Source organism: Micropterus salmoides, unplaced genomic scaffold (assembly GCF_014851395.1).
Source record: "Micropterus salmoides isolate LMB-PRFRI ecotype aquatic unplaced genomic scaffold, ASM1485139v1 Ms_hic_scaffold_15, whole genome shotgun sequence".
NCBI lineage: Eukaryota > Metazoa > Chordata > Actinopteri > Centrarchiformes > Centrarchidae > Micropterus > Micropterus salmoides.
In genome coordinates, this window is record NW_024040596.1 from 30,048,024 (window position 1) to 30,164,173 (window position 116,150).

At 39.8% G+C, this 116,150-nt stretch overlaps 3 protein-coding genes across 5 annotated transcripts in view; 1 reads left to right on the forward strand and 2 right to left on the reverse strand.

The window, feature by feature from the left end:
* The window catches only part of LOC119903433 (G-protein coupled receptor 39-like), a 38,290-nt gene extending 26,071 nt beyond the window's left edge, over positions 1-12,219 (forward strand). Inside the window, exon 2 of the mRNA XM_038719581.1 lies at positions 9,349-12,219. Within this exon, the coding sequence (XP_038575509.1) occupies positions 9,349-9,821 (473 nt within the window). The 3' untranslated portion in view covers positions 9,822-12,219. The remainder of the gene's footprint in view (positions 1-9,348) is intronic.
* Positions 9,348-29,118, reverse strand: LOC119903434 (ly6/PLAUR domain-containing protein 1-like). Its single transcript, XM_038719582.1, has 3 exons — positions 28,932-29,118; positions 27,293-27,424; positions 9,348-12,962 (listed from the first exon to the last, which is right to left on the reverse strand). Exons 1-3 carry the CDS (start codon positions 28,978-28,980, stop codon positions 12,721-12,723), a joined length of 423 nt encoding a protein of 140 aa, XP_038575510.1. The 5' UTR covers positions 28,981-29,118; the 3' UTR covers positions 9,348-12,720.
* A 7,075-nt stretch (positions 29,119-36,193) lies between these two features.
* LOC119903435 (nck-associated protein 5-like) lies at positions 36,194-114,265 on the reverse strand. 3 transcript variants are annotated; one of them, XM_038719583.1, is made up of 14 exons: positions 113,632-114,263; positions 98,452-98,587; positions 91,205-91,295; positions 82,381-82,536; positions 74,382-74,450; positions 72,781-72,819; positions 71,912-72,031; positions 55,169-55,351; positions 52,112-55,005; positions 50,351-50,465; positions 49,397-49,466; positions 43,477-43,857; positions 40,690-40,785; positions 36,194-39,437 (listed from the first exon to the last, which is right to left on the reverse strand). In XM_038719583.1, coding segments are annotated over exons 2-14 (4,245 nt in total). In that variant the 5' UTR covers positions 98,481-98,587; positions 113,632-114,263; the 3' UTR covers positions 36,194-39,435. The 3 variants fall into 3 exon arrangements, with proteins under 3 accessions (XP_038575511.1, XP_038575512.1, XP_038575513.1); XM_038719584.1 differs by lacking the exons at positions 98,452-98,587; positions 113,632-114,263 and adding an exon at positions 95,092-95,262; XM_038719585.1 differs by lacking the exons at positions 36,194-39,437; positions 40,690-40,785 and adding an exon at positions 49,190-49,228 and having other exon boundaries at positions 43,722-43,857; positions 113,632-114,265.
* Positions 114,266-116,150: the final 1,885 nt, after the last annotated feature.

Genomic DNA, 116,150 nt, shown 5'->3' on the forward strand with positions numbered 1-116,150 from the left:
TACATTATTTCAAGTGGGCATTTTTGATAAGCGATTGCTTATCACCTCTGTGACAAATACATTGTGTTTATTGTGACGTAGGGGCGGCTGTGGCTCAGGGAGTAGATGATTTGTTTTTGAACGTTTAGAGTCTTTAATATTTTAATACACTTAGTAGAAGTACCATTCCTTGACATTCAGTAAATATATGTGGTGATAACCGCGTTCAATCAATGAGCACAGCAAAGTGTCTGAAAAGGACCTCAAGAGGTGGATGCATAATTCAGGAGAACAAATTTTGTAGGCTCCCTGCCGAAATTTGCATCCACCTCTTTTCTCAGCATAAATTACCGTTAACACCATGGTTAACACTAACGAGGTGCATGCAATTCTCGGCAGGCAGGCAGAATCCGTTAAAATGTCCATAGCCTATATGATGCAGCTTCTCAGACCAGAGGATGCTGCATCATGTGTTTTCAGTTTGTCAGGGGCCTGTACCACGAAGCAAGTTCAACATACCCAGGATATGTTTTCGTTATCTGGCTTAACTAACCCTAACAATCACGATCGGGATAAGCGGTACCACGAAGCTGGTTATCAACTCGGTAAGTCAACCCAGGGTTTCCCAATTCAGCCGTGAGCGCATTCACATAAAAATGGCGGTGTTAGCAGCAGATGGCCAATCACAGACATGAATAAGTCCACTGGCAGCAGAGCGTCATATTTTATGAACGAGGATTAAACTGTAACACTACAGAAATACGACAGTAGCACGCCTGCATCTGACACATGCAGGGAGACAGAAAATTGCAGACAGTGTGAATGCCTAAATAAACAGGCATAGTATATTATATTGCGTTGATTTAAAGTGTTCTTATGAGCTGTATGAAAATACCAGCCTTATTCTTTCAGCTTGGCTGTGTGTCGGCGTTTCCACATTAAAAGACTCGTTGTCACTTCAAAAATTAGATTAATTTATTTAACGCTCAGCAATGAAACGAAAACTCCATTCATGCCATAAAATGTGCTCAAATAGTGGTAAAAGACTGAATCTCAACATTTAGGCTGCTGAAAACTCACCGTCCCACCCTTTGCACCCACATCAAAAAAGGTGGGCAGAACATGACTACAGTCTCTGTAGTAGGCCTTAGAAAGCTATACTAACCTAAATAGATAGCCTACGTTCATATTAAAATTTAGTATTTCAATATCCCTACCAAACTGCTCATAATATTCAGCCTCATAAGAAAACTAAAACCCATTTATTTTAACGGCTGTGTCAGGGTGTGTGAAACGGACTGGGAGCAAATAAAAAATATTAAACACATTTCAAAGCAGTAAGTAAAAACCTGTAGGCAACATTAGCCTAAGGCTTTTAATCAGTCTCTGTAGGATCGCCATAGTCAAGAGTTTCTCCACATCACAAACATAAAGCAGCCTATTGGCTAAAACAGTCTGTGGGATTTCCTACAGATGGTGATGTCATTTTCCAAGAGAGCTGATTGGTCAGTAGGCGGCGTTTTCACAGAGTTAATCTCTTTTCTGGAACATAACCTGCTCCAGAGCAGGTTAGCCTTCAGCATAAGTTACCATGGAGATCTACCCCCATAAGTGAACCACTCATGGTACTGACAACCCAGGGTTAACCCCGAAGTTACCTGGATAAGCTCAATTCCTGCTTCGTGGTACAGGCCTCTTACTCCTCAGGTTAATTATTGTTCAGTAAAGTGGATTCTTATCTAAAATACGCAGCTGAACAGGTTTCCCGTCACTTTTAAGGATGGGGTGCGATGGTTGAAAGTCATAACTGTAACTGAACAAGTAACGTGACTATTTACTTTTAATACCCAGTAATAAGTAAAGTGTCTATGAAGATTCTCAGTCATCCAGGTCATAGTTATCCAACGAAGGTTAAAATCAAGGGCAACTGGACTTGGTTGAAGATACTGGAAGACGTTTCGTCCCTCATCCAAAGGACTTCTTCAGTTCTGACTGACTGGCAGGGAAACTCAGCTATTTAACCTCAGTGGGGTCGTTATCCCGGGTCATCGATACCGCTGGTTCGTTAGTGTTCCTTGTTGCTGTGACGACAGTCGTTACAGTCGTTAAGACTACCTGTGGCCAACGACCATCGTTGGTATCTTCACCTGAGGCCAAGACTGAACGACCATCGTTGGTATCTTCACCTGAGGCCAATAGGTTACGTTTGTTGAGTTTCCTGGGAAGTGATGAAAGGACAGCATTGTAAGTGGGGGATAAGTGGTGGCGTAGACCCCCTCCTGTTCAATGACGGCTTCTCAACCCTGGTGTAGATGCTTCCTTGACACCTCTTTCAAACCATCCATCTTCTCTGTCTAAAATGTGCACCTGGTGGTCCTCAAACGAGTGTCCTCTGTCCTTCAGATGTAAGTAGACTGCAGAGTCTTGACCTGAGGAGTTGGCCCTTCTGTGTTGAGCCATGCGTTTGTGTAGTGGTTGTTTAGTCTCCCCAATATACAGGTCTGTGCCAAGTCCAGTTGCCCTTGACTTTAACCTTCGTTGGAATAATAAGTGAAGTAATATTATTACTTTTTAAATGAGTAATAAGTAAAAAGTTAGTCATTACAATTTCTGAGTAAAAACACTGCAGCTAGATATGCCGTTTAAACTGATGTGCCGCGAGGACAGAATGCTGCGTTCTGCCCCCTGTTTGCGCGTGCATCTCGGTGATGACATTGCACAGAAACCCGTCACAGCAGGAGAGCTGTGAGTCTCGCCCTGAAAATATCGGTATTTTCCGCTAAGTAGGCTGGGAGGGAGGGGCCGGTTTTAACAAGCATGTTTTTACTATTTTTAGTAACTTAGCTTGTTTCTTATTTCACCGTTTTAATTATACTTCATTCCCCATCTTGAGTATCACTCACTTAGGCTACGTTCAGACTGCAGGCCAATGTCACCCAAATCTGATTTTTTCGTCCATATGTGACTCAGATCTGATCTTTTTATGAAAGTGTGAACAGGCCAAGTCACATGGAATCTGATCTTTTCCAGTTCAGTTCTCTTCACACTCACAGCCCTGCAAACACGTCACTGTGCCCCGCTTCTTACCGTCTCTCTCTCCCTGTATGTCCGCTTCGCTGACATTCTCCATCAGTAGTAGGCTAGGCTGAATCAAGTCACCGAAAACTCCTCCCACGATTCCGTTCACAGCAGCAGCTCAGCTGCATGTTGAGGAGGCTTGTTGACAACGTAGCCTATCAAAACAATAATAATGAATAACACCTGACTGGTGTGTCAAATATCCACAGTGTCGCGACTTATAAGGTAATCACCGTGTTTCTCTGATAAACGCTACAATGTGTCGCCTAACCTGGGCGGCCGCCGAAGTACAGTGTATGTGTGGGAAACACTGACTGAACGGTTGTTTTTCTTTTTACAAGCCAGGTCTTCACAGGGTACCCGTGGGGTCTTAAAAGTATTTAAAAAGTCTAAAATTTCATATTCCAAAAATAAGGCCTTAAAAGTATTAAATTTCGTGTACCAAGGTCTTAAATTTGTTCTTGTCCTTTCGTAGAATTTAATAAATGCCGTACAGTCATAAATACACTTTTTATGTGTGTGACTTCATTTACTCCGTTTGGTGTGACTCTGATGTTACACGGCAGTACAGGTAACGTTACTGTTTACATCAGTTTGGACTGTGGAGTGTTCTCAGTGCACGAGCTCTGGCATCCAAGCTCTGGTGCGAATCATTCTGTTGTTAGGAAAGAAAACAAAACGTCTCTGAAGTGCTACTAACAATCTAACGCTAGCTCGTCGCCTGAGAATGGGGAAAGTGTCTGAAATTCAGAAAGCCAGAGACACGGACAAGTGGCGGTTGAGGCCGAGGTCAGTGGCGGAGCTGGAAGACCCGCTGCAGGTTACAGGTCTGTGAGTTTAAACAGCAACGGAGAGACAGTTTTGTCGACAAGGACCGTGTCTGTGTGTCGGCGTTGTGCTGCTGTTGAAGGGTAACGTTATGTGAATGGAAACATCCGACATGCCAGGAAAATACAAACTGGAGTCCAACCCTTATCCCTGCTGCTTTCAAGCCAATACTATCTAACACTATTTCAAACAGCCTTAAGATGCAAAAACCGAACAGGATGAATATCACTGAAGCAATTTGGCATATTAAATTACATAACCTTCTCTAGCCAAGGTGTAACTAATAAAACAACTCATACTGCACAATTTGTTAGTATTTTTGATTTCACCGGAGACTTCTATTTGATTCATTTCATAGGTGTAACTTACGCTGGGGATACTGGGGACATGTCACCATCACTTTTTTTGAAGCATTTGTTAAATATGTCCTGAAAAATGGCTTGCAACAAGAGATGTTAAAAAAAATTCATATAAATATTATATTATTATTATTATTATTATATTTCATCAAAATAGTGTTAAAATATAATCTTGTCTTGTTCTCGTGAATCCAATATTGTAAATCGTGCATGTGAGCTAAGTGTATCGTCACTGTGCTAATTTGAACCCCTATGTCCACACCACTTTTCAACACAAAGTGACATCCTTGATTCATATCAAAGTACAAACACACCCCAAAAAGCTATAATGTGTTAAATAGAATAAAATCTTTTATGAAAGTCATGTAACTTTGTAAATAATTTTCTAGGCTTAAAATTCATACAGATTTTTCATTATATGGCAGTGAAGTTGGTGTTAAATTTCATCCTAGGTGGTATTAAAAGGTCTTAAATTTAACTTGGAGGATCCTGGGGGTACCCTGCTTCAGCACTGTGTCTCCCTCCATCTTGTTAGAGACTTTGCGAGTAAACGGCTACGTGCAGACACAGAGTGAGGGAGAGAGAGAGGAGCAAACGCTGGCAGGGCTTTACGGAAACACTAATTAACTCAACACCAAACTATATCGCTATAAACGGTATTGTCTAATTTCATATCTCTTTTGAAATTATATCTGTATACCTCATATACCGCCCAGCCCTAGGCTGTGTCGTTGTTCACTATATCATGGTATTTATAATGGTATTGGATTTCTCTAGAATCGCTTACCCACCTTTATGATGCAGATAAATATCATCAGTTACTGTTGGAAATGCCATATTTCATTGAATTTACAAAAAAATTCTATATCGGGATATGAATTTTTTGCCATATCGCACAGCCCCAGAACAAATCATATAATGTCAAAAATATGTTCAGAGAACCCTGAACCCTTTGGAAGTGAAAGGATACACTTTTATCTCCAACTTTCATGGCTGCAGGTGGCAATGAGGACTTAAGAAAGACTTTTGTAGTGAAATTCTCTTCTCAGCACATGTTTAACAATGTAAATTATGTTTACTTAAAACAATGGCTCACTTACCCTATTCTGCGCTGCTGTGTACTGCACCAAGGAACGAGGAAGCTCAATCACACACTCCAATTACAGCAGAGACAGACAATTAATTGTTCCAATAATCTGGTTTAATTGCTTTCTAATTAGCAGACAGTTATATTTTGCCCATGGCAGGGAGACCGCGTGTGTGTGTGTGTGTGTTTTCAGTGAAGTCGGGGGGTATCATTGGCACATTCAGAATGACAAGTGGAATAGTGGAATAATAATAATAACAACAATATTAAAAAAAAAATTAAAACGTGTGTGCTTCACACATACCATCCACACACCTTCACAGCTTTAGCTGCATACACTCCTCTTTGCGGGGACGTTACTGAACTGTGCTGACTCAGTGGCAATTTTCCAGATGAACGACTAGACTGTGATCAACGAGCCGCCATGACAGGTAGAACCAAGCCAAAAAAAAAAAAAAAATCCTTTTTAAAGAAAGATAGTGCCATTTCATACATGATCTGTTGCCTTGATCAGAGTAAGACCACCGATAATAAAGACAGCCTTGTCTGCTAATCAGTAACAAGCGGCATCATCCCTCTAAGTGACATTTTAGCGGCCTATTAAAATGTTTAACTTTGTAGGTTTGTAAACACTAGAACTGCCAAAATGCACCATCCCTCCAAGCTTTGACGCTGGATCAGTGGAGTGTGTGATATTGATGCAAACGTCATTTGGACAGTTGGTGTCATTTATAAGGATGGCAGGATAAAGGATGAGACGTTTTCCTTAACTGCCCAAGTATATTACATGTTACAAAAAATATTTGCAATTATTAAAAATCCTATGAAAACAGTTGCAGTCAATCTAGCAGGAAAAAAATCACATAACATTAATGAGTTAACAGCTATCATTTAAATAACTTTTCAAGAAAAACATATTTCACCTAAGTAAGGAATTGTTGCGTTTTCCTATATATCATTGTAAATCAAATATCTTTGGGGTTGTAAAATAATAAGTAATTGGTAAAAATCCATCTTGGGATCTTGGAAATTCAGATTGGATTACCACAAACTAATTGCCACACAGTGAACCCTGGGGCAGTCAGTTGATAAACCAGCCTTGCTAGAGGACAGAAGGTCGTCCAAAACAAACACAGGCTAATCAAGACATTATGGCTAACTTGTTCAATGTTATAAACATTGTGTCCCTACACACAGCGCTAAATTGAGTTGTGATTCTAGTCTCCAATAACTCCTGTGAAATACATTTATGAAACGGCCCGTTCTGCTCAGAAATATAGCTGTATAGGTCATCTGTGCACTCAGCTTGTTACAACCCATATTTATTTAGGTGATGGCTTATTATGACTGGAGCAAAGGAGGAAGGTGAGGCGAGGTAGTATAAAGAGCGACAGAGTCTGCGGAGGGAGGAAGTTCGGGCTGGATGGACAGCTCAAACACAGGACTTTCTCCCAGGAGACAGCTGTTCATGTCCCGAGTGAAACCAAAAGTTAACGCTGACTTATTTTAACTTGCATAATGTCATGTGGCTTACATTATGTCAGGTGACTTAAGTTACACCAGGTGACAGATATAGCTTAACTTACGCTCATAACGTTCAAACACAGGAGAGCGCTGTTGGTGTCCCGGTGACCAAAAGTCAACATTGGCTTAAGTAAATTCACATGACTTATGTAAATTAACTTATGTATACATAGTTGTTTTAACCCAAACCATGATCTTTTCCTAAACTAAACTACAACAGCTAACTTCCAGTTGTTTTTAGGACACCGGCCTCTTTCACATCATGCAGTATCGTCACCTCAGATCTCTTCCTCTGCATCTCGCCTTCAAGTTTCCCAACAGGTTAAAAAACCTCAAGATAGGGGGAGTGAAGGGATCACCAAAGTCATTAGATTACATCCTCTAGGGACTGTGAAAGTCTACAAAGGCTTATGTTAATGCATCAAATATTTGTTGAGATATATCTGTTTTGACCAAAGAGGTGAACGGATTGACTGACTGACATTGTCATCCATAGAGCCATACTGCGTAGATGAACCTAAATCTGCTGTGACTAACCTGCAACTTGTTTTTTTTTTGTTACATTTTTTGCCAGCAAATGTGGTAGATCTATTCATCCTTAAAAATAACCGAGAAGCCCTCTTCTTTCCTAAATGCTCCAATGTGTTCCATGGACAGCTTAGCCAAAATTGCCAGTGTTCACACCTCCCAAAAATGTATTTAACTTTTGAGACATTAAAAAAAGAGCCAATACAGTGTAAAAATGTTTAAAACAACATCACTGAAATGCATTTCAGGGAGCTAAAATCGCCTAGTTTCCACAAAATAACTTGTACTGTGGCCTGAATACTGTCTCTTGCGACTTTGAAAGCTCGCAGACACTTGAGGTTGGAATCACAGCTTCCAACTGAAGCGAATGGTCTAAATTAAAATCTGTTTGTGGCTGTCAATTCAATTCAAATTACCTTTATTGGCATGACTGTGAAACAACAATATTGCCAAAGCAGCATACATACTAAATGAGAACAATCAACCCCATAGGCTGTCTCTCTCTTGTCTACGTGTAAACCGACATGAAGAGAGATTTTAACCACCTACATTTCCCTCTTTGTGAAGAAATCTATTCACATTTTTTTTGCTCTTTCCTTGAATTGACTCTGGGATAAATAAATTCCCTCAGCAGTCTTGGACGGTGTATTATAAATAAGCAGCGATGATATCTATGTTCCACAGCAGGAAGTGATGTCTCAAGTCAGATCATTTTGTGAGTGTTGAAAGGCTATCGAGTCACTGTGTAATTCCTATTAAACCGCCGCAGGGCAAATGGATAAACACCAGATTAGAGAATGACGATGTGTTAGTTCTTTCAAATAGTAAGCACATGACTCAGACATAACAGATGAGATAAGTCAGCTGGCTGGTTTATCAGTCAGAGGTGCAATCCTGTGTGTGGGAGGTCAACGTACTGGGTTTCACATTTGTGAATCATTGGTAAACAATGCAAAGTGTACTCAAACGGTGCACATGCAGGCACTCTGGGTACATTTTGGTCATTTTCGGAGTTCCTGCAGTATAGTTACAAAAAGGAACGGATTTAGGGGGATAAAACATCAGCAGGTATGATCCAGTCATGTCTGTTTCAACCAGCCGCTCTTCTTCTCTCTAAAATGAAACAGTGTGTGTCATACAACACCCTATTAAATATGAAATTTGAATATATGAATATGACGGTGCAGCCAGAAGATGTTAGCTTAACTTACTTTCTTACTTCAAATCGGGGGACACAACTAGGCTGGCTCTGTTTAAAGTTCACCAATTAACAGGTGATATGTTTGTTTAATATGTACTAAAATGACAAACTGTCTTACAGTCTCTGATGGTTGCCAGGTAACTCTCCAGGAAGTCACTGCACCCAGCCAAGAAATAGTTCAGCACATAACCCACCCTGTAAACAAATGAGATATAGCCTGTTAATTGCTGAGCTCAGAGGTGCTGGTGGGTAGATTCTGATACCTTTTAGATAGAGCCAGACTAGCTGTTAAAACTCTTTATGCTAAGCTAAGCTAACCAACTTGCTCTAGCTTTAAATTTAGTGGACATGGTAGATTTATTTATCATTTTACAACACAGTGTTTTAAAACGAGATAAAGTTGTTGTCCCTGTATGCTACTCACACAAAGCAAACGTACAAACAAAAATGATATACACTACATGGGTGGATAAATAAGAAGTCGTAGAAATAAAACTATTTTACATCGTAGACCACTCAGGAGATGGGTACCGATGATTTTCTGCGGGGTTTTAATCCCCCGCTGCAGAGGCCTCTGGTCCTGGGCCGTGCACATCCCATGCCCATTAGTGATGTTTTCAGTCAGGATGCTTTCTATTGTCCTCTGTAAAAGTTAATAAGAACTTGTCAACTTTACATTCTTCAGTTTCCTTTTAGAAATACAGATGTACAGAGTGGTATCAATCGTTTTTATGTTTCTGACTTTCTTTCTCACTTTTCCTCAGGTCTCATCGTGGTATCCTTGATGGTGTGCTGGCTTCCCAACCAGATTCGTCGTCTTATGATGGCTGCCTTGCCCAAGTCCCAGTGGAGTGTTTCCTACTTCCGGAGCTACGTTACTCTCCACCCTGTGGCCGACTCCTTCTTCTACCTCAGCTCTGTCCTCAACCCATTTCTCTACAACCTCTCCTCCAGACAGTTCAGGGAGGTTTTTGTCCAGGTGCTGCGGTGCCACCTCACCATCGAACACATCAACAAGCGAACTGTGCATGGTGCCGCCTCTGCACGCTCCCTCCAGCCCCTGCTGTTAAAGTCATTGCGTCGCAGCAGGGCGAACCACCCTACCCTTGCACGAGAGGAAACCCCTCAAAGTGACTCTGGAGTGGCTTCAAATACTCAAATGTCTCTCGGCCCGACTGAAGAGTCTGACTCAAGCCTCAAAACAAAGAGAGATGTACCACCAGAGGCTGACGTGTAATGTGCTGTACAATTTAATGCAAGACTGAAAAAAACTAACCAAGGATGCCTGTGCTGTACCATCAGAAACAAATATAGAGATATTCTTTATCCACAACAATACAAAGTTTCAAAAGTCGGAAATTTCAGTGAGCAATCATGCTCAGCTGGCAATTTAGCACAGTAGTAAGCTTGATGGGACTCCTCAAAGAGACATATAACTTAAAGGTGGGGTGTGCGATTCCAATCCAGTACACAGCTTTTTGTGAAATTCCTCGAAAAACAAAAGTGTTTGTACACAGCCCTGACTCTGTAAATGGGAAGCAAACAAAGTGGCTTGGCCCGAGCCACACAACACTATTCCAGCCGTGATTTGTCTGTCAGGGAACGTTAAATGACTCGCCACAGACATTCAGATTACTTTCTTGTTTGCCACGATATGCTGTTGTTGTGATGTTAGCTATAGCAGCAAGAGAGCTGTGAGTATGGCTGTCTGGAGCTGCTGTGCTGGCTCTGGGGCCGTCTCGTGCTCTCTGCTGGTTAGCCTCGGAGCAGCAACTGTAACGACAGTTTGGTAACCCATAGACTAGCTAACGATACATTACTTGCTGTGTCTTTGTTCACTCTCTATCAAGGTATTTGTCGAGCTGTTTGGATTTCTCCAGAATCGCTTACCCCACTTTTAAGAAATGTCAAAATGTCAAATGAATGTTTATGTGAAAGCTCAAATATTAAAATAAGCCTGACGACCCCACAGCTAGAGTTAAAGTTAAACGTACCCAGTGACGTGACCACTAGTGGTGATATGGATCACTGTTTGGATGTGTGGGTCTTCTTAATGCGCATGAGGACACACACATTATATATATATATCTCATAAGCACACAGGTTACACGTTATATTTTCCTATTGACTGCAGAGGGCGGAATTGCAAATGTGTAGTGCATACTACAAGCCCCCAGGAGCAACACTGAGCTGGAAGGCAGTTTTGGCTAAGTGGCCACAGTTATATAGCAGGTCACTTGCCGCGCACTGGCCCCAAATGACTTTTCCCATACACATTTATTACAAAAGAAAAGGCTGTAAAATGATGATGAAAACCTCAAAATGAATTTGAACCTTTAAGTCGTTCAAATTTGAAAAGTCGGGAAGCAGGAAGCAGGCATGCCAAAGGCGCCAAAAAAGTATTCTCTGCCTTGACTGAATAACTAATCAGATGTCTCGATGCACATGAGGTTGAGATCATGGTATTATTGATGTTCAGAGTTCATGTATTCGACACAAGACTTGACAATACAACAAGTTCCCCAAATCTGATGGTTAAACGTTTGTTCAAAAACCTCTAGAACGATAGATAAGCGTCTTCTGATCTGACGCCTCTATCGACAGGATGACATATTTTTTCTGTTCCTTCCTAAACAGTTACAAATCTCTGTTTGAAAAATAAAAATAAATCTTTAACCATTGTTTGGTTACGTTTAGACACCAAAAGGTTTGGGTTAGGGAATGATCATCGTTTGGGTTAAAATGTCAACTTTGTCATGGTCACAGTAATAAACAGATGGTTAGGGTAAGGAGACGATCATGGTCACGGATAAAAGAAACCAACATTGCTCAGTAGGAAATGAGAAGCGAACGGCGAACTCCTTTGCTCCTGTTATAATTACTACAACTGCTAGAGGAACGTAAATGTGTTGTTTTGGAGCACTGGCTGAAACAACTGATGCTGTTCTCCACAGGGCTTTGAACCTTTAAAGATCACCTCCAAACAAACCATTTAACCACTGTGAAAGCAACTGAATATTACATTTTGACAGGCAACACCAATTTCTTGCAGGTTTAGCAGATCACATTACCTCATGTCTTGATATATCTGGCTCTGAAATAACCTCTCAAGGTATGGATGCTGATATCTTCCCATATAACATATTCCCTGATAATAGGTAACTAGCATATTTTCTTTTTAAAGTGATGGGATAAAAAGTTGACCTACTCCATCATAAGCCGACATGTAGCTACACTAGATACCCCCCATCACACTGCACACTTATTGCATTACTGCTGCTCCACCTCAGTGCAAACTGTTCAAATGTCAGTCACTGGAGATGCAATGAATGTGTGATAAGTAGTTTGAAAAGGGTATTTGTTCTTCAACATGTAGCTCTGTGTACAATATTGGTGAGCAGCAAAGGTTGTCACAGAATTAGTGGAGCAAAATTCCAGGATAACAAACTTTTTTACGGCTTCCGCAGTGTGTTCGTGGACTTTACAGAGATCTGTCACTGATAACATGTTGCACCTGTTGTGGGCTAGAGGGCTGTAGGTGGTTTTAATATTACCACTGATATATTATAAACCTTTTTCCTCACCTCACTTTATGTCTTTCTTCCCAGAGTCATTAAACAGTATCACTGTCGTAATACACTGTCTCTTTCAGTTCATAAATAACAGCAAAATTGGTGATTTTTGCAGGTAAGGGTATTGATTTGATTTATTTATTCTGGAGAGCTCTTCTCGGATGAATGAATGATGAATCTGAACTTCCTATCTTTCCTGCAGTATGTCTTATTTGACCTAGTAAATGAAGACAGATGATAATGAGCCACCTGCTGCCCAACAAAATAGCCAGAAGCTGTTTCATCCATGGCACCTTACCTTACCCAACTCGCGCCAGCTGCACCGTGATCATGTTTGTGACATGACTTTTTTTTCTTTTTTTCTTTTTTTTTTTACCTTGTGAACTTTGGAGGCAAGCCGCAAGAGAAAGCCAAAGAGTCAGGAGAAGAAATACTTAAAGAATAAACATTTCATAGCATGTATTCTTCACTGCCTCACTTAATACAGTTCCAGCTCATGTTGTCTCCACCGTCAGTATTAGAACATTTTTAATGCACAACTTAACCCAGTGTGTGAAAAGTCTGTCAGCACAGGGTGGAGGACAGTAGGAGGAGGATGTAGAGCGAAAACACAGGGTGCTGCGGCTCGGCTAGGGTAACGGCAGCGGACGATTGGGGTCGTTTCTTCTGGCGTGGTCCATTGCACAGTGGTGTGTTGCAGCAGGTGATGCACACTGAGTTGAGCTTGCCGGTGCAGAACTGCTGGTAACCAGAAGAAGCGATAAGACAGGCTCCTGATGAGGCACAGGACTTGCGGTAGTGTATCCCTGAAACAAGGACAGAAATGAGATTCATTAGGCTCTTATTGAGAGGATTGCAGGGTGTGAGTGTGTGAGAGACAGACAGAAAACAGAAAGAGTGAGATGGGGGCATGTAATTAATGATAAATAGGATCTATTCTTGCAAGTTAAAGGGAAACATCTCATCATCTCTGTATAATTTTGCTGATGCTCCTTTGGCAGTCAGAACACTTCTCTGTGTCTGTAAAAGATTTGCATTAAATTGTCAGTGTCTAGTATAATTAGTCCATGACTGAGGCTACAGCCCTTCTTGCTTTTCAACTGGTGCTCTCAGTGGGTGTGACTTCTCCTCTCACTGTGTTTTATACACATCCAGAGGTACTTTACAGATGACACTTTAGCCAACAAAGCTAAGTAGCAGCACAGTGACTTTCAGTGCTGTGTGAACACCAGACGTCTGAATGGGAGTGAGGGTGGCACTTGAATGTTCAAAGACAGGTTGAAGGAGAACAAACTATTCTTAACAGAAACATAAATCAGATGGTTACTCATACAAGCCAGAGAAAATAAGAAATTGGGAAATAACAGGGAAATACTAAGGCAGCAGCGTTAAAAGAAGCCCGCACGCAGCAGTCAGCTGCACAGATAGCTGCTATATGTTTTTTTTTTTGTAAATTTAAAAAATGCATGTAAGGAAATTGACTATAGCATCATATGCAGCTTGTTCAGAATTTGACATAGAAACCAGTTTTAAGTGCTGGCATTTTCATTGTAGGAGTAGTGTAACACTAGCGGGAAAAGTTAGTAAAATTCAGCAGTGGCCTTTTGACATGGACTACAGCTCCCACGAGGCACCAGGCACCTACAAATACAGTTGCTCCATGTTTTTAAGAAAACAAGCATTTTTCACAGCTGACTTGGCTGTTACTGCACAGAACATGTGGGTGGAACAGGTCACACATACTCTGTCTAATTAGACATCTGATAAGGTTGTAGTTGGGTGGAGCTAGACTAGTGTTTACAGGGTCCTGGAACTGACACACCTAAATGGAATGCAGCCATCATTACTGTTCTTATTGGCACCTGTGTGCTGTTTTCCCGTTGCTGTGACAAGTCATAACTATCCCACCGCAACAGGAAAGTACAGGTGAAATAAATTCCCAAATAAAGACTGCATAGTTCCAAAGTTCTGTTGTTGTACACGCTGGCTCAACGAAATAGCTTTCGAGGACGCTTTGAATTGATTAAATTAAGTCTGAATTAATGTTATTACTTACAATGGTGCTTTTCCCCTAAGAAACAAATCAAAATGTCAATGCACATACTGTGTAAGTACTGTAAAGAACACAAAGTATATTGATTTGCATAAATACAGCCACAGTGGACAACAGTTTTTACACCAAGTGTAAACATGTAACTGTGAGAACTAATGTGGATGTGGTCCTCATCTTATCCTGAATAGCTGGCCTGAACATCCACTTTATCCCACTGCAACACCCATTCCCCTTCTTTCTATTTATCATCAAGAAGTTCTTAATTTGATCCTTCCACATTCATTTGGGAACCTTTTGTTTTGATCATTTATCGTGCATCGTTTATCTGTGACCATGAAGAGCTCCAAAACCTTTTTTGTGAATAAAATTTTATACATCTGAGTTTACTAAATGAATGAGGGTTCTTTGGTCAAAGAAAATCCCAAACACTATATTTGCCATTTCCAGCGACTACATTCAATTTTCAAAGCTCTTCTGAAAAGCATCCATGAGCAAAGTTGATTTATCTCCACCAGCTACAATCCACATCACAATCAAGTTTGGTTAGGAAGCCAGGTAATTAAATATATACTGTATGTTTCCTATTTTACACTCTAATTTACTTGAAATGCTTGTTGGAACATGTCAAAGTTGTTTGTGAGATTAGTGGAGGGAGGCCTTAACATTTGGCTGACATTTTACCTCAAACTAATTTAGATATGAGCACATGAACTTCCAATAACCCTTGTAATTCGTCATTCCTCTCTGCACCCGAGCGCAACAGATACAGGCATAGTAACACCTGAAGAACTGCATGTTCATTTAAATTATACATCCACCCATGTCTTACATACTGCAAATATCAGTTGAGGCCCCAGAAGGTGTTGAGTAATCCAGTAGAAAACACAGTGTAAAATGTTGCAAAGCTCTGGAAGGAAATGTCCCATCATGTCACAAGCCTGGAGAGTAAAACCTGACTCACACTGCGTTTAGATCTGAGACTAAAGGATGGCAGACACTTCAGAGGATCTCTGCCGTTTTCTACTCAAACCTTAAAATGGCTGTTGATATTATGAACACATTATGATATTATGAAGAAACCTGTGGGACAAATACGGTAAATAAGTTGAGAAAGCCTGTCGTAAATGGCTATATATTCTATATAATTTGTTGGTTTTTATCTCCAGCAGTAATTGGAAAATAGCGAGAGCCGATAAGACGGGCAGTCAGTGGAAAATGAGGTGTAGTAAAAGTAGGAAGTGTCACTGACAGAGAATACAGGTTTGATGGCTTTTCTCACCTCAAACAGTTACTTACCAATCACATGGGCCATTTATTAGTGTGCTCGCCTTCAGTGCCTTCAATCTGGACATTTCCAACTCATCTTCAACTTTATCATACTCATTAACACGTTCCTACTTACCTAGAAATTTCATTTAAACTTTAAATCAGTCCCCCTCTTTTTATCATATTACTTTTTTTTATGACTTTCAAACTTTTTCAGTAATTGGAGTTTTATATTGTTTTCAGATTCTTTACATTGCTGTGTAGCTCTCTCTCTTCAGCTCTTCATCTTACTAACTGCTTTCATTTCCACATTTAAACTGATAATTTAATTGCTTTGTCTCTTACTCTGCTTTCAGTGTTTACACTTCGAATTACATTTCAATTGCTTTCAGTACAAAAAATTACTCTTTACCTGACAGCTCAAACACTGTCTTACATAACAGCTGATACTTTCATCTCTTAAGCTGATGATACATGGGGCAACTTTTTGAGCAATGTTGTTGGGCAATGTCGCAGTCAATGGTAATGAGTAAAGATTACTACCGTAACCCCGCCCTGCCGCTATCTGTTCAAAATGTGGCCAGACTTGCCACCAGCAAGATTGCTCAAAGAGTTGCCCCTTGTATCATCAGCTTTACTCTTTAAATGACAGTTTCTGCTTTTAGTGCTTACTCTTCTACTTAACTACTTTAGTTCTATATACACTACACACTCAAACAGCCAACAGGGCTTAAAATTACAGCCCGTCCTCAGCAGAAAGCGGCCCGTATGGGTCACCCTCCAAAACCACTCCCACAAAACACATTTTCAAGCGCAGTCAGTGCACAAGTGCGTGCAGGTAGGCAGGAAGACATGATTGGCTGTGCTTATTACAGTCCTGTGACTTCCACAGATACTGGATTTGTTGATTGCTGTTGGGAAAGAGAATTTCCACAAACATAACAAAACAAAATGCTTCTGAAAAAAGCATTTCAGATTTATCGAGCACAGCTTTTAACCAATTACAAGCCAAAGGGATGCAGTCTGACTGCTGCTTGAAAAGTTCTACAGTCTTTCATGTCTTTCCAAATCGTTCAGTGGGAGCAGGGATGTCTACAATAGACAAAGGAAAGGCAGGCAGGGAGCAGAGACTTGCAGCAGATTGATGCCAATTCCTTTCAATTTGAACCACCTGTCAGGGAACTTAAAGGACTACGTAACAACTGAGCAGATTAAAGAAAGGTTTGGCGCAACACATCTTTTGTCAGTTCCTGTAGAGACGAAAGATTTACCTCTCAGTCTGTAGATGTTCTACTTCTTACAAATAATTAGAACTCTGCTTAGTTGATGGTGGGTGGAGCTCTACTGGGAATTGTGTGACATCACAAAGGTTTAATGCTGCGTTCCAGGCAACTTGGAACTTGGAAATTTCCGATCTCCAACTAGAAAAACTATCCTGGAACACCACTTGAAGTCGGATTTCCTAGTTGTGAACTCGGAGAAAAAATCTGTACCCCGACTTCACGAGTAACAGCTGAATGACGTCACAAGACATGGCAGCTCCCATGGAAGCACACACTGTAAATGATAAACCATAAACTAAACTGCAACAAAAAGTATATTTGCATGTATTTAAATTAAAATAATACATATACGATCATATAGTAAAACCTGTTCTCCATGGACATTGATGAAGAAATATGTTAGGCCTATTAGGTAGCTGACTACAGTAAAGACTCTCATAAAGTCATCTCTGCATAAAAGTTATTGTTAAAAATGCCAAAACATTAGGAAGTGTAACCTACAACATTGACCGACTTGAGGGTTACCAACTGATGTAGCTTGAGGGGTACACAATTAACTAGTAACGTATAGGCTATTTATGTCAGTTGTTGCAGTTAATCTGCCATCCTTCGAAGTAACTCCTAAAACACTGCTGACGTGCAACTGTGTGCACGCTTTGTCACGGTCAGCCATGGTTTTCGTTCACTTTCAGAGTCATGCACCACCATGTACCTGGAACGCTTTGAGGTTGGAAGTCAACTGGGAAAAATCCCAGTTCCGACCAGTCTCGATTGTGGCATAAGCCTCCAGTTCTACAATACTGACTCGTCATAGCAGGAAAGCACAGGTGTTACTAATGAAGTCAGTAGGCTCTGTTCTGTTCAAGTGTCCCAGTAAGCCATGACAATGTGACAGTGAGCCAGCATGAACAATACCAGGACCCTCAGGACCCTGTGCTTTTCCTGTTGTGACATGTTACAATGTCTGTGAAAACGCCTTATTTACTCTATGCAATCCTTTACCAGCTGAAGTCGCTGAACTTCCCTGTTTGATCCCGTTACAGTGTTTGTCAGCACTTCACATTTTTTGGCCTGAATAATTAAATCTTTATTTTTCTCCATGGAAATGTCATTTATATCTAATATACATAATAACCATTTGAACATTATTTTAAAATACTAACCACTTTTATGTTTAATACTGGGTCAAAGAAATGTTACATTACACTTTCCTGCAGAGAAGATTTTGGTACTGTTTAGCATGTGTGCTTCAGATTTTAGGAACATCTGCCTCAAACATATCCTGTCCTGAATGTATGTGTAAGATATTGCATGGAATCCATTAAAGGTTTTAAAAATGATATTCCACACATTACAATGTTTTCACCTTGGTGTGTGTCTAAACATTTTATTTTCAGTGATACCATTCCATTCAAGAACTCGTCCAAAGGGTGGACACTAGAAATAACATGTACCACCAAAGTGAAATATTACTTTCACAGCACATCCACAAATAGACTGGTGCTGTCTCGGCAGATTAATGTGTCAAGACAGTGCAGCACTTTGAATACAATGGTATAACTGTGAGAAGGAGCACAGGCAACACCTCACCCCTGCTGAACCATTCTGTAGCAACTGAGGAGAACGCTTCAGTGGCGCTCAGTCTGTGCTCTGACACAGCGGTACAGGATATTCATTTTGGCTATTGCAGGTTTTTCGCACATCCTAATTAATGGAAAAGTTGAAGAGACAAAGTCAAAGTATATTATAGATCACAAAGCGTTCTTTTTAAGGTGTAAAACTTCCTATTAGATTATGATGTTAATTGTCTAATATTTGATTCATTACCTTGGGGATTATGCATTGCCAGGATAACTGCTCTAATTGAAATTCAGAACAAATGCACATAAACATCATACAGTCCATTTACCATTACCATTTATATGGTGATTATATTCCATATGTATGGAGAATATTTGCCATGCTGCGCCACATTTGTTGAGCAAATATCACCAAAATGGACAGCACAACAGGGAAACACACTGTAACGTATTAAGTGCTTAGGGGGGATTTAATTAAATCCATGAGTGGGAATTCTAAGGTTCAGCACTTCAATCTAAATTATCCTGTTGAGGTAATTTATGGGGAAAAGGTTGAAATTTCTTATCAACTTTTGAGCACTGAGAGAACTTGCACACTTTAGTCTAATGAGAATCAGCATGGTCGACTGCACCGGGAAGAGTGAGCAGTCCAATATGTCCAAGAGTCTAGAGAACCTTTGATTGCTCTCCTAAATGAGATTTTAACCAAATAAATTAAGCAATCACTGACACTGGTTGTACTTGTACACTGTGTTTTTCCCATTACCATAGAGCTGCAACACAGTTACCAAAGGGTATCTTGCTTTAAAAATAAGGCATTGTTGGTGGTTGGTGAATGGACTGTGCTTACACAAGGAAAAGAAACCTGTTTCTTGGGTGAAGTGGTGTATCGCCTACAGTATGTTAGACATGTATCAGTCTGCTCTGTGGGGTTTATTATCCCTCTAAATCAAACTTGACTAAGCAGTGAAATTCGATGGCAGTTGTTATATGAGCCAACATAAAGATGTCATCTAGATAAATGGTCAGTAGGGACAATAAAATTGATGGCAGGTATTTTTGGTGATAAAAGCCTGAATTTCACCAAGAAATCAAAGTCATCAAGTTCTGAGCACTTGTGAATGAATTAATCAACACACTGGCCAAAACAGCAGCACAATGATGTTCCCAAAAGGGGAAAGGGGACTTAGGGAAAAACTGAGGAAACCTTAAAAGACAATTAATCATATAAGGCGCATCTGAAAATTGCTTGACCAAAATGTTTGATCAGTACAGACTCTTCTTACGGGAAAATGTTCAACTCATCTGCATTTAGCTCAAACTAATGGAACTGTAAGTTCACAAGGTGTATTCAAAAATATGTACTTTAACCATCAATTGCAAAACTATTGGAGTTGTGCACTGAGTAGCCTAGTGCAACACAGCTAAGGTATGATAGCTAACCAAAAGTTAACCAAAGTTGAACGTAACACAAAGATCCACATGAAAACAATACTTGAGGGCACTAAAATGATGTGAAATGAAATAATCATTTGTCCACCAAAACAATTAATTAGCTAATAAACTGGAATGTTAATTAGAATATTCATTCCAACACGACATGTTTTTGAACACCAGAAACGTCAGTATGTAGAAGTTATTTTTCAATGATGTTTTTTGATTCTTAAATTGCTCCATGTATAGTTTTTGAAGTTCTCGCCTTGATGCTATGATGTAGAGGTGTACTCAGGGTGTGGTCTGTAAACTGTGACATTACTGTGTGGGTGCGGGTGCGGCAGATTTGAAACTTTCACAAGAAGTCACCCAAACAAGTCCATAAAACACTCCTTTAAATAAACACAGCAATCCAAATTACACAATCAAACAAGCTTCAACAGACATGCACAATCTCCTAATTTAACCAAATTAATGTAAACTACTGTGACTAACCATATTCTCATTTCCTTTTTCCTGATACAGTAAATTAACTTTTGTGAATTGCAAAAGCTAATTTAGATAAGCCATGAAGGGAAGACACAAGTGCAGCCTCCATCCTGCTCTCTCTTCCTTGGTCTCTCCAACGGTTTAACATGACAACCAGCGTGACCCGCAATGTCAGTCTTGTACCAGCCCAGACAAAGTCACCTGTAGGCATTGCATTATCGGAACAGGCCCAGTGACTGTGCATCAGAAGACTATCACCATCTTTGAATGTCTAAAAGCTGTCTTAACTGAATTGGATTCAGTGAGATTCTGAGGAGTGATACTGTCTGATGCTGCCTCAGGCTATGAGCCCACTTGACGATTCCAGCCCAGATGAATTTTCAGAACCACATCATCAACAGGGTCATTGTGAAACCTCATCGCCTCTCTCTTTGAAGGCTGAAATCTCTCCTGTGCTGCCGACTTCGTCTTAGACATCAGTCAAAATCATCAAAGCAGCTTGATATTTTTGCTGTCAGTCTTCTTGTGCGAGCAATCAAATGATTTGAATTTTCCTTCTTCATTTTAGACACAAACCAAAGACAGATGAGACAGATGCCTTAGCAACCTATTAAGAGATGAGATGCAGCAGTTTCTGGTGGTGCAATGAAGCTTCAGGTCCACTCACTTTACTCAGTCTCAAATCTGTATCCTAAGAGAAGACTTCACAACAAAAACAATCAAATTTTTCTGCTCAGCTATTTATCAGCTTTCGTCAGCTTTTGCAGACCTCAACCACTACTGTTTGATTTTTCAGACTTCCGTTCAGAGAAATCATTATTCTTATTTGTCATCACTGCTCCACTTAGCGCACTGCCTCTGTGGATGCTGTGATATGAGTTTACATTTTCACTGTGAAGACAAACCGTGGCAGAGATATGGAGCAACTTTTGGAGCAATGGTGCTGGGAAATGTTGCTGTCAATGGTAATGAGTAAAGATTACTACCGTAATCCCCTTCCCCCACCACTCCGCCACGCTCCCCACCACTAACATAGTTGGACTTGCCACCTGCAAGATTGCCCAGCAACACTGCTCAAAAAGTTGCCCCGTGTATCACCAGCTTAAGGCACACTGTAGTGACAAACAGCAACTCTGACATATTCTTCTGTATGACATTAAGCACTTATTTTAAAGCTGTTTTTGGGAGCTGTGTTTCTGTACAGTATAATGAAGTGATTAGATAGCATTGTTCTTGCTGCTCAAGGGGGTAGAGCAGTCTCGAGTTATTTGTCAACCCAATTAACTGTGCATTGTCATTTTCTTCCTTACCATAAAATTCTAGGGTAGTCCTTGTTATGATGTAGCTGCTGTCAAAAATGACAAAAAGACAACAGAGATCTGGTATCTTCACTCTGTCTTATCAACCTGTTTATGTAATTGATGGAGCTAAACAGAAACCAGAAAATGTTGAACTTTGCTTAAAGTTGCTGTAATCAATATTTTTAATATGAACAAAGAATCCAATGGCTATGAGCCAAACATGAAAGGTGTTGCTCCTACTGTCTAACCCACAGAGAATTATCCCCTAACTCTGCAGTCCCCCTCAGTTCTATATAGCTTTTTAGCATCTTTAAGTTCACTGTTTTGATTTTTTGGCCCACAAACTCCACTTTAACACTTTAACAACATTGTTTTCCAGCAGTAGGCAGCTACAGCAAAAAGACTCGGTAAACCAACACTGTCCACTACCTGCCCAGCACCAAACAGCTGACAGGCTAATTAAGATACATACTTAGCCAATCATATTTGACATAACACGACATTAGCAACATGAGGGTTAATCACTCTCCTTTTAGCTCTATTTTGGTCTCCACCACCTGAGAAAAATATCTGTCTCTTTAGCTGCTAAATGCTTCAGGAGCTAGTCGCTAAAGTGTCTGTTTGCTGGTAGTGCACAATGAGTTTCTCTGAGCTTTTTCACTGAAAACAGCTTCCTGCTGTGGCTGGAGACAGGGCTGAGACGAGCTGTGAGACTGAAGCAAAAACGGTAAATTTGTGAGCCAAAAACCAAAACAATGGACTGAAAAAGGTTAAAACTCTCCACAGTGCTGAGGGGAGCTGCAGTTGTGTTATAATTCCCTATGGGCTTGCATCACATAGTAATTTGATTTATTAAAATTATTAGTGTAGCTTTAAAATATTATTCTGACGTTGAAAGATTTTATATCTTTGTTGCACAAATAATTTATCCATTATAAAGTGAAAAAAAATCTCTACACCCATGCTGCTTTTTGGTGTGTTTTTATATGTCATTACATTAATTTAGTTGTGGTCCCTTGAAAATTGCCTCTGAGCAATTGAAGGGTGGCCAATTTCATATCCCTCATCACAGTACATCTTACTCCCCCTTCTTTAACAAAAGGGGCAGAGGACATTGAAATGAAAGGTGGCCTGCTGGAGCATGTGCAATCATCCCTCCTTTAAAGGGAATGGGAGAGGAAGGGTCTTCAGCAAGGTAAAAGCACACATTTTATCATTTCTCAAGACATAATCAGAGGGGAACGATGATGATAGTAATAGAAGATGGGCTTCGATAGGAAGTCAGGCTTGTCTCATGCTGCCCAGCAGAAAACTAGCCATCATCTGAATGGAGGTTGTGGATGTGTCTCTCTCCACTCTTGGTGGTTTGACAGATGATATTCACTCTTCCAGTGACACCATGATGTTCTGCTGTCAAACAGTGTCTTCTTTTTAGCTACAAAGCTCAGTTGTAGGAGATGGATTGTAATGTCCTCCAGATGCACAAGGACTCGTGTTTGAGCCAGGAGAAAATTGCCCAATTGAGGGGGACATACGTCAGGGTCTCTATATCTTTTAGGTCTAACTTATAGAGTTACATGCAGTCACAGGCTTATAGAGGAAATCATGGGGCAATTATACAGCCCCACTGATTTTTATTCTTATTACTTAACACATTGCACAGAGGTGGCAGTGCCATTGTGAATGTATCTATTGCATTTCAAATAATGATAAGGTGCGGTCAGTGGAATTTTTAAGCCCTCTTTTTTATGCAGAGCAGCAATAATGATAACACTGACAGATAAAGACTGGGACGTACATGAGCATTCATGCAGAAATTTTCTTATTAAAGAACTGTCGACTCTATAGTGCCGAGTGCCTGCCCTTTGGATCGGGAACCACATTTCCAAAGACAGCAGCTTATTGCTTTTGCTCATCAGCAGCAGAGAGTGGGAAAAAAATGGGCCAATATTCGCTGGGTGTGAAAACTAAGTAGACCTGGGGTGTAAGATTGACCTTTAGTGTCTTCAATTAATAGCTGAGTCCCAAATAGCCGCCTATCTCCTTTACTGGCCTGGTGTGGGAACACATTTTGACAAATAAACGCAGGTCTCCATTAAACGCCTGGTCTGGTTTTTATAGAAGTTCTTTGGTTGTATAAAACCTCTTAAACCCCGCGGGGTCGCCTCCTTTAGCTGCTTAGATTGTGAACACAAATGTTAATGTTTAAACCTATGATCAATGTGTCAGAATGGACATGCTGCACATCGGTTAGATTCTCCACAATTCAATAGTTCAGTGCATTTAACGAAAACAACGAGCCCCAAAGTCTGATTCCTATAGATTTACCAGTGTAACCTGCATGGTACATGAGAGGAAAGGAAAAAAAAGTGCTAACTGCTGTTACCTTTGAAGTGCTCGTTAAGTCCGAATGTGTCCTTCCTTGATTACTTATCTTCCTTTAGTCTGTAAGGGTCCACCGATCAAAAGAACCAAAACAGCTTTTCATAAAATGAATCCAAGTTGTGAATCCTGTCATGTGAAGTCCATCACTCTCTGTCCGCTAACTTCTCTCATCCTGCACCATGTTGTTGTCATGATGTTACTTCAAAATAAAAGCGCATAAGCCGTCTGTCGGAGCTTGATCAAATAGATGATGTGTATTTGATATAATTGGATAGTTTTTATACTAGTATTAATCTGTTTGAAATTAATGTTAATTAATGAACTGTTACATAGTAGTTCAGTTTTGTGCAAAAGGAATTAAAGGCCTGTCCCATATAGGCAGGGTCAATTCAGTGATTTTAGCAAATAAAAGCCCGGGCTATTATTCAAAGTTTTACGGTAAATGCAAAAAACAAAAGCAAACAAAGCTCAATGAGCCCTGTGATGGACTGGTGACCATCCCAGGGTGTACCCCGCCTTTCGCCCAGTGTCAGCTGGGATTGGCTCCAGCCCCCGCGACCCTGTACGCAGGATAAGCGGTTGACGATGGATGGATGGATGGACAAAGCTCAATGAGTGTAAAATTCAGCAGCTGCAAAAACATATTGTAAACCAAATCTGAAAAAATCCAGGTGGAACACTTTAATTCTCTTCCACTGGCTGATTTCAAAATATCTTTTTACGTATGACAGATATTTACACGTCCCTTAATACTAAATCACGTCAATGCTGTTGCCCATACAATGTAACATGTGACTCTAGGTCCACAAACATACATGGTGTCATTTTTCTAATTACTGAAAGGTTTTAATGGTTCTGAAAATGATTGATTATGTGTACTAAATGTTTTACCAACAGGACTGGAGTTATGATTTCAAAACTATCCCTCTACACTCTATAATTCACATAATATGTTGTGCTAGTTTTTCTTTTATGACTGTTTCTTGAACAGTTGCAAAAAGCACAACATGAACCAAAACAACACCACAGGTAGATAGGACATATGTTCATAACTTCATTGTGTTTAACATGTTGAATATTTAATTTAATTGTGAGTAAGATGAATCTCTCAGGCCAGACACATATGAAAGTGTATTGTCCTTTGTGATTGAAGGTCTAAGACATTGACAAAAAGGCCAAAGCAAATAGATGGAAGTTTAACTATCTGATCAGAGCAGTTATAGCTGTCTTTCCATTTTATAGAGCCAAACTGACACTGAGTTTTGAGGCCAATATTGATATGAATACTTGTGACTCTATAGGCTGATACATTGTTATCAGATTTTTATTAATTTTTTTAGCCAGTGTTGCTCTATGAATAGCAATGTCACTCAGCCAGTCGGCCCACCACTTTGGTCCAGATTCAACAGCTATTGGATGGATTTTAATAACATTTTGTGCAGACATTAATGATGCCCAGAGGATGAATCCTACTGGCCTTGGTGATCTCCTGACATTGTCATCTAGTTCCACCAGCAGGTCAGAATGTTTTGTTATGCATAACATTTTAGAACCTACCAGCTACAGTGTAGGCTATCGTGATGACTTTGGAATCCCCTGAATTTTCTTTAAAGCAACATTATGTAGCATTTGTATCTTATAATAACAGATGCAAAATCATTTTGATGGTACACTGACATGTAATCATGGTGAATGACTTTACTAGCATTGCTGCTCTGTACCCTTTATGCTTTGCCTGGCACTATGCAGAACTGAAACTGAAAGCAGGATTTCTATTGTGAGAACAGCGTAATGCTTTTCGGCATCAAGAAAACTCTTCAAGCAAGCTATGAGATAAAGCAAAAAGTATATAATGTACAAAGTAAGTTCTTTGGAACAAGCTAGTATGGATATCATGACAGAGGCTGCATAGAGCCCGAAGAAGACCTTGGAGGAAGCGAGGAAGAGAAAAAGAGAGAGACAAACAAATGAGATAGAAGAGAAAACATCTGACTGGCTATGACTCGTTGGCGTGAGCTAAACAAGCTGAAAGGATGCAGGACTGAAAGGATGCAAAGCTGGCGTACTTGTAAGTAATAACATATTAGCTGGATTGCTATGTCTTGTATTGCCGGCTTGCTTGATGTCTGCCTGCGTTAGCAAAGTTATTGACTACGGCAAAATCAGGTTTCACGAAGAGAGTTTGGCCGCTAGCTATAAAGTTCATATTAGCAAACTTACAAGATAACACACTTGGACATTGTAAACATTACTGTAAGTGCTTTTTTTTGTCGATTGCTGTCTAGCTTTGTTGGTTAGCTTGCCACCTAAGTTTCAAGCAACTTATTGCTGCTGCTGTGTTGTGCCAGAGCATGAGGGCAAGTGGGCAACAGCAGTCTCTATGGACATAAAGTTAGCTAAATCAAAGGCGAAGAGACCGAAGAGGACGTTGATGGAGGAAGCTAAGAAGAGAAAAAGATAGTGACCAAGCAAGAGGCTCCCAGATGTTGTCGAGAGCTTCATGAAATAAAGGGCTGCAAGCCAAGCTGGCATCCTTTCTGTTGGACTTGTAAGTTGCTATGTCTTGTGTTGTCACACTTGCTTAATGTTTGTCTGTGCTAGCAAAGTTTCGACTTGCTAGTTTGAGAGTAATGTAATAACAAATGCACACAGATGTCCTTATTTACGACCGCAGTGAATTACACTCAGAAGGGATGGCAAATCAAATTTTGGACAAAAAAACATGTCTTAGATAATATTGTTTTAAAGTAGTCAAATGTAATGCTGTTTTAATTGATTTTGGCCACTTGGGGGCGGTGCATAGAACAACCTAATAAAATATTGATTAGCGTAGCTTTAAGTAAATGTCAGCTGGCTACTGGGGTCAAAAAACCACAATGTTTAATTGTAGTATACGCCCCACAGGTTACTAGAATTCCTGAATTCCATTAAAAAACACTAAGAACATGAGCTCAGTGTCCTCACTGGCAGCTGGAGCCCTGGTAACAGTGACACTGTTTACAATGACCTCAGACAGATCTTTGGCATTACTGAATTGCAATATCCTGTTGCGTATTGGCCAACATATACACTGATGAAGCAGTATTGATTTCATGCCAAAAATAAACTGAGAGAACTAAGATTCTGAATCAACTCCCTCGATTCACAGCTGAAATCCCAGATCCACATCACCACCACAATCTAATCTGTCGTTCTTGGTTTGAGGCCAATCTGTCCAGATTCTACTGGAGTCTGTTCTGCTCTGAGATACCCTGTCAGAAAAATAAGAAGAGATGAGCATGTGTTTCTGACAGTAGAGAGGTGGAACAAGCTATCCTAGAGATGCACTCCAGAGATGTGACTTACCATCATCCTTCACCAGAACCTCCTTCTGGCACATGTCCTGCACATTCACGGTGCAGTTGACGATGAACTCTGGCGTGGAGCAGTCATGTGTCATCTCCTCACACTGGTAACACTGAATCTGCAGAGCCAGCCCTGCAACACACACACACACACACACACACAGTCAATTATTATCCATAATCCATATCCATATTCATTATATCACTTTCAGCAGGTTGAATGGCCTCCACCATCACCGCCACCGTTAGCCAAAACACTTGCTCATTTCATTTGCATACTCCATTTATTTTCTCTGGTATCATGAATAAAGAATTATTTAGAGTTTCATCTCGAAGTGAAATTCAATTTCATTTTGGTGAATATTTTGACATTTGGTGTCTTGCACTCCAACCGTTTCAAATTCAAGTGACAGACATGCTCAATTATTTAGTTGCATTTGAGTAGCTGTTGGTACATTTATTTTAGTGGAATGTTGTTGCAACATTTCATCACGCCTTGCTTTGATATTTGTTATTTCATTATTTCTTCCATAAAACTCATTTGTTTATAGTGTGTCCTTCAAAATACTAATCTAATTTGCCCCTTTTCCATGAAACACTACAAATGGTCTCAAGTCATGAATACATAGACTGGTTATTTTGACCCATCATTTTGTTCTGCTAAAACTGACATTTAAAATATAAACATGCTGCTGACATTGAAAGGACAAGAGGATGAGATTTTTTGCACAAAGTGATCAAACCTCATATTTCACTATTGGTCAACATTAACACAATTTTGCCTTCCTACTGTATGTAAAGCAATGTATTTAACAGTAGCCACTAAACATACAACTATAAATAGACTAAACTATAAACTATAAATATTATCAACTGTGGAATCTAAGTACATAGTATTACATAAAGCACTACTTATACACAGTTGTGAAGTAATTGTCTTGAGTATTTCCATTTTATCTATGCTTCTAGTCCACCTCATTTCAGAGCGAAATATAGTACATTTTACTCCAATACTTTTATTTGTAATGGAGTATTTTAACATTCAATACTCAAGTAAAGGATCGTCTTCCAGCCCTGCGCGAGACTGATCAAATAAATGCCATCAGCAGACCTAAAACAGAGAAAACGCTCCTTTTCACTGTGCCACCGCGCTGACCATGGAACAGTGTAGGAGATTAAGCAGAGGTCAAATTCGGGAAGGCATTTCACAGTTTAAAGAGGAGTCATAACGGACTCTCCGTTGTTGATCAGCAGTCTTTATGCAAACTTACCTGGGTCATTTCAGACCACAGGAGCGCAGCGCACAGCGATGTTTAGGAGACTAGTATAGGTGTCATTAGTACCCTAAACGTGCGGCCCGATACTTTAATCTAAGTATATACACATTTAAGTTTTCCATGATCATATTGGAGAACCTGAAATCTGCTCAACTTTAAAGACAGACAACGTTGGATCAGCGCTGACCTCTCCAAGCTGCGCGCGCTGCGTCTCCCAGTTTACCACCGATATTACACCCTCAGTGGCACTGCGCCCCTTCTCCAAAAAGCAATATTGTCTGGAAGTTTTGGTGTGGAACGACAGCCCTAAAAGCCGCGTTTAATCCCGCGAAGTGTTGACAAAGCAAAGCTGCGTGTCCATACCTGAAGAGAAGAAGCACAGGAGCAAAGTTGAGACAGTGAACAGCCGCATGGTCCGCTTAGTGCGCCTCTGAGCACGAACATGAGAGACGGGTGTTCGCCGGGTCTGAGGCGCAGAGACACGGCAGCTGGCCGTCTGGCATGGTGAGCCTGACACCTCCTGCGATGCTTCACCTCTCTTATCCGCCTGCTGACGCACGCTCACACGCACGCTCACCACTGTGTTGTGTCACACGTGATCAAAAAGAATTTTGACAGTGATGCTGAGGAACTTCCAACCTGGTTTCTTCTCTTTCTCTATTATTATTAGCAGTGCTTGAAGTGGGAAAATATAGTTGCCAGTACTCTCCCCCCCGCGCACTATCCTCAACCACAAGATGAAACTAGTAGGTATTATTAACGACTTTGCGCATTAACCACATGAGTTCTTGCATTCTGAACACATTTTCTGCACCAAGTTATGAAGGAAATATCTTTATGAAGGGAAACTAAATTAAGGTGACAGGTGACAAATCAAAATATAATGCAATAAAATTCAGATAATTCAGTAATCAGCTTTTGGACAATGCAAATTAGTTTCCTCTTTATTTCAGTTGCATTGCATGTTTTCCTTTTGTGCATTGTTTCATTTGTTCTAGTTGCTGTTTTTCAGAATATTTTTCACAAAAGCTTCAAAAAGTGATGGAGACATTCTGATTCTCACCTGTCCCCAACGACACCTATCTGTCAACGCTTTTAAATGTCCCGCCCCGTCCAGGCTGTGATTGGTCGGTTCACGACAAGCGACATTGACGACCTACATTCAGCACAGGGCTGCTTGAAAGACACCCGAGTTTCTCTTCTCCCTCGAGATCAGCAGGCAGGCGAGAACGGGAACAGGTGAGCGTCACGTAGCGCCAAGAGAACCTGATATAGGGAGGACTTGGGAGAAGTTCCGGTACGCAAGAAAATGTCCCGGTGCGCGAAAGAGTAAAATGTCGAGGTGCCGGAACTGCGTACCAGTAAAAAGCACTAATTATTAGCCAACTCTGGGAATGTTCTATTGTATCTGTGTTGAATCCCATGCAACTCACTGGTTTCACCATTGGAGTCATAAAGAAACTAACAGGCATGGGAAATGTCTAGGAAGCATTCACCTTTGCTCCCAAGACCACCCCAAATCTGTCTTATATAGCTAAATAACTGCTGGATCTTTATTTGCTTTAATTAAAACTTCCAATTTTACAGAAATGAGACCTATATATTAGTAATCTCTGTGCTGAAAATTACTTTCTTACCATTCAGTTTTATCTCTATTTCCCCATTTGGCCCAATATGTCTGTAAAAGATAATAGCAACTACCACTTTACTTTTGTTACCAAAGTATTATTTACATTTATTGTAAAGTTATGAGCAAACAGAGTTAGAGATATAGGCATAGGGTCACATAACAACACAGGGTGTAAAGCTAACTTCAAAACACAACATATATGAATACTTTTGTGACATGAAGTTATCAGATCGATTATGCTTATGTGACATACAGAATAAATCTATACAACCATCGTACAGATAAGTAATAAGTAACCAGATAAACCCCAATGAAAAAATTAGTCTGTTTTCCAGTTAGGTTCACTCCAGAACTCATCATCGTATCTGTCTCCTCCCTGCCTCGTAGCACATAAGGCCTCTCCAGATTCTCTCCATCTCTTCCTGTCTGCTGCAATCCCTCGTGCTTCTTCCCATGAACTCCTCTATATGTCTCCACATGCTTTTTGGTCTTCCTCTCTTCTTCTCCCTTCTGGTGCCCAAGTCATCGGCATGTTGTTATGGTGGTCATGAGCCTGTTGAAGTATGTTGTGCCATGAGGCACGGAGCAGGACTGGTGAGATTCTATGACTTCTTCAGCAAATCCCTAACAGTGTGTTTTCATCTTCTCTGTCTGTCAGCTCTAAGCTTATTGGTTTTGACTAAAGATGTACATTTTTAAAAACACTTCACACATATACAGGTGGAGAAGTGCAAGGTCTCTAACATTGCCAGCGGTTTAGACATTAATGGCTGTGTGATGTGTTATTTTGAGGGGACAGCAAATTTACACTGTTATACAAGCTGTACACTCACTACTTTACATTGTAGCTAAGTGTCATTTCTTCAGTGTTGTCACATGAAAAGATATAATCAAATATTTACGAAATTGTGAGGGGTGTACTCACTTTTGTGAGATACTATATATGTCAGTAGTTAAATTTTAATAAAGGCTAAATCATTCCCTGCTGGGCACTGCATTTTTCAGCAAACGCTACAAAATTGTATGTTTGTTGGGCACTTGCGGTTAATACACATTTGGTACCCCAGTGTCTTTCCAGCAGCAGGACGATATATGTACTTACATAAATAAACAATGGAACAAGTCACCCAGTGCAACATTGTGGCTCACGTGTTTTTAGTAGTTTTTGGACATCAATGGAGCTCTATGGCACAGAGGAAGAAGATTATTATTATTATTAAAGTATGGGATTTCTTGACAATAGCAAAAATATAGAATATCACCAGCATGATCCTTTAAATCCAGCCAAGTATCCTATATGGATTATGTGAATGTAAGACAATTCTGTCCCTCACGATTCAGCGCTAACATTCAGTGCCAACGCACGAAGTAGTGTTCCCTTTATGTAGCAGGGCGGAAGGTAAGGGTGTGAGGGCTGGGGTGGTGACTTGGCTAAACATCTTAGCTGCATGGTGTGTATGCACCAACCTTTGAAACAAATCATACATGATTTTTCTGATTGGACAAAAGTTATTTTAATTAAACAAACTGCAGTTTTTTTATTTACAAATCACATTTTCCTGCTTTCTTAATGGAAACAAACACGGGATAATTTAACCAAAGTGTTATCATCTGACTTCTAATGGCTGCTTTTCATGAACAAATCATAAACCAAGACTTAAAACAACATGTGTCTGAGGAAAATATCGCAGGCAGTGAAACGCACCATAAGTTAGAGGTAAACACAGAGCACACTGCTGTCAGGTTCAGTATGTTGCAGCAAGGCACAAAAACCTGCCATAAAAAGGCCGGTGATAAGGCTCTGTGAAGTGAGGCACTTTTCAAAGGCTATTCAAAAACTAATAACACTGTCTGCAACACTTGGGGGGTAAAAACCAGTTGGATACTCATTCACAAATTCAAAAGATGGATTAGTCTCTTCAGTGCTGTAGTGTGGGCTAATATTTCATATGGTGCTGAAAGCTGGTTTAACAACTTCTACTCAACTCTGCTTAACAACTGTGGTCCGCAGTGCTAAGCCCGACACCATATCAACCTGTTCTTTCCAGACCTCAGACTAATTTATACTGTATATGCCTCACTACACCTACCAGCACACTGCTGCATAAAGAGTAAGAGGATTTCAGTGCAGAACAAACCCAGACGAGGGCAAACTGCTGATCTGCAGCAAAGGAGGGTCACGTTATGCTTTGTCATTGTTTATCGGTCTCAAGAGGAGCAGATTTTGGTCTGTTTCAATCCTCTTGTCTACATTAGATTCATTCAGAGTCGTCATGATCAACGTGTTTCAATTAGTGGATGAAACACTGCGTCAGCGCTGCATCAAGGGGCTGCAGGGAAGTTGTTTGTGATTTACTGTGCTAATCATCTTAATTGGAACTTGGATAATTACACATTAAGACACACTTAAATGTTATGATTCCCTACTTTGGTGGAGTTTTAAATTAGCTAATGGTCATTTACATGACATTTTAGGCAATGAGAAGATTTACAACGGTGACAAAGAAACTTTTCACTCTGAAATGTGATGTTCAGGAAGACAATGAAAGTAAAACCCTGCTGGTATGAAAGTAGAAGACATAATGGGCAGGTGTTAGAGTTGTTATTAAAAGATGGTTCAGTATTTTAGGAAAGTGTTACAACTTACAAAGTTTCATTTTACTTTTTAGCCAGGCATCAGTAGTGAGAGTAACACTGCATTTACTGTAGGAGAGTTTAGCTAAATGTGTACCAGATGTATTTTTTCCTCTATGGCAGCTTCTGAGTAAGAGTCATAACATGACTGATGGCACACTGGGAGGCATTATGCATAGAGCTTTTTAAAAGCAACACTAATCAAGGATGACTGACCATCAGATCAGAAAAAAAGCCTACTGCATACACAATGTGCCCTGCATCTTAAAAGTGGCAGTTAAGCTTTTTGAACAAAATGTCCAAAATGAAAAGGATCATAATGCATGCCTTGTTATTAAATGAGTGTCCATAAATCAAAAGGAAGTCATTATGTCAAAGACAGTAAGACTCCATGACTCAAAGCATTCACTCTGACAGCTCAAACTGCACAAGGTTAGAGGAACCTTGATACTTCCTGAGAGGCTGTGTTCTTACCTGATTTGCAGTTAAGGATAATATTTAAAAGTGTCTCCGTTGTCATCAATGACAAGAATGTAATTTCCACTGGGTATGAGGGGTAGGGGCGTATATCACCTCATTTCATTGTTCAGGTTGATTTTGGTTGCTATCTCTCAACATTGGTCTCTGACTGTTCAGCCATCATTGTCCAGAAGAGAGAAGATCTGAGTTGATAAAACAGGTTGATAAGCCACCTTCAGTTGCGACCCTACATCCAGAGCAATAATTAACAACTGGCAGACAGACAATAAGTAATAACTGCCAAACGTTTATTAACTCGGCCCTCACAGTCAAAGATAAGACAATAAATAAAGCACAGACATCTTTGTAGTAAAGATATAGAAATCATTCTTTCAGAATGAAACTAATGATGATTCTCTGTGTTAAAAATTTAAATACAGCAGAGGTTTACATTTTCTTACTACAAATATTATGGATAGCACAGTAGCCAGTTTTATCATAATTCTTTATTGGCTACAGTGATTGGTAACACTTTACAATACGGGACGCAGTAACTCTTAATCAAATTTAATAATGATTAGTTAATTAAGAAACAACTGAGGAACGACTTTGATTATTGATAAATCCTTATTAAGTACTTATTAACAATTTCTAATGGAGGACCTTATAGTAGATCATGATAAGTTACTAGAGAACAACTGGGAAATCCTTTATTAATGAATCATTAGGTAATGATTACCTGTGAATCATACTGTGCGATCATACTGACCACTTTCTTCATGAGCCGTTCCTAATTAACTCTAAATAATGAAGTTGTGATTCAGCACTTAGTAACTACTCAGTGTGATACAGGACTTTACTTTAAGGGCCACAAAGAGCAAGATATAATAAGTAATGATGTTTGGTCCCTATGAAATGATGATGGCCTACCTGCCTGTTTACCAGCGTGCACTCTGCCAGTGCACTCACTGCACATGAACATGTGTTTTGGTGGAGTGCTTTGGAGAGACGCCTGATTTGAGAGGGTGGGATTTTTTCAGTTGGATACTTCCAAAATCTAGCCAACATTGAACTACAGCCTGTGCAACTGAAAAAAAATGTCTTTGGCTAAAAGTGTGAACAGACAGCCAACTCTGTCTCCTTTCCCATGTCTGACACCCATGTCCAAAGAGAAAATGTGGCAGCACTGCGCTGGTACCCTGAACTGTGGGTGGGTTTGTCAAAGGCAAGGGAGTTTTGTGTTCAGGGATTTGACTGGACCAGATGGCCCTCGAACGCTCAGACATTTCCCATAGCCAGAGCAGGAGAAATGCTCAAACAAAGCCACCCAGACCATGCCACACAACACTATTCCAGCCATGATTTGTGTCAGTTAATGTTAAATGACTTACTCACGGACATTCAGCTTACTTTCTAGTTCGCCAAGACATGCTGTTGTTGTGATGTTAGCTATAGTAGCAGGAGAGCTGGGGCAGTCTCGTCCTCTCTGCATGTTAGCTTCGCGGAAGCAACTGTAGCGACAGTTTGCTAAGCCATAACGTAGCTAACGTTACAGTAGCGACAGTTTGCTAAGCCATAACGTAGCTAACGTTAGTTAAATTACTTGCTGTATCGTTGTACGCTCTATATCATGGTATTTGTCATGGAACTGGATTTCTCCAATATCAAATACCCCACATTTAAGACCAACCAACGACAAACCAAACCACTTGGGCTATAATTAAAGGAATAATTTGACATTTTGGGAGATGAGCTTAGGCTACTCACCTTCTTGTTGAGAATTAGATGAAAAGATTAATGCCACTCTCATATCTCTTGAGAAATGTGACATTAGAGCCAAAAGACTGTTAACTTAGCTTAGCACAGAAACTTGAAGCAGGTGGAAACAACTGTCTTGGCCATCTGTCTAAAGGTTAAAAAACCTTCTTTTTTATTGGGATTTTAACCCAAACAATAAATATAACATACAACTCAAATTCACAGAGAAAAGGAGCAAATATGAAAGAAACAATCAACAATGACTAGAGCTGCAACCTCAAAGCATTTGACAGGCCACACCCCAGAGAAAGTTCACTAATTAACATATTATATCTTGTTTGTTTAATCTGTACAATCTGTACGTAACAATGTAGAATAAAAAGGACAAGTTACAGTTTCACAGTTAGTAACAGTACCTGGCCAACAAATACTGCATTATATAACCCCCTGCAACATTGTTTCTGCTAAGCTAAGCTAACCATTTCCTGGCTCCAGCATATTTAATGGACAGATATGATAGTGATCTTCTCATCTAAGTTTCAGCAGAACATAATAAGCATTATTTCCAAACAATGTCAAATATTTCAAAAAATGTCAAAATATTGCTTTGAGATACCAGGATGCCAGTGTTGAACGGGAATTCAACACCTCACACTACTACTACTACTACTACTACTTCACCTCTACATCATTACTTTTTTGCCTCACTATATTAACCTCTCACCAATTCCTACAATACATGAATCTCAATTTTAGACCAAGCATTCTTCATTCAGTTTGTTTTTCATTTTTAGTTTTCACCTGACAACACTGTTTGGCAGACCAGCAGCAGTTTGCTTCCAGTTTGAGAAACCCTGGTCCAGTGCCCAATACGTGTTGGTTGATATTCTGCAAATTGTTTAGGCTACTTTGAATTTAATGAAAAAAACAACACTGGTTGTAAGAAAGTTGGAAAAATAAATTGGACCCAATGCTCTGTAGTTCTTCCATCTTTTATACTGGCAAGCACAGAGATTGGGCTGGAGTCCGGAGTGGACACTTGAACTGCGAGGAAACTGTCTCCCCTATTAGCTTAAAATCACACCTGGAGCTTTTAATAGCCAAATTCATTTAGTTAACTACAACAAACCACAAGGCAACATCCTTTATGTTGTGTAAGTATTGAAATAGTTTATTTTTTTTCTTTCTTTTACATAAATCATAGAATATCAGTAATATACAATTCTCAATTCGTACTACTAAGGTGACTGTCACACAAGAACATCACTGTTATTATGGGTTCTGAAAAAAACATTTAGAAGGAGAATTACTGTAATAGTGAGTAACAATATGTGCAATAAATGGTCAATTACACTCATCAGTGCTGAGTACAAATACAGGGCATTAGAGTAAATGTTAAAAAAATACAATACTCTTGTGAGAGTGACACTCTTTTATGTAAGCCGTTTTAAAAACACAGATGTCATGCTCCATCTACCCGTATCAGTACAGCCAATCTGTTCCCTGATCCATTAACACCTCGTCTCACCTGTGTATGCTACATATTTCATTTATTACACGTGTGTTGGTACAGGCATAAACACTGCTGCAGTTTTACAAATATTACCCTCAACATATACGTGTAGCAAGTGAGCAAAGATTTAAAGAGGAGGTAAATACAGTAAGATGACATGACATGATATTGTGCAACATTACAGTGCTCCACAGTTCTACATCACTGTCCCTAGTGTTTCAAAAGAATATGGCTATAGTCACCATGACAAGTCTGATATGTAGATTTAGTTGCATTCATTTTCTGTATATGTGATTAGCTCAAAGAGGTGTTTGGCAATATGCATTTTGGCAAATATCTACACATGAAAGGCGCGGAGCTGACCAAGGTGTGAGTGGGAAACATCACTAAGCGGGTAAAACCGTTAAATATGTCAGGATGCATTTAAAACACCGAAAACATTACTATAAAGGACACAGCATACATAATAGAGAGAGAAACTGAGCAACCATGGGGAGATATCTTACAGTTAAATGTACAGACACAAACAGACGAGGAAATATTGAGTTCAGGAAATATTCTTAAACCATTACCGTGAAATCAGGTGTGTTCACTGGTTGCAATGAAATGGTTGTGTACATTTTAAAGATGTGGTTTCTTTATTAAATCCACAGCATCTATCAGAGACAATATAAATGGTATTTTCCCTGAGCTAGCACAACAATGTCCACAATGTGCCTACTAGGTGCTTTATAGCTAAGATTACATGCAACAACTCACTCCTTTGTCTTGATGTCATAACTGTGGAAATGTTTATAAAATGCAGAATGGAGTTCTCATATGAAGAGTTTCATTACAAAATGAGATGTGCAGTTTTTAAAATGCGACACCTATTTAGAATGAGCCGTGAAAGTCAGACTCACAATGGCTATTTCAGGACCTTTTATTAGGTAATGACAGATTATGTGTACTCTGTCAGAAATACTGAGCAGTGCACATCAAGTTTCACACATCAGTATGTTTCACCTCTTGTGATGAAACTCTTCATGTGATGGATATCAGATTCATACACCGCAATTCTGTGGTTAGAATAAGACCGATGGTGGTTGCATGCAAGTCGATATTAACATTGTGATAATACAAAAAAGTTCCCAACAAGATGCACACTTTAAAGAATCACATTACTCAGTCAGAGCTCATGAATGGCAATCAGTAGTTAGTGCTGTACATAAATTGTCTTCAGAATGGATTCTGTAATCTTGAGTTTATAAGGTCCCATCTGATGTTTTACTTAAAAATATATTACTGACATGTATTGTTGCTAGATAGATATTTAGTAGATTCAAAGCAGAATTAGATCTTCACACGAATGTTTGAAGAATGAAAAATGCAAATGAGTGTGTCAACATAATCTTTGTTCAGCAGGATTTTAGTGGTAGTCTTTCATTTGCATCACTGATCTTCAAAAGTGACCACAGCTGGTGCCATTATGGAGGTCTGGTGGTCTTTACTGTACTTTTCCCAGTAACTAGTAGTATAACAGATTGCTTTTCCAAAACAGTAATATTATTAGTTCAGTTCAGCTGTTAGCCGAGAAGCTAAAGGAAGACTGGAGAACGAGGGAGAGCGGCGTTCTTTCCCCAGCTGTAAGTAGCTTATTGCCATTATTGTGTCACAGTCAAGATGCAAAGAACATTGTCGCACATTGTAAACTTTGTGTGACCAGTAAAAAGCTTTCAACCTCTGATTTATTATAGCATCTGCTAAAGCAGCACAGCAATGTGAAACTTATACCGGCCGCTACTGCCAGTGATGCTTGGACTCGTCGGGAGAGAGTGGCGAAAAACAATAGTTCAAAAGTCAGGATTTAACTTGCTTTATTTTTTTATTTCAGCCGTTGGCGTTATCTATCGATCGAAACGTTATCTATTTTGTAAAACCCACACTCCTTGCTGCTGTTATGAATATGATAAGTCGGGAGAGACTGCTTTGTTTCGGGGTGAGGGTGCTAGTGAAAATAATATATTGACGTAATGAATTATGTAACTTGTAACTTTTATCACCCAGTAATAAATAAAGTAAAATTATTACTTTTTTAAGGAGTAATAAGTAACTAGTAACTTAACAATTTCTGAGTAACTTGCCCCAACACTGCCGATATAATATGGATTCTAGCTGATAGATTAGACCTATGCTTTGCCAAAAACCTTGAATCAAGCTTTAGTTGCCAGGGGAGAAGAATGAAAGAAAACAATCATCAATGTTGCATATTTGTTTACTATAAAGGCTTTGTAATCCATTATTCAGGTCAATATGTTTCCTCCAAAATGTATTTGCCACGGTAAATTAGTAGTATGTGAATATAATTTGTAGGTGACATGGATGCACCATTGTTGTACTAGTTACATAGTTTTTGAGTAGCAATGTGAGAAATCTCTTTTTGATGATGGCAGCTGTGTGCTGCAACAGTAGATCCATTTATAAGTTCCATTTATATAAGCTTCATCCTCAGTTGTTGTTTTATTACGTTCAGGTAACTGCAACACAGGAAACTGTCTGTACTCCACATTGTTACTTCATCAAGGGGGAAAAGGGTTTGTGTGTTTGACTCCAGTCCTGAAAGACAGCAGAGCTGTACATTTAGAAATTCAATCAGCTGCTCACAGCTGATGCCAATGAGCTGCAGACCTCCAAAATGGCTGCCAGAAGGTTCGTTACTACACCTGAAAGACTACTCTGTTTCTCAACACCACACTAAACACAGGTGGAAGCCTACAATGCCAAGCTCACTTCAGTCCAAGCTGTGGGGTTCAGGGATCCTCCGTGTGTTAGAGTGATAAATCCAAATGATTGCCTGATTCTTTACTTCAGGTTGACTCAGTCAGCTTCATAAGCTCTGAAATGGAAGATGAAGAGCAGAGTGAGATCCTGCAGTACGGTGGCATGCAAACAACATCCAAAACACATACTGCAATATTTAGAGAGTGGTGTTGAAGGTAATTAAAAATGTCACAGACTAATAATCTCACAGACCGGGGTTTTCCGGTCAAGAGATGCTCAATAGTGAATTTCGGTATGATTGTGTGTTTATTTCCCCAGAAATGGTTAAAAAAACATGTTGCAATACATTTCCTCAATATGTGTGCCAAGAAACAGCTCATACATAACCAATTTTGCTCAAAGAAAAGTCAGCAACTCTTTCTACTACAGAGCACCTTTTATGGGGATTTCAAGAGTATTAAAGTTGTTAGAAGTTAATTTAACATGTATCAGTTTCAGTTGTACTGCATGAGTAACTGTCGTTTAATGCCAATCAAAATAGACAAGTAGTGAATTGATGTGACACACACACAAAACACACACACACACACACATGTTGTAAATGCCAGCGTTAATGTACTGCAGTAAGATGCAAATTATGTTTGAGAAACTCGTGTTAGTCATGTGTGTAGTTGTTACCATTAAGCTTACTTTCTGCTCAGGGGGAATGGAAATGAGTTTTTCAGGAAAGTAAAGCTTCTTAAGTGCAGTTTTGAGGGAATGTACACCTTTTTACACTGTGAAAAAGTTTTCTTCATCTTTATAGCTACCAGCTACATTGACAGTTTTGAAAGGCAAAGCTTGAATATGTCCTGACAACGTTACTGACAACAGCAGCTCCATATTCAGTGAATAAAAAGCTGAAGCGCTGCAGAGTTTTTCAACTTTCATCATACTGCCTAATATACCTTTGGTGTGCAGAAATGAGCGTCACTAGTTTTTAACACGTGGAACAAACTAAGTTCCCAAGTCTTTTGACCTCAGCATCTGGAGAGTTTTTCTGTTGCCACATGAAAGTGAATAGAGTATTCTCCAAGTTAATTATATAATGGTATAATAACTCTTTTGTGGATTAATTTTGTCTGGAATCAGGTGATGTGCTGTTTCGTGAGTGAGTCAGGTCGCCGGGATTTTTAGAGGTGATAACTTGAAAAAGATTTCAGTCGCTTATTTTACTATTGTAGCAAAAATGAACTTCTCCGTGTAACACTAAATAATAAAGCTAGAGAATGAAAATGTGACCACTAGAAAAACACACTGTGGGCACAGACCATAGCACATTTTTCGGCCTGACTTTTTCCCAAATGTGTCACTCATATAAACCTTACAGTTAGCAAGCTGAAGTCTTGTCTGTTCTTTCTGTTGGCTCGGGGTGGCTCGTGTTTTTGATTTGATATAGGTCAACTTCTTTGGTTCCAGTCCACCTGGAAAAAAGCACAAAATGATACTCATGTAAGAGTCTCTCAGCAGTCAGATTTAATTCTCTCACCTGCTAAGAGGAGGCGTGCGTGGAGTTAAGAGACACTGACAGACTGACATCTGAGACCAAGATTATCGCTCTGAATTCAAAGTGGCAGGAGATCTGAGTGACACAAAAGGAGCAGCAGCTGACATCTTGAAAAATAACAAATCTATAATTCTGACACCCGTATCACCAAACTGTGAAAATGTAGCTAGAATTTAGCTTTCCAGAGAGGAAGTCACAGTTTAGGTTATCTGAAACAACCAGTCAGAAGAAATGTCCCTCAGGCGACAAACATTTAAATATGCATTTCACCAAAAAAAAGAAAAAGAAAAACCCAATAAGTCTAGTGCAAGGTTAGCAATCTCTCTGGGCCCAGAAGGGCTTCAGGGTCAGATGTTATTTTCCAAACTAACTACAACTTAGCAAAACATGTAGAATTGGCAGGTTGCTAAAATAACAATCTAACCATAACATAACAACCATAACCACCATAACAAGGCACAGCAGACCTGTGTAGCTTGGGTTTCTCCACACACTGAAGTGGTGTGCATGTGGCTGCAGTAAGAGTGATACCACGCATCTAAAGAGTTTGGGAGCTTGTTTCTTTTTATTTAGCCTTTCCAAAATCACAAACATGAGAGAAAAGGGTGAGGAATAACTTAAACTGTCTGTATGTAAGTTGCAAACATTGGCATGTCTGGCTAACTACCGCTACCGTGTTGTGCGTTACTTACTGGGCTAAGGAGCATTTCATTAGCTTAGTAGTTATACTCATCACCTTCATAGTCCTCCTGAAACTGTGCAGATGAAAATATATTCTCTCTGTCTGGTGGGGAAGCCTTGGGGCTTCACTCTGAAAGCATAACTCATTAAACGCCACCAACTCATAAAATCTTTCCTCTTGACAGTAAAAATTAGTGTTTTTGTGTGAGCATACTGAGCAGGCCATGTCTATAGTGTGTTCTCCTGCATGAATGCTATGTAGTGATAAAGGCTCCAGTTGTAATGACACACGATGATTCCTGCTGCTCTTGGTAATCTATCATACTGTATGTAGTTACAGATAGAAAGGTGCTCCTTCAATTTCCCTGACTACACTTGTGATATTAAAGCAGAGAACGACTTTAGTGGATCTTCATGAAATGCATTTCCTGAGTATGCAGCTTCAACACCTCCTTTAAGTGCTCCTTAGAATGCATGAATGAATAATGAATTACCCAAGCCATACTTTCATTAGATGTCAATTCATATGTTATATAACTGTTAATTTTGATGTATGAGGTGAGTGCAGGGCTTTAGTGGAAGCACTTCCCATGTATTTGGTTAGTAAACTCTACCTCAAGAGCAGCACATGCTGTACACACCCAGCAAAACCCTAATTTAAAGAATTAAGTCATATCAGTTTTTTGATATACTGATTTCAGCTCGTCATCAAATATCAATTCCTGCCCAGTACTGTACACATCCAACATGATGCAGGGTCCTTACCAACCACAGCTACACAAAACAGACTGGCCATACTGTTCCAACTTAAAAAATATCTAATGTGGTGACAAGATCAGTCCAAATGTATCCGCATTGCAAATATCATTTTGGACAATCCCTAAAGTAACATATAACAGTGTCTCAACACAATGAAAAACACTACTTGTCACATTCCAAAATGTTCCCACGCTTATATTTTCTCTTGGGTATGAATAAAATTCACAAGTAGCCCAAACCTGTTGTACAGACAGTCTGCTTTCTCCGCAGTTTGATTTTAGAATAATCAAAATTAATTTGGAATTCAAATATAAATCAACAGCAAAATCTGCTGCAGGTTTAATTTTCAAATTTATTTTAGCGCTCTCACAGATGTCTTGAATGATAAAACTTTTGCTGAGGGGGAAAACCAATGTTAAAATCCAATATTTCCAGGGACTGTGCTTGTCTTCTTCACTGAAATGTATGTTAAGTATGCTGCCCAGGCAGTGGTTGGTAGGCAGTCTTTGCAAATATTGGATTTAAATGTTGGTTTCACCACTTCTAAAAATTGTATCTTTTCGAGAAATTTGTTGGCTCAAGAGAACAACTTTGAAGATAAGCTTCTGGATAACAGGTAAATTAAGAATGTTTTGACTTTTCCCCAAAGGGTTGCTACTTCAGGGTCTTCTTACCTGTAATGGAATGCTTCACTCATCCATCTCCCTGCCTATAACATCCCTTGACTGCCTCCCATCTAAGTGATCGACCAATTTACTTTACAAAGACATAATTTAGCATCTAATGTCAAACAATTCCTTTTTATTTCAGTCACAATACCATGCTGCAATGACAGCATTGACAGCCGTTTTATTTTGCCATGTTTTCCGCTCCCCTAAATACGACTCACTGCACAATTGTTACATACTTTGTAACGATCGCCTTGTAGTCATTTCCAACAGCAGAACTTGAACTCCACATTTTTTCTTTTTACTCTTGGAAGGTATGTTTGTGAATGAAACGTGCTTAGAAACGGAACATGATCACTTTAGGGAGGTTGATTACGTCTACTCGTGAACAAACAAACCTAACTGAAAAAAGTCAGATGCGACCACAGCACTAAAGGAGAATACCCTGGGAGCATCATCTTTACTTCTGCAGTCCGCATGTCATGCTTCTTCTACTGTACCTTGTGGTGGTCTGGGTAGCCTGCTGTGGGTATCACACACACTGGCCACAAAGGGTTCAGACTGGGGGTGGATGGGCTGGAGGAAGGCCACAGTGGGGAAAGGCACTGACTGGATATGGGTCATGGAGGAGTCGGACAGGGAGTTTGGCACCCCTGCATGGCTGCTGTCCTTAAAGCTGGAGGGTACTCTCCACCGGGGTAATGGGGAAGGAGAAACGTCCTCGCTGGAGGAACCAGGGACACTGGGAGGACTGAGGGACTGTTCTGGGGTTGATGAGGATTTGGGGAGGAGGTGCAGGATGGAGGAGAAGAAGGAACAGGATTCAGGAAGGGGGATGGTCCCAATTCCACTGTCCAACGTTCGCATCTTGCAGCCGGAGCCTGCGGCACAAGGAGAACAGCTGAAGTGGCTCACAGTGGTGGGAAAGAGAGGGAGCACAACAGGAATGAAACAACAGGGTAACCATGGTTGAAGTGGTGCTAAAGATTCCTTTAAAATATACTGTATGTTGACTGTCTAATCCATTTCTCAACATATTTCCTGCACTCCAAGTGTGCACTTGTGCATCTTAAGAAAGTCAGGGTAAAGCTGTTCCACATGGAAAATAAACTGTTAAACTGGATGAAGCACTAGAAATTATAACTAGCTTTCACTATCATCATCACTCAAATGAGGGCAGTTTTAACAAACAGTAACAATGGATCTTCTCTGCAGTTTCCCTCACGCCTCCTTGATATTCCTGCCACATTATCCTGGTGTTGTATTTTGGTTATTTCCAAGCAGACATGCAACAGATGGTTAGTTTGATCTTTTTTTCCCCCACTCACTCTTTAACTTGGCGGTGGTTTCCTCTTAAAAGCCAGGTTGAAAAACGGTGGCTCAGTCAATGTAATTACACATAAGTGTGTTGGTAATTACACCATACGTGTAGCCCTGCCGCAGAGAATGACTCAGCCAATGCAAATCAAGCCCACTTGAACCACTGCTTTGTATTACAGATGTTTAATGGGTGTGTCACAACTAGCATGCATCAATCACACTGTGAATATGAAATGCACAAAATGAAATGAAATTTAAATACACTCCAAATGTGTGTATTTTATTGGCAATATATCAAACATAAATGTAAAACACACAGTTATGTTGTATGTGTTGTTTCTCGACTTTAGATGCAGTGTTCAGTCAAAAGTCTGACGATGTGCCACCAGAATTTTACCATTATATCACAGTTGTTTCACTTATAAACGTACGTAGAAGCTTTGTGTATTTTGATTTTGTATCATTTACACTGCTGTTCAGCTACATTCGGATGAGAGAGTCACCTATCTTTCAAAATAAATCTTCCAGTAGGCAATAAAATCTAAAAAACAAGATGTGTAACAACAGTCTTCCGTCCAGTGCGCACACACTCAAATTAAGAAAAGATATCCTCAAGCTGTTGTCGTGCAAGGCTCATGTTTTAATATGTGCCCTGTAGCAGAAACCTGTAGGCAATCACACGCCGAGCAAAGGCAACAGCTGCTCCCCCTTTATTAATTAAGGCATGCCCACATGAGACTTTACACCCCTCTTTTGGGTTTCTGCAAGCTCATTTTTCCTCACTTTTTTTCTTATTTCACATTTAAGCTAGAGTGCTCAAATTAATTGAGTCATGCTACGCTAAAAATATGAAAATGTGGATAGGCTAAGGGTAAATATCCTAGTAAAATAAAGCTGAAGCTACTTGTTGCCATGGAAATGAAGTCTTAAAAAAACACTAACATCCATTAGAGTTACATGATTTTTTGTAGCTTGTATGTATGAGCTTTAAGTCTGTTAGTGAAGGACCTGCTGCAAACAAGAACAAATAATTGAATTGAGAAGACAAAGAACATAGACAGCATTGATTAGTTTGGTCTTTAGTTAATAGTTAACAACAGCGCTGTGACACAGTCCTAACTGGACAGGCAGAATCAAAGCAGCTGAGAATTGATTAGTTTCGACAAGCCTTAACATGAGGTGAGGTTTTGGTCCTCTTCACATGTCCTCTCTGTTGTACCAAGCTAAATTAATAACTGCAGCAATGATCTTCTGATATTGATATTTTAAAATTGTACTTCTTTGGGTTATGATGTTATTGTTATACTTTAAATATGAAAAAGAAAATCTCCGTCTATGTAGAAAGAGTTCAATGGCGTTCCGACCATTTAATGTACAGACAGGGTATGCCATAATGGACATCTGTATACTGTGTGCAATTTATTTACATTTGGCAATTAACTCTAATTTGATGAGAAATGACTACAAAACAAAAGTGACAGTTGATGACTTCAATTCCACAGCCAAAAAGATGTACTTGTAATATCTCAGTATAGTGTAAAACTAAATATTTGTTGGCTGAACAGTTCTTACTTTTGTTTGTCTCACCTTATTTTAAAGCATCAAGTTGAAAACTGCTCTGTCAACTCTACATGAGGCCCAACAAGTTTATGCCAAGTCTGGGTGGTATAATTCAGCTCACAGCTGAAGGCAAAGTTAATTGACTCAGTTGTGGCTTGGATGAGCGTGCTTAGCTGGTGCAGTGCTGAAATTTTAATGAGGTGATTAACCCCTGAGGGCAGGCGTCCATCCATATCAAACATGCTTGATATTTGCAGCGCCTTGCCGATGGTGTCACTCTGGCCAATGAAATTTCAGGAGGGTCTGCCACCGTTCCTCTACCTGAGCGATGTGGAGAGTATTATCTGCTGCTATTTTTAATTTAGTAAGTGAACTCAATGAAGGACAGAATAAAGTTTTACTTCCTGTCTAGTTTCACCCTTTTCTGTCGCTCTCTTTCTCTTGCTCTTTTTTGACTAGATTGCCACCTCTATGTCAGCTATGTAGTAAGTGCAAAAATGCTTATGTGAGTAGGTTGGAGAGAGCAAAAGAAATAACATCTGCATCAAAGGCTACTTTCAGACTGCAGGCCAAAGCAATCCAAATCCAATTTTTTCTTTTTATGACTTTAGACTTTTATACAGATCGGATTTTTTTACATGTGATCTCAATCCGGACACTCGGATCGGAACTCATGCGACTTTGACGTGACTCTAGAGCAGCTGTTCCCCTGCCTGAAAGAGAGGCGATAAACGAAATGCTCAGCAAAGGCCATTATTATACACGTGGCTCTCTTCCTCCTCTACCTCGCTATCCTACACCTGAAATCCACTGAGTCACGAGCTCTCTTCTGAGTGACGTGCATGCTACTTATCTGAGCGGACGCAGTAGAGCGAGGGAGAGAGAACGAGACAGAGTTGTGGGGCAGATGCGTTGTACAGTGCCAGAAACAGTAATGAATGTGATGGAAAGGACAGAAAGATGTGAACATTTTTCATTATTCGCGAGAGATGTGACCCCGGGAGTAAACCGGGAGAGGCCAGTGAAATACAGGAGTCTCCCGTGAAAATCGGGAGGGTTAGCCATTCGGAGCTAACCTCTGTGGCTTGTTAACTTCTGTACGACAGCGTGTGTCGTAGTTTTATTCTTCTGCGCATGCGGGTCACTTTCAGGCTGTGAACAGTCCACACTGGAGTCTGATATGGGCCACATTTAAACAACAATGTGAACTGTCAAACAAAAAAAATAGATCTGGGTAAAAAATCTGAATTGAGCATTAAGGCCTGCAGTATGAAGTGTCATTGAACGATGACCCAAGCGAAAGGGAGCATTCATGTTTTCTAGGGGTGAGACGAGACACTTAACCCACAAGACGAGATTCGGGATTGGGTTCACGAGATCGAGACGAGAAACACAAGAATAATGTGGCAGGTGACGATACTCTGTAGCCTAACTGTACCAGAATCTAAGTCGGTGCAGCTCTCAGTCATTCTGTGCTGCTCTCAGATCTGTTTCTCTTGTAGATCAACTTATTTAATATCATCCCTGCTGAGTCATGATTTAGTCTTCCCTCTTCTTTTGTATCTTTGTTTTGGGAAGTAACCTCTTTAAATGTGACTGTGGAACCTTTTCACCTCAATAATAAATTATTTAATTTTAATTCAGTTTGAAACTCCTGGACTTTAATAGCTCCTGTGTTTCAGCAGATTTTCTGCTCATGTTCAAAACTTTCTGCACATTCAGATTCTCTCCCATCAATCTGTGTTCTCTGACGTGCAGAGAAAAGGCATAATATTACCAACGTCATCACCTGCCCTTTACTCTGCGGCGCATTGCATTATTATTCCGCTGGTAACGTTATCCCCTTCAGACCGTTTGACCGACGCAGTTTAATTTAATCACGCAAGATCTCACACCCCTAGTGTTTTCACATATTAGAGATCCTTTCTGGTCCAACGTTTTGGACATAAACAGATTTTCAGATTCAGAGACACTTTTCAAATCTCAGTTACTAGGAACCAAACAGACCTGTGAAGACTTCTAGTACAGTAATTTAACCACTTTCTCTCTCAGTTTTATTTATTCTTTATTATAAGTTCCAGTTTAGTTGGTACACCAATAATTACAATACCATCCAAACATTTTTAAATCAATCAATCAAAATTTTTGTGCATTCTTGTGCACTCTTTTGGGTGCAATGAAAGACCTTTTTTTATTATATGATGCAAAAATGTTTATTTCTGGTGTTTTGTCTATATAGAAAATACATCTAAATAGTTTTTACTTTTTCCCTGTAAGGTCAAAACCAATCGACATTTAAACCAATATGTCCAACTAAATAAATGCTTTAAATATAACTTCTCTCCTTGGACATTCATGAAGAATTTTATCTTTTCTGTGAGATTTTAAGAACAATTTAAGGTTCTCTGGTCTCACTACATGTGCAACTGAATAATCACTTGGCCTCTCCAAAATTTGGTGGATACTAAGTAAGTTACAACAACAAATGGTCCTCGTTATAAAAAAAGCATGTATGAATGTGTAACTAAAAAGCTTTAAAAAGCTCAGTAGAGCCAATCCCCATGAGCGTAATTAATATGTGCACTACAAGAATGCTTTCTATACAGGCTAGCACTGGCTGTGATTTGCTGGCCTGCAGAGTGTGTTTACTAAACATTTGTTGTAATTTTCCACTAGATCTACACTCAGAAAATGAGTGTAGAGCATAAAGAAGCTTCAGTCTTGTGGTTCTCATTTAATAAGCTCTCTCACATTGATCATTTTTATTCTAAAAATGCTTTTAAAACCTTACCATGTCATACTACTCTTCCCCAAAATCGATAACAGAAGCACTGTAACTTTGAAAATTTAATTTAAAATTTGGAAACTAGGACTGAAATTGAAGTGCAGCACAATACAAAGGATACTCCCAATGTCACTATCATATGACAATACAGCTCTACAGGAGGTCAGTGCTGGAACAATCCAGTCAATCCTGCAGCAGTGTGGTCCGCACTACAACAATTTCAGCGTGGGTCCACTTTTTTCTACTAATCCTTTCCAGGAGGGAGCTTGGGTCCCATATGGATGAATAGATCCATCCTTATTGGATGAACCTGTGCATGCAAATTTTCAGTGCATGGATCTGTGAAGATGAATGGTCAACGATATATACACAATTTCCATAAAATGGCAAACTCCTGTTAGATTTGCCACCCAAAACAATAAAGAAATGCAAAGGTAAAACAAATAAAATGAACATAAATATGGAGGAAAAAGCACACACTGACGAAGTTCAGCATTTAGCACGTTTGTTTGACTGCTTATAGCATAATCATCATGTTTATGACTTACACATATATGTCATATTTGGTCTTCACTTCTGTCTGCAAACTGTAAAATGGTAAGCACAGATAAAACCTTAAGGCTTGCATGCTTAAACTGACATTGCTAAATTTTGTTTTTCAGGTCCCAAGATGTTCAAGGGGGATCCTTTACTATTTGCAGCGACTGTAAGGAATTATGGACAGTCCTACATAACATAGAATAGAAAAATCTGACCTATTACAGCATCCTGGTTGGGGGTCTTCACTGTGGATCCGTTTTCACCATCGGCTCTCAGGTTAATCATCTGCATCGTTGTGTTTTAGTAGAATGACAAAAAGACGTTACCTACATGGTCTTTCATACATGTACAGTGACATTGTTTGGTTCTTGCTTTATTCTGCCTCAATATACTGTAGGTAGTAATCTCTGTGTGGCCTGAGCTGACAATGAACACCTCACCTTGACATTGTTAGAGTCGTAATGTGACTAATGAAGTGCACCATATTTTGCTTGTGTGCCTTTGCCTCTGCATTCATTTCCATCTCATAGTTTCTCTTTTGATATCATGCTACCATTATTCTCAACATGCTCTTGAGAGTTTGGGAGGTAGGATGAGGGATGTCAGGTTTTCTTCAAGCAGTCATCCAAGGAGACCTTGTACACAGTTTTACAGGTTTTAAACTTTAAATAATAATCATATATTAGTAGGCTGTCTGACTGATACATGATGTGATGACACTTGCTGAATTATTGATACATTCTTTAGATGAACAAATGGGCTTCAATGGTAAAACTATGGACACAGTGATAAAATAGGTTTGGTAATAAAGGCTCAAATGATGAAACTGTTTGTAAGAGGGTTTGAGGGACAGTTGGTGGAATTAGCCTGAAGTGTGTCTCACATGTCATGTAACTCCTGTTTTCATTTGATCCCACTGTATTTTGTTTTATATTTATTTACAGTACACCTTTAATAAATTTCCTACTTTTTCTTCAGTCTTTTGCTGTTTTTGTTTTTAATTTTGTATTTTGTCTTTCTGGTAATGTCATATTACTGTGACAAACATACTGTGCAAAAAAACAGGGTTGGAGTACACCCCTGTAAGGACTTTTTTGTGATTAGAACTTAAACTGGCTGCATACCAATAAAATAAAACTGTTTTTGTATTAGGTAATGATTTAATTTACCTTTGGGTCTCCAATGATGTCAGTATGTCCTTGTATTTCATTTAGGGACATTCCTGGGCAGGGCATTGAGATGCAAGCCCGCACTGCATCATGAGACTCTCTTCTCCCCACAGAGCTGAAAGAAAATAGTTTGTCAACAAACCACCGCATACTGAGATGGTCTGATATTGACACAACATGCCTAGGGTTGATTCGGCTGATAAATTACCCTGTATCTCTTGAAACCTGGCTGTGATGCTTTGTATGAAATATGTCTCAACTGGTCTCAGGGCAAAGGACACTGACAGATGTGTCTCAGACCACTTAATAAAAATTACCAAAGTCATCTGAGGCAGTAAATTACTTAAAGGGAGAGTAAGTGATTCTGCAGAAGGATTGTTGTTATTTGAACTCAATATAGCCTGGTTATCATCAAAAGGCGTCTGAATAACATACCAATTTCTAAAGTCATTTGGCGTGGTATTCCAATGCATTTTTTTCATTGTCATTTTACTTAGTTTAGACTGCATTGACTTTTACTGTGCAGAAATGGCATGCCATTTTATGCCTACTGTCACTGGTAAAATCAGCATGTGTGGGATATTTATAGCCATGAAAGTCCGATACTAAGGTGTTGGCGGGGTGGTTGGGAGACCGGCGGTCGGTTCCCGAGTGAAACAATAATTACACAAAATTAGTGTTTGTTTTTTATTTACGTTACGCAAGTTACCATTCTACATCGTTGCTAACGGTAGCTACGTTAGCTACATAACATTACGTTACCATTCTGCATTGTTGGTAATGTTATCTACATAGCGTTAGCGTTAGCTACTACGTTACGTTGTGTTGCGTTACATTACGTAAGTTTCCATTTTAAATTGTTGCTAACGTTAGCTATGTTAGGAATATAGCGTTAGCTATGTTAAAGTTTAAGTAGCTAGCTAGCTAACAATGCCAACATTGACATCCCCCACGATGTAGTTTACTGCTAACCTTAACCATCATTAATTAAATATGCATGTCGACCGGTTAACCCTACAGCGGCACAGATAGGGTTACGCAACTTTGTGTTGCTAATGACTGAACAGTGTGAAAATGTTTCTGCACAATTGAAGTCAATGCAGTCAAAATGACACGCAAAAATCTTAAAATCCGTTGACATGGCATGCGGAAATGTCCTTAAAAGTGCCATGCTATTTATACGCCATTCCATTATATCACGTTGAATGAATACACCCCTCAGAGGCTCCACCCCCCCCAAATTTCAAACTCTTAGGTTTCTCCAGCATTAAAATGCCTTCGCAATTGCCCGGTCATATAACTTTCTTCTCTGTTTACACATTTCAGACCTTTTCCTCTTTGAATGTTTCTCAGCCATCTTTTCTTGTTCACAGTGTCTGGAGACTGGCATGTTCAAAAAAGCTGCTGTTTAGACCTCTCATTCTCACTGCCCCCCTCCCTCCATCACTCCTGTGCTGTTTGGCTGGAACAGTGTTGTGTGTCAGGGTCCACACCACTTTCTTTGTTTTCCATTTACAGAGGCAGGACTGTGTAGGAAAAGGTTTTTTTTTTCAGAGCACACGAAAAAAAGGAGAGCTAGAACTGAGAAAATATTTGCTGAATCTAACAAAAAGTGTACTGGATTACAATCACTTACTATCCCTTTAATTGGCAATAAGCTATTGGGAAACTTCTAGAACAAGCACTGAAGATTAAATCTTGAGATGAAATTTCATTATAAGTGACAATCTCAAAACAACAGGTAGTGAAAAGATTTCTTACCAGTCTTTTCCATCGCTTTTTCTCCTGTCTCTTTTTTTGTCAGACTTTGTCTGCTTTCCTCCCAGAAGTGATGTAATCTTTTGCTCCCTCTTGTCCTCTTTCACTTTCGGTGGGTCAGTCTTTTTGCTGCTTGGAGCAGGAAGCTTACTCTTACGAAATCCAAACCAATTTGCCAAGGTTGAACCAGATTTTTGCTTCACTTCAATGCTTCTCTCCTGTTCCTGAGACTTGTGCAAGTTCTCCTCTATGCCGAGCATCACTTTCTCTTCAATTGTGGTTATAGTACTTTGTCTCTCTGGTTCTTCAGAAACTGGCTCACCAAAGGCGCTTGAAAACTGTTGCTCAATCTGAAGGCGCCTAGCCTGCTCTCGTTGGTGTTTAAGACTTTGAAGCCTTTCACTGGAGGACCCCAAATGTGAGGGAACTGTCAGGCCCTCTTCTATCAAGAAGTTGTTCAAAAGGGATCGATTCATTGGGCAATGGTAGCTACTGGAGCAACTCATACTTCCTGGAAGGACATCACTAAGAGAGTTTAAGGAGCTCCCTGAGTGTGTTTTGATCTGGGTACGGATCTTTCCAGATCTGTTGAAGCTTGGTCTGTCCATGTAGCGTGCACCAAAGCTCTGACTACGAGCCTTGGCCCCATTCATGCCCATTACTGGCTTAAGAGGAGGTCTGGTTGACACAGACACAGACCGTTTAAACAGCCAACCTTCCTCATCAAATCCCCAATCTAACATCACACCACTGTCTGATGCAGGTTGAACCGACGGCTCAGAATCCAGCGAGTTACAGCGGGTCTCAATCTTTCTGTGCGCTTTATCATGAGCACCACATTCATGTATCATCTGGGGATCACACATGAAAGTCTGAAAGGTCTGGATACTTTTTGTAGTAGAGTTTGTATCCTCTTTGTTCTGTCTTCCAAAAACTAGGAATGTACTGGTATCCTGTCCAGAGATGGCCTCATGAGATTTAGCGTTTACAGGAATAGGCATTTTTACAGCTCTTGAGGTGGAACTCTGAAGATTGTTGGCAATCCCATGGTAGTAAACATTAGAATATGCCTGAGGCAAGGCTTCTGAAAGCTTTGGCTCACTAATGCTCTGTTGGGATCTTTGTAAGATGCTCTGACTTGGCAATATAGCGGGAGCACCATTTTCATCATGGCATGTGGTAGTTCTGTCCATAGATAACTGGGCTGACTCTAAAACTTGTGAATCTTGAACTGGGAGAGGTGGTATCTTGGTATGGTAGCCCTTGGCAGGGATATCTTTCAGTGGCTTACCTTCAGCACCCATTTGCTGATTGTCTTTTGCTGTGGTAGATTGAGGCAGTAAAATAGAAGAAAGCTGATTTGATTGTGGCTTGGTGGTGCTTGATGTTGTCTTCCCAGCAGTAGAGCTTTGAGCCTGACCTGCAGATTTATGTGCTTTGGGTAAGCTGTCACAACTGGATCTATGGAAAAGAGAAGCTGTTCGACTTGGGGGTGGTGGTGGGGATGAGGACCTAAGCTCAGAAAGGGACACATCACAGTGCTCGTCTTGGCGTCGTTGTTTTCGGGGAGAGCAGGGTAAGTTGTCATAGATGCTCTCTTCCACAGAGTCACTACTTGATTGAAGTCTAGTGATTTGCATGGGTGATTTTGTTGGGCTCTTTGAGGATTCATTGATACTTGGAGGCTTAAATGTCTTTGAATGTTTCACCGGGGAAGCAAGGGGAGAGCACTGTTGCACACTCTTGAGAGACTTGGAACTTTTTGATACTACAATGTCATCATCTTTCTCAACTTTAGATAAGATCTTACTTGAACCATGTGTTTTACTGAGATTTGTCCTTTTGCTAGGAACACTGTGTCCAGGGGTTGACTGTCCTTTGGACCTGTGACCCTTAATAAGCTTTTGGTGGAGAGGAGAATGTGTATGCTTAGGTTGTTCTTGTCCTCCATCCGCACTCTTGCTCCGCAGAATGAAAGCCTTTCTTGCTGAGTCACAAGGCTGAGGTTTCGCTTTCCTCTGTGGCGATTCTGAGATGGTGTAGTGCTGGCTTTCACTGCCAGCTTGACTCGCCTGGTCTCTGCAGTGAGGAACCTCCATTGAGGAGCTGCGTTGTCTGGCTACACTCACACAGCTCAGAACGCTTGTTGCAGACTGATGAATAGAAGAGCTCCCATCGCTTGCCCCTGCTTCAACTTGCTTGATTGCAAGTCTGCCCTGTTGTCTTTTGACCTGATCAAGCCTGGATTTACGGTCAGTAGACCTTTCCTGGTTATTGTTTCTGTCACTTAATTTCATGCCTGAAGGCTTGTGTTTTTCTAGTGAGTCTTTGTTTTTTTCTTCTAAACGTGTAAGGGTATCTGTTGGGCTTACACCAGGTTTTACTGTGGGGCCCTCCAAAAATAAGAAATTGTCTGTGACAGGTGAGGGAAAAAGTCCAGAATTCCCAGCAAGTTTTACTGGGTCTTCTTGAAAATTGTTGTCAATATCCCTTGTGATATCCAGTTTCTCCAAGCAAATAATCTCTTTTGTTTGTTTGTCACTGGATTCCCTACTTTGTAATTTAGGTGAATCATCATCTGCATCATCAGAGTCTAGTGCAGCGATCCCTGCTGCAGCCTGCAAAGGTTTACTTGTTGGGGCTACTTGCTTAGCTGTACTCCTTTGTAGGCCACACTTGACCCCAAGTGAGTAAATGCCTTCATTGGAGGTCATACAATCTTTACAGTGTGGTACAGATGCAAGTGAGGATGCCTCTTTGGAGCTGCACATTTGGAGACGCTTCAGACCTTTCAGAATGTGGCCTTCCTTCCATCCCAGATCTGTCGGCTCGATGGGTGCCGAATGATTACTGGTTACTGAACCTGTACTCATCCTTTTGTCCCGGCTTGTGGCACACTGTGTATTACAAGAGATATTTAAAATTATTAGCATGGCATTTATAGATTGATCACTCGTTTTAACCTAAAACCGCACTGTTAATGCTAATAAGTACTTTAGAATGGCAAATTCCTTATACTTTAAATTGAAGAAAGATGAATGAAAGATGAGTGAAAGCCACCTGCTTGGAGAATCCACGTCCCTCTGCCCAAGTGTGGGAGCCACTGGAGTACTCACTACAAGCACTGGATAGTGACAGTTCACTGCTACTGCTGCCACTACCACTACTTCGTGGGCATGTTAGACTCAGCAGGCTTGGCCACCTTCCTGCAGGAATACCTGCTTTTCCATTCCTTTGGACCTCCTGGAAAATAATTAATTATATAATCAGTCAAAAGAAATTAAGCAAACACAATAAAGAAATGGATGCAGTAGCACTGCAAACAAACAAAAACAGGTTATACAATAACACATTCCAGTAAATGACAAATGTCATTATTGCAGCATTGGCAATAAGAGACATATTTATAGGATATACAATTTAATTTATCAGTACTGACAAATATTGTAATTATGGCTCACATTCGTTTGTTCATCCACCTTATCCCTGACATTACATTCAATAGATTCTCTTTGAAGGCTGAACGATATATACAACCTATGAGAATGCCCCATGGCTCTCCGTTTGTCTCTGTCACGGATCGATATGCTGAAACATAGCTGTCTCTTTCCAACCAAAGGCTAATTGAGGAATGGAATGGCATTTTCTACTCTACTAGTTAGATAGCTCCTGTTGTAAAATGTGTTTTTATGTTTCGCTGGTCTTGCATGTGTACTGTGCCATGATTACTTTTTGGGACCTAGTCAATGAGACATTTAAAAGTGATGCCTCTGTTCTCACATGAAGGCAGACTATTAACTGACCATGGATCCTCGTGGCGTATCAGCTGTTCATTCATATTTCAAAGACAACTGCACAATGACTCACGACTGTTAGATAATGATGCTCTTGTGTTGGTCAGAGTCTACAAAATTAACCAAAATCAACACTCACATAGTGTCCCTCTAACTCAAATGATTCTTAATAACATATTTCACTGGCTGGAGTCTTTCTGCCAATGCCAAAGCAACCATGTGTCCACACTATGTCTGTTAGATTACAAAGGTCAGTTTACTGCATATTTTATCACTTACATTTTATTTTGGAGTAGACTCCTCTATGTCTGATGCAGCAGTTTCTTATAGTGACCAAGCTGCCATCTGTCCATCAAATGCATATTGATTGATACTAGTGTTTTTTTCAGTGGTTTACGTGTATCTATTGTAAATGAAATAAAAAGGTGGGACTTCATTCTCAGGAGGTAATCTGACAATACTGAATCAGACTGTAATGTGGATGAGTCATTAATATTGCCAAACCAACTGAAAATCTTTACCTACGAGAAAAATAGCCACTTTTAGCTCTTTGTTTTGGTTTCCCAGCTAACATAGACTGTATTAGAGTGTCTTAGCTCTCATCTAGCTGAGGTAGGCAGGTAGTTAGATTTATTTTTATCACAATATAAGAGGTTATAGAGTGAAATAGAGTTTGTAACTCCCTTCTGCGACATAGCAGACAATATTAATATAGAAGAATTATAAAACTGGTAAACAGAAATAAACTATATTCAATGGACCAGTGCTGAGGATGAATTTGAGCTTAAAAGTCTGATAGTTTGGGGGACAAAGCTGATTTGAGTATGCATTATCAGCCTAGCACAAAATAGTGAAGAGACAAAATAGTATAGTAGTAATAGTAATAGTGGCAGGCGGAGAAAGGCCAGCAACAGATTTGCAGTGTAGACAACCAGTTTATACAAAATGCATTTCTTACTATAAAGATCAAATATAAACCATTTACATTTCACTTAGGCCCAAACAGAAGAGTTAGAAAATGTGTCTGTTCTCTTTATGTATGAACAGTTAGTGCCCACAAAGTCTTACAAAATGAGAATGTCATCTTTGATTGTGATTATTACACAAGTTAATGGATGGGCCATTTTAAACCTTGGTAATAAGGTCACAGCATGTTCGGAAAAGTGTGCTTACAATAGAATTCCCTATTAGAAAAGAACATGTCTTCATAGGTCAACGTATCTGTGAAGGATGTGGGTCCTGTGAAGAAAGCCAAGTCTGTAACTAGGAAATGCTGGCAGTATTCACTAGCATGCAGCAGATGCTGTTTGTTTCCAATCTCAGGGACCCAAAGGTGGTAAGTGTTGTGACCCCATTTAAAACAGCATTGATCATTTGCAAGGCTGCCATGGCCAGCTTCCTCTCAAAGTCATTAGTGTCATCTGTTAGCAATAATTAATGTGAATAGGAAATAATTGCATGAGGGAGCTGGGGACTAAAGTGATTTGGTCTATTCATTGATATTCACCTATTATTTGATTATCCGTGCTAGCCTTTATTTCACGAGCACTGTGGGAGAAGGCTACATTTGACCATGCTCGTACGGATTAATCTTGGAACTAATTACGGTCAACATGTCGAAGGGTATCAGAGATTTGACACAAATGATACAGTTTAACAAAACCCTCAATCAGAGTGGCGCAGTGCTTAAAGTCAAGGGCAAATTTGAGGGCTGTAGAGATGTTTTCCCCTTCATATACTTCAACGTTTTTCCACTTTGTGAAATGACTTTTCTTAATATTTAATTTCTGTTCCATAAAATTCAGACACGACTATTTTATAGGGTGAAAAAAGATTATGTCTCTTTGATTACAACAGCACCAAAGTCAAAACCCTCTAAATACTTGGCATGTAAACAATGTGTTAATGGTCTATTAAAAAATCCTGGATAAACACTATCTGAGGGTTGGCAGAAATCATCAGTTCTCTGGATATATATACATAAATCTATTAAATAAAAGCTCAGTGCCAGGCCATTTCTACTTAAAGGTAGATCTATGTCGAGGCTAAAGGGAAAAGTAAATAAATAAATGTATGACATATCTACAAATGAAAGCGTAAATAATACTTGGTTTTTCGTATCTGTTTTCTATCTGGCTGTGGAAGATGTGGCGCTTGATCAGACTTTGCTGAGCACTTTATACTGAATCCCTTTGTATGAAATGTGCTATGTAAGTAATGTTTTTTCTTCTTCATATAATTATTATTATCATTTTCATGTATTATTAGTAGTAGTGTAATCAAGACTTTTAAAGGGGAATACCAATTTTTTAATAAAAAGCCTGCATTACAACCTGGTGGTTTGTTAAAGATGAGTTAAAGGTGTGGCCGTTTATCCTGCTGAGAGTCTAACAAAAGATGCTATCAAGTTTTTTTTTTTTTTAGAGCTTCACCCATAATCGGGACTGAATGTCAGGACATCCTGGCCTCCCTTGTATCACTTTTGACCATTATTTTGTCTCTGGCACATCCCCCACCGTTACAGTGCCATGGAAAATTGCTGGAATACTCCTATCAGAATTACAATAAACTTCATAGTAGGGATTATATCCACTAATCATCACTGTGTATATTTCAAGGCTTTAAACACCCCCTCACATGAAGAGACTTGTGTAAATAATTCATTCTATCCCTACAACCATCCAGCCTTCTCGGTCAGAATAATACAGTATCATATCCGCTGGCTGGTCTACAGCTTATGATGGGTTCTTGACAGAGCATATGCTATATCCTGGTACTTTTATCCCACAGCACTGTGACTTCATACATTTTTATGTTAGATTTAGCAATGGAAATCTAAGCGCTAACCCTGGCAGTTTCAGAGAATTCTCTAGCAACTAAACTATACTGACAGTTCGTTCTATCACAGTTGATGTTGTTGTATGCAGTAAAGGGTATCAGTCCCATCTTACATGAACATCGCAACATGTGATTATAAAAGTCTAGGATAGTACTACAGTATATGTGGAGTACAGTCCTTTTCCCAGCGGTGGACAGTGAATTTATTTCTAATTTTCTTGTTGGAAATAAACACCATTAAAGGACTAGAACCAACAATGCATTTGTCTGTCTCTCAGTGCTGATCTACTCCTCTAACCTGTCTGTTGCTCTCAGCCCCAAACCCACTCACTCTTACTGAAGATGTACATCTTTCAGCATTTGTCACAAATATAAATATACATAATACAAAATACAGTGTGTGTAATGGAAATGGAGCCACATGTCACCCAGTGAAACAGTGCGGCTCGTTGATGCGTGTTAAAAAGTTTTTGGACAACAATAGAGCTCCATGGCACAGAGGAAGAAGATCTATCAGGCTTTGAAACACTCACACCAGTGTTTACTCTGGGGTTTTAATGGGATTTGGTGACAAGAAAAAATTTGAATGTTGACAACCTTATTGTTTAACTTTTGTATTACTCACATAAGTCTCAATAGTAGTGTCTTAGAATTATTCACATTGAACTCATACTCATACTGTTTTCACTCTTCTTTTTTTGTGGTTAGTATTCACTTAAAACCTGGGGGAAAGTGTAAAATCAAGGCTTGTTTGCAATACTGAAGTGGCAATTCACCAAGCCATTTTCACATTCACTACCACTGTACCAGGCCGCTGATCAACAGACCATCCCGACATGAGGACAATGTACTTAAGCTTCCATGGGCTTTTGAGTTTACTTTAAATTTCCCAATCTCATCTAAATTCGCCCATGCGTCCCCTAAAGCAAGGCTACGCTCACTCAACCGCTCCCCAGGCCAAAGTTTACTCCACTCCAGTCTTTGAAACAGTTAGCATCTTCACTGTTTATTCACTATCACACACATCAACTACCACCTCACCCACCTCTTCTCTTAAGGCGCCTTGTCATTAAAACTTCTTGCTCATCTACACACTGCTGTCTTTTTTTATATATCACCTTCACCTCATCTGCCCTTTTTCCTTGCTGCTGCTCAGTGTTGTGCCTGCTGGGCTGAGCTCTAATTAGATGCACTGCTGTTCACTGGTGCCAGCATACAGAGAGAGGAGGGAAGCAGGAATGAAATGGTGAAAAACTAGCAGAGCGCACTAGCTAATACTGTAGCTCTGCATGGTGAGGTGCTCTGATGTAGTGGTAAAACACAACTGAACGTGGTACCGTGCAGCTGAGCAGGGTAAGCCAATATAGCTCTTGAATCAAAGGGCTTAAAGTCAAGTTAAACCTTTTGTTTTTAATCAGACCTTAATGCAAGAAAACCTTATGTAGAAGAGGCTGGTGAGGAACACTGTTGTTTGTGTTGTACAATGCATCTGTGTTGTAAATCTTCCTGCTAGGCAAAAGCAAATGGATTTTCAAACACTTCAAAACGGGTAAATAAATATGACTTTGTTATATGAATGCACATAGCAACTGCTGTTTACAGCACTTCAAAGGGTCAAATAAATTTGACTTTATTATATATTTGCCTTTATCTTTCAGTGCAGCCCTCCCAGGAAGTTTATCCGAGGAAAGACGCACCTGCCACTGTTTAAAAACCTCACAGTCTTGGGTCTCTTGGGTGTCACTCTGCCGCTGAATTCCAATAACATTGTGACAGATGACCCTATCACAGAGCCAGCAGACTTTCAACAGCTAGGACTCGCTGGCACAGAGACATAGGGAGACGATGGTGCTATTGTAAAGAGTCCAACAATTTATTGAAACATCCAGAGAAGTCGCAGTCTAATCACAGAAATAAAGTGACACATTGTCAAAGCTCCTCAGTAGCCTACATCATGCAGGTCCCTGTAGTCTATATCTAATGAGAGGCCACTGCAAGTGCTAAGCCCTGTTGCAATTATCTTGCTACATTCGACCAGCTTTCTCTTATTGTGCAGTTTAAAATGATTACAGAGACAGACTTGCTAATCAAATTTCATAATAATTTTTGAAACAATGTGTCCTTGATTCCAAACAGAGGTACACAAAAGCAGGCTTCACATTTCCAGCTGGCAACAGTTGATTTTGTTGTTTGAAATGACCACTGTCACTAGCAGATGTTATCAGCAGAGCTTTAGCTAATTAAGCCAACAATAATGTTAGCTTCATGAGTTGGTTGGAGTGGTTACCAGCAGACTAATTTAAAAACAATGGGAATAAAAAAAAAAATCTAAATAAATTATATGTTGTTAACAGATGAAACGGAAATAGCTCTCGCCTAAATAAGACAAACATATAATAACAGCCCAAAACATTCAAAGCTTCTGACATTTAAGTTCAAATAGCAAACGGAATGTAGAGCCATCATCTCTAAAATAAAAAGGGGAAACTCTAATCAAAAAATCTAAAATTGCTGAATACTTTTTATAACAACGTAAGTCCCAATCCCAAGCGACGGATGATCAAAAATCACAATTAATACAACCAATAACAGTTAAAGGAATGTTATTAACGTTTTTAAATTGTAACGGTGTGTCATCTTGGCCATGTCTCCCTCAAAAAACAGATTTCAATCTCAAGGGACTTCCTGGTTAAATAAAGGTTAAATTAAAAAAAAAATTAATATAACTTTACAAAAAAGGATAAAAGCAGAGGAAGCAACAAATACATAAATGAGATTTACAAACCAATACTGTGTAAATTATTTAATTGGATTTTAGAAAAAGAAACACAGCCTCTCACATGTAACACTTCTATTATCACTGCATTAAACGGGGATCAAAAATAGCTTACAGAAATCATAGCCAAAAGACTATCGCAAATTATCCCATATTTATTCATTTTAGATCAGACTGGTTTACATGGCAGCTTACTGTCAAATAATGTTTGACATAGCAGCATTACAGTATGAGAAACATAATGTGTTTTTTGAACATGTGCACTTATTATAGGACCCCCAAATAAAAGTATGTACCTGAGCAGAATATGGCCTTTGCCCGGCCATCTATATTTGATACATGTGACGCAAATATCTGCATTATGCAAGGACCCCTTGGAAAGTATTATAAAGTAAAATAAAACTATAACAGGAATAATAATTAGAAAAGAAGTACATAAAGTACCACTTTATGTGGATTAAATGATGATGTTCCTAACAAATATCAACAAATTGCTACCATTGTTAATGAAAGAAATGGGAAAATAAAGCTAATCTTCTGACTACAAATTAAATTATAAAACAGAAGTAATGTCAATAGGAGAGCAAACTTAAAAGTAAATACAATAAAATATAACTTTAAATGGGAATGAAGTTGCAGCTATTGTGTTTTGCCACAGTAATATAATAATAAAAATAGGATATGTAGTCGATATTTTCCTGCTGTTAGGTCCTGCTGTATGAGTGCAGAGACAAAAGCACATTCTATCTAAAGCAAAGCCGGTGAAGCTGGTGAATACAGAATTCACTGCTGGTGGCTGTCTGAGACTGTGTGCCATATTGTACCTAGCTGTGGCAACCAGGACCTTGTAAATCTTGCTTTTTGTGACTTTTCTCCTTCATCTATACTCTCTATACTACCTTCTTATAACAAATTTTCCTTATTATAAATTCTAAATTTGGAAGCAGCAAAGCTAGCAATAAAAATAGTTATACAAGTGTTGAAAGGTCTGAAGTATGCACTGGATGCCTACACTCATTATATCATGCTAAAACATTAAAGCTAAAACTGCATGACCCAGGAAAAAAGTCAGAAATGATGAATAAATGGAAAGAAGCGAGTAGAAAGGAATTCGCAGAGGACGTGGTGAATGGAAGTGGAAACTGGAGTTTCTGGTGAGTTCAGTCAGTGGCTGAACTATCACAAAAACACTCCCACAGACACTCCATGTATTATTTCGCTAGTTACAGTTTGTGTAGTTGGTGGGTTTGTGCTGTCCTTGTTTATTTGGTCCAAACAGCCAATGTACCAACTGTACTAGCTAGCTGTTGGCTAATGTTTGTACCATTCGTCCATTGGTTGTTAGGTCAAATAACTGTCCAGTTGTCAAATTCCAGGTGAATATTCGCAAGAAAGAGCCACTAACGGTAGCCTAACTAACTATAATAGCTCCCACACAGTGAGGAAATACCATACAGTGGATGTGCTGGTCATGATCAGGGCATTAACGGTAAACTCCACCAACTAATGTAACCTAGGTAATAATGATATGCTGCTTGGCTTTGAGAGTAACATTAGTGTTATGTTACTACTGCAGGGAGTAAGCTAGTTTTCTTACCTTTGCAGATAAACACATTGTTCAATTCTTTCTTTACTTTTGCTCTTGTGTTTTGGACACCACCCTTCAAAGTCTTTAAATGCATGGGCCCTGTTGTGCCTAGTTATGGTTGCTAAGCTCTGATTGGGCAATCGTTGCTTGGGGAAGGGGTTTAGTGAATGTTATAATGGCTTTGTAGCAAGAGGTATTGTTTTAAGCATATTTGATAACCTACTTCAGACTTAATAATGTTAATGCTAACATTATGCATAACATTAGATATGGCAATTTAATCATAATTAACTAGCTGACTGGTCTAATGTACTTTGATTACAGTACTGAATAGTATCCATAAAGAAAAGTGGCTCCCGAAGCAAGGAGGCTGTGAACATGAAATCCTGTATATAGACTTGTATAAAGACATGACTTACTGTATATAGAGACATTTTATTTGTTTTGTCACATGCCTTGGATGTGAACACATGCAATAAAGCTGATTCTGATTCTGACCTTCTATTTGTGCTCACTGGTCTTAAATGTTTTGTACATCCCCTCAATGAAAGAATAGACAGAGAAGTAAAGGACAGGACATAACTATCTCTCTTTTTATCTTTTGTCATGTAATGCAATGCACGGCGTAACCTCGCTTTGAGTCAGTCAACGTGACTGCGAACAGGTGTCCAGTCACAGTCATTAAGGAACCTAACAAGCATAACTCGCTGTGAAAAACAAATTTTCCATTTCAATAATTCATATATAATTACTTCTGTGTATTCTGGCAAATTGATACACCAGAGTGTTGTCTTCAATCTCAAAACCCTCCACCACTGATCACTGATGAAATGACCTGCATTTAATTTTTTGTCGAGTACTCTCTGCAGCTGTAACAGAGTCTAGAGCCTAATGGATTTTGGCCTCTTTGCTCCCAAGTACAAACACCATGATCTCTTGATGCAGTAATCGCACTACTTATCTGATCTCAGTGGCCAGGCTCATCACTAAGACAAGTGAGCAGCCCAGAGTTTTTGGAGAAAAGGGGCTCGTGTCGAACAATGACCTTAAGTCATTCCATCGTCTGACACATTGAAAGTGATCCACATAAAATATGTTTAAGGTAAGACACCAAAACATGTCTGAAAGCTAGTACAAATAATTTCATTATGTTGAGTTCTATTTTAGTGTTGAAATAAAGAAGTTTTATATATATATAGTATATATCTATGTTTTGGGTATAGCTTCCCATCCTGAGCATGGCATGAATTCAAAATGGCTGTGGCAGGTTCAGCACGGATCATCCGCAATATTATTCCTACTGAACAAACTTAAAAAGGAACTGAAAACAGTTTCTCACAAAAGAACATTAAACCTATGATAGGAATTTAAAATGTCTGTTGCTGTCATTTGGGGATAGTATTAAAAAGACTGCAGACGCAGACACACTGACACTGGGACACTGAATAAATAGGCTGAAAGCAACACACAAAAGTCATATAAAAAAATCCACATATAGTTGCTTTAAAGCTGCACTAATCAATATTTACAAATTAATTATGGGTCAAATCACTTGCAATGTTTAATGAGTCTGAGATGGAGAATTATCATCCGATTCTGCAGTTCCCCTCAGCCCTATTAAATATTTTGGCAAAGTTAGCAATTAGCTGGTGAACACCGTCGAACATTTAGCTGCTAATGAGCCAGATATTTCCAGCAAGAGTAGGTGGAGACCCAAACAGAGCTTGAAGGTAAGAGCATTTTGCAAAAGAAACACAAGACCAAGTGAATGCTAATATCTGCTGGATAAGAAAACTGGTGTTTGTTTGGCAACACTCTCACCATTAGCAACTTTATAATAAGGTAAAAGTTTTATTTACAGCAGCCAAATAAATCAATTAATACTGATTTAATTCATTAATTCAACATGTTTTACCGGTGTTGACCAATGTGAACAAATCATCATGTGACCTACAAATTCTCCAACCTCTCTAAAAACTTCCAGCCTTCAGTGTATTCATCATTTAGTCATCATAACCACAAACAATATGTTGTTTAGCTGCACAGCAGGTGGTCAGAGAAGGAAATCACAGCTGTACCTTTCCTCAGGAAGACATCAATTAATGTACCCCAAACAAAATCAATGCTTTAAATGCAAGTCTTGTTCTCAAAACTTTTGTTTGTGACTCTACTGGAGACAAATTAAACAACTGTAGTTAATATTCAAGCTTTAGGCATGAGATAATTATCTCATGCTACTAATCTAGCCTCCTGGATAACTGGGACTGCTGCATTAGTGAATCAAAGGCAGCATTTGGCACATAAAAGGTTGTTTTTTCCCCTCATGCTGTCAGCGATGTTTTGTTATTAGCATTTTTTTCTTCTGTACAAATCCATCTTGCCTGGTGAAACATTGAAATCACATAGTAAGTCTTGGAATTCATCATCCACAGTAAAGTAAAGCAGATGACAATCCAGTCTATTTTCTAGCTTGAGAGTGATGATAACTATTTTACTTATTGTTTAATCACAGGTGTGTCTTAGGCTGGCCACAATAAAAGACCACTCGAAAATGTGCAGTTCCATCACACAGCACAATGCCACAGATGTTGCAAGTTTTGAGGGAGCGTGCAATTGGCATGCTGACTGCAGGAATGTCAACCAGAGCTGTTGCCCGTGAATTGAATGTTCATTTCTCTACCATAAGCTGTCTGCAAAGGCGTTTCAGAGAATTTGGCAGTACATCCAACCAGCCTCACAACCGCAGACCACGTGTAACCACACCAGCCCAGGACCTCCACATCCATCATCTTCACCTCCGAGATCTTCTGAGACCAGCCACCCGGACAGCTGCTGCAACAATGGGTTTGCATAACCAAAGAATTTCTGCACAAACTTTCAGGAACCGTCTCAGTGAAGCTCATCTGCATGCTCGTCGTCCTCATTAGGGTCTCGACCTGACTGCAACTTCACACAGTCATTGAAGAGGAGTGGACCAACATTCCATAGGCCACAATCAACAGACCCCCCCAATACAGTGAAAGTGTTCATTTTCAAGTGGCCTTTTATTGTGGCCAGCCTAAGGCACACCCTGTGCAATACCCATGCTGTCTGATCAGCATCTTGATATGCCACACCTGTGAGGTGGATGGATTATCTCAGCAAAGGAGAAGTGCTCACTGACACAGATTTGTGAACAATATTTGAGAAATAGGCCTTTTGTGTACATAGTTCAGCTCATGATGAATGGGGGCAAAAACAAAAGTGTTGTGTTTATAATTTTGTTCAGTGCAGTTTATGCAACCTTAACAAATCTTTGTTATGTCAGAATTGACTCAAATTATTTAAAAATGACCATTACCAAAAACACCTGGAGCTCTTTCAACATGACCACACATCAACTCATAAAAACTTTAACTCTATACCACCACTGGATATTCTGTCACCAGAGATATATACATAACTATGCAAGAAACAACCAGACAAACAATAGAAAAATGTTAAATCAACAGTAAATGAACACTAAGCCCTTGTTTTAATCAGGCTCAAGGGAAAAATGTCACGTACAATACTTCTTCCTAGCTGAAGCAGAGCATTTCTGCAGTGATACATACAGTTCACCTACAAAGACAGCATTCCTTTTTTAGCAAAGTCTGCAAGTTTGACCTTTACAGAAAAGGTTAAACATGAAGGACAGCATTTCCTGCTCTGCTAGGCTTGCAGCATGCTTAATGACTTGGTATGGGAATTCCTAGACTTTCCATGGCGATTTCCATGAAGCTGGAAAAGGGAATTTCTGTAGTGTTCATACAGTTTATTCAAGATTTCTGTTAATTACCAATTCTGTCTGTGATGTCAAACTGGTCCCCTGAATACAGATAGCATGAGTTTGTCAGAGGGGAGGAATCATGCTGAGAACCCTGACAATCCATAGAGACCTTTAGAAGCAGAGCAACTTGAATGTTCTCGCCTGCCTTCTGCATAATGATTATGACTCTTCGCAAGAGACAGAAGGGTCATTTCATTAGGATTTGAGTAGTTTAGAAAAGTTTTGGCTGAAAATACACCAGCACTCTGATCAAGCCCAATTATGGATCTAAGTTTAAGTTGTGGCCAAGATGAAGAAAGAGAGTCAATACAAATCTAAATTTAATGTGAAAATCAAATAATTTATTGGCCAGATACACTACATTTTGCATTTGAGCCATTACTAAAGTATGCCGTAGCTGTCAATCCAACTTCACTTCACAATGAACTGAAGTGTAAAATGTACCCTTGCATACAAGGAGAAAAGAGAAACAGGCAAAACTCAACATACACAAGGGTGTTTGGGATTCTGTGTGTGTGTGTGTGTGTGTGTGTGTGTGTGTGTGTGTGGGCACAATTTCAATGCTGAAATGTGAAGACAAACCTGATGCTTAAGCAGTCCTGTGTGCGATGGTAGCTTTTATATGTTTATATTTTTCATTAAGGAATGGCTTTGTCGCTTCCTCTAATTTGGCAAAGTATTTGTTTGGTCAGCATAAGAGTTTGAGACAATGCCTTAATGGAGGTGTCTAACAATAGAATTGGCAACCCTGAATGGATTCTAAACAATATTTAAACACACAGCTGGTCTGTAAGCTGCCAGCTGAAACCTGCCTCTGAAAAGTTGATCCAGTTATATTACCATAAAAATTCAATGTTGGAATAAAAGTAAAGTAGTAGCAGGATCTTCCTTCCCAGCATTAAACCTTGAACAAAATGTGAAGGTGAAAAGTGTCGACAGAAGCCACACAAAGTTATGTGTCTTGATATTGGTTTCTAATCTTATGGCTTCAGTAGATGTTTTAAACAACATGCTTCACACGTCTTTTTCTACTGCACCATGTCACATGTTGCTTTTATTGATAAACCAATTTTACCAGCTTTTTGGTGATATTTTGACTTTTATTTTCAAATTTGCTGCATTTCTACCATTCGAGTGCAAATTTAAAAAGTGCATAAAACCAAAACTAAATCCTTATAAAGGTGGATGGACAGAAATGCACTTATTGAGGCAGTATTTGCCTTCTAGTAATACACAGTATGCATAAAGTGTTTCATACTACATAGTATCATAGTACGATATACCAGTCAGATTGAGGAAATATCTTAAAGAGGTGGTATTCTGCTCATTTTCGGGTTCAAAATCTTAATTAGGGGTTGTACCAGAACAGGTTTACATGGTTTAATTTTCAAAAAACACCATATTTTTCTCATACTACATTGCTGCAGCTCCTCTTTTCACTCTGTGTGTTGTACGCTCCGCTCTTGAGCTACAGAGTGATGTATCTTACTTGTAGAAAATCTTTGTTGGGAGTTGCACATGCACATTTCCCAGGTAAGGACTACTAGCCAATCAGAAGCAGAGAAGGGCGGGTCGTAAGAAACAAGATAGTGTGATCCAAATCAAAGCCGCTTCAGACTGAGACCGTAATCTAGCAGGTGGTAGAAGTTACTCAAGTCCACAACATCATTGTTCCACATCTTACCATCAGGACTAAACGTTGAACTGTTGCCGGTGTTCTACCGATCTATGCTGCTTTGCCGAAAAATGCTACCATAGCGCAAATCGATAGACTCGACTCTACTTGGCCCTGCTCCGTTTTCCGTTGCAGATAGTACCCAGAGATAGTACTTAGCTTGTCGTCATAGCGACGCCACACACAACTGCCGCAACGTAATGTTCAATGCGACACATACACCAGCGATCCACACAGCTTTCTCTTTTTTTAAGTTAAAACGTTTCAACATTGCTCAGAATGTAAAGACAGATAAGCGGTATGAAAAGCTTCCAGCTGTGTTTTCCTCTGCCGTTGTTGCTGCAGCGGTCTGTGTGACGGTGGGAGCAGAGGGCTCTGTGAGCGGGAGGCTGGCCGGCCTCACACGCTCCTCCCGCGGGTCGGCACAGGCTTCCCCCGCAGCCACTTGCGGAGCTCCTCAACTCTGAAAATATTCAAAATCTACACAGCTGATTTCTCACCTCAAAACTTCTCAGAAGTGGATTTAGCTTGCTTGGAACCTCGATGGAGGTGAGTACCTGGAAGCAGGTACAACATTTCTACAATGGAAAACCAAACAAAGGCGATTCGAGCCAAAGGGCCTCCGCTCAGACTAGCTTGGTTTGAGGGCCTGCCTGACCCCCGCAAGCTGCTTGGCAAGCTTTATGACGCGTTTTCATTGTGACGTCACAAGTAAAGGAAGTGAAGGGCTGGACTACAAACGAGCTGTTTTCAAGCGGTTCAGAGCAGAGGTTAATGTGGGAGATGGGAACTCCCTTTGGGCTGGACTTTGGGCTTTTTCACTTTGCAAACCTGTTACATGCACAAAAAAGATATATAACTCAATAAAGGAGAGGGGAAAAAGCCAAAAAGCATAATACCACCTCTTTAAATCCATATTCTGGAGATAGAAAAGTAGTCCTGAACCTCTTTCTCCATAATATCTGACAATCTTCGGTGACATCATGGATATCTTCATGTGGGTCTTCTTTTTGGATTATTGGATTTTTGGTGCATTGATAAGAAAATAAACACTATCTTAATGTGGAATTAGCAAACAGTGAACGTCTACTCTGCAAAACAAGAAACTATGAGACCGGACTGAAGACCCACGACTACATCCCTGCAACCTACCAGAAATAATGAAGGCATGTGGACACGGCACAAGTATTTGCTAGCTATTCAGTAGCACAGCACACACTTGATGTGTGTCAAGTGTTTGCAATTGGCTTCAGCATTCATGTGCAATCCCGGCTGGTGACAGTGAGAGATCCTCGTTGCAGTTCAGTAACCCAAAATTTCTGTCAATTACAGCTTACACCTTTCTGAAACTGAATGGCTGACAAGCTGGGCTCGGTCATCCATTTCAGGGGTTTTCTTTCAATATTCAGCTCAGAATGCAAAAAGAATCATCTGTCTATCAGAAGTATCATCCATCATCAATTATTCATTGTACAGCTGGCCAGCTGACTTTAAATTCTGTCTGTGTTTCTGTCCATTGCAACACATCTCTGTTGTAGGGATCCGCAGAACAAGTTTATATTTGTTTGTCATAGTTTGCGATATCATATCTGTTTTATAATAAATGCTTGGTAAAGTCTAACCAAAATTAATTCAAATTTTGAGAGATTCTTTCTTGCTAAACCCTCAATTTTTGGAGATAGTGGGTGAAATATATTTGGAAAAAAATTCTTCCATGCCACAACAAATCTATCTACTAGTATTATGAATGGATAGAAAGTACGAGTATTCACACTTTTAATATACTTCAGATCTAAATGGATTTGACCAGTTTAAAATGTGTCCACCCAGCCGGCGCTGTGCAGCGTAAAGGCGGCAATGCCTCATTATTGTTAGTTACTGATCAAAGCAGCCAAATCGAGCCCGTCAGCAAGGTTACGTAAACAAACCTGCGGATCAAAGGACTGCTGGAGGGAAAGGTTAAAAGAAAATGAATCTTTACGGGGTGCTGTCACACTGAATATCACCACAAACACATAACTGCAGCGTGTTTTTTTACCATGCACCCTTGAAAAGAGGAACATGAACATTTTAAAAGATACATGAGCATCAGTGAAGTAGTTACCAATAAATGTGGTCTGACAACGACAGCAAATAAAGTTTTTGCTTTGCTACAAAATTTCATATTTAATTAATTTATTTGATTTGCCTACCTCTGCCTTGGTGATATATCTGGTAACCAATACAACCTTTCAAGGCTTTTGCTGTCATGAAAAATGACCCTTAAAAATCCCTGTTATTATAACTGTTATTGCAAGTTTCAGGCTATAGATAATACCAAATATTGTTGTGTTATAATCATTGATAACCTGCTGAAGATATTAAAAATTGACTGTGTAGTGGAGATAACAACGCAAACCTAACCTTAAAGCTCAATTAACTGTTTTTTTACACACAGGGGGCACAAGAAAAATCATCACCGTACGAAGTTTCCTATGGCTAGTTAGGAAACAATTGCCTATTTAAACATCCAGCAGACACAAAACAACATTAGCATTCATTTAGAGTTGTGAAGTCTAATATTCACGCTCCTTTCAGCTTTGTTTTGGTGTCCACCAACTCCTCCAGAAAACCAAAACAATGAGCTAAAGCTAAAGATGCTAAAAATGCTAAGTAGGGCTGAGAGGAATTAAGATTGGATTTGTCACTACAAGGAACACCTGTCAAAGCATGCACAGTCATTTAATCAATTATATATATATATATATAAATATTGTTTCTAAAGCTCTACAGTGCAGTTAGTAATGAAGCTCAACAACGACCAATCAAGTAGCAGGATGAATAACAATAGTAGAAGAAGCCACAGGTTTAAACCAATTATCCCTTACGCTCTACGGTTGAGAACATTGCAATTAGAGAAAAATGTGCAGCTCTGTCTCCGATTTCTACTGTCACTTTCCGGCTACAGCTGGATTAGAGGTTTGGCTCACTATTAGGCTAAATTCTGACATGATTAGCATAAAAGAAGAGAGTAGTAAGGGATGGTAATGCTTGCTTGATGACCTACAGCGCACTCAAGCATGCTACTTAGACACTAAGTACTACACTAGTTAAGAATGGAAGAATACAAGGCCCAAATTTATCCGTTCTCAATTATAAACAGTCAACAGTAACCCTGACAATTTAAATTAAATTACATCCTGGGTAGATTTCTCCCTCTCTGTGGTCCTTTTTCAAGTCAGTAACTTTTAGAAGTAGAGCACTGCTCATGTAAAATTCAAACAGCCTTATAGCAGGGTAGGCCTGTCAGTGTCTGTTTGTATCCATTGCGCCATGTGTTCCTACCTGGGAGACAGGAATCGTGGACATTTTGACACGTTGTTGAAACAGCACACTCAGTATGCGATTTTGCTGCTCCAAGTCAAACACACGGGTCCGCAGCTTCACACATTCTTCTTTCAAGTCCTAGAAAAAAACCCAAAGAGGTGAAATTAGACAGATAACTGGGACTAATGGGGAAATTTCAAAGAAATACACGTGTATCAGATGCTAATTTAAAGTAACAGGACATTTTGCTGCAATTATGCAAGATGCACACGACAGTGCTTTATAACCTGGTTTATTATGTTAAAAATAAAAGTACATTAAATTGAATACCACTTTGGCGTTTAACAGATTAAAAGTGGTATACTATATTTACAGAAATAGTAAATGCTTTCTTTACTTATTCATTTTAAATTAACTTCAGGATTTTTCAAAGCAGCTGGTCAGGTTGCGCAACTTATTTGGTCGTTGGAAAGTATATCTGTTATTAGGAAAATGGTTGAAATAGGAAAATAGTTGATTTAATATATATCTTCACAACATACATTTTAATATTTGGGCTTGGGGGGAATTAAGTCATTCCAAATCAAAAGTCTAAAATCCAAGTGAATTTATGTTTTTGCAAATTTTTTAAATGTCTTTTTTCATCAGATCCATGACTAGTCCATGTCTGTTGACCATACTTTGTATTAAAGAGTGGGATTGATGCTGTTGACCATGTTGACTTTAGCAGCAACGCTTACCTCAAAGAACTTTAGTGTTTTTACTTCCAAAGGTCATGAGGTAAGTCATGCTGTTACTCATCACTGGGACAGTCATCATTTCTCTGACTGATTCTAATGGATGACTGGATCAACGATGCATCAGTACTGCTAAGACTAAAGACTAACCTTCTGTGTGAGGAGGGCCTGGACCACCTGGTTCGCCACCTTGAAGAGACATGGGAAAAGAAAAGAAATACATGTTTAAAATGTATTACAGGTCATGGTCATTATTTTAGAGTGGATTTCAGAACTTTTTGTGTAGCTTTGAGCTGCAATGAGACTGTAAATGAAAATGACCCAGTACAAACACCATCAGAGAGAATCTAGAAGCATGTAAGATGCTGTGAGGACAAATTGACAGTATGTTGCATCACAGAGTCAGATTTAGTGAAATCATACAGCAGCTGCCCTGCAGTTGGTATATCTAACTTTATCCTCAGCACATAAATAAACCAAAATATAGGCATAAAAATTGAACAAATGTCTTTTTTAAGAGAATGTTTCTTTTGGTCCCTACACAGTTCATTTGTTTGCCTCGATGTAACTAACTTTTCGATTCTGAAGAAGAAAAAGTTTAGTTTAGTTTTTATTGTGAATATTAAACAGCATAATCTGAAATGCCTTCTTTCCTGCTTATTTTGATTTCTGAAGCAGAAGCATGCATTATACCTTTACACTGGAATAATAACTGTTTCCACTTCTGTGTGCCGCAAAATGATTTCCCTCCACCTCTTTCATCTATCTATCAAAACGACTTGCCCCAGCTCATCCAGACCATGACAGAAAGCCTGCTGAATGCTTTCCCCAGAAAAGATTAATGTGCATAATAAGACTGAAAAGCAAGAGAAGAGAAATGAATCCCACAGCTGAAATGTCTGTCCTCAACTGGAATATGTTAAATTCTCATGGGCAGCAATCTCCATGGTAACAAGCCCATTAGTGAAGTCTGCAAAAAAAATAAAGTGGAGCAGTCATCCTGGCTGGAGAGAGATGAAGGACAGACATGGAAAGAAACAGAGAGACAATCAAAGTGTTGTCAGGAAGAAAAGAAGAGGGAGCCACATCCAGGAGCTGGGACTCGGTCCTCCTGAGCGGTGAGGCTCACCCCTGCAGATCTCATCCTCACATCGCCCAGGGCTCTGTTGTCTGTCCGTTTCAATTAGAGATGTTCCCTTCTCTTGACTTTTCTCGACGGACTTCACTAACACTAGAGATAATAGTCTGGGTGTGTATGTGTGTCTGGTGATCATCTCAGATTGTCCTGACCGCCAGATTACTTGTATAGTCAGAAGGTAAGGGTTAAAGGAATATAGCTCAATATTGAGGGGAAATTTGCTTATTCACTTTCGAGAGTGAGGGTAGAAAACTGATACAACTCTCTTAACTGTGCGCTGGAGTCAGGGTCGCCTAGCCAAGCATAAAAACTGGAGGCAGGAGGAAACAGCAAGCCCGGCTCTGTCTAAAGTGAAAACATGCACTTACCAGCACTGCAAAAGCTATAAATCTGTATCTTATTTGTTTAAATCATACCACAGTCAAGTAACCCACTATAGCATATCATATATAGTATGGATACGGATCACAACACAAATTAAAATAAATGTTATTCCCGTTCAACATTCATTGAAATTGGACTGTGGAGAGAACAGTAAAATCAGTTAAGATACTTACTGTTCTTTACATGACGTGTTTGTTCTTGAAAGGGCTGTGAGAACAGTAACACTCACCTCATCCAGACAGCGTTCATACTGCTTCCTCTGATTGTCGTTTTCCATTGACAGAGCAGAGTTCTCCGCCTGTACAGACAAAACACAGACAGATAAACGGCATGAATTATGTCGTCACTTTTGAATGTGTTGCCATGTCAATATACAAATACAATTTTGAAATACTTGTATAGCTAAGGTTGTGCACTATGATGACATTGTCTAGACAGACAGTCAGACAGATAGATAGATCAGGAGGTTCTCTCCCTGAAGCACTGTAGGATTTGCAGGTTAACTGGAGAAAGATGGTTCTAAATGAATGATGCTTTAAATTTCAGGCATCTAAACTCCATCCTGCAGATCTTTGCTGTGTCTGCAAGGTTCACTTGAGGTACCCCAGGTATAATTCAATTGCTGACAGAGGTTTTGCACAGCAGGGAATAAAAACCATTCTGGGAACTCAGGAGGTGACTTTCCACTGAAACGATTGATCCAGTAAATCTTAATGACTAGGCTTCCTTGGATGGCTTGTTTTCACTTAAGTGCTGTGGGCAACTCCTCGGAACAACAGGTTCACAGATAATCACAGATGTGGCTGCTAATCACAGGAGTGAGCAGCGTAGAAGAAGTACTCACCTCACACAGCTCAACATCGTCTTCAAACTAGTGATAGCCAAAGATTATCACCACCGTATTTTAGCCTGGTTCAATGACTGACTGTTGAAATGATACTGATTAACCTCCTGAGAATGATCACAATAAACCACACAAGAGTATGGATTGTTGTGACTCACTCTTTTCTTAGAACAGTGTTTAAAAGGCCACACATCACCCTGAAGGCTGGCAGCTGGTATGTGTAAAGGTCAGGGAAGGCCAAGTTTTGAGTTTGAACTTTTGAGTCTTATATATAGTACATATTATATGAGCTCACGCTTGCTATTGATGAAAATTACAAATTAGCTTCATTAATGAACACATTAGACCATCGACTGCAAGTAAAGAAATCATTTCTTTATTTTGTATTCAGGCTTAAAATCTTAACTTAGAAAAATATTTTTTTTAAAAAGAAAATTTTTTGCATCTGCATAATGTGTTACATCTGCATCCTGAAAGTAAAAATAAATCACTTGCATAGATGTAAATGTTTGGCAATGTGCTTACGTGCTCCCTCAGCCTTGTTTTTGCACAGTTAACATGGTTGATCTTCAGCGAGCATCGCATCAATCAGTGTTTAGGCTTAACTGTCATATTCTACTGAATATTATTTCTTTGGTTGAGGAGCGGAGAGGAGTCAGTGACTTCTCCTCAGTCAAAAAGCACAGCAAGCTCAGATTGGTTTTTATTATTTATCTTCTAACTCTTATTTGTGGTGCTTAGAGCAATTTCCTTTCATTTTTCATGGAAGGTTATATGGAAGGTACCCAAGTGTGCCATAATGACCGAAAAGTAGTTTCCAACTAAATGGAAAACCCTGTGATGTTTCTCCAGTTCAGCGTTAAAGTTTAATTACAAATGTGGATCAAATGAAGGCAGCCACCATGAAGTGGCAACGGCATGAAAACCATAAAATATACTGCGAATTATCCATTAGGGTCAACAAAGTAGACAAGAAAATTGATGTAATTTAAGGCAGCACTTCTAAAAGATCATCGCTAATGACAGAGTGGTTATGCAGGCTATCTTACAGTAAGTACTAGACCCTAGTATTACCACAGAAAATTGATTATCACTGAAATATCACTGAAATGATGGTCAATTATTTACAATAATTCAGCAAGCATCGGTACTGGTAATTACTTGAACTTGCACACAATTATTATGACCTTGCAGGACGCACCAGTAAAGCCACTGCAGTTGATGTACATATGGTGTAGAATGCAATCGTTCACTAAAATATTGAAGTCTCTAGATGTATTTGCTATTTGGTCAGTTTAATTTGAATCCTTACTAATCTCTGTCTTTACAGGCTTTTAGCAGAGTAACTACATGGCTAGGCTAAATATTGTTAATTTTCAGAATAAGTTGTTGGGCTTGTATTATGATTTATTGTTGTTTATTTGTGATGGACATTGGAGATAACTGGGTTATGACTCAGAGAAAGCATGTGATGTTTTACTCAAATTGCAGAAATCTCTTTTTGTGCAGGCCTTCATGGAATCTCCATCAGTCTGCATGACTGACTTCAAGCCGCTAACCTACACTTAAACTGTCACTTCATTCAAATACAAAAGAAACATACAGAGAAACAGCGGAAACAAATCTGCATTATAAGCTCTCTCTTTTTTTTTTTTTACCAGCCAATTTATTTTTTGTTAACCAACCAGGAGCACATTGCACTGCACATTAACATACCAGTAAACAGCACAATGAATTTCTTACTGTAGTGAGTCATTGCAGGAGATCAATATACTACTAACTGTGTTTCAGCTACTGCAGGTGTTTCATTAAATAACCCCTCCAGAGACCATCTCCTGAGATCAGCAGGTGTGATCTCAGATAACCATCCCTGTTCTGTTCTGCTTTTACCTAACACCACCTATAGTAACACCAGTATCAATAGTAATTAAAACTTTGTCTGTGTGTGTTTACATATATATATATATATATGTCCCCAACTAAGGATTTACATAGTCTAATCAGAATCGTCAAGTCCTGCCTAGAGTCGACTGATAATCGAATCATGTGTGTTTTTGTGTGCGGTGATTGCCAGGGGGGGGTTACACATGGTAGCTCCGCTTTAATCTTGAGAAGGCCTGGGCTGGGCTGGTGTGCGGCTCTGTCCTGTGTGCACGCTGTGCAACCTGATGATTGTATTTCGGTTTCTGAGGAGTTTGGCGGCTGGTTGTTGGAGGGGTGGGGGACCGTGGAGATGGGGTTGACGGGGTGGGTTGGTGGTGCGGGCTGGTCCTTTTTTTTTAGCTGGTTCGGGGGTGTTTCCTCGGGATTTTGGTGCTTGAATTAGATGCTTGTTGGCTGTACAGGGATCCGGTGTGGGGAAGGATTGTGCTTTGGGATGTGTCGATGGTTGTTTTGTGGTTGCGTCGCGGCCCTCTGGATCATGGTCGAGTCGTGGGATGCCGGGAGATTCCTGTCCCTTGGTGGGTCCTAGGCCATGCACCTTATCTTTACTCCACCACTCCAACACTTCACAATCCATGACATGCATCAACATAATAGTTTGGTGGCTGGTTGTTGGGGGGGGTGGGTGCCTCCGGCTGGGCTGGTGGACTGTCAGCCCCGGTTTTCCCGCATTAACGCTCCCTGGCAGCGGTGAGCTCCCCAACACGGCTCTCTCCTGTTCTCCCTCCGGGCGGGGTGCAGCTCTCCCCGGGACATGTGGTCTTTGGGCGCTTGGAGTTGCAGGGTGCCCTGGCTACTGGTGGTGGAGGTCTGTGGGTGCAGCGCGGCGCGGCTCAGTCTGGTTTGTGGATCGGAGGGCTGCAATAGGATTGTGGGGCGATTGTCGATGCATCTTGGTTTGTTTTGGTTTCCCATTCCACGGTGGTGGGGTGCCGGTCGCAGGGTGGCACTGGCATCTGTTGTGTGCGCGCCGCGGTTGGTCCGGGTGCCGCTCTTCTGCGGGTTCCGCCTTTTTCATTGCATTGTCAATTGGCATTTGGATGTCCGGTGTTTTGGCATTTGCTGGTCGGGTCGGGGTCTTCTGCGTTCGCGTCGCAATTCGTCTGGGAGTTGACTTCTTTCCCACCCCTATTGGCTACTGGGGGTCTTGTCTGCCCGTCGCTGCACAGTTGTGGCATCCCACTCTCACTATGAACTACATTCTGTAACAGGCTTATGTACACAAATATATACACACATACATACACATACAGACACACTCACCCACACGCACTCAGACACACACAGTCTCACATATAAACACACACAAACAAAGGTTCTCCCTGGTAGAATTATTCTTGATGTTTTTCATTCAGTTACTTATTTAAATTAATTGTTATTATTTCAGTTCTCACGGCGGTGCTGTGTTTATTTATGCTGCCTGATTTTTCTCGTTTTCATTTCTCTCTCAATTTTCTTCCTATGTCAACTGTTTATTGCTGCTGTTCGGCTGGTTGTCTGTTTGTTTTTGTTTATTTGTTGGTTTGTTTGTTTTTCTCCGCTCCAAGCCCCCCTCCCCGTTCTCTTGCAGGTGTTGCCCTCTCTCTGTGATGTCTGTTCATGTGATGTTTCTATTCCCCATCCCCATGTCTGGCCCCTGTCTGGCCCGGTGACAAATAAATTTGAATAAATAACAATACAGACAAAGGAGCAGGCACCTGCACACATAGACATCAAAAGGGGCTTCAGCACCTGCCCTTTTTCTTCTTCAAGAGAAAGTGCCCTTTTTTCTGAGCTTTTTTTTTAATAAAAGTATATACAGTATATTAATTACTGTTTGCAACATATTCCCTGTCAAACAAATATATTTATTGGGTGGAAAAATCTAAATAGGCCGGAAGATGAGACTTTGGAGTTCCGATGCCCCCCCCCCCCCCCTCTCTCTCTCTCTCTCTCTCGCTCCGCATCTCACTGCGCAACCAGAGCGCAGCGCACAGACAGACAGACAGCAGCCCCTCCTGCTTCTCTCCCAGCACTGTTTTTCTTGGCTTGTGTGGAGGTGAGTGGTGATGAACAAAAGACTAAACTACCAGTGCCTCGAGTTTAACGCTAATTAAATAAAAGACAATATAGGCCTTTGTCCTGCTAACATGACTCATGAGCTGAGCTAATGTAATAAGTTAGCTGAAGTTTAGCTAAGGCAATATCTCATGGCCATACAACCTAATGTACTGATGGAGACACTACAGGTGAACACAGTAACATTTGTGTCTGATAACGTCATCACAATCGCCACATTGATATGCAAATTACGCGTTAGGTAATTAAAATGCGCCAGTTTGCACACATTTGACAAGGCACTGCAGGTGAATGGCATAAAGAAAATAACTAAAGCATATCAGCACAGAACTTCCCCAGTTAATGACTTACATCAAGAGCATTTTCCTTGCTGTGTAAATATGCAGATTAGCTTGTTTTGGTTAATATAGAATAAATCTACAGATGCAAATAGACCGAGGGCTATTTATTAGGCTTATTAGAGTAAAAGAAGGCATGGAAGCAAAATAGACCAAAGTCTCAAAATTGACAACTCCATGAAAAAGTGCCTTAAAGAGTAACTTCATAGTTTTGATGGTAGGCTCCTCATCTAATAACTCTCCATTCTATTAGTTTGTTGTATGCTGATAGATCCTTACATGATACAGACAGCCCTCCCTCAAATGTGAAACTAAGTCCATGTCACCATCAGTAATTGTGTGTGTGTGTGTGTGTGTGTGCACATGGTAAATGTAATATAATAGCAATAATAAAGTATTTGATCAAAACATCAATGTATTCAGGCAATTCAGTATTCTGTTGCTTGGCTGTGTGAAGCTGAAGGTTATCTTTACTCATTTGGCATCTTGCTTGTGAAACAAAAAGTATTTAAATAACATTTATTTAATTATGCCTGCAGCCCAATGCCACAGTTTAGTGTGAAGATTTAAGTATTATGTATTCCAATAACACCAAAAGAATTGAAATGATTTATTGCCTTGTGAAAAATAAACAAATTATTAATTAAACTATTTCATAAATATATACTTGAAACCAGTAGCATAGAAAACATGCACATTGTGGCATAGTTTGCTTTGCTGTCGCCTGCTCCTGTGTTAAACCTAATGAATACTAAAGAAGACCGTGGTCGCTGTGTCAACTGATTATATTGTAGAAAAGTAAAAATGTTGCTGAGTTAATATATTATATATATAAAATGCCCTTTTTTCACTTGAGCCCCTGCCCACCAAAATGTCTGTGCACGTCCCTGTAAAGGAGTATATTAATACTCTCTTGTTATAGTAAAATCTGTCTGGCACAATATGGTACCCAGCTCCTCACACTCATACCAGGCTGTCGGGCAAAAAATCTTGAGAAGCTGCAGTCTATTCATTCTACTTACACAGTAAATTTCCAGCTAAACTGAGGCTTTTTGAAGACCCTTTTCTCTCTCTCTCTCTCTCTCTCACTCGCCTGTCATTCAACGGTCTTGTGTGAGTTTTGTGCGGTTCCTTGCGAGTCTATTTCAAGTAGCCGGCTATTTAAAAACGATATAATATTCTTTGTGTGGTTCATCAACGGTGAGTGTCCTGCGAACAACTCAGCACAACACCAGTGAAGCTGGGGCTCCTTCTCTTCAGCAAGTGTTCCTCTTCCGCCACCACACACAGACACACACACACAGACACACACACACACACACACACACACACACACACACACACACACACACACACACACACACGTGCACTGACAACCCATGGTTAAGGGTTACAATTTTGGATTTATTTACGCACTTTTAAAAACATTTATTGAAAGTTTTATTCTTTTTACATGTTTATTTTCAGCATTAAACGTTGAAATGTATATTGTAATAGGCTGTATATTATAAAACTGGTAGTTCTGTGTAAAATCAGACGTTGAGCACCCCCATATCGCCAAAATGGCATGATCCTCGTTTCACTGCGACGCTTCGAATGTGAGATTGACTGTCAAATCAGACTCCGCCCATCAAAGCATAGAATCTTCGACTATTTGGGGTCAGCCCAAAGCAAAGGTATCAGGTAAAACCAGAATGTGGTAAACGTGTCATTATAAAATTCTACAGGCCAACAAATTTCTGCTCCTTTGACTTTGACTCCTTTGAGTAAAGCACAATCATCATAACTGATCATATTTGGAAAAAGTTATATTATGGCAGTGATATAACATAAAATAGGTCTATATTAACAAATATGACCATTACGAAATCACATCACATTCAGTAGAACAAAGAATGCAAAGCAGAATTCAGTTTTTAGGTGCCTTGGAGTAGATATAGTTGCTTAGGTTTATAGTTATTTTATTTAATTAATTATTCAAAACTAATATTAATATGTTATTATTGTATATATGACACTATATATTATTGAAGACTAATACCGTATTTTTATGTGTTTTGTTCTTTAGAACCACATACACACACACATACGCACAACCCACATACACACCCAAACATCCAAACCAATGCCTCATGCTCATCCATGACCTGTATTTTTCTACCGAGTGATCATTAAAGTTTCTTTGGATTGAACTCTCTGTGCCCTACTCTCCCCTGTCCTTAAAGGAGCTATCAACCCAGCATCCCAGAGTTACCATCCCTACCACAATGGCAGTGCAATCAATAATAACTGTCTGAGACTCCTCAACAGATGGGAAGTCCTATTACTTTTTCAGCATTGAAGGTGTGACAGAGAGACGTACTGTACATTCACTGGAACACTGACTGCAAATGTTAACTACCCTGTCAGCATTTTAATTATCACCTCCTGGATATGAATAACTCCTTTGCCTTCCACTGTTTTTTTCTTGCCCCAAGGACTGCTCTTCAGCATAAAGGGATTTAATTTTCTGTAAAATTTAAAGATGGATAGAGGCATGATGCAACACTGATTGTGCTTGTTAGTCATCTAAACAGCTTGCTGGTATTTTCAAATGAGGCTACTTAGACTCAGGTGCTATGATGGCAGTTGTTAATTATCTTTTAAGAACATTTAATTCAAACAATTAAATGCTTTAATGTTATAACTGACAGGTTTCATGTTCCAGGATTGGTGAGGAATTCATTATGTATATACCTTGGGGCAGCTTCAGAATTCATTTTAAGCATCGTAGATTTCTACCCTGAATGCCCTGCAATACTTACTAAATAAGAAATGTAATCAGTATGTTTGGTCCTTGGAAAAACAGCCTAGTGTGCTGTGTTTGAGCTGCCTACTTATTCCAAGTCTCTAGATACCAAGTGAAATACATTTAATCAAATAAAGCATGTGGTACTCTCAATATATCAATCAATCTGACATTTCAGGGATGAAATGGGAAGAGTGGTGGGACACTGGGAACAGTTGTGGGGAGGGTAAGAAGTGGACCATGCAATCCACTTTACCTCCAGAGTTCTGAGTCGCTCTAGCAAGGGATTGCTGTCCTTTGAACATTCCTCTGACCCTCCGCCGGCCTCGGGCGAGTCAGGCCTCTCTGCTGCTGTGGCTGTGGGACCCTCCAGACTGTCCTGCTGCTTCCACATTTCCTCCAGGAGTTTGTCCTGAAACACAGAGAGAGCAGATCAAAGATGCATGCCTTAAAGTCACAAAGGAATGAAAAAATATATATAGAAAAGCATTAAATCTTGACAAACAACATTAACATCAAATCAAATAACTTCATGAACTGAAGGAGAAGCTTTTCATACAGCATAAAGCAGCTGTGGACAACAGATACTTTAATTTAAAAGCATGTAATGGTTACAATTTAAGCATTATTCAATTATTTCTTCACATTTGCTCCAAGTATTTAGTTTGCTCTTAAAAATCACCAAGTGGCAGCACAGTGATGTTGGTACAGAAACAGAAGTGGTTCTGACACATCTATTCTCAGTCCATTTTCTACCAAACTACCAGCAACTTTCTTTGTGCTGCCATTCTCCTGTGAACTCAATTAACCTTGCTCCTGTTTGCGCCTTTAATCCCAGCTGAGAACTGCGTGCTCTGCACTTGGCAGTTGTGGAAAAAGTACTCAGGCACTGTACATAAGTACAATTCTGATACACTGTACATTTTAAGCACTTTATCCACTACATTTCACAGGGAAATATTGTACTTTTTTACCCCACTACATTGATCTGACTTTAAGTAAAAAATTTTATACAAAGAAACTGTACTGAGTTTCTAAAATTATATATTGTTAAGGGTTGAACTGCTAAATAGTAATTGGCTCCACCTTGACCAACTACAACATTACGTTACGGTAATAATAATATGATACATTTTAAATTTTTAATACTCACCGATACTGTATAATATCTATATATTTTAACTCCACTGTACATATTATAAGATGTAGCATATATAAAGTCACTATATATCTGCACTTCAGGTTAGATGCTAACTACATTTCATTAGCTCGATAACCGTACTGACAGTAAAGTTGAATCTAATCTAATCTAATCTTATCTAATACGTGTCATGATTTTGGGTTTGAGTTTTGTTGTGTTTTATTTTTAAAGTATCCTTCCTCATTTGCTTCCTGTGTGATTGTATGTCCCGCCCTAATTATTTTTAACCTGTCCCTTCTCATCCTCACCACTAGTGTATTTAGTTGCTCTGTTCCCCTTATCCACTGCCAGTTTGACTTTGTCTCCAGACCTAGTGTTACAGCCCTCTGTGTTCTTCCAGCACTTTCAGGGATTATTTTATTTGTTTCCCTTGGATCTTGCCTGGATTTTGGATTTTGTACTTCGGATTTGTTTGCCTGTGTTTGACTGCCTTCTTGGTTATGACCCTTAATTGACTACCTCGCCTTCCCATAAGCTTGCATACCTTGACCTGTATCTCTGCCTCCGGTGTCTGGAATTGGGCTCTACTTCTTGTGTTTCCTGCTACCCTGCTAGCAGTTATTGTGACAATTTGGTAGCATTACAATGAAAATGGGCCATTCTGTGTTCTAATGAGTAATTTTATTTTTGATAATTTTTTAAATTTTACTTATAGGATTTTTACATGTAACAGAATTTTTACAGTGTGATATTTCTGTTTTTACTAAGTAACAGACCCAAACATTTCTTCCACCACTGGTACTCGGTACCAAATACCACATAGCTGAGCAAAGTGAATTTCAAAGTCAGAAAATCTTAACCTCGGGCATGTAATAGATTTTCGCTGTTCTAGCTGTTTTCCATCCAGAAACAGCAGTCCATTGTGTCATCCGAGACCGTCTGGTGGACCGCAATCTTGGTGAGGTTGGCTTAGCTGACAATTCGTCAGATTGAAGTAGAGAAGAAGAGTTTGCTTTGGCGGAGGCAGTGTTTATTGGCCTCTGCTGGCGACCCGTAGGAGCTACACAGACATGCAAGATATCAATTGATTCATCTCTTCAATACGAAGAGAAAGAGCCCTGTAGGATGTTCTGTTCTCAAGCTGTGGCCTGTAAAGCATGGGAGTGCTTTAGGTCACAGGAATATTGACTGTTTTTATCAATATTTCAATGTTTTGGAAGCTTTATGTTATTTGGAACGTGGTTGTATGGAGAGAAATTCTGTTTTGAAGATAACTCCCAATAAAAGTGAACGTTTAAACAGTAAATATGGCCAAAACATGGAAATTCACCTGGTATATTTTTGAAAGATTGTGTAATAACTGTTGTATATCAGTTTCTTTTCATCAAATTTACAGTTACAGTTGTATTGCAGGTGGATATGAAGATATTCAGGTGCATAATAATCTACCTTATGATGGTTTATTACATTAAAATATAGCTTTTTTACCAGGCGAGGACGAAAATATTATTTTTTCTGTATTGCATCTCCATATAGAGATATTACTTTTTTATTATTTTATGCGTTTTTCCTGAAAATAGGTGCCTGATACCATTTTAATGGTCAGAGTACATCTTTGAGACTCCATTATTTGAATACCGGCTTTTAAAGAAGAATTTAGGGTATGTAGTTTGTCAGTACCTTCTAAAGTTACCAATATAACAATTTCATGCAAAATACTGTATTCACATTTTTGCCATCTGCCTCTTTATGCTTAAGCTCTGCTCAAGTTTGGCTAGTAAAACTAGGAGAGAGGACACAACCGGTTGTTTCAAGTCATGCTTTGTACCTAACATCACACTAATTCTTCTATCTTTGCAAGTTAGAGAGGACAGTTTTATTTGCACAGTTGCAAGAGACTACTTGTAAGGAAACCATAATCATAGGTAGTTTTTACATTTCCTGCCCCGTGTGTGAAATGGCAGAGCAACAAAGTTAACAAGTGGCTGATGAAGAGAGTGGAACATTTAACAAGCCAAAGAAAGACCCATATTTACTGCTACTCCGACACACCCTCAAAAACATAGGTGGAAAAACACTGAGCTGCAGCACACACCTCCTCTCCCTTCCAAACACTAGCTACCCTCCAGGCTGTCAATGGACATAAAGTTGTTGATGTAGAGTCAGAGCTCAGTTAAAACTTTATGGATGAAAGATACATTTATTACAGATTAATAACTCAGCACTCTGAAACTCTTGCTCCAGTCCATGTTGCTAAGCTAGTCGGCAACATGTACAGCTGAAGCTGTTTACCCGCTTCTCACTAACCTGCCCTTCTCTGCTTCTGATTGGCTAGTAGTACTTAACTACGAACTGTGCATGTGCAACTCCCAACAAAGATCATTTAGAGACAAGATGTATCACTCCATAGCAAAAACGAAGTCTTCAACACAGGGTGAAAAGAGGCGCTGCAGCAATGTGCAGTATGTATGGTGTTTTTTGAAAATTAAATCATGTAATCCTGTTCTGGTACAACCCCTAAATAAGATTATGAACATGAAAATTAGCATAATACCACCTCTTTAAGCATTTGTGAGAAAGTGATTCACTTGAAGACTTTCCTCGCAATGGTTTATGTACCCTTAAAGGTAATTTATTATCCCAGTTTTGACTCTAGGTTTTCCACCAATGTTCATCAGGAACAGAATCTGTACTGCAGAAAGGTGGACATAATTGCTGGACATAATTCAGTTACACCGCAAAAATATTTGGGGAAATGCAAACTAGACACAGAAATAGGCACAGACTGTATTGCCACTATTACCACTATTTAGTAGATATTCAACATTACTAGCACGTTTTGTTTGGATGCATAAAGCTCAATGGATCATGGTGGGTGAGAGCCTTTCAGGTTTGCTCCTCAAACTGGTGGATAATCACAATCAGGTACTCTCTCTAATGCTTTGCCTGCACTTTAATAAAAAGCATAATATATTGAGCTTATTGTGCTTTTATGCTGGAGACATATGCTAGATATAATTCATCTCTATTCTTTATTTCAGGTACGAAACACACTTTTTCTAAATTCATACTTGTTTCCATGTGGTGATAATGCTAGTCTAATATCTTTACTTCATTTCAGTCAGTGTCATACATTTTGTGCTCTAATATATTCTTTTGTCTGACTTATCACTGGAGCTACATCCATGGTTGGATGAGACTGGATGCCTGGTGTTTGTTGGCCTGTAATGTAATGTACCATTATTTAGCACTGTGCATTAATGGTAAGTGTAGAAAGTTGTACAAACCAAATATTAAAAAGGCTTGATTAACACAAAAAGAGGAAGATGGATGGTAGCATAAAAAGGATAGGATAAAACACAAGGTTGAGCCCTAACTAATTAGTTTTATGACTTATGAGCCTTGTTTGCATTTGGTTTATTTTTCATTAGTGCTTATATTAGCACATCCATCAAGACCAACACAAATAATAATGTACATCAGAGCTGATCATCTAAAGTATGTGTAACTAGCACGTAGTGGGGACCAAGATCTGTCTCACAATCACATTGTGGGGACTCATCTCCATCTGGGGACACAAGGTCCCTACAAGGTAATCTAAAATATTATAGGTTTAACTATTTTGGGGTATGGTTACACTGAAAAAAAACCCCACTTTCCTTTCCAAGGTCGAGATCGATAGAATATCGAATGGTAAACAATCCCTAGGGTTTTCTAGGGATGGTTTAGTGTTCTATCTGCAATTTGGATGATTGTTGTTTACTGTGTGCACATATTTTCTTATTAAAGTTCTTCATTACATTAGTGAAAAATATTGTGCTCTGTTTCTCAGAGTTTTTTCAGTTCACGTTTTTTTCAGACACGATTTCAGTTGATTCAAATCAAAATGGTGAGAGCAACATTTCAACATAGGCACAGTGATAATACCAAAGGTGGAGAACACACTTAACACACTTCTCTGCCCTTCTTTTTCAGCAGTTACCCACCCAAAACCCTACGCAGAGTCGCAGTCTAACACACTTCTCTGCTCCTCCATTCCAGGAGTTACTTAGTGAAAATCCTATAGTGACGGTGTCTGCCCCCCGACCATTGAAATTATTTAAAAAGGTAAACAGAAGAGGAGCTGTGCATAAAAACCTCATAAAAATTAAAACCACAAGAGCAATAGCGCAAATGAATAGGAGAGTTAAATGTGGACTCTTAAACATCAGATCTCTCTCTTCTAAAGGTGTACTAGTAAATGAACTAATATCAGATTATGATATTGATTTATTTGGTGTTACTGAAACCTGGCTGGGTGATGGAGAATATGTTAGCCTAAATGAATCCACCCCTCCCAGTCATATTAATACTCACATTCCACGAGGCACAGGCCGAGGAGGTGGAGTTGCAGCTATCTTCGACTCTAGCCTACTAATCAGCTCTAAACCTAAACCAAACTATAACTCATTTGAAAGTCTTGTTCTTAGTCTTTCGCACCCAAGTTGGAAATCACTGCAACCAATTATTTTTGTTATAGTGTACCGAGCACCTGGCCCGTATTCTGAATTCTTATCTGAATTTGCAGAGTTTTTGTCAACTTTAGTCCTTAAAACGGACAAAGTTATTATTATAGGGGATTTTAATATTCATGTGGACGTTGAGAATGACAGCTTTAGTACTGCGTTTATCTCTTTGTTAGATTCCATCGGCTTCTCTCAGAGTGTTCATGAACCGACTCACTGTTTTAACCACACCCTCGACCTTGTTTTGGTGTATGGTATTGAAATTGAACATTTAGTGGTGTTTCCACAGAATCCCTCTTTATCCGACCACTGTTTGATAACTTTTGAGTTTGTATTGCTGAATTACTCGCCATTGGGCAAAAGTTTCTATACAAGATGTCTGTCTGATAGTGCTATAGCTAAATTTAAGGATGCGATTCCATCAGCTCTAAATACATTATCTAGTCACAAAGTAGAGGACTCCTATGCTAATTTCAGTCCCTCCCAAAACGATCATCTTGTTGATAGTGCTGCAGGCTCGCTGCGAATGACACTCGACTCTGTAGCCCCTCTAAAAAAGAAAATACTAAAACAAAGACGGTTAGCTCCATGGTATAATACTGAAACTCGCAAATTAAAGCAAATATCGCGGAAACTTGAGAGGAATTGGCATTCCTCCAAACTGGAAAATTGTTTAATTTGGCAAGATAGTCTTAAAACTTATAGGAAGGCCCTCCGTAATGCCAGCGCAGCGTACTACTCGTCATTAATAGAGGAAAATAGGAACAACCCCAGGTTTCTTTTCAGCACTGTAGCCAGGCTGACAGAGAGTCACAGCTCTATTGAGCCAAGTATTCCCATAGCTCTCAGTAGTTACGATTTCATGAGCTTCTTTAATGATAAAATTCTAGCTATTAGAGACAAAATTCACCAAGACCTGCCCTCAATTGGCACCGATTTATCTCTTAACTCAGGAACCTTAGAAACAGCTGTAGAACCAGATACATGTTTAGACTGTTTTGCTTCCCTCAATCTTTACCAACTAACTTTAATAATTTCTTCATCTAAACCATCAACCTGCCTCTTAGACCCCATCCCGACTAGGCTGCTTAAAGATGTTTTACCCTTAGTCAGCACCTCTATACTAGATATGATCAATCTATCTCTATCAAAAGGCTATGTACCACAGTACTTTAAAGTAGCTGTAATTAAACCTCTTCTGAAAAAGCCCAAACTTGATCCGGATGTTTTAGCAAACTATAGACCTATATCTAACCTTCCATTTCTCTCTAATGTTCTGGAGAAAGCAGTTGCTAAACAGCTGTGTGACTTTCTACAGAGCAATAGTTTATTTGAGGATTTTCAGTCAGGATTTAGAGCTCATCATAGCACAGAGACAGCACTGGTGAAAATTACTAATGACCTCCTTATTGCATCAGACAAAGGACTTGTCTCTGTACTGGTTTTATTAGATCTTAGTGCTGCATTTGATACCATTGAACATCAGATCCTATTGCAGAGACTAGAATATTTAATTGGCATTAAAGGAACCGCTCTAAGCTGGTTTAAGTCCTATTTATCAGATCGATTTCAGTTTGTACATGTTAACGATGACTCCTCCATGCACGCCAAAGTTACTCATGGAGTTCCTCAAGGATCTGTCCTCGGACCAATCCTCTTCACTTTATATATGCTTCCTTTAGGCAATATTATCAGGAAAAAATTCCATAAGCTTTCATTGTTATGCAGATGATACTCAGTTATATCTATCGATCAAGCCAGATGAAACTCATCAGTTAGCTAAACTTCAAATGTGCCTTCAGGATGTTAAAACCTGGATGACCTGTAATTTTCTCATGTTAAACTCAGATAAAACTGAAGTTATTGCTCTGGGGCCTAAGCACCTCCGTGACGCATTATCCAAAGATATAGTTTCCCTGGATGGCATCGCCTTGGCCTCCAGCACCACTGTGAGGAATCTTGGAGTTATCTTTGATCAGGACATGTCGTTTAAGTCTCACATTAAGCAAATTTCAAGGACTGCCTTTTTTCACCTACGTAATATTGCGAAAATCAGGAACATCCTGTCTAAAAATGATGCAGAAAAACTAGTCCATGCATTTGTTACTTCTAGGCTGGATTACTGCAATTCCTTATTATCAGGCTGCTCGAAAAAGTCCATTAAGACTCTTCAGCTGATCCAGAATGCTGCAGCACATGTTCTGACAGGAACCAGGAAAAGAGATCACATTTCTCCTGTTTTAGCTTCTTTGCATTGGCTTCCAGTAAAATCCAGAATAGAATTTAAAATCATTCTTCTTACCTACAAAGCTCTTAATGGTCAGGCACCATCTTATCTTAAAGAGCTCATAGTACCTTACTACCCCACCAGAGCACTGCGCTCCCAGAATGCAGGGTTACTTGTGGTTCCTAGAGTCTCCAAAAGTAGACTAGGAGCCAGAGCATTCAGCTATCAAGCTCCTCTCCTGTGGAACCAGGTTCCAGTTTGGGTTCAGGAGGCAGACACCATCTCCACATTTAAGAGTAGGCTTAAGACTTTCCTCTTTGATAAAGCTTATAGTTAGGGCTGGCTCAGGTGAGTCCTGAACCATCCCTTAGTTATGCTGCTATAGGCCTAGACTGCCGGGGGATTTCCCATGATGCACTGAGCTCCTCTCTCCTCTACTTTCTCTCCCTCTGTATGCAACCTCATCCCATTATTGCATGTTACTAACACAACTTCTCCCCTTTCTGGTAGTCTTGTGCTTTCTCGTCTCTCTCCTCTCTCCTATCACTTCCTGCAGGTTTTCTGGCTCTGGAGCTGTGGAGTCTGGATCTGTGGTTGCGGGTCACCTGCTGCCCCCGTGTTCCTGCTCGACACCCTCTGCTGCAACGACTATTGTTGCTAGTCTTATTGTTATTATTGTTATTATAATCATTAACATTACGATTGTTACCATTAACACTACTATAAATATCTGTACCATTTTTCATTTAGTCTATAGCAACATTACCTTCACTGTCTGTACCTCTGTGTGTATATTGTGTAGGCTGCCTCCCTCCCCTCTCTCTCTCCTTACATCCCTCTCTTTTTCTCTCTCTCTCTCTCTTTTTCTCTCTCTTTCTCTCTCTCTCTCTTTCTCTCTCTCTCTCTCTCTCTCTCTCTCTCTCTCTCTCTCCTTCACCCCAACCGGTCGAGGCAGATGGCCGCCCACCCTGAGCCATGGTTCTGCTCGAGGTTTCTGCCTCTTAAAAGGAAGTTTTTCCTTGCCTCTGTCGCCTAGTGCTTGCTCTTGGTGGGAACTGTTGGGCTTCTGTAAATATCATCACAGAGTATGGTCTAGACCTGCTCTTTTATGAAAAGCGCTGTGAGATAACTGTTGTTGTGATTTGGCGCTATATAAATAAAATTGAATTGAATTGAATTGAATTGAGACTGGAGGTCCCTCTTGTACCTTGTATGCTTTCATGAGGTCCAGGGGGTCCACCTTGGGCCCTTCCAATGAGTCCTGGTTCTGTAGTAGCGTTCGCACAGTCTCCTCCATGCTGCATTCAAGAAAAAACAAACAAACAGGCAAACTGGTCAGAGTAGCCCAGTGAATGGGAGGAATTGCTAGAAAATCAAATCGATAAAACTTAACATTCATTCTTCAACAGGGATTAATGGAATCTTGTGGTTTGAAAACCATCCAAAGGCTCAACCAGCAATTTAGGCCTGAACTGTAAATTCACATACAAAGTTAGACTTTCTAGGCTGATTATAATTGAACATTTTGGTCAGTTTAGTTGTGTTAGTCCATGTATTAAAAGATATGTCAACTGGGAGTGATAGCAGAGTCCAATCCTCTGTTTTGAATTTTTAAGTGGGGATACACCTTTGTTTATGTTTGGATCAGTGTCCAAAGTTGCCTTTATGTAATAGCTTATGACAGGCCAGACAATGAACGGTGAAATTAACAATATCTGCAGGACAATGTAATTTTTCCAGCCTAGTGGATGCAGTAATGAAGTTTCTAATTGGATACAAAAGTATAGAACTGAAGGAATGTGAAGCCGATGAACCTGTTGATGAAGGCTCTTATATCAAAGGGTCCTTTCACTTTGATAGAACATCTCCACATTTCATTATTTGCAATGACTGTGGGAACAGTCGACACCATCATCAGCTGCCCCTGAGATGACATCCATACACAATTACACAATGTCTGTTGCTAAAAGCATTTTAAGGATGATAATGATGTGCAGAATGCTGTAACAAACACCTCATCTTCTGAATAAGAAGCAAATCTGCTAGTAAAACAATATTTGATTTAAACAGATCATGAAAAGCAGAAAACCTCTGATATTTAGTTTGACAGCAAAGCACACTCAATCACTTGTTTATTTATCCTGAACTTTTTTTAATTGTATATCTGTCTAATGTAGTTTACTGTGTTTTTAAGGATGACAGTACAAAAAAATCCTCAATGAATAAATAATATTATATTATTATATTTTATATGTTGTACTGTAAATACTGTCTTTCAAATTTAACAGACAAGGACAAATAGAATTCAGCTGATTAGTGTCTTGATTGATTCCCTAAAACCAACATGTTTCCGCAACCTGCCTTCAGAAGGATTACATAAAACAAAAAACACTGTGGCTTAACGTTAACGTTTAACAATAACAGATTTTGTTGGCCACTTGAGGGCAGTGGAAACAAGATGTAAGCACCACAATCACTGAATAAAAATATTAATATTATCATCTCATAATGGTGATATATTTGCTAACATGTTAGCAAACAGTTGCTTGTTAAAGCAGATATGGTAAAACACTTCGTAGAGCAGAGGGGAACTTGACAGTTGGGTGATAATTCTCTGTTGGGTCATTACACCATTAAAAGTTTCTTTCACATTACAGATTGTTATTTGACCCACTGTTAATATAATAATAATAATTATAATTATAATAATATAATTTAAATAATAGCAATGTTCTAAAATGATTCCTAAGTCACGTAGGCATAAAATGTTTCAGACATACTGTAAATAGACTAAGGACCATATATGTTCACAGTGAAGGGCATCACAGCCATCAGAGCTCTGTTTTCAATTTATTTTATTTTTTATTTATTGCATAGAGCTGTTGTGTGAAATTCATTGTCCTTAGACATATAATACTAACACAAGCTAATAAGGCTTCAAAACATCCATAAGACTGCAGCTGACATTTGCTCAAATGGCCTCCACTGTATCAGTATAGTCTTGCCTTGTGATTTTATAATTGTTTTCCCTCTGAGCTGTGTATGCTTGATAGACACTGACCATGTTCCCCATAATGTTGTACGCAGTGACATTTTGCCCTGTCACTTTCAGAGCAGGTTTTTCCCCTATTTGATGCATGTGGGATAGCCATTAGCACTAGCCCCTGACTGTGAGCACTCCACTGGCATTCCTGCCCCAAGTCACTGACCTGACACAAAATGAAAACAGCGGGTGTGTTGGTGGGGGGAGGGTGAACGAATACTGCAGTGCCACAAACTGCCATTGCAGTGCCACTACCACAGAGTGCCACTAGCTGTCACTGCAGCGCCACTAGCTACAAATTTAAGTGCCACTGCAGTGCGACTACCAAAGAGTGCCACAGAGTGCCAGTCATCCTTGTCATAGTTATCCAAAGAAGGTTAAAATCAAGGGCAACTGGACTTGTTTGAAAATACTGGAAGACCTTTCGTCCTTCATCCAAGAGACCTCTTCAGTTCTGAAATGACTAGTAGGGAAACTCAACTATTTAACCTCTGTGGGGTTGTTTTGCCAAGATCATCAATACAGCTGGTTTGTTAGTGTTCCTGGCTGTTGTAGCGATAGTTGTTATGGTCGTTAGAGCCTCCCGAGGCCAAGTCTGAACGACCATCGCACTAGCCGCCACAGAGTGCCACTAGCTGCCACAGAGTGCTACTAGCTGACACTGCAGTGCCACTAGCTGCCACAGAGTGCCACTAGCTGCCACAGAGTGCCACTAGCTGCCACAGAGTGCCACTAGCTGCCACTGCAGTGCCACTAGCTGCCACAGAGTGCCACTAGTTGCCACAGAGTGCCACTAGCTGACACTGCAGTGCACTAGCTACCACAGAGTGCCACTAGCTGACACTGCAGTGCACTAGTTGCCACAGAGTGCCACTAGCTGAAACTGCAGTGCCACTAGCTGCCACAGAGTGCCACTAGCTGACACTGAGTGCCACTAGCTGCCACTGCAGTGCCACTAGCTGCCACAGAGTGCCACTAGTTGCCACAGAGTGCCACTAGCTGACACTGCAGTGCACTAGCTACCACAGAGTGCCACTAGCTGACACTGCAGTGCCACTAGCTGCCACAGAGTGCTACTAGCTGAAACTGCAGTGCCACTAGCTGACACTGCAGTGCACTAGCTACCACAGAGTGCCACTAGCTGACACTGCAGTGCACTAGCTGCCACAGAGTGCCACTAGCTGACACTGCAGTGCCACTAGTTGCCACAGAGTGCCACTAGTTGCCACAGAGTGCTACTAGCTGAAACTGCAGTGCCACTAGCTGACACTGCAGTGCACTAGCTGCCACAGAGTGCCACTAGCTGACACTGCAGTGCACTAGTTGCCACAGAGTGCCACTAGCTGACACTGCAGTGCCACTAGCTGACACTGCAGTGCACTAGCTGCCACAGAGTGCCACTAGCTGACACTGCAGTGCCACTAGTTGCCACAGAGTGCCACTAGTTGCCACAGAGTGCCACTAGCTGACACTGCAGTGCACTAGCTGCCACAGAGTGCCACTAGCTGACACTGCAGTGCCACTAGCTGCCACAGAGTGCCACTAGCTGAAACTGCAGTGCCACTAGTTGCCACAGAGTGCCACTAGTTGCCACAGAGTGCCACTAGCTGACACTGCAGTGCCACTAGCTGCCACAGAGTGCTACTAGCTGAAACTGCAGTGCCACTAGCTGAAACTGCAGTGCACTAGCTGCCACAGAGTGCCACTAGCTGACACTGCAGTGCACTAGCTGCCACAGAGTGCCACTGCAGTGCACTTGCTGCCACAGAATGCCACTAGCTGAAAGGCCAGTTAAACCAAATTCTGTGGGATTTCCTCAACCGTGATGAAACAGAGAAAACTCTTTGGCCCTTTTGTGGTGAAACTGCCCTGAGACTCATCGCTATCCATGTTAGTTAAGCTATTTTTTCACAACACTAGAGCATGTCTCCCGAAAGTTTTGCCTCATCATAAAGTCGCACAAGTCCACATGATTCCTATCAAAATTCATGTTATTCTCAGCAATATTTCATTCACTGCCTCCACATTTTTCCCACTCACTCATCACTCACCCCATGCTGCTTTCCTACTGACTCTCATCGGTGCTGGTCATTTGAAATGAGGCTAACCACACGGGTCCTCAGCATCCTCAGCTCAGCGTTAGTCACTGTTCTGTGTTTGTGATTGGGCACTGAAGAGAAAGTGGGTCTCCCAGTCTCCCTGTGGACGATGTGGGAAATAATGCGCAGCTGAGTGCTCTCAGAAAGGGGAAAAACAAGCTCCCACCCTGTCTGGCTTTCCCCTAACAAGGCCTCGTACTCTCCTCGCCATTCCAGTCTCATGACTCCGGTTTGGCAAGAGAGATGTCTGTGGTTTGATTGTTTCTCTGTGTTCAAACTGCTGAATGAACACAGAATGTTTGCTTTGCTCTCACTCAACTCCTAAGACACAAAATTTGGCAAAATGTTGCATTGTGGCGCTGGCCATTGTAAAAACTAAAGAGACAGATTAAAACTGCTTTCACAGGCTGAGTTACACTCCCCCTGACTAATAAACTGACCTTTATTTGTAAAAGTGGAGTCATCCGAAGAAACGCAGTATATACAACACATCTATAGACTGTTTGAATTTGGCAGAGATTCTAGCTAGCAAACTTACAAGTTAGTAAGGTTGCAGTTCCAAACAATCTAAAATGTATACTAAACCTCTCTGGACTGGACTAACGTTTGTTATTTTTTTCAATGGGTAAAATCATAAATGCTTGTATATGATACATAACATATATTATGAAGCCCTATATTGTGCTCAACATACAAAGTTTACATGCTGTGCACTCTCTACATATGTAGACACACATGTGTACCCATGCATGTGTTTACTGTATGTATATGACATTGCTTCAGTAACATAGATATTTGTTTTACTTAGAAATGACCGCTTCCTTCTTACCAGAGGGGTTTCTGCTGCTCTGTGACATTTTGCCTCAGGCAACACTTTTCAAAGCAGGACCCTCAGCTCATCATGCACAACAATGTAAAGTAACCTTTTGCCCCACTAAACTAAAATTGAAACAAAAACTGAGCCAGTACCACGCACAATGTATTTGGGGAAGCACCTCGCTGCTATTCTTCCAAAGGGTTGTCATCCCTCTTTATTTGCAGAACACAGGCACATTTATCTGTATTTAAATATGGAATCCTAACAGACAAGCACTATTATTCAGTTAATTGCAGGATCATTTGGTTACACACTTACAGCTGTCACTGGATCCCACTGCAGCCACTTAATAACACTGAACATGTGAACGCAGATGTTTTGGCGTTTGTTTTGACAGTCCATGTATAATCCATCAGTAATTGTACTAGAAAGACGATCCTTTATTGTAGCTTTATATTTTTATTCATTACATTACAATGCCTACTTTCTCAAGTTAAGAGAGAATATATATATATATTTCAGTGTTTAACAAGTCAATTGCTCTGCACTGATTTGTGTCACTCATTGTCTTCTATTGATTTTCTATTTCAGAACTAAGAAGACATTAAAAGAGATACACTTTTTAACATGCACATATTTGCCCTTAGAATGGATTTAATGTTTATTTTTTTATGTTAGATTTTGAATTTAAGTTTATTTGAGGCTGTAGTACAATTCAGAGACCACATATATGTGCACGAAAACAGTGCACTTTATGTAATATACACAAAGATGACTTTTTAACCTTAATAAAGCTGCTTATATTAAACTACTTAAAAACTAAATGATCTGGGGTTTTTTAAATTTATTTATTTTATTAGATAACGCAACACGTAACAGGTAAAATAAATACCAGACACAATAGTTTTTGGTGAAAATACACAAAAACAGAAACAAGAAACAACTGTGCGCAGTTGGACAAAACAGCAAAAACTAAATGATCTGGGGTTTTTCTTATTATTATGATTCATCAGTTATTTTGTTTAAGAAAAAAGTAGTCCAGATTACTTTTTTAATTTTATTAAAAAACAAATTTGATGAAAAAGAGACATTTACACCAAAAAGATAAATAGCATCTCAAATGGTGCACCAACAAATAACTCTCACATGATATGGTGTTTGTTGCGAGTTTAAAAAGCAGTATATGAATCAAATTTTAATGAAATTGGAAATATCTAAAAACATGGAAGTAAATTTCAAGTTTTTAGAAACAAAGTTATTTTGTAAATAAAATATGAGACACAAAGGACCCTCCAGAACTTCACCAGCACCACTTAAGGTCCTTAGAGGCCAGTGTTTAAATGCATAGCACCAGCACATTAGTATTTCATCAGAACACTGACAGTCAGGATGTGATTAAAAAGGCTGCTACTGATGAGACACTGCATGTTACAAAAATAGAGAATACAAGAATGTAGAGAAAAAACTAATTTCTAATTTCACAAAAAATGTTGGCCAGCAGTTCTAATATCTTCTGTATGTATTAACTAATCTCACAGCTTGCTAAGCATATGATTGAACTTGGATCATGAGCGGCGATCAGCAGTTGGCTGGACATAATGTTTGTTTATTATTTATCGCATCCTGGGAGGGGTATCAATAGGACACTTCATATCAAGTTTCAGTGTGGGCACTCTACTGAAACTCAGCAGTTTTTTTCTTTCAAAGACAATCTCTACATGTAGTGGGCTCTCAAGTAAATGAAAATGTTGGATGTCACAACAGAAGCCCAGCAGTTCATCACATTTGGTGTTTGGCCTTTTATGGATGTGAGTTGTGCATTATGTTTGTTGCTCAGTTGGACGCTTGGCCACCGGCTTTCAATCTGCCATGATATAAGCTACTGTGTTAGAGTTATTATTCAACTGTAAAATGTCTAGTTCAGAACATATTTTTCACAGTTACTTCCAAATATATCCCTATCAATAATCTTTTTATGCAATTTGTTTATATGCGTGTATGTATATCAGCTGATGTTTAAAGAATACTCCACAGATCTAGCATTACAAAAGGGTCCAGATCTATGGCGCAGAACCATGCTGCATTCTTCCTTGTCAAAACCTGGCACCTGCATCGCCCACAATGCAACATGACCGCCAACAGTTGGGTCGCAGATTCAGGTGTGTTTTGCTAGTAGCAACTAATGTAGCTTCGGGCCTGCAGCAGAGATGAGGAGTTGGCTGCAGAGGACTCTGCATCAGATTCTTTTTATTTTCAGACTTGCACTCTTCCCTAAACAAACTGATCAAATTTGGTGCCGTACTCTCTGGAGCCACAAGCGGCTTCATTCAACGTTTTCCCCATATGCAGCAGAGACCTCAAACAGACTTTGATGTGTAAAATTGATTGAGTTCCCTTTTACACTCTCAAATATCCACTATCAATGAGGCTCTAGTAGAGTATGTAAGTGCATTTCAGTGTGTGCAGCCTGGTTGTTGGTGTGGTGCAGGTGCTACCTGGAGAAGTGCTGCTGCAGTGTCACCATCTGCCGCTCACCCTGCTGAGACTTCACCCTCTCCCTTCTCTCCACGCCCAGATGTTGTTTGTTCTGCAGCTGGGGATTATTATTATGGATCAGTCTTGGTGGCGTAGCTGCAGGGGAGACGAGTAAACACAGTTAGTTTGTTGTTAATCTTGCATATCATAATCCCACTGAAGATGTTAAAGATGCAGTATATATACAGTACACCTGTTCATGTCCCTTTATCCCTTCTATAAAAAGACAGTTTGTTAGCAAGTTCACTTGTTTGGAAAAGAGCAGGACCAGTGTGCAGCCTCACCTCACTTCTCTCTACACCTCACACACTGTAGTTTTGAATTAACGTCGACATCCGTGTTTTCCCCACAGCTGGCAGGTTGTGAGTTAGACAAACTCCCTCCTGACATTTAAGCAGGGCCTTGGGCGTAAACTGTCATTTTGGAGCCAAATACCTGTATATCTAAAGAAATTCAAGGATGCCCTGATACTGTTGTGGTAGCAAATTTTCAGGTGTTGTTAATATTATGACCATATCACCTCGTGGCTTGTCCTTTAGGTGTTTAACTGTCTGAATATTACTCAACTGAAAAAAACAACTGTGCCACAGAAGAAATTTAATGTTGCTGCTATGTCTGTTTTTGTTATTTTGCTGACAGTGAACGTGAATTGAGATATCACTGTATGTGTCAATAACTGTCAGCTGAACTTAATGACCCTGAAAAATCTGACATTAATTTGCTTGATGAATACTTAATAGGAATTTCATGAAGAAAGTCACATTCCTCCTTCAGTGTAAGGCTATGGAAGGATAAGAGGAAACCAACAGAAGTGCCAATCAAAATGATAATGGCTTCCAGTCTATTTCAGAAATAGTCAGTCTGGGTGACTATTTTTCTCTGTTGCCTGCTCAGGTAGCCTCTAGCTACAGGTTTGTGACTCACTTTGCCCATTCCACTCAATCAGCTGCTGCAGCACAGGTACAAAAGCTTTTAAAATTACATGACTGCCTGTAACTTATTCCAAATGTTATAATTTACTAAGTGTTTTCTTTGTAACCCTTTTTTCGGTCTTACATTCTTGACTCACAGATGCTGAATAATTTTCTTTCCAGCATAGTCCATTTCAATTCACTCCAATGTGCAAGAACAGTTATTTAAATTTGTATGATTTAAATCGTGTTAATTTGTGGCAGATAGATTATAGACCTACATCAGCTAGTACTACTGCAGCTATCACTACTGCTATCACCACCACTATAGACTTTTGTCACAGCAGACATTTTGACATGCCATAGCAACCAACATTAACAATGGCTCAGTTCCTTCAAAGTATCCTAGGAAACCATACCAGTGAGCCACATGCAGAATGTTCAATTAAATGTAATGCAGTCAACATTCATTTCAGTTATTAATTACACCTGTGATGTGTATACACACGGACTATACAAACTATTGTAACCAAAATGCTTTCCAAAAGCACATGCAGATAAGAGAGAACACATATTTTTAGAATAAAATAATGTACACACGTGAACATATGTACCTAGCCACATACATGTGTGTCAGCATGTAGTACTCTCTTTAAAGATCAGTTGCTCTTTCAGACTAGTGACTTGTATATGTATATATTTCTCTCAATTAAACTTGGTTAAAATGCAGATTTTTATCAATCACTGTTTTTGAGATAAAACCATAGACTGTACCAAAGAAAACAGATGCACAGTAGAACTCTGTCCAGAAGGTAAAACATGCCCACATTCCAAATTAATGTTATCCAATTAATGAAGTATGCTGAGATGTATTCATCATTTTTCAATCAAATGACAGAAGTCAACACAACCCACACGAAGCAACTTCTCCCTTTGCTTTGTATATGCAGGCTGAGACACATCAGGGTCAGTACAAAAGTTCATTGGATGCATTTTAATAATTAGTCCAGATCTGGGAACTACTTTGAAGATGAACATAGAGCAGTCATGGCAAAGTAATTATTGTTATCAAAGTAATAAAATAGCATTTTACTACCAGTGATTGAATCATCCTTAATGCCAGGGACAAAACTTAAGAATACATATTTATCTGTTTTGACATTACTCAATACCACTTTCTATTTTTTGTTCTTTTACAGAATTTACCTGACTTTGCTTCTTGTTTTTCTTTCTTCAACCCAGAAGAGCATGTAAAACCCATGGAAATTGGTCTGCACTGATAAAAATATGTAAACTGATAAGCATGGTCTCTTAAATTCTAGGTGTTTATGGTGTAGTATGTTTTTTTCAGTATATTTTGAAAAATACCTCAATTGGAGGAACCTGGCAAGGATGTATACGTTGAGTCAGCACTGCCATCTAGTGTTATTTGCAGATTACTACCAGACTAAGGCATGTCAGGATAGAGGATTACTGCACAGTTTAAATATCAATATCGCCACAAGATCTGTGGTGGTGTTAAGAAGAACTCGCAAACTCAGCTCAACCAGACAAACTCCTTCTGCTGAGGAGGTTGTGTGACCTTTAAATCCTCTGACTTTTGTGCACGAATGTATTGTTTTCTGTCGGTCTATCAGTCTTTTGGTTTATGGGTCCTGGAGTAGAATGAGAATCCACCCTGTTGTCCTTTTAATCCTGAAGACCTAAAGAACCAATGTTTTTTTCTTTTGAATTACAATGCGAACACAATATTAGTACATTATTAATCACAATAGACCAAAGCTTTAACAGAAAGGGCAAAAAAGAAAAAATCACTGGGGAAGTCATTTTCTGAGAACACATGGCATAGATCCACAAAGCTCTTGAATTGTCCTTTTTATTTTGACAATGAGCATTTACATAGTGCAAAAAATATATAAAAAGAAACTGTGTTCCAAGAAACTGTGTTCCAGCAGGAGGTTTTTCCTAGATGCAGTTAAATAGTACACAGATTCTTGCTAAGAACAGAAGTCTGTCTACGTTTTTTTTTTTATTGTATCATGAAGTAGCCATGTATCTACTAAAGACTTTTTACTAAAAATTTCACATTGCTCCTGTTTAAGGAAAACTCAGAAACTTCTGTATTTCTTAAGGAAACTTCCCGTGCCAAGTTGTCATTAACTTCTACAGAGGAGCAATAGAAAGCATCCTCACTGGAAACATCACCAGCTTGCATGTGATGTTCATCGCCGAAAGACTGAAAGGCTCTGCAGTGGGTGATTAGAACTCAGAAGATCATTGGTACCCAGAAGATCACTGGTACCCATCTCCTGAGCATCAGTGATATCAGTGATGTGAGATGCCTACGCAGAGCCCAAAGGTACTAAAGAACAGTACCCACAGATCTATGTTAATGGCTGCATTCCATTTCAGTTCCAAGGTATGTCATGGCTTACTGGCACACTTAATGGGGATGGAGCATTAGTTGATGTTATTAGTTACACCTGCCATGACAAGTCAAAATGCCTGCTGTGAAAAAGGCCTATATGACAGATGCTATTCTGACAGAAAGAGCGAACTGATTCCCCTCTACATGGAATAGCTTACAAATGAAATTGCCTAAAAGTAATGCCAAAGTACGTTGCCCGTGTGTGGCTACTCCCATGGAAACATTGTAATTTTTTTACTTTTTGAGAAGCTTATGCTTGAACTGAATGTCTTTAGAAGTTTCAATTTAGTTACAGCTTAAATATTATAATTTCTGAAGGATAAATCTGAGCTGCTGTTAATATCCTTGAACCAGAATTCTTTAAAGATACATGGATCCCATCTGATGGCCTCATGTGATAACATAAATGTATTTACGTCTTTCAAGGACTGCAACACTGTTCAACTCTCCTTTTAAAATTTCCTTCTACAGAACATTTCATGCATAAACTGCATAAAAGTATGTGTTTCTCTACAGTTGGCCAGCAGATGGAGTTCTTCATTCATTTTCCTCATGTGCAATTATCACCTGCCTCCTGATTTGTCTGTTCTTTTGCATGTGTGTAGTCCTTAAAGCCACACTGTAAGGAGAGACAGAAAGATAGGAAACAGGAGGAGATGCAGCTACCTGCTAGCCAGCTGAGTCACATGATACCTTTCAATGAACCATGTGACATTCTCTTCACAAATAATAAATCTAATTTGAAAGCAAAAAAAACTTACTCATCATACCTGGTAAATAAAAATGTTCCACTCTGAAAAGGTGTTTAGTGGAAAAATATACAAATTTAATAGCTATGAAAATGTCTACTGTCGAAGGCCTTCCCTAATAGAGGTATTATTCTAGGTCAGGTTATTTGAAATCCAGAATGAGAACATTCACAAGTGGCTGCACAGCATTTTGTATAATAAAACCATGTAATTGCTCATTTTGCACTGTGAATCAGTTTGTAAAGAGTAGGTGTCTTGAATAGTAGAAATGAAAACCTTCAAATATACCTATGTGTCCCTGGGGATGTATGAGAATATCAAGTGCACATTTAAACTACTCTATCAAGCACAGCATAATGTGCCCATGACACTCAAGGGTCCATTCTTAGACTTCATCTTCTATTAATACACACAGTGACAAGTGGTTCATTGGACAACATCGCACCAGTGTACTAATTAACAGTTCCCAACAGAGCTCAGTTTTGTTTTCACCTAACACAGTACAAACAGTAGTAGGTTTCATTCATTCTCAACTACTGAGTGAAATAAAGACTTTCACTCACAATAGCGATGTGAATATAAAGGATTTAGGCAGTGACACGAAGTGAAATACACAGAAATACTATATTGCAAACTAAAAAAATATATATTAAAAGTCAAACAACTCATCATGGATTATAAGCAATAATGTGCATACATTACACAATATATATGTTGATGCGTAACAATGCATGTGAGCTGCCAAATAAATGTAGCAGAGTAAAACAACAATATTTCCCTCCCAGTCCTCAAGTACCTCAAACTCAAGTAGGCCTACTAACTTCCACCTCTTGATTAAGATAATAAAATAGAATAAATAAAAATGATAAACTTCTATGATGGCCCAGAAAGCTCAACGTACTGCACAAGCAAATAGGCAAATAGGCCATTTTGGAGCTGTAGGGTCTGGATCTGTGGTTGCACCACTTACTTACTGCCCCAAGTTCCTCCTCGACACATTCTACTACAATTATTATTATTTGTCCTATTCATAACTATTTATATCATTGTTAGTACTATTATTAATTTCATTTATATCTGTGCCTGTCTGTCCCTCTCTCTCCTAAACCTAACCAAGTAGTTTTGGTGCCTGAACTTAACCAAACTGTGACGGTTTCACAACATTGATCACATGTTAAAAAAGCGTCTCATACTGACACTCAAGGGTACCTTGTGAGACGCCAAGGGGCATGACAAAGCAATGTCTGTATTGGACAATCTGGGATGAGAATGTGTTGGAGAAACACATCCACCAATGTGACACTGCATATGCAACATAAAGAGACTGCAAGCCACAAGCAAATTTTAAGAATATCCCATCAGAAGTTTCCAGGGAACACAAAAACAACAGATTAGCTCTCATAGTACATCTTCTTCACAGCAACATTTTGACTTGTTACTATTAATAACATTAATGATGGCTCTGTTTAATTAAAGTGCCCCAGTAAGCCATGTTAGTGAGCCAGCATGACCAGGACCCTGAAATTGAAGCAGCTACATGGATTTCAGCCATCATTCATTTTATTATTTAATTACATTATTTACTTTTTTATTGTGCCATGTCTTCTGTGAAAGAGGCCTACGGTTAAAAGGCTAACACTACATCTCGCCAATATCTCCAATAATATTATCAACAGATTTTTTGGCCACTTGTGGGCAGCAGAAATAAGTTGTGAACCCAATATCAACATATTATTAACTATTGAGTTGATATATTAAACTTGTTAGCAAACTGCTAATTTACATATCCAGCAGTTATGGAGCAACATTATCTTTCATTTGGAGTTGTGTCTCTGGTTACCTGATGAATGTAATATAATATTCACTCTCCTTTAGCTCTACTTTCCACCAACCCTGATGGAAATATCTGACTTTTTAGCTGTTAATGCTACTATTTGTTTACCAGCTAGTCTCTTAACTGTGTCTCTCTTCTGTTTGGTGTTGATCAGGTATTGTACAGTGGCTTTTTAGAACCTATTTGCTGGCTGACACTGTGAGGGCGGTGAGAGTTAACCTAAACTGTAAAGCCACGGGCCATACAGCTAAATAATAAGCTGAAACTCACTTTAAAGCTCCGCAAAGCCGAGGGGAGCTTCAGCTGACAGTTATCTGTAGGTTCATCACTACTACCCTTTTCACATTGTCACGTTGTTTTCACAGTAATTTGATAGATCATATAAAATTATTGACTGTAAAAACTAAAATAAACATCACTAACAAGTCACTGACTCGAAAGCAGGAGGAAACAGCTAGACTCGCTCTGTCCAAAAAACCCTTACTATACCAACCTCTTTAAAACTAAGCATCTCTAAAACATATTGCATCTCATTTGCATCTTTAAGGCATTAAATGGTCTTGCACCCCCATATTTGTCTGATCTACTTTTCACCTACCGCCCTTCACGGTCTCTAAGATCAACTGAACTTGGTTTATTGTCCATCCCTCGTTTCCGGTTGTCTACAGTAGGTAGAAGGTCATTTAGTGTTAATGCTCCAAAATTATAGAATTCACTGCCCCTTTCACTTTGAAATATTTCATCTGTGGCTACATTCAAGACACAGTTAAAAACTTATCTATTTAACATGTATTTCGTTTAAATGTGACTATATGTATCCTATGTGATTGTAAGTTGTGTGTTAGTGTGTAAATGTACCATGTAAAGCGACCTTGAGCTCTGGAAAGGCGCTATATAAATAAAACTTCTTCTTCTTCTTCTTCTTCTTCTTGTTTGTTTAATCCATACACAAACCTCAATGTAAAAATGTCAATTTGTGGTTTTAGGGGGAATTACGTGCGTGGAACTATATCTTTAATAGTTGGACGCAGTAATTGTGCCCCTGGTGTCTTGACCAAGTGAAGTTGCAAGGTTTGGTACCACTGTACCTGTACAGGGACATATGCTAAAAACTTTGCACACTATTCATATCTTGTAACAAATGCTATAGCCATGGACGCTGAAGAGAAATACCCATATTTGAGCTTTAGAGGTTTGAGTAGCTGTATTTTTCACCAACTCCCCTTCCACCAGTCTTTATGCTAAGCTAGGCTAACCACATCTTGACTCAAGCTCCATACTTAAAACATCTTCTTATCTTTGTAACAGAAAGACAGCAAATAAGTTTCTCAAAATGTTGAACCAGTCTTCTAAATCTGCTCCTGTTTTTCAAAATGTCTGTGTTGTTAAAGTGGTAAAGGTTTTGTATTTATTGGCTTGCGTTTTCTTTCTGTAAGAAGCGGTGCACTGAGCTCTCTCAGGTACTATGGTAAACCTTTGAAGACAGGTTCTTCTATATTTAGACATTCTGAATTATTAAGTCATAAAGAAACTCAAAGTGGGAGAACTTGCAATTAATTATAGGTAAAAATAGTCCAAAACACAATATTATCAGATGTGTTTATCTGTCACATATGAACTTAAATACTTATCTTATATCTTTATAGCTATTTTGTATTGTTGTCCACAGTCTAAATAAATTGGTCGGAATCATTTATATTACATTTTGCAGTTATAACTGAAATCTGATTGTGATGTAACAATCCAAGTTACACTGATCACTTCCCTTCCACTAGATGACATTATTCATTCCTCATAAGAGCCTTTATTACAGCCCTTAGATATCCTAATCTACAATGAGAGCTGTTAATATTTCTCAGTGTCACAGAGGCAAACGGTTTGACATACATTGTATTTTTCATTCACAATGACTCCAACGCATAACAAAATCAAAGCTAGCATGTGTTTACTTGGGGACCTTTCAGAGAGGAAAGCTCTCCAGTGTAAATAGTGTAATTACATGTCTTCCTTTTGGGTGGGTGGGAGGGTAAATTGGTATAATCAAGACAGCAGTTCAGCCTCCGGCATAGATGTTGGAATGAATTAGGACAGGACCTTGTTGAGATTTTGCCCCCTGGGTATCTAATGAATACATACTTCTCCCCTAAATCACATCCTGCTGATATACTGGCGAGCCAGTCTTGTGACTGTACCGTACAACTCACACTGGGAAATGAGTAGTGCAGGAAATGTAGGTTTTAAACGGGAACTGTAGGAATTTTTACACTTGGAGACATTAAGCTTAGGCTGGTAACCAACAAATTACACCGAGTACACCAGGAGAATAAACAACACTGTACATGAAATTACTTTTGTTCCATATAGCTTCTGTCCCTCATTTTTATAGATTCCCATCAGTGCAGTCAGAGAACCATTGGTATGTTGTGTAGATATGAGACCTGTTTTCTTTTTCTGATGGGATTATCATGTTTTTACAGATATTTATTCATGAACCAAATTGTTGGACAAAATGAAAGTCAGGTCACCAAAGTCAGTAGGATTCATCGGATCCACCCGGCCCAAACAACCAGACCTGGCGCCACGGTGGGTGCGGCGATCACTCGGAGGAGAGGAAAGAGAGCCAGGAGAGGAGCCATGCTGGCCCAGCTTGGACTTAATTCTGCTCCTAGAGAGCCGGTCAGGACAAAATGGGACTCATGTTGACGAGGCATCAGAATTCAGAGGCTGTTGTGCCCACATCACCCCATCAACATCCCGGCTCAAGCACTCTGCTGGTGTTCCGTGTTCCGAGCTGTCAGCGCAAGACTCCGGCAGGATGAGAGGAGGTGGACGTTTTACATCAATGATGCTTGGTGCTCAAACACAGTCAAGATGGACTCTGTTTCCCAAATGTCAGACTGTTTATTGTGAAGATGAAACTTTCATATTATCATCTGGTTGCTGCTGTTTACATTCACCCCTGATGCAAATTCAAAAATGCACCGTGGAATGTTCGAAGTGTGTATGTGTATGTATATAGGCATAAATAACTGTATATATTGTTTTAGTTTATTTTACATGTCACCATATTTTATCTATCTATCTATCTATCTATTATCTTATATATGTTTCACACTTTTGTGCAGGGGTCACAAAAATAATTTGAACTGATCCTCAAGGGACCTTACAGTGAGGAAAATAAGTATTTGAACACCCTGCTATTTTGCAAGTTCTCCCACTTAGAAATCATGGAGGGGTCTGAAATTGTCATCGTAGGTGCATGTCCACTGTGAGAGACATAATCAAAAAAAAAAATCCAGAAATCACAATGTATGATTTTTTAACTATTTATTTGTATGATACAGCTGCAAATAAGTATTTGAAAACCTGTCTATCAGCTAGAATTCTGACTCTCAAAGACCTGTTAGTCTGCCTTCAAAATGTCCACCTCCACTCCATTTATTATCCTAAATTAGATGCACCTGTTTGAGGTGGTTAGCTGCATAAAGACACCTGTCCACCCCATACAATCAGTAAGAATCCAACTACTAACATGGCCAAGACCAAAGAGCTGTCCAAAGACACTAGAGACAAAATTGTACACCTCCACAAGGCTGGAAAGGGCTACGGGGAAATTGCCAAGCAGCTTGGTGAAAAAAGGTCCACTGTTGGAGCAATCATTAGAAAATGGAAGAAGCAAAACATGACTGTCAATCTCCCTCGGACCCGGGGCTCCATGCAAGATCTCACCTCGTGGGGTCTCAATGATCCTAAGAAAGGTGAGAAATCAGCCCAGAACTACACGGGAGGAGCTGGTCAATGACCTGAAAAGAGCTGGGACCACCGTTTCCAAGGTTACCGTTGGTAATACACTAAGACGTCATGGTTTGAAATCACGCATGGCACAAGAAGGTTCCCCTGCTTAAACCAGCACATGTCAAGGCCCGTCTTCAGTTTGCCAATGACCATTTGGATGATCCAGAGGAGTCATGGGAGAAAGTCATGTGGTCAGATGAGACCAAAATAGAACTTTTTGGTCATAATTCCACTAACCGTGTTTGGAGGAAGAAGAATGATGAGTACCATCCCAAGAACACCATCCCTACTGTGAAGCATGCTTTGGGGGTGTTTTTCTGCACATGGGACAGGGCGACTGCACTGTATTAAGGAGAGGATGACCGGGGCCATGGATTGCGAGATTTTGGGGAACAACCTCCTTCCCTCAGTTAGAGCATTGAAGATGGGTCGAGGCCGGGTCTTCCAACATGACAATGACCCGAAGCACACAGCCAGGATAACCAAGGAGTGGCTCTGTAAGAAGCATATCGAGGTTCTGGCGTGGCCTAGCCAGTCTCCAGACCTAAACCCAATAGAGAATCTTTGGAGGGAGCTCAAACTCCATGTATCTCAGCGACAGCCCAGAAACCTGACTGATCTAGAGAAGATCTGTGTGGAGGAGTGGGCCAAAATCCCTCCTGCAGTGTGTGCAAACCTGGTGAAAAACTACAGGAAACGGTTGACCTCTGTAATTGCAAACAAAGGCTACTGTACCAAATATTAACATTGATTTTCTCAGGTGTTCAAATACTAATTTGCAGCTGTATCATACAAATAAATAGTTAAAAAATCATACATTGTGATTTCTGGATAATTTTTTTTAGATTATGTCTCTCACAGTGGACGTGCACCTACGATGACAATTTCAGACCCCTCCATGATTTCTAAGTGGGAGAACTTGCAAAATAGCAGGGTGTTCAAATACTTATTTTCCTCACTGTAAATATCTGTAGCAAATTTCATGACAATCCATCAGATTGGTTATCAATATATACTGTATTTAACTTTTTTTATTTTACAAATGCAGCCTCATCGTGGAAATAGAGAAAATGTCAGGGGATCACAAAAATCAGTAAGCCTCATTCTCTGGGGACCATGAATGTCAATCCACTCATTTGTAGGTATCCTAGTCTGAACCAAAGTGGTGAACCAACAGGAAGACCACCATTGCCACACTGTTAGCATGGCTAAAGGACAGGTTCAATAACTAAGATTATGTGCAGCATTAAAACAACACAAGACCTGTACAACTACAATACCTGCAATAATATCTGTCACACAAAAAACAAGAATACTAAGAATTCATGAAACACAGATTTTGTAATTCTGAGTGTGCATAGAAGCTAAAATAACAACAAAAATAATACCAAATACCTTACACTCTTGCAAAGCTTCAAGCTGAAAATACTGAAATGTCCAGAAAAACACAACATAAACAACAAAGTAATAAACTACTTCATTGTGCCAGTCAGGTAGCCATCTAATTCAGGGCAGTATTTGAGAGAGTTTTAATTTATCTGGTAAACATGGAAGGTTTATGCATCCCTCTCTCCTTTCATTCCATAAATAGTCCTTGGTTGAGATATTTTTAGCACAAAGCTATTTTTTATGCGTCCTTGATGTAGCAAAGGTTCTAACTCACTGAAATGCTGTTACCATTCTGTCGTTCCCAGTTTGGTTCGGCAGCAAAGTTCAATCTTTGATGAAGAGCTATTTATTACAGATTTGTTATTTAATTTTAACTTTTGTTTATTCAGGGAATGATTCAGCTAAGCACACATGCTCTTTATCAGCTCCCCCCTGCGGAACACTCTGATATATGATAGAGGAGGTCAATACTAATATTTAAATTTTTTGATTTTAGATTTCTCCTTCCTTTAGAATTTCATTTTGGGAAAACCACAAAAACAGTATTTTGACCATCATTTATAGTATTGAATTAATCAAATATGCAAATAAAATTTAAAGTTGCACTAAACACAAATGTTTATACTAACAATCAGTACAACATTATTTGAAAGTAGTCCATCATAGTGAAGAACATAACTATCGTCCAACAAGCAGCTCTAATCAGCTTATTAGCCGTTTTAAGTTCAATGTTTTGGTTTTATAGCTCACGGCACGTCAAACATTCAGCCACTTACAGCAAACAAAGCTGTTACAGTATAAACCCTCTGTATACTACAGGTCCAGTACCAACTGGCAAAGTTAGCATCTAGCCGGAGAACATAGTGGAGCATTTAGCAGCTACAAAGCCAGATATTTTTCTCAGGAGTTTGAGAGCTAAAATCGAAACAGAGTGAAAAGAACAGGGAACATTGGACTTAAATTTATCAAGTTTTAACATTTTGCTAATGTTTGCAATAACATATGTCGGGCTAGTGTCAATCAGCTTATTGTGTAGTTCTTTCCTCAAGTGACCCCCAAAACCCCCAACAAGCAGTTTTCACAACAAACATTACAACATGTCATTGTAGGAAAAGCACAGGTGCTTCTAATAACATTGATGGCTCTCTTCTAATCCGGTGTCCCAGCAAGCCACGACAGTGTGACAGTGAGACAGCATGCACTATACCCTGAAACTGATTAATAATTCCAAAAGCAACCCGTTTAGCTCTGGTAGGGTCTCAACAAACCTTTAAGAAAAACATCTTGGTGTTTATCTTGATATATTAATTAACTTTCTTCACCAGCTAGTTACTCATTTTTGTCTGCCATTTTGTGTTGGGCAGGTAGCGTACAGTGGGTTTATCTGAGGTTTTTTGCTGAAAAGGTTTCCCAGGAAGGTTGATAAGAGGGAGTCAGACAATACTGTAAATTTAACACCAAAGCAGTTAGCCAAAAAAAGCTCCATCATGTCAATGTTAATTCTTAGGGATGACAAGTGAGTCCCTTGATATCATACTGAGCAATTTGATGTTAAGAAAAAAACACTTTCTCTACAATGGCTTCCGAAAGAGAGCATTACTCACTTCTTACCCATGTTTCCATGATCAGTATGGAGACTCCCAATAGCTCTCCCTGTCCGAGCCTTTCTTTAACCTTTAGGCTACCAATGACCCCTTTTATGCGGCTGCATAATGTCATCATCTAATCTCCCAATCGGATGCATTAGACTATCTGCTTCAATGCACCAAACATGGAATAGATGCAGCAACAGACAATGGTGATCCTTTTGCCCTGAGCTACTCCACATCCACTCCTGTTTAAATAGACCTTTTCTACATCGAGGTCAGGTCAGCCATGTTACTACAATAATACTTTTCAGATGTCTTTTCCCCTTGAATGAGGCAATTGACTCTTAGGTTTCACAGCATGTCGAGGACATATTGAGGTAGTATATCTCTCACAGGGGTAACAAGGGCACGGTTATGAGAATTAACAAAACTTTATTTTTCAAACTGACTGTCATGTCAGAGGAGCAAAAACAATGATGTGATTGTGTTTCATGTTTTGCAATGACAGACAGGGCCTAGTTGTTCACTTTTGATTATTAACTGTCACATTTGCCTCAGCTCTTCTCCTGTTAACTCTTTCTGTTGGGGATTTCTGTTGAGCTATAGCACCATGAACGGTCTGCTAACCACTCTGTTACATTGGTGACGTCCCACAGAGGTTAAATAGAGTTTCCTTACCAGTCAGTCAGAACCGAAGAAGTCTCTTGGATCAGGGGCGAAACATCTTCTATTTTTTCTACAAAGTCCAGTTGCCCTTGACCTCAACCTTCGTTGGATACATTGGTGACCACTGTCTGCTACTGTCATTAGCACTACATCTACACAGATTGACTATATATAAATCAACCCCCGTCGTTGGATTCTTTTGTGGCTAAAGGACAATATGTTAGATTCTTGATATGCTGTGTAACATCACACCATTCTTAAGTGGAGCTCTGTTTGACATGATATGACCAGGGAAGGCAAATTTAGACCCACACGGTGGACAAATTGGGACCAGACTTGGATTCAAGTTGCTGCTGATATTTAAAGGGCTGCAGTAAGACATCAGTGGCATTGGTGGTACCACGATGTGCTCGGATTATTGATTAGAGTATTTGGGCCTGACACCCACTTAGACAGTATCTATTTGACATACAGATACATGTAGGTCCACGCCATTTTCAGATCTGAGTACGTAACTGAGGTGTTTAATATATTTTAGAAGAACCGCAAACATGTGAAAGTGAATCAGTAAAAAACTACAAATAAAAGTAAATATGTTATATATAACATATATTTTATATTGAAAAATAAATTACACAATTTAGGGTCTTGAAATTCTTAATTTGTTAGCTGGCTTACCAACATTTTTATTTGTAAATGTATAAAGCTGCCAGTATACTTGTCAGATCCTCGTGAAAGGAGCCAGGCTGTTTTTTTATTCTGGCGCAACTGTGTCTGTTTGTTTTCACGTGGACAATAGAGTGCAACTCTATGAATGTCCTCCAAGAGATCCTGTCTGAAAATGTGCCCAATTATCTCCATATTTAAACAAGGTCACATCTCCCTCCTCTCTATCACGACACTGGATTTTCCCTTCACCTTTGAATGTAGCAGTTTGGAACAACTATAAACAGTTTCTGATGTGGTTGGACAATACGTCATACAGACTAGTTCCTTTGTAGCATAACCTGGCCTTGAGTGTGGACTTGATAGGCAGAAAAACACTGATAAGATTATGAGCAATACATATAAAGATAGATCACACAGTTTTGCTCTTTGCTAACCTACTGACCTCTGTCTGACCTCTGGTCAAAGTGTCTGACCTCTGGTCAACCCACCCACTAGAAGACATGCTGATCTGTTATGTGCCATATCAACTTCTTTAAGGACCCTGAATTAAAATAAATTCTCCTGAACTGCACTGACCAGACTGAGGAGGAACTGTTGGGTTTAATTTGTCTTCATTATACTGGTTCAGATGGAATCCAGCTGAATAACACTGCCTTATCTCTCCGAGTGTGAAGAGACACATTTTTCTCTTATCCAAATTTTCCCTCCAATCAGAATAGAGCCAAATGCTTTCAGTAACCAAAAGAACTAATAAATGTTTTATTCAGGTCTTCTCTGCCTGGGCCATCCTAGCCTACTTTCCTTGGTACTTCGGGGGAAGCGCAGTTACTTGTTGCTCAACATGATATCGCCTAGGTCATACATTATACATGAGGCTATTCTGCATAGTGCATGCATACACAGTTCATCACCACAGCCACACTATGGTACTGTTTGAAGCTTCTGAAAGGAAATCCAAATTTTTTTTTCCATTAATGTGTCCAAAAAAGAGCAGGCACGTGAGTGAGCAATACAGCTGGATCTACATTCATACAACACGCAGGCACGTGCATCCACAATACCCATTGGCCTGACATTTGAGCAAGCAGGTTCAGAGCAGTGCATCCTTACCCTGCCAGTTTCTGTTTGTATCCACGGAGACAGATGTCAGCAGAGGCAGCAGGCTGAGCGGTATCCGCCGAGGTGTAGGACATGCCTCATCCGCATTACATTCACAGACCACCCGAGGAGCAGCTCACAGCGAAGAGCCAGGACTCCACAATCTGGGTCAGTGCTGCTAGAGCCATCCTTATGGGGAAGAAGGTAGCCACAGAGGGGAGTGCAGACGTCACAGGCCCACATGGATCCTAGCATCCAGCTACAGCCGCATCCTCCGTCTGCTGCTGTTTTGGGTCCAGATGCAATGAATTCCACTGAGACTCAGAGGGGAGCAAATCCATGAGGTTCTCGCATCCACACACGACGAGAGCTTTCTGCTGGAAGAAAAAAACCTCGTCTGCACGAAGCATCGCCGCCTCAGTGAAAGCCTCTGTATTTCTCCTCCTCCTCTCTCTGCCTCTGCCTAATTCACTGCTTTATCGCTCTATTTCTGTCTTTCTCTGATGCTCACCCATATTTCCACTTCACTGCTCTCTCTCACTCTAATTCTCAGCTGTGTCTCAGTGCTCTGCTCAGCCTGTGCCCAGAGGATGTTGAACATGTGTTCAGGGTGGGGGTTGGGGACTGCTGACTTCATAGGTGGCACGCTTACTTCCCACACTGATAGGTTAGGGAGGACGGCACTGAGTAACTCACATTTTGGGCATGTCAGCCTCTAACTGGCATTTTCTTTCGATAAAATCTGTGTGGCCTCTTTTTCTTGTAAATGCTCCTATTTTTGAATCAAACATCTTAGCAGTCGCAGATGAGATTAGTGGCTGTGATTATCCGTCACGCTGTACTTGAGTGGTGGAGATCTGCGGAGTTGTAAAGTAAGGAAGGGAAGGAGGTGATTTCTCTATGTGATATGATAAAATTACTGTCAGCTTATTAAATAGCCCTGCAGGCCTGTTAGAGGGGGGGAAAAAACAAACCATACAGGCTCAGACATGATATACAGCACATGTTTTGTTCCCACTTAACACTGCATCCTCTTTCTAGACGGAGAGGAGCAGAGGGAAAAGGGAAGATGTGGGAGGCACAGAGTATGTAGGAATAAAATTGGACAAACAGAGATGGGGGTGGGGTGGGGGCAGAGAAAGCAGCAAGAAAGAGAAAAGAAAGAAAGGGAGAGAGAGAACAGAGAGCTTTGTAATATTTATAGAAGGCTGGAGACTGATGTAAAGAAATAAGCTGCTCTATTTCTGTGCTGTGACACAGTCGCATCTTGAATGGTACGCTGTCAGGCTAAGTCATATCAAAAGGATCCTATGGTGCCTCTGCAGCAGGGATGCACATAAACTGCATCCATGTCTTTATTTAAACAGATCTCATACACACAAAGATTTTGTTTAGACTTCAGTGGGAAAGTGGTTCTTAAATGGATGTTGATTCAGCTACACCCCTCACATTTTGACATGTGACAGCACTGAAGAAATGACACTTTGCTACAATGTAAAGTAGTGAGTGTACAGCTTGTATAACGGTGTAAATTTGCTGTCCCCTCAAAATAACACATCACACAGTCAATGTCTAAACCGCTGGCAACAAAAGAGAGTACACCCCTAAGTGAAAATGTGCAAATTGGGCCTAAATAGCCATTTTCCCTCCCTGGTGTCATGTGACTCGTTAGTGTGATAAGGTCTCGGGTGAGAATGGGGAGCAGGTGTGTTAAATTTGGTGTTCTCACTCTCACACTCCCTCATACTGGCCACTGGAAGTTCAGCATGGCACCTCATGGCACAGAACTCTGAGGATCTGAAAAAGAGAATTGTTGCTCTACATAAAGATGGCCGAGGCTATAAGAAGATTGCCAAGACCCTGAAACTGAGCTGCACCACGGTGGCCAAGACCGTACAGCGGTTCAACAGGACAGGTTCCACTCAGAACAGACGGAAATAGACCTCTGAGTGCTGCCAGCATTGCTGCAGGTTGAAGGGGTGGGGGGGTCAGCCTGTCAGTGCTCAGACCATACGCTGCACACTGCATCAGCCTGGTCTGCATGGCTGTCGTCCCTGAAGGAAGCCTCTTCTAAAGATGATGCACAAGGAAGCCCGCAAACAGTTTGCTGAGGACAAGCAGACTATGGTAATGGATTACTGGAACCATGTCCTGTGGTCTGATGAGACCAAGATAAACTTATTTGGTTCAGATGGTGTCAAGCGTGTGTGGCAGCAACCGGGTGAGGAGCACAAAGACAAGTGTGTCCTGCCTGCAGTCAAGCATGGCGGTTGGATTGTCCTGGTCTGGGGCTGTATGAGTGCTGCCGGCACTGGGGAGCTACAGTTCATTGAGGGAACCATCAATGCCAACATGTACTGTGACATACTGAAGCAGAGCTGGATCCCCTCCCTTCAGAGACTGGGCCGCAGGGCAGTATTTCAACATAACGGTCCCAAACACACCTCCAAGACGACCGCTGCCTCGCTAAAGAAGCTGAGGGTGAAGGTGATGGACTGGCCGAGCATGTCTCCAGACCTAAACCCTATTGA

What these genes read in the sequence shown, in the direction of transcription:
- LOC119903435 (XM_038719583.1), bottom strand. Translation starts at nt 98,480, where the DNA reads ATGGTGACACTGCAGCAGCACTTCTCCAG. An exon ending in AAAAGCGATGGAAAAGACTG is followed by an intron (nt 50,466 to 52,111) that starts GTAAGAAATCTT and finishes ATTTTCTTTCAG; the next exon opens with CTCTGTGGGGAGAAGAGAGT. An exon ending in CAACCAGGATGCTGTAATAG is followed by an intron (nt 43,858 to 49,396) that starts GTCAGATTTTTC and finishes CTTGTGCCGCAG; the next exon opens with GCTCCGGCTGCAAGATGCGA.
- LOC119903434 (XM_038719582.1), bottom strand. Translation starts at nt 28,980, where the DNA reads ATGCGGCTGTTCACTGTCTCAACTTTGCTCCTGTGCTTCTTCTCTTCA. An exon ending in CCTGTGCTTCTTCTCTTCAG is followed by an intron (nt 27,425 to 28,931) that starts GTATGGACACGC and finishes TGTGTGTTGCAG; the next exon opens with GGCTGGCTCTGCAGATTCAG. An exon ending in GGTTCTGGTGAAGGATGATG is followed by an intron (nt 12,963 to 27,292) that starts GTAAGTCACATC and finishes TCCTTGTTTCAG; the next exon opens with GGATACACTACCGCAAGTCC.